A 144,179-nucleotide genomic window follows, 5' to 3' on the forward strand; every position below is an offset into this window, starting at 1 on the left:
ATGGTGCTTTTCTTCATTTTGATAGCCAGCTAGGTTAGCAGACTGGCTAAGCTCAGTATTTTAAGACACAGAGGTAACTACAATGCTAAAAGGACATGTTATATTAAACAAATGATAGATATTATATTAATCAAGCGAACTGTGAATAGTGAAGTAAATAAGTTAAGGATAAAAAGCTGTGTAATGTGATCACTGGAGGTTAAGATAACATTACTGTGTACTGGACAGGAATTTCGTAAAACGTATATCCGTCACATTACATTGTGCAGGTGGTCTGTTGATTGATGAAGGCAATTTTTGGTTGCTGAGTATAAACATGACAGACTCATTATTGGCCACTTGGGCACAGCGGAATAAGCTGCAGACATTGACATATTATCACCTAGTAATGTTGTTATGGCAAACATGTCAACAAAAATTGGCTATTCACACATTAAGTAAACACGGAGCAACATTTGCATTTATTTGAAGTCGTATGTCTCTTCACCAGCTCCTGTGGGAAAAATATGGCTGTTAAATGCTCCACTATGTTCACCAACTGGTTACTTATTTCTGTTGTTTGGGGCTGTGCATGTGACATACAGTTGATTTACTAGAGTTTTTGTCTGCAGCAGCTACAGTAGAAATGAGAATGTCAGGACACAAACATTTTTTTTCCCATATAACCATCAAAACTACATTTTGCTCAACTTGTCTCATGTAATCCGTGACCCCTTTCACTTTACACATAGTAATTTGACCCGTTCTTGATTCAGAAATCGGCAATAAAGCCTATTATGATTGTAAATCTATTGTTCATTATTGCTTTTTAAATGTAACCTTAAATTAAACCCTAAAACGAAAAACCTGAAGCTATTGTGATATGACCTCAGTGCTGAGACCTTTGTTTGTGTTAACGTCTTGAAGGTTAAGACCTTCAGGAAAAATCCAAATGTCTTGATGTGTCAGAGTTGATCAATAGCTGACCCCTCTTACCTCAAAAGCAATAACAACTGTTTCTTGAAGGAAATGCGGCCTTTGAATGAGGTGAGTGCACCATGAATAATGTGTTTCATTGACTTGGTCTCCTGTGAAAAGAGACATAGTGGAGTAGAAAAAAGCCAGCGGTCATTCATAGCCAAGTTTTTTTATTGAATCTGAAATCACCTTTATGCAGGCCTCACCTTTGGTCCAGTCTGATCATTGTGGCCATCTATAATATTTATTCTGTTTTGAAAAAGAGCAATAAACCACTGGTGGATCTTATACTCAAACCTGTTAAAGCTCATTATATGTCATGGAACCTTCTGACTAATCCAACCCCCCTGAGGAAATTCCTGACGTTATTGAAATAGAAAATAGCTAAAATCAATGCAGCCTATAGTATTTGCAGCATTGTCATGGGAAATTTCCCACATTGTCTCATGGGTATCTGGCACATCACAGCTGAATAAAACATGTGCCGTTTGTTTGGCGTTTGTATGTTTACGTGTGTGTCTGTGTGTGATCTCTTTAAATTTTTATGTTGTCATTACTGCACCTATGAAGGCACTGTGTGCACACATGTGCAGAAAGAGACAAACACACACAGAAGGAAGGGACGAAGCATTAAATTCCTAATATTACATGTTCAAATTCTATCCGACAGTGAATAATGTGACCGTGAAGTGTTTCATGGTTTCCGATTTCCATCTCAGTCTCAATCTCAGTATGTTTCACACTTTGATCTCATGATTCCTTAATTTCCCTGTACACAATTTTATGAGCAGGCAGAGAGAGGTCAAGTCCGGACACAGTCAGTCAGAGCAATATCCAGGTGCGATGGAAACTCAATTTCAATATTGTCAGCTATCTTTGACACCACAGTAATGAGCTATAAACCCCATGTTACATCTCCATCATTTGCCTATAAGCTCTAAAAAAAAAAGACACAAAATATCAATTTAGAGCAGAGTCTCCAGCTCACAAGACAGCTATGACTCCTCAAGAAGCACTCATTTATCTGTGACTTCTTCTGCAGCTTCGCAGATGTGATAACAAACTGTTGAATGGTTAGTTTAGCAGCTCAGTGGCCAGGCTGACAACTTAACGTAGGTATACGAGCATACCAATGCAGGTGCAAGTTGCAAGCTTGAGAGACAACAAGACAGGCCAAAAAAACAGAGGAGATTTTGACTGAAATTGTTTTGTTTAGTTAAGCTCATAGACTTGTTGTCAACTAATAATGTGACTCATTTGCTTTTTTTTCCAAGCAAAGCAATAACATCACTGTTCAAACACTTTTTTTCGCCTATTATGGCAGCTATATGCACTATTTTACAAGCCATTTAAGATAATAGAACACCAAAAATTGGCACTTCATTTGGGGGGGAAAACAAAGTTGCCAAGATAAATAAAATCACCATGCAGAGCCAAAATCATATTTTGTATATATCTGTTCTCTTCATTATTCTGAAACACAACAAATGTTCAGGATGACTAATTTTAATTCCTGCCACGAAAATTGTCTGATGTTACTTGCGTAAGCAGCATTACTAATATGAAATCTAATTTTGATTTGCTGAACTAATTTTCACAGAATTAATGTTTAGCTGACAAACCTGCTACATTTCAGTCAATGTGGTCTACAATACAGTGAATGAAATATTAGGCCAACAAAAGAACATTCATTCAAGTGTATCAGATTTCTTTAGGGAATAGCAGCAGTAGAAGTAGTGGCAATAGTAATAGTAGAGGGCAACCCCCCATGACAATGTTAGGGTGGACCTTTAATTCACCATATTTCCCCAGGAATAGAACTTTTGCTTCATTGATTTGCTCAGTCCAGTCAGAGAGTTTAGGGTTTATTTAAAAACCTAAAAGACTCTTTCGAGAAAACATTCGGAAGCCACCACCTGGCTCCCCATCTGGCACAAAAATGGGCAACATTCAACAACCCTGTGCAAAGGAGAAATCTTTATATTTCAGATATCGACATGTTTCACTAACAAAGAATAAATATTTGAGTCCAGAAAAGTTAATGCATACAGAGAGCCAGCTGATGTTCAGTAGCAGGAGAGGATCAAGGTCCTGGATGAAAGTTTGAGGGTTGAAGGGAGATAGGAAGATAATAATAATAATAATAATAATAATAATAATAATAATAATAACTTTTATTTGTACAGCACCTTTTGAATAAAGGTTACAAGGTGCTTGACAATAAAAACAAAAGGCAATTAAAAACACATAATAGCAACAATTTACAATATGTAGAAGGTCAAGAAAAGGCAATACGATAAAAGTGAGTTTTAAGAAGAGATTTTAAAGATGACACTGAGTTTACCTGAATCTCAGGCAGCGATCAGGCTCATAGGGAGTAAGCATCAGGGATCAGCAGGATGAAGAGGGGATATGTGGAGATGTTGGGTTCGTGCACTGATGGATGGTAGAGAGTAACAACAATTCGGTGTCGGCTGAAGACAATGAGACAGAAGGGAACCAGGGGAGTCCAGAATCTGACCCTTTTTGACCAAGGCAGTTTGAGGGCTGGTTTGGAACTGGTGCCCTAATCACGAACCTGTTCTTCACGTTTTGACACCCGATGAACTGTCTCTCATACATGAAAGCTGGTTCCAGAGTTGCACCTACTCTTTGCTGGTCTTGAACCACAATCACACAAACCACTTACTGGGAGCAGGATTATTGCGACTAATAAGACCAACTAATATGTGTATCATTTGATTTGTTTTGTTTTTCTGCAATGTAATTGATACAGGCTAGCGTTAGCTTACAACAGAGGCTCACCGTTAAGACGAGCAGCCCAAATGTGTTCATTGGCATCCAAAACATGTCATGTTTGGATGCCAATGTAGGCTCACAATGGCAGGAGCAACATTTGCAGAGAGACAATGTAGTTCTGTAGTGCCCCAGTCGTGAAACAAACTTCCAAACTCCTTCCGATCCGCTGAGTCCTTCTCAATCTTTTAGAAGAGACTGAAGACCCAACTCTTTACTAAACACCTTTACACTTGATACACACAGATGACAACAATAAATAAATAAAATAAAACCAATTGTCAACACATCAAACTTACTCTTGTGTTGTTTCTTGACTTCATCTTTGCTTGTGTTGTATTAACTATCAAATGTATGTCCCTTTGGATAAAAGCGTCTGCTAAATTACATGATAGAATTGTAGTCTGCCATTGTTGTTATTATGTTTGAACCAACTGTGAACCAGCACCAGCCCAGCAAAAGAACTAGGTTTTCGTTGGTCAAAAAGGGGTATGATAGTTGGAGCTGTCCCTTCATGCACTGATACAGATCATGCCCCCAGAGAGAGAGAATAGAAAGGTAAAAGAAAAACTGGATTTGGAGGGTGGGATTGTGAGAACAGAGTCAGAGGGGAAAGTGATGAATCAGGTGTGCTTAAGTAGGCTACTTGTGCAGAAGTGGGATGTGTTTGAGGTGTGTTCTTTGTCCCAGAATCTAAAAACTACATTTAATGATAAACTGTCATTGTCACTGTCACAATTGTTCAACAAACTTGAAATGGCACCTCTTCAAGATAGAAAACACGTCTAGGGTTGAAAAACACAACTCATCTGATTGCACCCATTTTATCAACTACAGAGCAAATAAAAGGATGCAGTCAGAACACAGTGTACCAGGCTCTGATTGCCTCTGTGATGAACTGGATGCTAACGTATCTTCTAGAGCATTCTCACTGAACGATGAGAAGAAAATAGGCAATACTGCTACAAAACACACCAAAACAGAGATTCAAGAGTCTAAATAGCGTCAGAGTCGTATTTTCTCCCATGGGCTTTAGTGCCAACCATCGTCACAGAGAGAAGATTAAAGGGGACAAAAAGCTTTTGACAAGGAGGGAGCAGAAAAACACTTTTCAGGAGCTCTTTGGAAAATACTAAAGAGAAAAAAAAGAAAAGTGTTTTGGTTTGGCATCACCACAGCTCACAGCTTCACATACTCAACGTGGTCAAATGCAAATAGACTTTCAAAGCATATCAGCATCCATGCCAGTCTTAAAGAAACAGTCTTCAAATTAACATTTAGATGGAAGTGACACGTCAGGACCTGGCGAGTCAGAGATCGGGGAGGAGTGGGTGGAATAAAAAAACTGCATCCATCAAACTCATTTGGCATGCCCCAAGGAGAAGTATAAAGTGGACCGCAAGTTAAATTCCCCCATTAGATTAGAGCCCATTAACTCAATTATTGACAGGTGCATCTTATGATCTACCGTGGAGAGGCCTGGAATCATCGAGATCTGCTTATTTTAGTCTTCATGTCGCCACGAGCAAGAGCGAACAGCAGGGACAGCCTCTGCGTGTGAAGGACTGTTTCCCTGTTACTGTGTTCACACATGCAGAATCCCCTTCGGACTTATTGTCCAGAGATTGCAGGCTGTGCATCCAACCCCAGCCTGTATACAATATACCGTATAACTAAATCTACAACCTGTAATTTCTCACATATCTTGCTCTCTCTTCTCGCCCTCGCACAATCTCCTTTTCTGTCTCCCTATGGCCGCTTATTCTTTCATGACATCTCTTCCATATAAGGGCCTTAGCGTCACTGTCCCCTCTCAACTCCAGTCTGGAACTTACTTTATCTTCTCCCTCTCAGGCCATGAAAGCCTGCACAAATGGATGATTGGCAGCTCCATTAGAGAGGCAGGAGAGAAATAACAGTGTGACTGTACTCCGGGCTCTATGTGATGCTCTCCTCCACCAGACACACAACAAAAGAATTAATGTGTATTCTCACGTCCTTACATGGATCTCCAAAGCTGTAAAATATGAATTTGTTTTCCTCTTTCACTGTCAACTTCTACTAGAGGCTTACAGAGACGTCATTATATGTACCTGTTCAGCCAACAAAATTAGCTTTCTCCAAGACAGAAAGTTCATGATGATGTTATAATTTCTAACCTAATCTTCATCGGTAATCCATTTTTTGCACCGTCAAAGCATCAAATTGATTTATTTTGGCATATAATACATAATTGCAGCACTTTCTTTTATCATGTTAAATGTTTTCCCTCTCTATTTATCTTTTCATATGTGTTCCATGACATTGTTATCTCAGTCTATTCAATTAGCGAGTACAGAAAAATGGGCAAAATTAATTAATGACACTGTTAAAGTAGGTTGGGGTTAACCTTGCTATCATATACAAATATGAGAATCATCTGAATAGGAGAGTAATCAAGCATCGTTAATTACCTTTTTTCTACAATGTTTATTCATTGTAAAGTAATGTTTCCAAGTGGCCAACTTCTCTTGTCCCACACCTCCTATAGCCACTACCTGCTGTGAGTAAGCCAGCCGGAAATGTCCTGAATGTCTGTCCGCTGCTCTGAGGGGAGCCCGTGCTAAGTGAGAGTCATTGTGAGGTGAGCAGGGAATGAAGGCCATCCAGATGCAGAGGGTGCAGATCATAGTGTTCAGCAGTGTGCAGGTCATGTGACTACCTGTGATGAATTGCAGGACGTCCATTTAGCCCCGCAGCACATCTGTCCCCGAATATCCATTCGCCTTTCGGTTGGATGAAAAGCTTCCCGTGTCAAGGCATGTTGTGGATAAACAGCCCCTGGCACTCTCTGTTGCTCTCTGTTAGCCCAAAAACAGGGTGGCTTTGATTACCAAGGGCAGAAAAAAAACACTCATCAATAATTTAAAACTGTAATTAATCACTTCCCCCACCTCTGTCAGATCTCCCATTCCACTGCTGCAACCCCCCGCCACTACATACAGGAACAGGACCAATATGGAAATGGGAAGTCATTACTAAAACATAGCACTATTAACCTTTTGTGAAATGCACTATTTGGATTCTTGCCTGGTGCTTTGTTGTTAGTGTCTCTTCTATCAGGTCTCCAGAGGCCGCAGCCATTGACATCTGCAGCACTTTCCCCATGCCTGTTTTACAGCTATGAAGGCAAACTTTATTTTGCTGAAATATTTATGCTTGTTTGCATTCTGAATGTGTGAGGAACACCAACACAAATGTAATTGCTTGTGTATTTGCAAGAAAAATGATAGCTTTTGAGTGAGCAAAAAGTTTGTGTTGATTTCAGCTGTCGAGCAAATACAAAAATACCTTTCCAGGATTTACATGAATACTTAATGTTATATTCCAGCCTATGTTTATTTTGTAGGAAAATCTAAATCTGTTAAACCAAATCTGCTGCTGCTGCTCAGAGGTAAATATATCTTTAAAAAAGTGTCACACAGTTGGCGCTTATCCAAGTTACAAGACAGACATTTTGTCTCACCACCTGTCAGAGCCGCTTAAGAGAGAATTTAGCAGCCATGATAAAAATTTCAAGTGACCTTCATAATCACGTGAGACTCATTGTGTCAGCAATGACACAATGAGTCTCATCACGAATGACGATGATGGTGCCTGTCCAAACAACGCGTCTGGATTTTTCTCATCACACCTCAGCCTGTCTATAAAAAACTAAGAACATAAAACCAAGAAGGGAGCACAGATATTGTATCTAATAAAAACACACCAAACATTAGTTAATTATCCACAGTCAGTGTATTAAGATGGTCGGCACACCCACAGTTTGGAGATGCAGGCAGGAAGCTAAGCACTGTACTGCTGTGGGCGGGGGCAGCAGCATAATGGATTTAAGACACTTAAAAAAAATCAATATCAGTTTTAGAACATTTTCACTGTCTGATTACATTTACGCAAGGGAAACTGAAGCCTGCAGACTCCTTTGACAAAAACAACAATTTTACCTCAAAGAATAATTTCCTGGTCTAATTTTTATCTAAATCCATTTAGTTGGGTAATGAACCCGCTAGTCCATTAACAAACCAAAACCCATCCAGATAAGAGGACATAATGTGTGTTTTTTATTTTACATTTTCTGTATGAATGGGTATTTGGCAGTCAATTACAAACACACAGCTGTGTATCCTCTCTCGTCACATACATCACCATTTTCAATCGTGACATGCAGAGGCAGCTGCTGTCTTTATAATTGCTTCCTAAAAAGATTAGTGTCTTGACAGTGACCATGTTGACTGGTCAGTGGAGTGGAAAGGCAACTGGAGGAGCATGTGAGGGTGGCGGGTAAAAGGCTGCACTTTTAGGTTTTGTGTCAAACTATATGCAATTAAATATGTTAATTAGTAACTTTCTGAGCCAAAGCAAACTGGCTTAAGAGAAAATGTTCTTGGATGGGCTTGGAGGCACGAACATATGTCCTCGTGACGTTGCCCAGACATTTTCTTTCTTTTAATTGTGTGTGCGTATGTGTTTGGTGGTGGGGAGGCAACATCTCTCAGCAGCATCATGACCATCAATGAGTATTCTACGTAGCCTTCAGCACAACGTGATGTAAGAGCTGATACTCCACCTACGCTCCAGCTGCTGATTGGCGTTACGCAGGTATCCAGCTATTATTTATTAGCCCAAAGCCTGGACGCCTCATTTATCCTCATCGCATCTCACTGCAGGATCTATCCCACTTTACTCTGCACCAGGGCGCGCGCAGCTCACTCTTTGACCAAACTATCTGCTCGACAGAAAAACAGGTAAAGAAAAAAGAAAACTTTTGAATGCTTTGAGTAAAATGTACATATTTTTCATTACCTTTTGGAGAGGAAACAGACTGGCTGGCAAAATTTTCTCTCTTTGTTAAAAAAAAAAAAAAAAACATGCCGTCTGCATGAAAATACGTTTCTTGAACTATGTGATTTTTAAATCGCACACCTTGCGCCTTTACGCACAAATTACGCACTGGGTTATGCCCAACAGGTTCACTTGGTTCCTGATATTTAGCGATACTTTTGCCTGTAAGGTTACAACCTTATAAACTGCTATAACCGTACATTTTTTTCCCAAAGGTGGTGCTGAGAAAATGAGGAGAGGTTTGCTGCTGGTGACTCTGTTCCTCATCATGAAACTTCGATACAGCCAGTCCAGATGCGAGGAGCCCGGATCGCGCAGATCAACTTCAGATGTAGGTTTCCTGGCACGTAATGATAAAGCTGTGATTTAACAGACACTAAAAAAATTTATTTTTGATATTGATATTTTCGTGTATTTATTGTTGTGCTTCCTTTGATTTTTTTGGCAGCAGACCACAGGCTTGGACAACCTTAAGAGGAACATTCTAAAGAGGTATAGCGATTTGGATTATGACAGCTTTGTGGGTCTGATGGGCAGAAGAAATGCCGGTGAGCCTCCCACTGATTACATTCATAAAATATAATATCAGTAATTATTGGTAATGATGATAAACTGTGGGCTGGAAAAATACTAAGTAAATGCTCTCTTTTTCTTAGATTTTGTAATGCATCTATGATAAGTTGATTTTATTTCCACAAATGCTCACTTATATTTCAAAGATTTATTGTACTTTTTGTTTGTTTTTATCAGATGAAAGTGCAGAGGCTGTACAGTCACCACAAAAAAGTAAGACCTTTGTGATTTAGTAATTATTTGAAGTGCTTGCTCTCTTTGAATTCACCAACAACAAAAAACACAACATTGAATGTGTCTTAATTCTTCTTTTCAGGGGAAATGCATGACATCTTTGTTGGTCTAATGGGAAGGAGAAACTCAGAGCCTGGTGAGTGTGGCAATTCACAAGCGTCAAATAGTCCTGTTGGCTTTTGTGTGCATTCAGATTCAAGGTTTTCTCACCATGCAGAGAATTGATCTTTATGGGACTATCTGTATTTTATGCTCTCACAGATAATGGTCCCTGGAGGAGAGAGTATCCAGAGAGGAGAGGCATTTTTCTCAACAAGTGCAGGCTGAGGTGAGTGCCTCTTCGTGTCTCTCAGATTGAACATCTCCACTCCTTGGAGAAATAAAGTCAACACTTTACCTGTCTGACAAACGATAACAAGCATACGGGACCGAGGAGGTTCTGAGGATTTGTTCAAACATTAAAAGCACTGCTGCTCCAAATGATTATACCTCCTCTGTTCTTTTCATTTCTGCAAAGTCCATGTCTTAAATTATTTATTTTGCAAATGTAATACGTATCAGTGCAGGAATAACAGTTTATGCATGATGTGTTTTGTTGCAGGTTTCTTCAGGGGCTGTAGACATTCATTCTCTTTCTCATCTGGAACAACGTCAGAAGATCACAAACAACAAACTAAATGTCTGATGGAAATGAGTAAATGGCGTGATTCACACTGTAAACCTGCCAGCTGGCTTATGAAAGTGACCATAAACTACACAGATTGTATTTATTTTATCTGAAAACAAAACATGATTAGTAGTGACAGCCGATACATGCTATTTCTTTATCATGTTGTTCTTTTTCCTCTTCAATAGTTCAAAAATAAACATAATTTTTTATACATCATTTATTCATTTCAAACGTCTGTGCATTTTCCTGCAGCTGTTTGAGTGATTCTTCAAGCTCGACTCCAGTGCAGACAGCACTGTTCGATCACCTGCTACCGTGTTTACTGCTGGGTTATATAAAATGACTTGACAAGAGGGATTCATTGAAGTTTAATTCTGTGTTCATCAGAAGCTACAGTATTCTCAAAAAGAAGTACAGGAGGTTTCGAGTATGCACTTCTACACCAGAGCATCTTTTATCACTCTGAGGTAAAAACAAAAGACATTTTTTAACAGCACAGTTGTTGCTTTTATAATTGAAACAAACATCCTAACACTGCTGGCTGTGGATTTAAAGTCTGCTTTGACTATTTAACCACAGGGGGTTCAAAAGGAAACCAAGAAGGAAAAATGCAAACAGACACAAAGGTAAAATAAAAATAAAAAAAGCAAAAAAACTCCCAAGATTGGTTGTGATTTACAACCAAAACAATTAAAAAACAAAAAAAAATGTCATTAAAGTAAAAATACAACATCAGATTTAACACCAAAAAAAAAAGGCAAAAAGGTCTTTCAAAAAGGCTAAATATTCTGAAGTTGCTAATTTCCATTTAAAAAAAAAAAAGTAAAATAATGAATAAAAAACAACGTATTTTCACACATCTGCTGCTGTATTATTTGCTCAGATCAGGTACTTGTAAAATACATTAAAAATAATATTCTATGTGCACGTTCCTGCAACACTCCAAGGACACACCTGTGACTTTCATAAAGTCATAATTTAAATGCTGATCATGTCAAACGTAATTAAACCAAAAGTCTCAACAAGCCGTAACAGAGCTGCCATTGAATCATTTTGAAATCTAACCCACTCTCACTGTGGGTGCTTAAAGAGTCACACTGGCCGGAATCAAACTGTGATCGGATCAAGGAAGACCTGTCAGAAGTAAAACGCTAACCGACACCCTGTGCAGGGAAATCACCTCCAGCTGAAACACAGAGTCAGCGGTGCCTGCTCTGAGTGACTGCAGTCCTGTTCTCAGTGACGTGAGAGTTTAGATCTCTCCCTCCTCTCTCTGGCTCCGTCTGCGCTTTAGTTTGGTTCCCACCAACGGAGAGGGCTGAAGTTGTGTGACTCCTTCTATCCGTCACCTCCTGAACCCCTTTAACTCCCACCGCGGTCACGGCCGTGTGTGAGAGCGTGCCAAGGCTCAGACCAGGGCGTAGGGAGGGTCGGTAGCGTGGCCTGTAGCCGTACGCTCTCAGGTGGTAGGTGAAATACTCCAGTGTGTACATCAGCTCCGCTTCGACATAATGGAAAGATACGGCCAGGTCAGAGCAGCATTGCGGACCCTGAGGGAGCGCACATGCAAACACACAAATAAACACATTAGAGCACACTCAAAATACGCTACATGTAGCATCTTAGCATTCAAATTGATGAAGAATATTTATTAAAAAAAAACAGATGTGTACAACTTCCACTATACAGCATTGAGATTTCAGAGATTTTACTCACTTCCATAGATTTAGCTATGAAATAATTAGAAAAAAATACTTGTAATGTACAAATAAACTTGTAATGTAATGGATACATTCAAATAGGAACAACTTAAGTGCAAACAGAATTAGGAGCAAATATGGTCTCCATTTAACCCTCCTGTTATGTTTGTTTCTCAGGAACAGCAATAATATTAATGGGTCAATTTGACCTGGGCCATGTTGAATTATCCAAAGTGTCAGAATCTAAAAAATTCCAATAAACATTGTTTATATTTCATTAATAACTCCATTACTAACCATTTCAATTAATATTTAGTGCAATAGTGTTCTTTACCTTTCACAGATCATGGTTCAATGAGGATAATTCACTCGTTTTTCTTTTTTTTTTTAATGCATGTTAAAAAAATGTTTTATGTACATTAGAAATACCTACATATAAAATAAAATGGTTTTACATGAAATTGAATTTTAAAATATATTTTTACATTCTTATTTTTTATTTTTATGAAACCATTTTTTAAAATGATTTTTTAAATTTGAAATGGTCAATTTGACTCGCAACATAACAGGAGGGCTAATGAGGTAATAACTAGGCAATTATTCAAAATACCCACGGAATTGTCAAAGTGTTACGATTATTTTATCGATTAATCATTTGTTCAATGACGTCAAAGTATAGCACAAAATGTCCTTTTTTTGTTTGGTCAGATATTCAGTTTAATATGATATAAAATAAAGAAAAGCAAGAAATCTCCACATTTGAGAGTCTGAAAAATTTTTTTTTGCCATTTTTATAGAAAAAAGTTGCCATTACAATTAATCAATTGCCAAAATAGTCTGCAATTATTTTTCTGTCTACTGACTTAGTTGATTCATTGTTGAAGCTATCACGATTAATAATAAGTCGCTGTAAAAAAAATTAAAAAAGTCTCAAAACTGTATATTCTTGTAAAAAAAAAATGCACATCTCATTTGTTTGCACTTGCCATTCCAATTTTAAAAAGGATAAGGCTGGTATTTGCCAAATCCCATGGAAAGCCTAAAATGAACAATATGTTGTTTTTTCCTGTCAGATTTGGTCTAAAATAAACGTGTTGCTGGTTGGAAGTGAAGGTTTTGTTCTTTTTGTTTTTGATCACAATACAAGGAAAATGGAATATCACCAACCTGAAAGCTGCACCTTGTCCTCTAACAGTTATGAAAACATATATTTCCATTTTTACTGTTTGATAAGGGCAGAAATACTTTAATATTACAAACACATTTGTTTTTCTTGTTTTTCTTTCAGTGACAGAGGACTATGCAGCTCCATTTACTGGCAGTCAGCGTGTGACAGGATCTGTAATGAACCCGTCTCATTTTAATTGCAAAGTATGATAAATTATCACCAGCGACAAATTGACCAATTATGTCTTTGTTGACGGGATATTGTCTCTGCTGCAATCATGTACTTTAAAATGAACTCATTTATATTCCAATTCACTCATTATATGCAGGGGTCAGGTACATTCGAATGTGCCAGAGAATCACATATTCATTTGTTTAGTTACTATCCCTCTAATGAATCTGTAGCAACACCTACATTTTGGATAAACAACTACAAGTTGAGTTTTTAACTGTTTATGACACAGTCTCAATTCAACACTCTGAACCATGGTGGGGGATATTTTCTTAAAAAGGTGTAAAAACAGGCATTACCCTGAACCTACAGATAGTTTCCATGAAAAAAAGTAACCAAAATGTTTAAGTTTAAAATGGTGATATTTCGTTCAAAATCTCCTAATTCTACGTCTCATTTAAAACAAAAATAAAGCGTTTGGAATAACTAGATCCTATGAAAAACATTAAATTCTGCTCCTGAGCAACACTGTGAACCCATTCTGCTGAGACGAACAGTCTTTTTTTACACAGAGCAGAGAGGAGAGGACAGGAGAGATTGTAAAAATGCAAATAGTTCAATATGTATAGCATGTAGAGACCTATGTTTTTTTCTTAAAGTCATGATACTTGGAAAAGTGTTCCAATTCCTTTTTATTCCAATTTTTGAATAAAATTTAAAATTTCTAAATAAACTTCATCTGTGCTTGTGTTGTATGAACTCTCAAATGTACGTTCGCTCTGGATAAAAGTGTCTGCTAAATGACATTGTAACATTAAATGAATAAATCTCTCACTCAAAGTGCTCATGTACACTAATGATATTAAAGAGTTTAAAGTGGTTCACCCCCTCATTAGCAGTTCTTCCTAACCTGACTTGCCCCTTTCAAATAAGGCTAATCCAATCCAGGATGCCTGTCTTATCATGGAGCCATCTGTAAACCACTTTAATGGTTGACAGAGTGGTGAGAATCACACTGGGGATGTTGGGGTTGTGTGTTATTTGTCTTAATAATTTGTCCACTTGAAGTTCCATTCTAAAGCATTTCAAACCACAGGTATGATATGATATACATTTGTTTTCTTTTACCATCCCTCCCAACTCTTACTGTTGTAGCATTTCACAGCCCACTAATGAAACATAACTGAAGGGACTTGCCTCAACAATTGGGTAGTAGCAGTAACTCCAGTACCAGAAGCTCTTGGAGAACTTGCCAGTCAGATGGTGCTCTGGCACAAACGGGTGGAAGGTTTCTCGATGCAAAGTATCTCTAGAGTCCCCCGCCAGAACGCCCATCTTCTCCAAACACTGGCCCAGCGCCAAGTCCTCCACGGGCGTGGTGTGTGTGCAGACTTTGGTCCGAAAACCTTCCACAAATCTCTTGAGAGCTTCTTTGCTGAGCACGTAGCCTGCCCCTCCACTCATGTAGCCTTGCTTGGTGTAAGGCTTGAAGCGCTTACCGAAGTAGATGGGCTCTTCGGGAGTGTGGTTGGACAGGATCCAGCGCAGGTTGTCCACCACCACATAGGTGTCATCATCTGCTTTTAAGAACCAATCTGCTTCACTCACATGGTGCTCGTAGACGTAATGGAAGGCTCGGATGGTTTTCCAGTAGAGCTGGTCGCGGCCCTCCTTCGTGCCCAGGCCCACGGTGGGGAAGTCTGGGTCGTCCTCAGAGCTCATGAACACCACCACGTTGCAGTGGCGACTCCAGGTGGCCCTGACATGGCGGGCCCTGCTTTGCAGGTTATACGGCCCCGTCATCACCCAGCAGAGAACACGTACCTTCTGGTACAACGCATCTGCCACCCGGCTGTCTTCATCTAGAGGGACACAGTATATATAGATATATAATGTTACCTGGTGAGCAGGAGCAATAATGCATGTTGGCAAAGGTCTTTCCCAATCAGTTTACTCCACATTACTTCTGCGATTTTTTTCTACATGAATGACAGTTGGGTAAGAATCCAGATAACATTGGATAACTTTCCCACAGAAGCACCTGGAAGTCTAAATGCCTCATCAGATTAGACTCTGAAGAAAGTAAACCCTAAGAGACCCGCAAGACTGTTGGCGATCTCGGCCAGCATTACCGGATTTAAGATGTAGCAGGCTCCGTTTGAAGTGAAGATACAGCTCATATGAAACTAAAACACCATGGCATGCTAGATTTCCAGAAAGGGGGCTAAATAAAGCATCAACTTTAGGGTAAATTTTAAGAAGGGAAAAAAATGGCATGGTCATTTTCAAAGGGGCTAAATGACTTCTCACCTCAAGACATTTCAATGAAAATGGGTTCTTTAAATTCCCACGAGTCTCCTCTTTACAGACATGTCCACTTTATGTGGACATGCTTGTGCTTTTTTGTCAAAAATTTTTATAAATGTATGTGTATAAATGTGTTATTTTTGCCTGATCTCAAATGGTGTATTGGATATTTTTGCATACTGGGGTCCCTAAACTATCTTCAAACTGCATAAATTGGGTATGAATGGAAGGCTGAGACTTCGTGGATTCAATGAGTCCAATTTTATTTCATGTGTGATAATGTTAGTCATCGGCCCCACAGTGTGAGCATCGGAAAGCCCTCATATATGGCCTAGTATTTCATGACTTTAACGACTAGGAGAACAACTCCTACAATAATAACTAACATGCTAATCTGCACAACAAATAACTTTCAGATTCCCAGCTTTCAGACAAGGTGTAGTCTGAAGTTTGGAGTCTGTGGGAGAAGCAGCCCATTCTCTTAAATCTGCGTACAAATAACACGACTTTAGACCTTCAAATTACATGCAATGCATACACCGAAATCCAAATTTGCACTTTTATGTGGCATAAGCTACAGACTTGCTATCTCCCCTGGAAGATCCCCGCTCCCTTCTAAAACTGATAGGTCCCTGAGGGTTAAAGAGTAACTAAGGGCACACAAGTCAGTCCTCATTTTTCAGGGCCTCCATGTGCATTTCCCTTTTTACAGAAAGTACTTCCAAATCAATCAAAGCACCCATGCCACATAATATACACTCTACTCTGCTGTCAGTGTCTGTCTGTCTTTTTGTGTGCCATAATACTTTTCAACCACTATCATTACAAGTATCGAGGGCTCTTAAATGCCTCAGTAGTCAGCTGACAACAAGAATTAATTCATGGATGTTATTGAATAGTGGTTTATTTTGTAAAAAAAACTAGCTGTGACAGGTAAGAGGTACAAGGTTTTCATTTAGAAGGAATTAGCTTCAAAATCAAATCCCATGAGTTCAGACATGATAAATTTCCCCCTAGGGATTAATAAAGTGTTAGTGTATCTCTGACACATACTAAATAATGTGAGTGTAAAGCACCTGCATGGTGGGGGTGGCGCAGGTTGATGAGAGCAGCACCCTCCTTCCTCCAGCTGGTTGGTCTCTCTGTCACTGCTGTGGCTTTTTCCTGAGCTTCCGTAAGCACAGGGTAGCTCCTCTCAAACCACACCTGGCGCAGGAAGAAGTAGATGCTGCAGGCGCCCACCAGGAAGCCCAGGGAGAAGGCGCACCTGGAGCTGGAGCCCTTCATGGCGAGACAGTCTGCTGCACCGTAATGTCCCAGTTACAGCATGTCTATATGGGAACACAGCAGGACTGATTTGATGCATCTCCTCAGGTACATTTAATATTATTAATTATTATTATTATTATAATTATTATTATTATTTTTGTGGTTTGAGTACACTCTGTGTACTTTGTATGCACTCTTTAGACTAAGAACAAACGAACGGACAGACGATGGACGGACGGACGGACGGACGGACGGACGGACGGACGGACGGACAGACAGACAGACAGACAGACAGACAGACAGACAGATAGATAGATAGATAGATAGATAGATAGATAGATAGATAGATAGATACAACTGTAGCATTACACTTGCTTAAATGTTTTGGGAAAATGTGATGTTTACACAGGCTGTCACGATCAGGCGGCAACTTCCTGGTCTGAGCAGTGAAGCTAACCCGTCAGTGCCTTCAGCCTGCATTCTTCAAACAATCCAGCAGGGGTCACCAACAGCAGTTGCAAAAGCAGTTCTATCTATCACAATACAAAATTAGACTTCTTCTCACTTGATTTATTACCTCAAAAAAAGTTTGCGTGGCTTCTTGCGTGTCTTCTTCAAAACAATATGATGTTAATTTTGTAAATAATGGTCCCATTTAGGAGAAAACACATGATAAAGAAGCTTTTGATTTAGGGTGAGGCTACCTTTGATTGACAGGTTGATAACTCCACGAGCCTCCGTCAGTAGAGAAGCAGAACAATGCATATCCACGGAATATGTTTGCCGTGTTTTCATCTCAGAACTTTGAGCCTTTCACCGTGTTTTCAGCTCATGAAAGTTTATTTGAACATTTTGGTCATTTAAAAATGTCTTCAGTGTTCGGAGTGAGTGGCCTGAAGCTTTGCCAGAGGCCACTTTTTACCCTCATGGAAACGCAAATTTTGTAATCGCCAGAATAAATCAGATGACACAGACAAGTGTGGACTCTTCACACACAACACAACATAGAGTCTACGTTGGTTACATTTACTGGTCATCCCACAGCCCTATGGCTGGCTGAGCCTTTTCAGCTGTCACATGACAAATGAACGAGAGACTCAAACTTGGTGTCTCCTTTTCTGACTAACCTTATGCAGTTGCCATGTGACATGGGAAAGTGCTGCATGGAAATTAATGATTCACTAATTGGGATACTCATACTCCCCAGTCATATAAAAAATTAGTTCAAAGTGAATGGGTGCCGGTCTGGGTCTGGGTCCCGGTGTTGTGTCCTTACTGGTTTCCACACTAACTGGTTGCCGTACTCGTCTGTACAGCTGTGTTTTTCCACAGTTAGCAGATTTGTCACATATTTATTAAACAGATAACTGGCGATTTCCAGGTTGCATCTCCTATCTACTGTGGATATTGTTGTTGTTATACATCACAGCCACCTATTCATAAAAAGAAAGCATGAAAATATAATGTTTGCAAGTTTGGTTAGAGCTGGATTCCAATTCACTGTGACACAATTTAATTGTTCATCAACCATCACCTCTACAGTCATCGAAAAAAATTTTTAGACCACTCTTGTTTTCTTCCATTTCTTGTTCACTTTATTGCCTGGTACAAATAAAGGTGCATTTGATTGTACAAATATAATGATAACAACAAAAATATGTCATAAAAGTTAAATTGAAGAACTGATATCTAAACATTTGCATTTCATTTGTTTTTATTGATTATAACCAAAATCATTATCAAGAAAACCATGTTAAATGTCTAGATATCTGCTCTTAAATTAAACTCTTATGAGCTATTTTTGCTGTTATCAGTATATTTGTCCAAACAAATGTACCTTTAGTTGTACCAACCATTAAAATGAACAAGAAAGCAAGGAGAAAACAAGGGTGGTCTAATAATTATTTCCATGACTGTATATGTTTATTAAATATGTGACGAATCTGCTAACTGGGGCAGAAAACAGCTCCACACGCCAGTACGGGAACCAGAGTGTGGAAACCAGTAAGGACATAACACCGGTTAACAGTATAGTATAAAAAGGGTATAAAAAAGGTATATGATATGGAAAGTATACGGAATATATTTGTATAAGGTATGCTGTTAGTCCCTATAATACGTTAATTGAGTTTGTCATTGTCAGCACGAGGACTTTAGAGAAGTAATTTGGGAAATGGATTTACCAGTGGACACTGTGTCACTGTGTCACTGCCAAATCTCATTTGTTGCCTCGCGGATGAGGTTAAAGACCCCAAAAACCTGAGACACATGTTAACGATTAACGTGACGAGGGTTGTTTTTGTCACATATATCCTCCCCATAAATCTGGCTCCCCTTCATTACCCTGGCGATAAATAAAATAGGCGACAAGCCAGTCACGCTAATCGAGGCATTATAACAAAAACACATGATTGAGACCCGCTGCGACAGCGAATAAAGGCCATGTGGATCCAGTCTGCGACTATAAATCTGCTAAATGTTTCCATTACACAGCAGCGGTGTGGGTATTTCCAGTCAGCAAACATGTTTGAGATCTCCACCCGTATGTGTGTGTTATTTACCTTTGCTGTGACATCAGTCATTTGTGGGCACGATATGCTTGCAACCCCTTTAAGCAGCGAAATAATTCCTGTTTCTGAAAAACGGCACAAGCCTGCTGCACCTGCCACTCATGTCGTCCGATGTATTGTTTTTCGATTGCAGTTGTCCCCTATTTTGTGTCACCAAATGAGATGATTAGTGAGAGGAAAGCCACTGTGCAGGATTTACATTCTTCAGCATCAGGGCTAAGCTGTGAAAATGCGGCCCTCTCATTGGCTGCCTGCCGGTGACGTGTGGAGGAAGCCACCTTGAACGTCCTGAAACATTAACGGTAATTAAGTGATGGTTTGATTTATACTACATGCATTTTTATTGTTAAATGTGTGATTTAAAGATGCTGAGAGATAAAGTGAAAGAAAGAGAGGTAAAGCTGTTGCTCTGTTAATCTTGGCCACTAGGTGTCACGATAACAAAGCCTATGAAATTAACAATTCAAATAATGAGTGGTAGTGGTCGAAATATATATAAATTAAGATAAATATATAAATATATATATATATATATATTTATTAAAATTAAATTATATGTATATTATTTTATATATATAATATATGTGTGTGTATATATGTGTATGTGTGTGTATATATATATATATATATATATATATATATAATTTAAATTAAATATATATTTTTTATTTTAAATTAAAGAAATGTAATTGTTGAGATATATATATATATATATATATATATGTGTGTGTGTGTGTGTGTGTATATATATATACACCTTTTAAATTATATATATATAAATGATATATATATTCAGTAAAAATATAAAAAATTATAAATGCAACATGTGCTTTGGCAGTTGTCTGAACAGCTATATATCATATGCACTAAATACAATGTATCAATAAAAATCAATCATCAAAACAAAAAACAGTACAGTACAAAGGAAGACATTTTTTGATAAAAAATTGAATGGGTAATGTAAAAGATTATTATATATAGCTATAGCTATATATAGCTATGGTTTTGTACAAAATATGCATGAACAGTGAGCTATATCCAGCATTGACAATCAACCTACAACACAAAGATAATCAAGCAGAGTTATATAAAGACTGCAGTGTTAGTATTTACTTTGCCCATTATAAAACACAGAGATGACCTGGAAAATAAACAGCACAATAATGAAACACAACCGGATTCAAATTTCTCATAAAACATCATAACAACAATTAGATTAATTAAAAGAAGTAACTATGATGGCGGAGATTCACTTCTTGGATCTGAATAAATACAACAATTAGATGGCATCAGTTTAAGAATCAGGAAAAGAAGTAGAGAGACGGTAGAATGTGAAAGGGATGTGGTGTGGGTGTGCCACAACTGAAATGGCGTGGTGTTACTGAAGTCATTGCACACAAAGTTTCCTTTGCAGTATGAAAATCCAACAGAATATACAAGTGAAAGCAAAGTAAAGTTTAAGACGTCAGAGAGACCCCCGCACTCATTTTCAAGTACATGAAAACCTTTGAGCACAGTAGGATTTAGACCCCTGACAGACCCACAAATACTCAGTTCTAAGTTATTAGTCTGATAATCTCTTTCTTGCCTTAATTTAAATCCACTTTCTGTGTAATTTTAAATTATGACAATGTTGTCTTCTAAAGATCCAAAGATCCCCTCATGCAGGCATGTTTTTAGACATATACAAAAATACACTGATAAGGATAACATGTTTGTCTGATTTGTTTATTTTCTATACAAACAGGTTCAATTTTAACTTTTAAAAACTATAATCTATATAATCTATATTGTTATTTGTTTTTAAATTTGCTACTACATGATGTCTCTCTTCAATAAAAAAAGTGCATTTCTGAGTGTGTCTGCTCTGGAGGGTTCAAGTTGCATACTGGACTGTAGCTTTCAAACTTCTTGTGATACTTGTCGGTAAGCAGTTTAAGTTGAGCAAAGAGAAAGAGCAGGTTATTTTCAAAGGGTCAAACCTCCAATTAAAGAATGATGAGGGGGAAATATATAAGCGAAGACATGCACACTTTTTGGAGCCTCTTAATCTCCCATACTGTTCATATTCTTCATTATTTTCCAGGTCGGACTTCAGCCTTGCAAATGTGTTTTTGCCACATTTCCTTTTCTTTACATTTCCTTCAGGATGTTATTTTTATTTTTCCGAGGACGTCACAGGCCATCCCCTGAAAGCTGATTGGCCACCCCAGGTGCCACTCTTTTATACTAAACTCTGCGGTTGACCGTCTGCCAGTCATTGTTGGGACCACACTTTGAGCTGTTGGACAAGTTCCTGGACAAATGCGTAACATTTGTATTTGGCGGAACCCTCTATTTGCTGTAGTAATTATGGACGACAACAAGGTGGAAGTGACATTAAGAAGTTTGAGAGCAAAAGGGGAAGCAAGGAAATGTGTATAAAAGATGCTCTTATGGCGAATGGGATTAACACCAGAAGACTGATGTTCATGCCCCATCTGAGCATGGCACCACAATGAAGTAACTGCACTTAACTGCAGCGCGGCAGGCTTTTACATAACCAATGTAACTATGTTACGTCAGGTAGTTCCCTACCTCACTTCAGGCAGTTCCCTACCTCACTTCAGGCAGTTCCCTACCTCACTTCAGGCATTTACATGCATTAATTTTACTTTCTAAACTGTATTTAATGCTTATTAAAAGGAAATCGGCCTAACCTTAGATAAATATTTTTGTAGCCTAAATGCAATGAAATTACATCATTTTCACAACGGTGATTCTCATGTTTATGTATGAGAACAATGCATGTCCTGCAACTGGTAGGAGCACTACCAGAAAGACAGAAGGTCTTATAGATTTTTGATGACTTGTTGACTTAATGCAACACAGTGCCCAGTGGTGGAAGTAGTATTCAGATCCTTAACTTCAGTAAAAGTACCAATACCACACTGTGAAATAACTTCACTACAAGTTAAAGTCCTGCATAAAAATTCACTTCAGTAAAAGCACAAAAGTATCAGCATCAAAATGTAACATTAAATTTATCTTTTTTTTTTTTTGTTAAAAGGACAAACGTGAACAAACAATAATTAAATATCATTAGATTATTATAATCATTATTGTTATTATTATTATTATTATTATTATTACAAATGCATTACTATAAAAGCAGGATTTTTGTGGAGTTCATTGTAGGCCTAACTATAAATTAATGATTATTTCCATGATGGATTAATCTATAACCATAATAATAATAGTAATGGAGAAAATAATAATTAAAAAAAAACATAATTCTCCATTAATCAATTGATAGTTTGGTTTGTAAAAAGACTTAAATTGTCAAAATATTTTCTATTAATTTTCAGTTGGATTGTAGCTGATGTTAGGTAGGCTACATATTCATGTTTTGTTAGCAAAAATCTTAATTTGTAAAGTAACTAAAACTGTCAGATAAATAGAAGTATAACGTTACAAAAGTGGAAATTCTCAAGTATAGTACAAGATACTTAAGTGCGGTATTTGTTTAAATGTACTTAGTGTCATTCCACCACTGTCAGGACCGCCCCAGTCCACACAGTCTAGACGCGCCACTGCATCCAAATATTAAAAACTTGGTGGCCGGTTGCAGGATGCGACGCTGGGAGATAACCGGTGGAACTGGCTAAACTATGACGCCAAGTCTTTCATGGAAATGTAAATAATACTCCAGGCTAGGAATACAATTGCTTTTTCTTGGTCCAGGATGATAAGGCTCGTCAGAGAGGAGTGGCTCCGAGCAGCTGCGGCTAACCGGGTCCCAGAACCCGCATGAACTCCGCCCGTCCGGGATCACAGACAACTAACACAGACCGCTTCTTACTTCTGAGCACCAGTGGATCACACAGGACGGATTTATTCCTCTGAGACAATAACAGTAAGAAATATGTCCATCTCTCTTCTCTTGACTATTTGTCGAGCTTTCAATTAAAATAAATGTTCAGACTGTTTATCACACCGCATTAAATGTGCTCGCATTTTTTTTATTTTCTCGATGCAAATTGATTTACCGGCCTATATCCGCTCGTTTAGATGAAAGAAAATGGCTTCAAATGACACTGAATGGGTTTTAAAAAAGGATTGCTAAACTTTGGGGTTGTGTGAGGACAGTCAGACAATAATTTTCAGAAACAGCTTGACACATATATGACTAATGATCATGTATTTATACCAAAGGTTGAACATTTCCTTGTTATATATAAATATGCTCCATAAATGTGGATCGCTTCCAAACCACATTTTACTTCAATGTGTTTTAAATGCAGTGGTAATATATGATCAGGACACATCCTGCTTATAGGTAAAGATAAAAGTCCCTCCATTTATTCATCGGGGAGACACATTATAGGCCTACCTTATGATTAGATGTCTTGTTGGGGGCTAGATAGATAATATAAAACACTAAAGCTGATTAATATCTAAAAAAATCTCTTTGTAAATGCTTGCGAATTGTATTCACTACTTGGATCTGAATAAATACAACAATTAGATGGCATCAGTTTAAGAATCAGGAAGAGAAGTAGAGAGACGGTAGAATGTGAAAGAGATGTGCTGTGCCATAACTGAAGCGGCATGGTGTTTCTCAAGTCATTGACCATAAGGTTTCCTATATATATTATATTATATATATATATATATATATATATATATGTGTGTGTGCGTGTGTGTGTGTGTGTGTGTGTGTGTGTGTATGTATATATATATATATATATTTATATATATATATATATATATATACACATATATAATTTAAATTAAATATATATTTTTTATTTTAAATTAAAGAAATATAATTGTTGATATATATATATATATATATCAGTGGTGGGCCGTCAGGGCCAGCAAGGCCTTCTCTGCTGGCCTAACATAACAAGAAATCATGATCATAATTATGATAAAGGTTAATTTAATTTTTAATTTTCTCTCCCTAAATATCTAAAAGTATTCATATTCTCTTCATGTCATATTATGCTCCTTCCAGTGCTGTTGTTTTTAGGTTAGAGTTTTTATCCAATCAGAATTCAGCTATCTTATGTTGCCAGGCTGTATGAAATCTGCCCGGGCCTTCAGAATCAACAATGCGGGTGTCTGTGCACTGTAAGTGAACGTTCAAATACAGTTGATAGATAGTTGTGATAGAGTCACACCCGGCCGGGACTGTTAACGGTATGTAAATAATCTGGCGCATTGGCGCAGCTGTGTGGTTGTACTCAAAGCAACAGGTCACAGAAAGTCGTGATATGTCACGTTTTGACATGAAAACGTTTTTTTACAAAGAGACTTGTTTATTGTGTTGCTGTCGCCAAAGTATGGCCGTCTTGTTAGTGTCTTTCTGATATTAAACTGCGATTTTGCAATGTATTGTACAATCTTGTTAAAGCTTGCATATTCTTTGTGGACTCATTTAATAAAACTTTCTGGAAAGATAATTTTAAAGACCCTTTTATTGTTAAGTTTTGACAGTAGCATATCAGATATGTTTAATTGCTGATGCCGTACTGTTGATTTTTAAAATGCGCCGGATAATAGCCCATTTTGTAAACAACTGAGGTGATGCAATGCCTAGTAGTGCTTAAGTGTGTTTCTAACTACTCTCCAGTCCTGGTGTTATAAATGCTGGCAAAATGAAAGGTATTTATTGACTAAGTTGGACATCACTGAAGGCCTAAGTGTGAAATGCTCCGCCCGCCACATATATATATATATATATATATATATATATATATATATATATTATGAAAGGCATGCCATAATATATATATATATATATATATTATGGCATGCCGTTCAGGAAATTAATCTTTGAATATATTGAATGAATTCCTGAATATATGGAATGAAACTTTGAATATATTGAATGAATTCTTGAATATATGGAATGAAACTTTGAATATATTGAATGAAGTCTTGAATATATGGAATGAACCTTGAGTATATTGAATGAATTCTTGAATATATGGAATGAAACTTTGAATATATTAAATTAATTCTTGAATATATGGAATGAACCTTGAATATACGGAATGAAACTTTGAATATATTGAATGAACCTTGAATATATGGAATGAAACTTTGAATATATTGAATGAATTCTCGAATATATGGAATGGACCTTGAATATATATAATGAAACTTGACTGGCGTAATCAAGGCGCTGCCATCATGTATTTTGCTGCCGCAATAAGTGAGCATGAGTCAGTCTGGGAACCTTGTGGCAGCAACACTGACCAATGTGCTTGTATGGACCACAATCCTCCCGATAGTACCCGTGCCCAATACAGTTCACCTGACGAAGAAGTTCGCTCCCTTTTTAATCTTTTTAATTCGTTTCTCACTTATTAATATGACGGCGGACAGACGGGAAAATAAAAGTCCAGTCAAAATAAAAGTAGCGTGCTAACTTATTATCAAGCACAATAAAGAAAAGAAAAAAAACACTTATCATCATGCACTAGTATAGGCTACTGTTCTCTTTCTACACCCAGGCATGGTTCACATTTATTTTAGTCAGTCAGTTTAGTCATACATAATTATTATTGATTATTAATTATAATCATAACTAATGCCATGGAAGCTATCGCTATGAAAGAGTTTGTTTACTTAACTTTTTTTTTCAATATAAATGAAGTAGGACATCAAAAGATTCCCTTTGATTAGATAGGCTAAAGCACACTCAGAACATTGTCATATCATTTAATTACAGCAATAGGCGGCGGGTGAGCCTGACGTTTGGGAAGGCTATCTGACCACATATTATACAGAGCAACGGGTCGCCGGTGCTGCTGATCGCTTCTGAAGTACTTTTACGTTGTTTATCTCATCACCATGGCAACGCAGCAGCTGCATCATAATAAATCCCTGGAATATGGGGGAAGCTTGCTCGCGATCGCAGCTCCTTTGATGAGAAGGTGCACAGAGCACAAAGCTCAGAGCCGGACAATAACCGGACAATAACACCAGTTAACTCCGACCGGGGCAAAAGGTTTTGTTGAGCCAGAACATGAACACAGAGCCTGGTTGAGCCTCCTCCGATCTACTTTTCATGTAATAACTGCGCCAGCCTGTGGCTAAACATCAGCACTGAAGCGATAACTTCACAAGTTCTCATTTTCAATTAATATTAACAGTAACACTATTATTATGATTTGAAGCCTTGTCAGTTGACTGTGCGTGATGGGGACCTATCGGTAGGATTGTGGCCCATACAAGCACATTGGTCAGTGTTGCTGCCACAAGGTTCCCAGACTGACTCATGCTCACTTATTGCGGCAGCAAAATACAAGATGGCAGTGCCTTGATGACGTCAGTCAAGTTTCATTATATATATTCAAGGTTCATTCCATATATTCGAGAATTCATTCAATATATTCAAAGTTTCATTCCATATATTCAAGGTTCATTCAATATATTCAAAGTTTCATTCCATATATTCAAGGTTCATTCCATATATTCAAGGATTCATTCAATATATTCAAAGTTTCATTCCATATATTCAAGAATTCATTCAATGAATTCAAGGTTCATTCCATATATTCAAGAATTCATTCAATATATTCAAAGTTTCATTCCATATATTCAAGAATTCATTCAATATATTCAAAGTTTCATTCCATATATTCAAGAATTCATTCAATATATTCAAAGATTAATTTCCTGAACGGCATGCCATAATATATAATTTTAAATTATATATATATAAATTATATATATATTCATTAAAAATATAAAAAATTATAAATGCAACATGTGCTTTGACAGTTGTCTGAACAGCTATATATCATATGCACTAAATACAATGTATCAATAAAAATCAATCATCAAAACAAAAAACAGTACAGTACAAAGGAAGACATTTATTGATAAAAATTGAATGGGTAATGTAAAAGATTATTATATATAGCTATAGCTATATATAGCTATGGTTTTGTACAAAATATGCATGAACAGTGAGTTATATCCAGCATTGACAATCAACCTACAACACAAAGATAATCAAGCAGAGTTATATAAAGACTGCAGTGTTAGTATTTACTTAACCAATTATAAAACACAGAGGTGACCTGGAAAATAAACAGCACAATAATGAAACACAACCGGATTCCAATTTCTCATAAAACATCATAACAACAATTAGATTAATTAAAAGAAGTAACTACGATGGCGGAGATTCACTACTTGGATCTGAATAAATACAACAATTAGATGGCATCAGTTTAAGAATCAGGAAGAGAAGTAGAGAGATGGTAGAATGTGAAAGGGATGTGGTGTGGGTGTGCCACAACTGAAGCGGCGTGGTGTTACTCAAGTCATTGCACACAAAGTTTGCTTTGCAATATGAAAATCCAACAGAATATATAAGTGAAAGCAGAGTAAAGTTTAAGACTTCAGAGAGACCCCCACACTCATTTTCAAGTACACGAAAACCTTTGAGCACAGTAGGATTTAAACCCCTGACCGACACACAAATACTCAGTTCTAAGTTGTTAGTCTGATAATCTCTTTCTTTTTCAGAAACAGCTTGATACATATAAGACTAATGATCATGTATTTATACCAAAGGTTGAACATTTCCTTGTTATATATAAATATGCTTCATAAATGTGGATCGCTTCCAAACCACATTTTACTTCAATGTGTTTTAAATGCAGTGGTAATATATGATCAGGACACATCCTGCTTATAGGTAAAGATAAAAGTCCCTCCATTTATTCATCGGGGAGACACATTATACCTTATGATTAGATGTCTTGTTGGGGGCTAGATAGATAATATAAAACACTAAAGCTGATTAATATCTAAAATACTCTTTGTATATGTTTGTGAATTGTATATGTGCACAGATCACAGTGTCCTTGCATATACTTTTTAAAATGCATGTTGTTAAGAATAATGAGCCTCTTTGTTTATTTTTTTTTTGTTGTTTATTTTTTGTTTTAGTTTTTTTTACACGGTTGTTGTCTGGTAAACATACCAAACCTTGTGGTGATATTAAATCTTATTTTCTATGGGAGGACCAGAGTGTGCAGACATCAAAATGTCAACTTAGTTGTCACAAAACGTAACAGGAAACCGATAGCATCAACTCAATCAACAACTTAATCTCACATAAGGCTTTTATACAACACATCAGATAGTAAAGTATGTCATATTGGACTCATGCAAGGGAGAGGGTGCATCTGCACCACTTCTGAAAACCTTTTGTTTTACTAGGTAAGCTCTGTCCTGGGACCTCAGTTTTCACATCTGTAAGGGAAAGCACATTTGAGCACTGCATCCTGCATCCCCTTTAGAGATTTCTTTTAAGTAGGTCAAGGATTCACTGAGGCAAAAGAGCATTGAAGGTACGCACATATTGTATTTTTGTATTTTTTAAGTTAGCTACTACATGATGTCTCTCTTCAATAAAAAAGTGCATTTATGTGCACTTGTGTCGTGTGTCTGCTGGTTCAAGTTGCATACTGGACTGTAGCTTTCAAACTTCTTGTGATGCTTGTCGGTAAGCAGTTTAAGTTGAGCAAACAGGAAGAGCAGGTTATTTTCAAAGGGTCAAACCTCCAATTAAAGAATGATGAGGGGGAAATATTTAAGCGAAGACATGCACACTTTTTGGAGCCTCTTACTCTCCCATACTGTTCATATTCTTCATCATGTTCCAGGTCCGACTTTTGCATATGTGTTTTTTTCTGGATATTATGCATATTATTTTTCCTAGGACGTCACAGGCCATCCCCTCAATGCTGATTGGCAACCCCAGGTGCCACTCTTTTATCCTAAACTCGGGTTGACCGTCTGCCAGTCAGAGGCGGGAACTCACTTTGAACCGTTGGACAAGTTCCTGGACAAATGTGAACCATTTGTATTAAGCGGAACCCTCTATTTGCTGTAGTAGTTATGAACGACACCAAGGCGGAAGTGACATTAAGAAGTTTGAGAGCAAAAGGGGAAGCAAGGAAATGTGTATAAAAGATGCTCTTATGGCGAATGGGATTAACACCAGAAGACTGGTGTTCATGCCCCATCTGAGCATGACACCACAATGAAGTAACTGCACTTAACTGCAGCAAGGCAGGCTTTTACATAACCATTAAGAAGTTTGAGAGCGAAAGGGGAAGCAAGGAAATGGGTATAAAGTATTGTAACGTCCTAGCCGTTTTGAATAATGAATGAGGGTTGGATTGCTAACTGGCATTTATTAATGATAACAGAAGATTTGGTTACTGCCGGCTCACAGTCTGCTCTCTTATCAGTCAACAACACTATCCACCCACAATCCCCCGGGGATTGTGCGTCCAATGTCCATGATTTATCACAATGGCCATCATAAACTGTATCTTTGCCTTAGTTGTGATCTGAAAGTGCAGTGTTTTACTAGGTGAGCTCTTTCCTGGGACCTCAGTTTTCATATCTGTAAGGGAAAGCACATTTGAGCACTGCAGAGTCTGTAGAAAACCCCTTTAGAGATTTCTGTTAATTACATCAAGGTTTCACCAAAGCAAAAGAGCAGTGGAGGCTTATGCGATCCTTGATGATGCCTCAGAGCACTTCATCTTGTTCCTCAATGCCTCCTGTGACTGTGGAGAACAACCTTAAACTGCAGTCACTGCATGGTGCCACTGCCTCTCTCTCCAAAATGCCTTTACAATGAACCACTGACTACACTAACAAAAAAAACTGCTGTCTGGAACGAAACATTTCCGCCTCAAAATGCCTTTAGTGGAGCCTCCCAGGGGGTCACTGGTAGAGCTCATACCACAAAGTCCTTGTCACAGTGGACCTGGGTTCGGATCCAGCCCTGAATGACATCCCCCTCCATTCTCTCTGTCTATCTTAAACTGTGCTTTTTAGTTACCTACTGTGGATTATTGTTGATTTAGTGTGTACAGGGAAAAACTGAGCTTTCCCAAAAAATGATGTACTAAAGTATTGATTTGTTGTCTGTTCAGGTCATTAACCTGCGCTCATGTTGATTTTTTCAGACGATGTTGTTGAATTTCATTACAAAACAAGGATTTTATCACAGCAGAACCACAGCTTGGAAGTGACTGCTTAGAAATGCAACATGTTTACCAGCTGTCCATTAATCACTGGCAAGATAGACAGTAATATATGTAAATCACAACTACATTGTGCATTGAGCTGCATTATAACACAGTGTTAGTGATCACTGAGAACAGGAGGGGACTGAGAAGAGAGCCAGACGGCATTCTGATCATGATATAATGATTTTGTGGTCATGGTTGTCTGTCCCACTCCTCACCAAATGTTGTCTAGGATGTTGTCTTAAAACTTAGATGTTGATACTTCCCCTCAGTGTCTTAGACCTAAAGTTGCTGTTTTGCACATTTCCTCCCTTTCTCAGTGAGAACGTGGTAACAAGGTCAACTCCAGAAGCAATTGGTCTGGGTCATCACCACAGTGTTCTTAGTCAATAACACATGATCTTATAAAAAAGTTACCTTGTTTACAACCCCAATTGCAAAAAGTAGCTGTCTAAAATGTACATATTAATGCAGAATCTGTTGGCAACAGGTTCATGGTATCAGACTCATTCAGTTTTTTTTCAGCATAACCTCACCTTTTATTTACTTTATCACCTTTATGAGTTCTGTATTTTTATACTAAATAAATATGGTCTTATCTTCACTTGGCTTTACTTGGCCTATCATAATCAAACAAAAACTGGCATGGAGTTTCCAGCCAGTGCTTTAGAGGGAAGTTGGCTCAAAATTTCTACATTGTGACAATATGAAGAAGTCAAGTGATTGATCACATTGCGATCACACTGTGATAGGAGGGTTGAGCCGGCTTTGGTTGACTGCAGAGAGCAAAAGAGGCAGAATGCATTGGTTGAAATGCAATCTCAGAATTTACTGGCTATTGTCAGTTGGCAAATTAGCTTTTTGGCAGCTTAGCTAACTGAGTTCAGCTCACCACCTGTTAATCAATCCAGTTACAGATGTCATATCTCACCTGTAAATCATTCCAATATCACGTGAAGCTGCTAACCGGACGGTAAACAATGATCATCATCAAACTGTGCATAGCCAAAGTTAAAATTCAGATATTATACAAAATATTCTAGTTTAGTCACAAAATCTAATCTTGACTCGTCAGATTGTCAACAAATCAATCTAAGACAGTTATTTCCATATGAAACATATGGACTTTTCCTTATCCTGTGGAGACTGGTCTCCCTTCAAAAACGTTGTTTGTACAAGCACCAAATATCGGCTCATATTTGCATTTTAGGCTTTCCTCTGCCACCATCTTGCCGACATAATATAAAATTGACAGTGATGCGGTGTTTAAATGGTGAATGTTACACTCGAAAGTTGAATTTCACCCAGAAGAATGGGGTTCGTGTCCTATGTGAAAACAAAAGTAAATGTTTTTTTGCATAACTTCCATGGCTCATGTCACCCTTGTAACTACTTCCAGCATTTACATACATTTTTTTACTGTTTAAACTGTCTTCTTTAAGCCATTCCAGGGAGGTTTTCATCCTTATGAGTTGTTATGGGTGGTATTGACGTCGTTTAGTTTTGAGGTCTTGTTGTCCTGTGAGGCCTACATGGATACCATTTTGACATTTTCTTTCTTATTCATTTCAGATGCGTATCCCCTACAAAAAATGTCTTGCAATGATTCTGGTCAGTGGACTCCTGCTCGCACTGCTTCATGCTTGGATTCCTCGGGCCAGCTCAGGAGTTGACATAACACCAAGAGAAGGGGGTCAATTAAAGAAGCTCCTCGAAGGGAAAATTGGAGATAGCATCGGTGGCTATGATAACATTGAGTACCATATAAAGGACGATGTGGCATGGTGTGTTATTAGTCAGCTTTTACAACCTTGGCTCTGTATTTTTTATTTTTATCCTTATAAACTCATTCAGACCGATTTTTTTTGACAGTCATTTGCCTCAAAACTCGTGTATGTGTCTGGCTGATGAAGAGACCTTCCGACTGCCGTTCTCCAATCTGCTGTCCCAACGCGTGTGGGCCCACAAGCTCGATCTCCCATTCTTGGAGTCGCATCCTGACCCTGAAGGTGTGAAGCGTCACAGAGCTCAGGAGTATAACAGCTTTCAGAAGAGGTAAAGTTCATCAGTAAACACACCCTTGTGTACTCATGTAATAGCAAGCTACATATTTTATTTTTCTTTAATGAGAAGATGATCACTACTTTGTTAGATAAGAACTGGCTTGTTGACCCATTTGGTTTAGTCATGAGCTCTGAGTCATGCTGTAATGTATCAGTTGACAGTTGATCTCAATACACTGAAAGACTTTTAAATAGACTGCAGCGTCACACATTCTCTGGCTTTATTCTGGTGTGCTCTGCTGTTGTCCCTGTCCTTCACTACAGTCTCCACCTACTGTAACTCTGTTTTCATGCACCCTTGGTGGTCTATATTTGCAGGTGAATTTGCACTGAGGGCTAATTTGCATGCTCTTTGCATGGTTATTGTCAGTGATGCATTGTATGCACTTAACCTGCCATCTTTCAACTGCAGTTCTATGGAAGAATTATCCTATCTTTATTCAAGAGCGTAGATTTTCAGTTTGAGAGCATAATTTGTCTTTCTCGTGCTCAGATTTGTTCTCCTCATGCTCACATTTTGCGCTCGCACTCAGATTTCTGCTGCTTTCTTTCAAAATGTGTGCGTGCACTTAAAAATCACATGCTTGTGCTCACATTTCTTCTTCTTGGACACAAACATGTTGCTCGCACTCAAATATGTCCTGTGGGCACTCAAATCTAAAGTCTACGCGCTCAGATCTCAACTCTGCGCTCTCAAAACTTTTGTGCTCGCACCCAGAACACGCACGTCCTCTCAGGTTGAGGTGTCTGCTCAGACTGAACGTGGTCCCGCCCTGCGCTTAAACTAGTGTGTTTCACCAGCCAATAGGGAGACAGCTAGATTGTGGCCCGGTCTTAGGTGCGTTCCCTCGCCCTTTTGAGCGCTCCGGAGGGGCGGGTATATGGTCTGTTTGTAAAACTGCTTCTCTCTTAAAATACACCAATTTACCATATTAGCCAGCTATTTGAATCGTCACCTATTTAAAACGCAGCATATTTATGTAGAATTAATCTTAAGTAGTCCTAAAAAGAGTTATGGTAGTTTAGATTATATATATTTTTTTTCTATTATTATTTATTTTTATATGTATATATATATATATATATATATTTTTTTTTTTTTTTTTTTTTCATCTGTACAGTGGTGTCACGATAGTCCAGTGGTGAAGTACACTACCATCTGTTGCATTTTAAACCATGGGACGCCGGTTCGCATCCCGTCTGCCGCACTCTTGCTGCATGTCTTATTATGATTTAAAATTTTAATTGATAAATTAATGTAACAGTAATACAATCCGTGTAACCAGCTGATTCTCTTATTGCAACGTGTATCACCGTCCTATTTACGCGGTCAAAGCCAGAGGGCGCATAATTAGGCTAATGTTGGTAATACTTTCACTTTCACAAGAAGAAGACTTTGAGCAGGATTCGGAGCGCGGCAGCGAATGAATGGGAGACAGATGGATGGCCAAAGACCTCAAGTAAGTTCATTGCTAAATGTTGCTACAACTCAAAACACATCGATCATATACAGTAGTTTCAATAACAGTACAGTAATCATTTTGACACTCGTACTTATCAACATATATAGCGGGCCTTCATTGTAACATGTACAACGAAAGTACAATAATTGGCAACGCATGATCATACCAGCGGCAGGTCGGCACAAATAATGATGCGCGAGCTGAAGGGAATCCCCGCTGACGTCACTTCATTCATAATGAGTTGCTGTCCCTAGTGCCGACAAAGGCCCGCTATATAGCCTATGTTGATAAGTACAAGTGTTTTGAGTTGTAGCAACTCAACTGAAAATCTACGCTCTTGAATAAAGATATAATAGGATAATTCTTCCATACAGTTCTGAATTCAAGGTAAATGAGTAGAGCCATCAAATGAACTAAGTAAAAATGTTCTGAAGGCGATCTCACAACCCAAAGTTTAGTCCGCTAAAACGTCTTAGAGTCTGTTTTCAAGTTCGATTGGACTGTGAATTTAATCCAACCCAATTGCAGGAAAGGAACCAAAAGTCATTCAGTGTAGCATCCAGGTTAGCCTGATCTAGACAGCTAAGCTAACGTTAGCTCGCTCTGGCTCTGCATCAGCTGAAAAGGAGTGAAAGCGAACAGAGGAGAATTAAAACCTAACTGATGAAATGCAAATAGGGATCGAGCTGAACTCTGTAGAGCTAAACACACACTCCTTATACACCTGCTTCTTTTCATCTTAGTAGCAAGCTAGGCTAACTGACTGAGTACCTCAGTATTTTAAGACGAAAAAAGGGAATATAGAAATGATCAAAAATGTTAACATCATATTAAACAAAAGGTAAATACTATTTGTATAAAGCTAAATGAAAAGTGAAGTAAATAAGGATAAAAAGCTCTGTAACGTGATCACTGGAGGCTAAGATAACGTTAATGTATAGGCCTACTGTACAGGAAGTAAATTGACCTGCAGTTCGTAAAATGTCACTCTAAATTGTGCAAGTGGTCCAGTCTTCAGCCTATGTTAAAGTAAACACACCTTTAAATTCAAAGTTACAATCTTGAAGATCTCTATTTTATTATTTTTTTGGCGGCATTGACTGCATTAAGTGTTGTTTGGGCTCTCAATTTTACTTGTTTTTTTTTTTGTTTTACCGTCGGTAGTCATCACTCTTGTCTGTTTATTCCACCATAGTAACTTTATATTCACAACGCTAGCAGAGATCAGAAGCTTATTCCAGAGTGATGGAGCAATGCAGGTATTTTCCTTTCCTATATGTTCTGTATGTGAAGGTCCTACAATCCTGCAGATGTGCTTATTGTAGCGGAGGCCAACAGTCCTCTTCAGTATCCAACCCAGGGCGTGGAGGTGCGACCGCTCAAAACGATCATCATTCCTGGTAACATTTTATCCAACATGACACTACATGTAATATCAAAGCGTATATTAAGTTTGTGCTATGTTGGTCTGTTAGCAGTAATACATGCTCCATTTTCCCCACAGGTTTGGCTCTTAAAGAAACGGGATCAAATCATACAGTAATTTTCTTAATTTTTTGGTTTTCATTGTGGTTGACAAACACACTTCTTTCCGTCTAATTTTTTTTTTTAAATGTTTATTTTTCCCCCCAAACAATGCCATTTGGGGTAACAGGTACATTTGACAGCATCACTTGGGACTTTTGATGTTGCTGCTACAGTAGACGGGGTCTTCGTTAAAGGAGAGGGGGAGAAGCACATGATGCTGTCAAGTCCTCTTCTGTCCACTCTGAACAGGCAGCTGCAGTTCGTCACTTACACGAACACTGTTTTCCATCCCAAGACAGCAGATACAGGTAAAGTTATAATGTGGGCAATATCTTGAGATTTAGTAGTATTTCATGTTGACCTATTCAAGCTTATAGAGTGTAATCTTAATGCTTAGTGGTTATACACAATAAAGATTTCAGAAAGACAGTATAGACAGTTTACAGCTTGGCTTGACAGTTAATAATAGCTCCTTTCAGACTACTGATTCAAGCTGCAATATTAACCCCTTAGTCTGAACCTCCCAGAGGCATAATGAGTGGACCAAGTGATCCCAACTCTGTACTGTCACGAACCAGGCAAGATCCAAATGCAGTACAACCGTATGTGAAAACAGAGTTTCTTTTATTTTTTACCGCCTTCAGAGATAGTAACAGAGGGGTTAAATTGGCAAGACTGTTTGAGATTGGATCAGTGTAAACAGGTGGAGACGGCAACACGGAAATACGTGGCTTACGTTATTTGTACAACCAACACTCGGGTAGTAAGAAAGGAAGTGGAGCGTATCATCAAACACAAGCCTTTCACTTGAGTTCGACAGTAATTTAATCATGTTTAGAAAAATGCAGAACAACATTGCTTGAGTCTTGACCTGGATCCAGCAGTTCTTCCGACATCATTATTTTGAATGAACTCACTGATTGTACACATACTACCGCTTCTCTGTTACACCCCACTCCCATCGCCTCCTAGCCTGGGTATACCCATACTGCCCTGCGCACTCAAATTTCATTTCAAACCTCCAGGCAGTCTGGCAACCAGGGCTGTTTCTTAGCCCTGTTTTAGGGATCCAATCACAGAGCGGGGAGGGACAGTAAGACGATGACGCGTACTACTCGGCAGACGGAAGCTTGTAGTTTTGTAGTCTTCTTACGGATCCAACATGGCTGCAGCAGACGCGAAACTCTCTTTAGCTGTAGACGGCGTTTTAAATAGTTAAGAGCCAAAGTTTAATTTAAAAGAAGAACAACGTTTGACTTTAAACTCCTGTTTCACCACCAAAAAGGATGTTTTAGCCTTGCTTCCGACAGGATTTGGCAAAAGCCTAATCTACTAACTAGCTCCGCTACCGCTCGCTGCTGTAACGCCGGAGATCTCGCTACGAGCCGGGGGACAGCGGAGCCGCAGAGAGACCCCCAGCAGCTCGTCTGTTGCCCATAAAATCAATGGATGTGTGTGGCTGAATGACATGAGGGGGAATAAGGCGTAAAAATAATCTTGCAGAAAGCGAGAACTGGAGAAGCAAAGCAGCAAGCAACACTCTCTCACAGACACACACACACAAACACACACACACACACACACACACACACACAACAAACATCAATTTCTGTCACTCTACTACGTCATCTGGTATAACTGATACGATTGGCTAAGAGTTACCTACAGATGCTTTTGATAGACATTCTAAGCGCCCAATAAACGGCTCTGGAGGATCGTAAACCACGCCTCCTCTACGGAGAAATGAACGGCTGTGTTAGCCAGGCTAATCGCCTCCCACTTTGTTCTGAAATGCCGCATTGCAATGTAAATGGACGCCAATATTATGCCTTTGCAGAATCAGTATGAATGTCCTAAGGCAAAATGACTGCAGAGCTCGTTACGTCACTTATGTGAAAAAACACAGTATGAAAAGGGCTAATGATAAAGACATGGCTTCTTATTTCTTTATCAACATTTTGTTCTGCAGTTCAGTTTGCAACTGAAGGTCACCAGTCGTTTTTCACCATTAAAGTTGGACATGGAACCATACCTAAACTGTACAACTCTGGATATCAAAAAGGTTTGTGAGCAGTTATTTCATGATCACTTTTATTTGTTGCAAAGTGTTAGAATGCCATATCCTGACATATGCGTTTCTTTTCTTTCTGCTCAGAGTACAATATTACTGCTCTTGTTACCATCGCCACCAAGACCTTTCTACGCTATGACAAACTCAAAGACCTCATTGACAGCATACGGCAATATTATCCCACTGTCACTATAGTGATCGCAGATGACAATGAACACCCTCAACCAGTAACCGGGCCTCACATTGAGCATTACATCATGCCATTTGGAAAGGTAAATAAGTGTTACTGTGTCTATGAATCATTCATTGTTACTATTATCACAAGCAGTGTGTGTGTGTGTGTGTGTGTGTGTGTGTGTGCGTGTGTGTGTATTAATCTATCTACTGTACACAGGGCTGGTTTGCAGGTAGAAACCTGGCAGTATCCCAAGTGACCACCAAATATGTGGTCTGGGTGGATGATGATTCCTTCTTTACAGCAGACACCAAATTGGAGCGGATGGTGGACATCTTAGAGAAGACCACCCTGGACCTGGTGAGTTGCATGCCCTTCAAACAGTTCCTCTACAAATTAGTTTGCAGAGTCTGTGGCTGGCCGATTCACACTATCATGGTTGCCAATCAATGAAAACAGGAAGAACTGGGTTGAGCTCACTTGGGGATAACATTGTTGAATAAAAACACAAAAAAAACCATTGGGATAACAGTGTTGAAGTTTTAGCAAAATATGTAAGATTGCATCACACTCTTGCTATTTAATCTGCAGTAAGGAAACATGTTTCAACATACCTAAAACCGCAGGTGCAAACTGCAATTTTACACGGATTGCTTCATTAAATCCATGAGCTGGAGTATAGAGTAAAAAAAGTGGGTGACTGCAATTCCTTCAGAACAGTTGTACAATATATACATATATATATACATAATATTCTTTATACCATTCTAGCATAACAACATCCTTCTCCCAGTGTCAGTTACATTGTCTTTGTCTTTCTGACTTCAGGTTGGTGGTGCAGTTAGGGAGGTGACCGGTTACAAAGCAACATACCGTCATACCATTTCAGTGGAGGAAGGAGGAGAGGAGGGAGACTGCTTACATATCAGAGATGGCTTCTATCATGTAATCGAGGGATTTCCCACTTGTGTAGTAGCTGATGCTGTCATCAACTTCTTCATGGGGAGGACAGATAAGGTGCATCAGGTGGGGTTTAACCCCCGCTTGTCACGTCGCGGTCACCTGGGTGAGTCTAAGCTTAGATCAGCTGTTTTCTCTTTAGATTGAAAGAAGTAAAAGAAACAAAACCGGACGGGAAATTTAAGCAAGGATTGTTCAAAACAAAATTTTCTTTGCAGAGTTTTTCATTGATGGTCTGGGCTCCCTCCACGTTGGCTCCTGCAGCGATGTCATTGTAAGCCACGCGTCAAAGATCCACTTGCCCTGGAGTAAAACAGACTCACAAAAGGCCTATGAAAAATTCCGCTATTCATCTTCCAGCGCAGATAAGGATGTTCATAATGAAGTCTTCTACTTCAAAAACAGGTTCAAGTGCATGACCAGTCAATGAAACTTTGGTTCCCACATGTATCTTTGCTGCCTTAATGTTAGGAAAAAACAGGTAATTGTTGTTATTTTGAGGCAAAGTGAAGCCTTAAGTTCAAAAAGAAGGTATTTTACAGTTTGTTTACAACCTTATCTCTTGCTGTAAAACAGATTTCAGGTTCTGTACAGATTACGATTCTTTGGTTTTGACAAAAGAATCCTCTCCTCTCCAGCAGATATGTACAGTATTACCCTCCAAAAGTTTCAACCCTGATTCAATAGAATAGAAATAGAATGCATCAAATTCAAAATATGTATACAAGTTTCCCAGTTTGTATTGTATTCAACTGAATCATTGCACTCAGGATCGTGTCATGTTTGTTTTTGTGGGGGGTTTTCTATATTTTTTGTTCATATGACTTTAAAAAATTAATTCTGTATCTTATTTCATACAGGAAAATAGGGTAAGGCTGGGGTAAAAATTTTCAAGCTGGTTTGAAAAGCCGGATTCAACTTACAGTAGTATACTGAATTTCAGCACTAGGCGTCGAACGTTAGTCAGTAGTCGTCGTCCATATTCCTCCCTCCCACCTCTACTACTCTTCTTGCTGGTGTCCATTTATAAAAGCTCATCATCAGTTGTGGGCAAGCTACTTTAAAACATAGTGTGCTAAAGTACTGATTACTCGATATTAAAAGAAGCCTCACTCCACTAAAGCTACTGTTACCAGCAAGTTAAACTACAACATTTTAAAAGGGGTTTATTACATTGAAACTACACATACACATCCATGCCAGTGGTGTGTAACCAAATGTGTAACCAATTAACTTATGTTAAATGTATGAGTTGGGTTTCCTGGAATTGTTAACTTATTATTCACCACAGAGAGAGAACAGTGGGTGGAACGTATCTGTGGTTGCACTTGGGAATTCCTTCATCAAGACATCAGCAGTGATCCAGTCACTGTTAATGTTTAGACTTTTTTTTTCTAAGTCATTTGCACTAAAACAACTTGGATGATTGTAAATTGTCTCTTTTCTGTCCGCCTATCAGACCTGTAACTGTATTATTGTGTATAAATTTGAATATACTTTATTCATTATCATAAAACTGAGAATTTCTCTTTTGTAAACATTAAGCAAACTCCATCAACACCCTATAATAATACAAAGCTCAATCGCAGTTGCACTGTCTCTGTTGAAACATTTAAATGTATTTATATCCAAGATTTATATCCAACTTCTCATTGAGTATTTTCATATACATAGAAAACAAAATACAGTTTCTCCTCTGCTCCAAATAGTGCATTATAAGACAGTTAGTCATATTTAAACTTGTCCAGCTCTCTCTGTTATTTATTTTGATACTATAATTATTTTTTCATAAGATTAGGTTTCATAAGTTATATGCCTGTTTTATTATTGTTTTTATTTTAATGATTTTATATAAAATTAAATGGTATCTGTTTAGCTAAACCTTTGTGTATCTTTCAAGGCTCAAAAGGCCTATTTTAATCATCTGCATCTTCACACTCTAGGATTGTAAAAACATTTCTATATTTGGTCTCTCTAAAGAGAGGAGCAGCAACACTTGATAATGACAGTGTTGTGAACTTGCTGTGCAAGTAAACTGCTGTGAGTGAAAATAGTGAGGAAATAAGACAGCCTTTCAGGCCTTGGCTTGCTATTGTGTTCTTTAAAGTAAGACTGATAGATGAGCATGTGAAAACTTGAAAGTATCTGCATAGTTTATTGGATCATTCCCCGCTTTCTTCTTTTCCTTCACATGTATCTTGCTATTCCTACTGTCACTCATTTCAGTCTTTGTTAACCTTCTGCTGGTTGTAATAACTTCACCCAGCCCTCCCAAATGCTACTTCCGTATGACAGACTTTAGCTGTGCAAAGTTTTATCCTTTTTCCAAACAGTTCTGCAGCAAACATCAGGTGTCCTTAACATTTTATTGTCCCATGTTTAAAAGAAATGCTTTTTACTTTATTGCCTAAATCATATGCACATTAACTTACATGCACTCGCTTTATATTTTGAAAGATTTCACTTGGGTTTCATAGCATAAAATGTTTTATTTCCTAAATAAAGCATTTAATGATGTAAGTATTTAATGTTGTCTAAAGACACTGGCAACAGACTTTCTCACGTCTCACATTTCAACATAACAATGTATGCATTCTGTTGAGATGTCCCACTACCACAGGTACATGGAATTAATCCCTCAGAGGTTGTAAAACTGGTTTAAATTCCTTTGTTTGTCTGTGTGCAATTGACTGCATGTGTGTGTATTATCCTCCACAAAGCAAATGATAGATAAAGTTCATCATGTTACTCACTGCTTTGCCTGGTTGGATATAAACTACTGGTGTTTTTTATTATGTTGTCTGGTAAATTTCCACAGATTTTTTTCCTCTGCAGATTGCTTGCAGGTAGTGATTGGTGGAGCCATATACGTTTGTTACTGGGCATGCCATGACTGGCTCCTGCTTCTGTCACATTGTCATCTTTTCTCTTTTTTTTATCAGTGTGCTCAGCATTCACACTATCATTGCTGTAAGTGTTATCCTAATTTTCACAAGTGTTATAACTGCACCCAAAGTTTTTCTTCTGGTACAGAAGTAAATTAAATAAAATGAATATTACAAACACAAGTTTATCAATTCAAAAATGACTGTACAAACACAGAATATAATCAGTGCACCTCTTCAGTGTCACCCCTTTTCCTGCCTGTGGCTTCTGATGGTAGCTTCTAGTAGTCTAATTAGTCTCTAATTGGTAACTGAGCACAGCAGGCTCAATATAATTCACAGGCTGGACCAGTAGGAGCCGCCACTACCCCAGAAACCAAGTGACACTAACAAAAATACTACAATGTGATTGCAAGGCAAACAACCAGTGAATCACTTTAAACCCTCAGCTGTTTCAGATGCATATATAGTAACACATGGTCATACATGTATGACTCATCACAGACAATAAAAACAACCCCAGGTTTCTTTTCTCCACCTTCGATCTTTTAACCAACACTAGTTTTAATAAAGCTCACATGACGCCATCAGAGGTCCTCTGCGAGGACTTTGCAGACCACTTCAGAAGTAAAATCGATGGTATCAGATCCAGTCTTTTATCCCAGAATGTAACTTTTTACACACCTGAACCATCGCACTTATCTGAGGAAACACTGGAGAGTTTTGCCCTCGTTGATGCAAGGACACTTGGTCGAGTTTTCTCCCAAGTAAACCCAACAACCTGCCTTTTAGATCCTATTCCCACATCACTCTTAAAATCATTTTATGCTTTCTTTGAGGAACAGATTTTAAATGTTGAATTGCTCTCTTCAGATGGGTGTCTTCCCCACTGCCTACAAAACGGCAGTGGTGAAGCCCCTTCTGAAGAAGAGTAATTTAGACCCCAACATTTTAAATAACTACCGGCCTGTATCCAACTTACCATTTTTAAGTAAAATTTTAGAAAAACTGGTTTTTAACCAGCTAAATTATTTTTTAAATAGAAACAACATTTTAGAGAAATATCAATCTGGTTTTAGAATGAACCACAGTACAGAGACAGCTCTTTTAAAGATTTTAAATGACTTCAGGTGTTATTTAGATTCAGAGAAATTAACAGTCTTGGTTCTACTGGATCTCAGCGCCGCCTTTGATACAGTAGACCATCACATTTTATTAAACAGACTCCGAACCCTGGTCGGCCTCTCTGGTACTGTTTTTAACTGGTTCAGTTCTTATCTCTCAGATCGAAGTTTCTTTGTAAGTATGGATACATGCTCCTCCAGAACACATGAAATCAAGTGTGGGGTTCCCTACTGGCACCGGCCTTTTAATCATTCCAAGAGTAAAAACTAAAACCTACGGGGAGGCTGTATTCAGCCATTATGGCCCACGCCTTTGGAACAGCCTGCCAGAGGGCATCAGGACCGCAGAGACTGTTGATTTTTTTAAAAGGAGGCTCAAGACCCACCTGTTTGGTCTAGCTTTTAACTGATTATTTTACTATTTATTTATTTATTTATTCCCGTTGTATTTTAGTTTTTATCTTTTATTTTCTATCCTGTTGTCTTTTAGTCTTTTAGTTTTTATCCTGTTGTCTTTTAGTCTTTTAGTTTTTATCCTGTCCTGTTGTCTTTTAGTCTTTTAGTTTTTAGCTCCAGTGTTTCCTCATGGGGGCCTCCTCACTGGGGGGTGTGTTGGGTCTGCCCGTGGGGATGTGGTCTTGGGGACTCCCTGGGCCCGGGGGACTGGGCGGCTCTGCACCATGTGTGGAGTCCGCCCAGGTCTCCCCGGGTCCTGGTGGTCTCTGTGACGGTGTCCTCTATGGCTGTGGGCTCTGCCACCTCTCAGTGTGGAGGCTCCCACAGGTTGCTTTTTCCTCATCTGGATCCTCGGTGCCTTGCCATGTCTCTACACTGTCAATCAATATGTGCTGTGTGTGAGTCTGAGTGTGTTTGTGTGTCACACTCAGTAACTAAAGCTGTCAGCTAATGACTAAATGCGTGTGTGCATGTTTGTGTATGTATACTTACAGATGTGTATGTGGGGGAGGGAGGGGTGGGTTTTGTCATTTTTATTGTTTGTTTTTTCTTATTTATTTATTTTTTTATTTTTTTTTTTGTAAAGCACTTTGTGTTGCATTTTTATGTATGAAAAGCGCTATATAAATAAAGTTTGATTTGATTTGATTTATGGTTCATACAGTCCGTACTGTATGCTGAGTATGTGCTTTCTCTTACTGATTGAATCCAGTGGTGGGAGAAGCATTCAGATCCCTTACTTAAGTAAAATTCCACACTGCATAATTACTCCACTGCAAGTAAAAGTCCTGCATTCAAAACTTACTTAGGTAAAAGTATAAAAGAATCAGCATTAAAATGTACCAAAAGTACAATTAAAAGAAAAAAACCCAAGTAAAAGTGCTGTTTTATATATTCTAAATATATCATTAGAGCATTATTAAGCAGTGCTTTAATGTTTTCCAGATAGGGCTACTTGTATGTAGTAAAATGTATAAACATGCGTAATCATTTTAAATTGATCATATTTTTTCATGTTAAATCTCGTCCTGGAAAATAACTAAAGCTGTCAGCTAATATATGTAGTGGAGTAAAAAATTACAATATCTGCCTCTAAAATGTAGTGAAGTAGAAGTATAAAGCTGGAAATACTCAAGTAAAGTACAAGTACCTCAAAATTGTACAGTACTTGAGTAAATGCACTTAGGAAATTCCAACAGATTTCGATCACGTTTCAATTTGTCAGTTCATTCATGGAAACTCTAACAGATCTATTTGTTGACCCTTGTGGAAAGGCATATATGTGACAGTTTACTTGGCCTGTTGGCTGAAATGCATGTCATGATGTTTGCATAAAATGTGCAGATAAGGTTGGTTTGGTGGTTTGCAACTGTTGGAGCAAATTAGCATTTTTTTTTTTACCTCTGAGCACCCAGATGGAAAACAGTTCCCGTTGTTAGAAAAATAGCTTGAGGAAACGTTGAAAATTAAAGGATCTGACTTCAATACCAAAATACTCACCTATTTCTTCATCGTTGATGGGGAATGATGAGCAGGAGACGTCCAAGTTCTCAGTTTAACATACTTTTATTACAATACATCAAGAAATGTACAGTTACAGAGATCTCTGGGTTCACTCTCCATGTCCCTGATACACACTGACTGGTCTCAGTTTGTGAAGTCTGAACCCCCCTCCTTTCCCTCGAACCCATTATTTATCTAACAATTGTTTACTAAACATTTCTTCCAGGAAGTTCCGCATTCTTGATCCGTTGATTCGTCAGTTTTAATCAATACAGGGACACGTCATGTCACAGGGCAACAATCTCTCTTGCCCAGTTACAGCAAGTCCGTGCCCTGACCTGCTAACAAACTTGTTAGGACAAACATTCTGCCTTGTTATGTTTTACAGAGATTTAATAGGAGCCAAAGGTTTTTCAATGTCTACATGTATTCTAAAGTCTAAAAAATATGAAACATACAATATATTCTTTGTGATTATAGACTCTTAATCAGTTTAAGCAAATGGAATATATGTAATTAAAGTTATCACAGTTTCTAAACCAACATTAACACACAAACATAATCATTGTATCAAAATCATATTGCATGATTAATATATAAATGCATAGAGAGAGAGATAGTACAACCAAGGTTTAGTGGATTACGCATGCATAGTGATCTTCACCACACAGAGGCAGACAACAGAGACAAAAAGAAGCAGAGTAATCAAATCATTTTAACAAGATAGAATAATCAAATTATTTTAACACTGTTTTAAAGAAAAGTAACTGTGTCTGGCTTTGTGAGTTGTTAGGGGGTCCACTATCTGCCTGGTTTTAACATCACATCACCCGATTTTAGCATCTTTGCACTGGCTCCCTGTTCATTTAAGGATTGTTTTTAAGATTTTACCGATCACTTTTAAAGCTCTGTCTTCATTGGCAGTGGTTTCACTTGGTGTTTAGTCAGAGTTGCAACACCCTGCACGAGAACACTACACTGCTGAAAAGGCACAATCTGACGCCTTGAAGTGGGCAAGATGGCATCAAGTGGTAAGTCACATGTTTCCACTGCTAGGAGCAAAGCATCGGCATCATCATCATCATCTGCAAGTGCAGCCCGCACCTGGGCTAAAGCAGAAGCCACGAAAGTGAGAGCATCATATGCTAGCCAAGAGGCTAAACTGAAAATGGAAAAGACTGCCAGAGGCAGAAAGGATCGCAAAGGATGCTCAAAGAGAGTTGGAAGCATTACTGTTACAATGTGAAGCTGATGCGGCTGTGGTTGAAGCACAAGTACTAGAATATGCTGAAGCAATGGATGCTGCAGTCGGAAGTGCAATATCCGAAGCAGAAAGGATTAAAATCGATCGAACCAGTGAATATGTGCAATCTCAAATCAATCGTCACAGATATTCTCCCAATCCTCTCCTGTCAGGCCATCCTGAGATCCTTATTTATTCTATCCTCCTAACATGAATTACCTCACAGCTTCTGTTTAAAAAATTGTTAAAAACTGGCTCCATGTTGACCAGCTGGTGCTTAGACATAGTTGCATAAGTACAAACAATCCAATAATATCATAAACAATAAATATATCCATCAGGGGAAACTGTCCCAAACAAGTTTGATAGCATTTTAATACATCTTGCCCATAATACTTCACTAATACTCAAGTAGAATTTTAAATGCAGGACTTTTAATTTGAATTTAAATTGTCGTTTTTTACTTGTACTTAAGCAATGAATCTGGATACTTCTCCCACCACTGAGTGACAGATATAACAAGGCCTGTGTGTACATTTATTTGATATAAACAAGGATGAATAAAGAAGATAATGAGCTTCTTATTTAAACTGAGAGACATCAGCTGTCATTCTAACATTTGACCACAAGATGGAAACAAAAGATCAGAGAAAAATGCCACACAAGTTGAATGAGCCTCTGCTTTGTCATGAGAAACCTAAAATTATTATTCCTAGTTTCAATATCACTTTATACTAATAATGATCACTCCTGTGGGGAATTGCAGTAGGCCGACATTTGAATGCGTGTTTTTGCTGCTTCTTATAATTCTTATTGTTGCATTAATTAGAAATAATAGAAATAACATGATTTTTTATGCTTTTGCAAATATTATTCTGCTGTTTTTGCCTCTTCTGTTTTTGTTCCGTGTGTGGGTCAGCTTATATAATTATAAGAACATGAACACGTTACCTGTGAGCAATCAAAGCTTTTGTCATTAAATAACTGACCTTCCCGGAGGAGTTTGCAGTTTTACTTTCTGATTTTGTGTGTGTGTGTGTGTGTGTGTGTGTGTGTGTGTGTGTGTGTGTGTGGCCTGCTAGAAGAATTTGGCTTAGTAAACATTTGGCCAGAGCCTTGTGTACCATGTTCTAATTGAAGTGGACTACTTCCTGCCAATTAGTGAAACACTCCTTGAGCTTTAAAGGGAAAACCCAAAGGGTACAGTGTCTAGAGGCCTCTTTGAAATATGCACTGGAAAAAATTAATAACTTGGCTATCCAACATCAAGCAAGGAAATAATTAGTTTTTTTCCCTCTTTCGTCCTGGTTTTGAACTCACACTACATATAGTTTTATCAGGTCAAGGTAACAGGATGAGGAGGAGGAGGAGGAGGAGGAGGAGGAGGAGCAGCTGGGGGGAACCTTTAGCTGTTGGACAGCAGAGGGCAGCATGGTGGTGAGCTGAGACATCACTTCCAATTAAAGTAATGGCATTTATGACTGGTAAAACACATGTTGTAATAGTTTATTACTGTATTTCTGCAGTAGCTGTATTGAATCAAAACAGGTTAGTTGATACGAAAATATACATTAATTGACATCTGTATATCTTGAATATTATGTTATGCATGATTTACTTTTACTGAATTTTAGATATTAGGGCTTGGAGGTCATCCAACCTGAGGCAATTTAGATTCTGACTTAAACGCAATACCACAAGAACAGCATTTTATCATTTCAAAAAACATTTACACAAGTTTTCTTTTACACAAGAAAACAATGAATCAGCTGCAGCTAATTCAGAACTCTGCAGCACGAGTTCTGACTAAGACCAGGAGGTGAGCACGCATTTACAAAGCACTACATGGCCTTGCACCACATTACATCTCAGAGATGCTTGTGGCTTTTGAACCAGGAAAGACCCTCAGATCCTCTGACCCTTCTCTTTTAGCTTACTTTAAAACATTTGGTGATTCAGCCTTCAGCCGCTAAGCTCCAACACACTGGAACAGCCTGCCGGAGGATCTGAGAAACCTTGGAAATATTGATACTTTTAAACTAAAAACCTCTTTTTAATCTGGATTTTATTTTATTTTATGGTTTATACTTGTTCTATTTATAGGTTGTGTTTCTGTGTTTCTCTAACCAACAGAGTCAGGAGATTTTGGTGAAGTTAGGACATTTCGGCCAGTCCTCATTTCTTTAAAGGCTTGTTTGAGAGTTCAGACTTTGTTTTAGGGTTAAGGTTAAGATTAGGTTTATGTTAGGGCTAGGGTTGGGCATTTACTTGTGATGAAGGTTAGGTTAAGGGTTAAGGTAAGGGGCTAGGGAATTCACTATTCCAATGAGGGCCCTCACAAAGATAGAAGTACAAGTGTGTGTGTGTGTGTGTGTGTGTGTGTATGATCTTTAGTCATTTTCTACTCATTTTATAACTCCGTGTGCATTGGTCTCTGTGTCCTTTTCTTCTGTATATTATGTTGTTGCTTTTTTTTTATTTCAAATTGTAAAGCACTTTAAACTCACTTGATTTTAAGGTGCTATATTTAATCAAATTCGATTCATTAATTGATTGAAATAAACAAGATTTCTGCAGGATTGACTATGTTCTCATTTTTCCAATTTTACTTCTTGCTGTGGCAAAAAAAAATCCTCATATCCTCAGTCATATTTTTTCATGTTTCATTATATCTCATTGCACTCATGCCTACAGTACCTCACCAAATACAAAGACTTCTCTTCTTCTCTCTTATTAATCTGACAGAGTGGCGTGCTTCACATTCCTCACTGTGTTTCCATCTGAAATGTATTCATACTTAATAACCACGCTAACTCAGGTATCGGTGTAGAAATATAACCCAATTTTCTCTGACATTTCTTGTTTCATTCACTGACAAGCTGTGTTTTTGGAGATATATTTATTGTCAAAACAGCCACTGGATGTTACAGTTGCTGACAAATACAAAAGTCATTCATACAATATTTTGTGCAGTCTCTCAGGAGTTAAAAGACAAAACATTTTAAGGCAGATTGGGAGGGCATTTACTGTACATAGTTGCATATTTGAGCACATATTTCAAAACGTATAAATACAAAGTAAAATACATCAAACTATTCAGTGCACTTTATATTTATCTGCATTGCAACAACAAACAGACACTAAATAAATATCACTATACTAATATTCCAGCATATAAGACGATACAAGACAAAATATATACAGTTTTATAGTCATAAGTCAAAAATTACACATTTGATGTTTATACTGTTTTACACTAAATATGTATTAAGAGATTGTCTGTTGTATCTGCCTGATTTAAAACCTCCTGATTTTGTTAATGTTTACTGATATCAGATTAACCCTTTGAACCCCAACAAGCTGTTTCAGGGCGTTTTTTTGCTCTTTTTACATTTTACTCACTGTGGCCTTGTATTTTATTGCAGTATATAAATTCTAAAAGTCCTACAGCTCTATAGAATCAGCACAACCATGTCTAGAAGTGTGAACAACTCAAGAATGTATTTTATGCAGAATAACACAGTTATAATGACATAAATCATAAACATAAAAAAAACACTGAATTTCTGAAAGTTGAAGTTCTGATAAAATTTAATCTATATAGACAACACTTTTCCAAGTGCCCATAAGTGTCAGGAATATTGGCTATTAACTATTTGCATTTTACAGCCTCCCCTGTCCTGTCCTCTCCTCTCGGCTCTGTGTAAACAGATTTTCAGTGAATATTTGTTACGTGACTGTTCGTCTCAGCAGAATCAATCATGGCTTCACAGTGTAGCTGAGGAGCAGAATTTAATGTTTTTAACAGGATCTAGTTATTCCAAACGATTTATTTTTGGCAATGTTTTAAATGAGACATGTAGAATAAAGTGATTTTGATAGAAATCAATCTTAAGCTTCATTTTGGTTACTTTTTCTTATAGAATCTTTCATAATCTATGATCCATTCAAGGACCGTCGGAAAGGTTAACGCTTTACTCCAACGATGGTGCCTATTTTTACAGTTTCTTTCTACAATAAATGGGGTTCAAAGGGTTAAAATATGCCAGGAGTGAGTCCAATACCTGTAAGAAAACTGGTAAAACTGTAATGTAATAACTACTGTAAATATTGCTACAACTGGCTACTGCTTGTTTAGAACACTGGTATATAGTGAAGTCTGGACCAAATGCTGCTTTCAAACATAATGCAGAAGTCCCTTTTGCCCTCGGCCTCTTTAGTCTGAGCACACGGCTGACGGGAGCATGACTCATCACTGCGCTCCTGGCTCAGACCCAAACAGTCGTGGTGTTCTCTGGAGGTTCAGGGGGTTTCTCCTTCAGCAAACAACAGAAGTTGTGTCATTGTTTAGGACAATCTATAATTAGAAATCAAACTTTTTGTATATATATATATATATATATTTTTTTTTTTTTTGCTTACCTTCTGCTGCTGGATATACATCACTGCATCATGAACAGTGACAAATATATGCTGAGGGTTCATGTAGGTCATGAGACCACTTGATGTTAGGATCTTTAAGACGCTCTCTAAGGAGATAGAAATCAATTATCAGTATTCAGTGTATGCAGGAAAAAAGCCTTTAGGAATGAAATAATTCAGGTATTAATTGGCCGTACCATTGCAGTTTGCCAAGTACACATGAACTCCAGCTTTCTGGCATTCAGTGCACATCTGCAAAATACCAAAAGCACATTAAATCAAATTAAAACAACACACAAAGATATTGCAGGGAACGCTGTACAGTGAAGTTTGAAGCATCATTTCTTGCTTTAGTAGACTCACCTGCGTAAAGAGTCTCGCTCCAGCAACATCAACAAATATCACGCTGCTGCAGTCGATTAACACCGCCTGAACATCGCTCTCAGAGGTTTCTACAGAGAGGAAAATAGGGAATGAAAGGGAAGCTTTGAATGCTTGAAATAATCTGCAGCACGTGTCTGCAAAAAATGTATACACCAATATTTTAAAGTAATTTTTAATGGTCAAATAACTTCTGATTGAAAGGATCTTTATCAAAAACAGATATCTCAATTTTGATTTAATTTCCTATTTTTTTCCTATTTCCTATTTTTATTGTGCACTCAAGGGAGGGTTAATCAAACTGGTGTTGGTTTATTCATTCTAAGGGCGTTTTCACACCTGAAAGTCCGAACCAAGGTCCGTGTTCTGTTACATTGTATACATTTGGTCCTGTTGGTTTTGGTTTCACACTGCAAAAGGGATAACGGACTTTCCAAGACAATTCTACTGGACACGTCCTCTCCCTGTGTACTACCGCGGCTCACTTTGTTTTGGTTACGCTGCGTTTTTAGGCCGGCTGGCATCTGACATCAGTGTTACTTCCTTAACGTGTTTACACAAAATGAATCCAGCGAGACACCTTTTACCTGTGGTAATACTTTTGCTGGTCTTTTGCTACCAGCAGCACCAGCTTAATGAGCAATATGTGAGAGTGCTTGGTATTCGCAAGATTCATGCGAAAACTGTATCGCCGTCGACAGGAGAGGAGGAGATTACGGCTCGCAATCCTGCGAGTTATGGCAAAGTCTTTTCCGGAGAGAATGTGAGTGTGGGAAGTTGAAAGTCTCGTTATTTTTATGTGTTTTCTCCAGTTGGCTCTTTATGAAGTCGTCCGACCAGATTTCAATCAGGCATCTAATCTCCTCATCTCCCCATGTACTGCTACGGGTCATTTTGTCATATATTTTGTTTTATCTGCCAGGCTAATTGTGTTTTGCTGTAACGGCTGATTAGCGTGACGTAACTTCCTGTACCGTAATTCGAGAGCAGAAGAAGAAAAAAACTTCCTGTCATTGACACAAAGGTCCGAACTATAAAAAAAAGTTGTTTTCACACTGCAAAAGGTTCGGACTTTGCTTCGTTTGGTCCGGACCGAGACCACCTCTTTTGGTCAGACCAAACTTTGGTCCTTTGGTGCGGCACCTTTCACATCTGGAATTTAGGTTTGGATCAAACTGAAAAGTCCTAAAGTCCGGACCAAACGAGATAGGTGTGAAAGCGCCCTAAGAGTGGCTTTTATCTGTTATTCCAAATGAACTCCTAGTTTTTGGATCTATGCATATTTAGTATCGCCCACACAGAACCACAATGTTTTCTTTATCTTGTAAATCTTACCAGATTTAAAAAACTCGTTTTCTGAAAAAAATGATGCGTTTGCAATGCCTCTTTCCTAAACAACAACAGAGAGAGAGAGAAAACAGTAAGAGACTGAAATAAAATTTTCTAGTGTGAACTATATTTGATTATGTCATTCTGTAGTCATACCACAGTGCTGACGGTGGCCTCTCTCTCCCTTTTCTCCAGGGCTTTCCTCGCTTTCTCCCGGCTGCGAATCTTCTCTGGCGTCAGGCCCAACAGCCGGCTCATCTCCTTCCTGAAGAAGCTGCGGTTGCCGTAATAAATAGGGCCGTTGTAGGTCAGGATCTTCACTCCAGGAACCTCATAGCACTGAAAGGGCAAACAGGAGCGCCCCAACTTAATTCTAGCACAAGCTGCATCGCATGTGAGATTAGATATTATTATTAAATAAGATATTATATAACTTATATAAAGCTGATACAAAGCAAACAAACAATTATTAAGCAAGAGCATCCTCACTTTGCTGTGGTTCTCCAGAGGTCTGTAAATTTCTGTGTTGCTGGCCCGACCGAGCACTGAACAACCAGCCCTGTTGAACCAGGGTAAACTTTAATTAAACACAAATTAACCCACATAGCTTCACAGGTATGAAGTGATTCTCTAAATCAGGTATTAAACTCCGTGTCCTTGTCAATTTGCTTTTTTATGGTGCTTCGTAATCCCCTTAAAATTTACTTTAACATAGTTCTTGCTGAAGATTTGTGATCCGTTCATGTTTAACCTCTCGATGTCAATGTATTCATTACAATAGAGCAGGATTACACCATAGTATTTGTGCAGAAGGAATGGATAGTGTACCTCTGTGTGCGGCAGATGACGGTCATCATAGAGAACACCACTCCAATAGCGAGGCCAAGATCCACATTTAGTACCACTACAGAGAGCCAGGTTACCACCCACACCATCTACACAAGCCACAACAACATATTGTCATGTCAGGAAATAATAATTAACAATAGAAGCCAAAAAAAAGGGTTATTCCTGCCAAGCAATCAGTGTGTGCAACCTGTGCTCTACTAGTTCATTATCTCATGGCCTGACTGATAACTCATTGTGTTTATTTTTAAATAGCCATGCAACTGTGATGCAACAGTTACTATTTACAGATGCATCATCAAGTTTTAAAATGATTTAGACTGTATGAAAAACAGTGTGACCTTGCATTACTCCAATAATATAGCCAGCAAATACAACACAAATACTTGTGTTACTAGTAGACATTTAAACTGCAGCTTAGAGGTAAAATACCATAATATTTTACTGCAGATAAGGTGAATTAAGTGTTTAGTGGCCACTGCCTGAGCATAATAATAATATGATCCAATATGTAAAGATACTAAAAAACCTAATTAGATGTTCATTATGGGTCAGTTGTTGATCTAATGTTAACCACGGAGCTAATTAACCATCTGCCTTTCATTTTCTTGTGCTTTACATTCTATGCATGGGAACAATACTAGGAAAACACACATGTACGTCTTATATTGCTTGATTATTCTATTGCCTTACAAAGTCGATCTTGCTGACTCTCCACAGTTCAGGTAAGTCCTGGAACTGCAGGAACATCTGCCTGAGGCTGGTGACGTTGATGCATGCCAGGACTGCCTGGGAAGAGATTAAGATTAAAGGATGAGATGAGTGGACTTTTCTCTCCTTCTTTCTCTCAGTCTTCGACAGATATGCGTATATAAACATACCTTTGGTAGGAAGTAGAACAGCGGACCGATCAGCAGCAGGACAACCAGAACAACCAGACTTGTGAACAAGCCGGAGAGCTGCAGGAACACAAACAACACACATCCCTTACTGGAAATCCTTCTGTTTTTCATGTCATTATTTGGAGCATTTTTCTGCATTGACAATATGGAAGTTTGGTATGCAAGTAAATCCTAAAACAGCTAGATGTCAATGCATTCTTAGATTTTCGTTATTTCAACTACATTCAAGTACAGCTAATGAAAACCCAATTTTTTAATTTTGTTGCTTGAAATGTTTGAGGCAGGACTAAATAAGTATCGAAGGACTGCTGCCTTGTTTTTTGCTGGATGAGTAAGTGTTCTTGAGAATTAATGTTTTTTTATATTGCCATTTTAACTCAGAAATGAACATGGATGCACCATTGATACCATTGGCTTTTAATTTCTCCCTAAAAATGTTCCTAGAGTTAAGTTAATGCAATGCTTTAACTTATTGTTGACTAGGCTCTTCCACTTCATGTTCTACTATTACACAGGACTCAAATCACCTTGTTTTTCTGGTTTTAATCAATCAATCATTCATTTGGATTCATTCACTGTTGTATGACGTCAAAGACAAAGAAGCAGTAAAAATGTATTTAAGGTATCAAAGAGTATCCCAAAAAAAGGACTTGCCCCACTCAAATTGTTATTTATATTCTCAATATATTATTAGATTATTTGTATTGATGCATTTATGTAAGCAGCATTTTATTGTTGTCCAAGTATGGTTAATTTTAACTAGTTAATATACTGTTTAATGGTTGTTTAAGGTTTAATTTATAATCATCTAACTCATTCATTCAGCAAGTATTTTTTCATGTTAAATCTTGACCTGAAAAGTAACTTGAGCAGTCAGCTAAATGTAGTGGAGTAAAAAGTACAATATTTGCCACTAAAATGTCATGAAGAAGAAATATAAAGTTACGTATGTGGAAATACTCAAAGTCCATTACTTGAGTAAATGTACTGTCCTACCTGTGTGTATCCTCCGGCACTCTCGAGTATATTTGTAGTGGCCAGAGTAGCCGAGCTGGGAAAGCAGGTGAAAAAAGAAGACACTGTGTTGGAGATGCCGTGAGCCAGGAGCTCCTGAAATGAAGCAAAGGTCCAAAACAAACAGATAACAGGTCAGTGAGAAGATGAAATCTAAACAAGCAGCTGTGACATTCTCACTCATTCTTCACCTGGTTGGGGTGTATGGAATATCCATGTTTATCGGCATAGATCATCGCCAGTGAGACGGACACGGCGTAACCAACAAATGTGATGGCGACAGTGTCTCCAGCAATGTCAGGTAAAGTGTGCAGGGCAGGCATCCGAGGCCCCGGGAATCTGAGGAGGAGGATTAAAAGTCAAACTACTGGAAGCTCGTCTGTGCTTTGAGGGCTTTTTTTAAAAATCTAAAATCTTACCCAGCTGGGATGTGGCCGACTATCTCAATGTTGTAAGAAGTGTCCAGCGAGGAGGCGTAGGCCACACCTGTAGCAATGATAACCTGAGGAGTAAAGTATAAAACCATAACTTATAACCTGCTGAAAATACTATAAATAAATGTACCCTCATTACTTTATAAATGCTGACTAACCGTGAGGATCTCCACAGGGATGGGTGTACGCAGGCGCTGCCGGTAACGCATGTTGATTTCCTTGACCGGCACAAGAACAGCCAGACACACCAATGAGATCAGCAGCTCTGCCATGTTTGTGTGAGGCAGGTTCTCCATCACTGACGCTAAAGTCTGTGAAACACACAAACACACAAAGTCAGTGAACTGTGTGCAAACAGCAAATTCCAAAAATAATTAGACCATCATGATGCAAGTCCTCCAACTCGTACGGTTTGTCCCTACCCTTGAAATATGAAACAAAACTTCTTGGTCAGGTTCGGGAAAATTTAATGGTTTGGATTAGATTAAGTGCATTTGTAACGTTACTTTGGGTGTGTCACTCTGACAGCCGGAGCATATTCTTGCACAAACTGGATAATCGGTAAATTCGGAGCGCTGTTGGATTATAGCCTACCGTTATTTAGAGCACCTAGGGCAGAACACACTCTGGGCAGTTAAAGTTTTAACTTTTTAACAATTCATAACCTTTTGAAATGTACGTAGATCACCAAAGATACTTCGGTTATCGTAGAAAGAAACAGTAAAAACAGGCATTATTGTCAAAATTTAAACTTTCCAACCGTCTTTGAATGTTTATAGGTTAAGTAAGTGTCAGTTCGAAAAAGCAGCCACAAGAAAGCATGAATTTGGGATGTTTCTGTCAAAATCACTTTATTCTACATGTCTCATAGAAAACATAAACAAACATAAGCCAAAAATAAACAATTTGGAATAACTAGATCCTGTAAAAAACATTAAATTCTGCCCCTCAGCGACACTGTGAAGCCATGATTGATTCTGCTGAGACGAACGGTCACATGACAAATATTCCCTGAAAAGCTGCTTATGAGAGGACAGAACAGGTTGTAAAAATGCAAATAGTTAATTTTTTAGAACATTTGTGTAAAGTGTCAGATTGGATTCACAGATGTACTTCTGTACATAAGTATGTGATGTACTGACGCATTTGACGTGGAACGTGACATATTCTCGTTACATAAATATAGTACGTTAACCTTTTGGTTTTACAACAGATATGAATAGTGTCAAAGTCCTGTGTTTGTGTGACCCATCCACCAATGTCCCCTCTTAGGGCTTTTTGACCGGAGCCGGTTCCCAGCCAGTGCCAAATTGCGACCCGGTTCTTTGGTTTTCTACCGCCAAAGAATCAACTCCCGTCCTGTCTTGAACGGCGAACTGCTACGTCAGGGGCTGGGGGCGGGGCTATCTGACCAACAAGACCAGCTCGGTGCCGTTAAGAGGGACCAACTAAAATGTGTACCTTTCATTTTTTGGATTTGTTTGTGATTGATACGGGCGAGCTAGCGTGCTAACGTTAGCTCGCCCCCCCCTCCTACCTCCTCCCTCCTACCGACCCACTTTGTCAACCATTTCCTGAAAAAGATTGAGGACATACGCTCTTCCTTTACCCATCCAGTCTTACAACCTGCCTCTCCTCCCTCCCCATCAGCGTCTCCCTCCCTCTCAGCATTCACTCCACTGTCTCCTCCTCAAGTGCTCAGCCTTGTAACTTCTGCCCGTCCTACCACTTGTCAGCTGGATCCTATTCCCTCCCACCTGTTTCAGTCTATTGCTCCGGATCTCCTCCCGTTCCTCTCCCATCTTATCAACACTTCCTTGACTACTGGCTGCTTTCCTAACTCTCTGAAGGAAGCAAGTGTGAATCCTCTCCTAAAGAAATCCACCCTCGACCCATCCTTAGTGGACAACTACAGACCCGTCTCTCTCCTGCCGTTCCTCTCCAAAACTCTGGAACGGGCTATCTTCCACCAACTATCCTGCTATCTTCACGGGCACAACCTCCTTGACCCTCACCGGTCAAGGAGGGCAGTCTCTGTTGAGTGGCCCTTCTCGCTGTGACTGAACAGCTTCACAAGGCGAAGGCGGCCTCTCTCTCATCTGTGGTGGTTCTACTGGACCTTTCTGCAGCTTTCGACACTGTGGATCACCAGATCCTCATCTCCACCCTTCACCACCTTGGAGTATCTGGCTCTGCCCTCTCTCTGCTCAAATCCTATCTCAAGGACCGCACCTTCCGTGTAACTTGGAGGGGTTCTGTGTCAGAACCCTGTCTACTCACCACCGGGGTCCCTCAAGGCTCGGTCCTTGGTCCGCTCCTCTTCTCGATATACACCAACTCCCTTGACTCCCTCATCCACTCGCATGGCTTCTCCTATCATAGCTATGCCGACGACACCCAGCTAATCTTCTCATTTCCCCAGTCTGAAACACATGCAGCAGCACGTATCTCTGCATGTCTGACCGACATCTCCCAGTGGATGTCCTTGCACCACCTCAAACTCAACCTGGGAAAGACTGAGCTACTCTACCTCCCAGGGAAGGGCTCCCCCACCACTGACCTCCACATCACTGTCCAGAACACAGTGGTTGTCTCCACAGAAACCACCAAAAACCTTGGCGTAACTCTTGACAACCAACTGTCCCTCTCAACAAACATCACCGCCACTACCAGATCTTGCAGATTCTTGCTGCATAACATCAGGAGAATCCGCCCGTTTCTCACCCAGAAGGCAGCTCAGGTCCTTGTTCAGGCACTGGTCATTTCACGCCTGGACTACTGCAACTCCCTCATGGCAGGCCTGACTGCCAAAGCCATCCGACCTCTACAACTCATCCAGAATGCAGCTGCTCGATTGGTCTTCAATCTTCCCAAATTTTCACACACAACACCCCTCCTCCGCTCCCTCCACTGGCTACCGGTGGCTGCGCGGATACGCTTCAAGACTCTAGCTCTGGCGTACTCTGCTGCTAACGGTTCAGGTCCTACTTACATCCAGGACCTTGTCAAACTCTACACCCCTGCCCGTCCTCTCCGCTCTGCATCAGCCAAACAGCTGGCGACTCCCACCCTGCGTGGGTCAACTCGCCTCAAAACCTCCTCCAGACTTTTCTCTGTCTTGGCTCCCAAATGGTGGAACGAGCTCCCTACCGACATCAGGACCTCAGACAGCCTGTACATCTTCCGCCGCAGGCTGAAGACCTATCTCTTCCAACAATACCTCGGTTAAGTCATGGTCACCTAACAGATATATTAAAAAAAAAAAAAAGCTCTTACTCTTTTCTCTTCTTTTCTTCCTTAACATATAGCACTCCTTTAGCAATGACAGTTAGCTCTTAAAGTTATGTACTTACTTGATTCCTATGGTCTATGTCTAGTACCATCAGGTTGAATGCACTTATTGTAAGTCGCTTTGGACAAAAGCGTCTGCTAAATGACATGTAATGTAATGTAATGTAATGTAATGTAATGAAGCATCTCTAAACCAGCAGCTGACTTCCTTCCCAAAGGTAGTAACAAACAACTTAAGTTTTTTAAGGGAAGAGGACAGTCTGCAGATGTCATTGTGAAACGCTGCCTACCTTGAAGAGGGAGAAGGTCCCAGTGTGGCGCGGGAGCCGCAGCCCCAGCATGCTTTGCAGCTGTGAGACAGTCACATGGAAGGCAGCAGCACTGGTGAAAGCTTTAACAATTGGCTCTGACAGATAGGTGGAGAGGAAGCCCAGCTGAAGACCAAACATGCAGAGCTGGGGCAAAAGAGATATAGTTACAAGCTGCGTTGTACAATCATGTCGGCTAGTAGATCTCAGTTTCATTATTTTTTCGCTTTGTGACTAATCCATAAAATGTCTTACCATAATAATCCCTGAGAGGAGTGCAACAGCAGAGGCAACTCCGATCCTCTGGGCCTCGAAGTCGGCTGCTTCAGATGAACTTGAGTTCATCTCCAGAGGAGTGGGAACCAGCTGCTCCACCACAGAGCCCGTCATCAGACTCACTACTGCAAAGGTACCTGAGAACAAACCATCATCTCAGTAACAGGAAAATATGAGAGCTGACACACTGAGTTCAGGATGCATGCATGAGATAAAGTAATAGGGCTGTGTAGAATCTGGGGATATGAAATGTTTCATGATAGAGGGGTTATAATTCAATATATTGTGATACTGTAAGAATTGTGATTTTTAGAGAATCAGTGTCACAGAACATAATATCGTGATACAAAAGCATATTCATTTTTTTCTTATGCCCCTGTAATGAAACCCTGTTAATTAATGATGTTCATTATGCTTTTCTAGATTACCCAATGCATATTAAGGAGAAAAGTCCTACCTGTGGACACATGACGACCTGTGCCAAAAATCATATAGAGCACCACAGGAAAGAAGGAGGTGTACAGGCCAAATATTGGTGCCACCGATGTGAGTAAAGCGAAGGCCATGCCTGTTAAAGGATTTAAAAAGACAGTTTATCAGTAAACATGTTTGTTTCTTTCTCATATAATATATATGAATAATATATAAAAACTCTTTCCTTATGAAAGCCTATATGGATGATGTAGGCAATGTTAATAGCGTATAGTGACAGATCCAGCAACTAATAAAGACTGTATTTAGGGTCCCTACTGTGACAATGTAAATTGTGACAGTTTAGCCTTGTAGCTATTGTCTTTTAGTTTATATTATATTATATTATATTATATATATATATATATATATATATATATATATATATAATAATTATAATTATATATAATTTAAACACTTCACATCCAAACCTTGCAATAATTGTTTTAGTTTAAATACACAAACTGTGTAGGAGAGGTTAGAAGACAAAATTGCCTTATTCAATTTTTAAATATCAAATGAAACAAAGGACAAAAAATGTAAAACAAAGATTTCACAATTCACCAAAGTTTCAATAGTAAGTAAAAAATGAACTGATATAATTGTACACTTTACATTAATCTCTTTTTTAAGTTGACATGCATTACAAGAAATCCATAAAGCGTTATACATTTTTTCTTAATTAAATAATTTCAATTTCAATTCATGGCTCAATTGATTCTAAAATGAAATACATGTATATATATATATATATATATATATATATATATATTAATGAACTCACCCTGGGGAATGTGAAGGATACCAACTGTCAGTCCTCCGATAGTATCTCCTAAAATCCATTTCTTTAGTCTGTATCTTGGCAGCCAGTTGAAAATGGGCACTCTCTCCCTCAACAGGTGAAGGCAGGCTCTCCTTGAACACCTGCACCTCAAGGCAAGCCTTTCCCGGAGCCGCAAACTTCCACTTGTGTTGTCATCGGAGCCGTAGGCCTGTTTGAAGCGGTCCTCTGTGTAAATATTCCTGTACACGGCCACAGAAGCGCTCATATTGTCCCTGTAGAGATGAGCTATGACAGCTCACCATGCAAGCCCCGCTGTAGAGTCAGTAAAGTTGTTGTCTGTTGCAATACATTTATAGCAGACTCTGCCCTGACCTCAAGAGCCATTGCATTTTCCTGTCAGGCTCTTCTTAGCCAATGACATGGCTCAAAGCTCAACCTTTTTTGTTACAGTGCTGAACAACTTTTTTCACATCTTTGTCCTGCCTCAGACAACATAAAGGTGTGCTGTCTTTTTTTCTCTGCAAAAATCCTCTGGGTCCTACTGCTCAGTGGATTTTTTTCTTCAGCAGAATGAAGAAAGCCAGGAATACAATCTGTCCTTTGCACACACACACACACACACACACACACACACACACACACCATCCTTTGCACAGCCCGACCCTCCCTTGTGTCCTCCAGAGAGCTATGCGGGAGGTACGAGCTCAGAGGAGGCACAATTAAGTAATACAATGTATACCACTGTGAAACGCCTAAGGAGATCAAAGTCGTATTGTTGATGGAGCTGAGGTGTAACCTCAAACCATGTCTGTTAGCGAGGAGTTCATTTCCGAGAAGGATGGATGTCTGTAATGGTTGGGGGTTTAAACTGTGTAGCCACAAGGAAAAGGGTCTGGTACCCATGAGACCCCTGAGAAACTCAATCACACATGGCAGCCTGGTTCATGGATCAAACCACACCTTGACTCTGATCAGAGATTGTGTGCAATGAGTGAGATGTTGTTCTTTGTCTGACAGGAGTGAACACACAGGAGTTTGGGATAAATACAAGATAAAACAGGACAAAGTTTGTAAAATCTTACCATTATATGATCAAAATAGAGCTTGCTTCTTGAAAGGTTGGGTGAAAGGAATATTCAAAAGAGGTTCAGACTAATGTAAAACAAAGGAAGTTTCTCTCTGGTGCAACCCCAGTATTGGGTGCTGTGAATGAACCTCTCCCATCTCATGAGACTACGTGAGGAAGTGCAGGCAATGCCACCGTTTTCTATTGTTGCATAGGAAAACACCCAAGGATCTTAGCTTGAATGGGCCGAGACCTTGGACAGAAGGGCGGAAAGTTTAAAGCCTTTCAAAATATACTGCACGTTCAAATATGCACGGTGAAGATGACAAAGCATCTAGTGCTGCATTTGTGAAGTTGTTTTACCCTGTTTGATACAACAGCGTACACTGAGACTCAGAGTATGGGGTTCACCAAACTGATGAATACAATTACAGTGTACTACTATATGCTATGATGCTGTTAAAAAGCTACCTTGCATAGCAGCTGGATTCTCATTATATCCCTACATCACAATAATCACACCAAAATCTATCTTGGGATCCTGTGAAGAGCTTCTGCATGGTTTAGGTGTGTGTGACGACTTTAAGAGGCAACTGTTCATTTAAATGTGAAAATAGATTTTAAAAACTCAGACCTTCCCCAATTTTCTTGGTTGCTTATTGTCAGCCTGAGGACTGATTTGTTTGTCGAGAATTCAGGACAGAGCCAGAAAAATGTCAATAAAGGTCCAGCACAGAGTCAGCATCGGCAGGGTGTTCGATTCATGGAGGACTCATGGACTCCTACTTGTAAGGGCAGGTAAGCTAACAATTCTGAAATATATTGAGAGGTTGTGGTTTTACATTTACATTTAGTCATTTAGAGGACGCTTTTATCTAAAGTGACAATTCTTTGAGTAGAATTGTTGTGTGGCGCTAGGAGAGAAGGTACTCTCTGAAGAGCTGGGTCTTCAGGAGTTTTTAAAAGGTAGAGAGGGATGGCCCTGCTCTGTTGAGTGCTTTCCACCAATGGGGAACGAACAAACGCAAATCATTTGGATTGCCTTGAACGAAAGGATGGCAGAGTGGTTCATGATTCATTGAAAGAGCGCAACGGTGGTGAGGTAGCATATGCCCGAATCAGGGCGTTCAAGTAGGTAGGTGAAGTACTGGAGACAACTTTGTAGGCGAGCATTAGAGATTTGAATTTGATGTGTTATTATGAATCCCACTGCTGTCACAAACAAGTTACGCCTTAGGTCCTGCGTCACACATTATTATACCGTAGCATTAGTAAGAAGTTGTTTATTGACGCAGTTAAACCTACATGCATCTCACAGAGACCCCCTTTGTTTTGTTTTTACATGTCGTGTTTAGCAAAGCATTTTCTGTAAAGAAAGCTTTTAAAATCACACAAAAATATCCCGCTGTATACATGTTTTTACATTAAACACATCTATGTTCATTGATCAACGCTGCCAGTCTGTTTGTGTTCCTTTTCACTACACACAGATTCCCCTCACTCGCAACAGTGAGCAGAGAAATACATCAGTAAATATATACAAACATTGTTGATTTTGTCCCATGAAACCGACATGAAAACTACTAAGTTAATCAGTAACTTTAGTAAATTTCTGCTTAACTAACCAACTGATCAACAACCTTTATCATGTTCCCACCAATGCACACAAAACTGAACAAAACACAACTTTGAGACATGACCTCATGACTTCCAACCTGAGCTTGTTAGCTACTAGCCAGTTTAGAAACCAACTCTCCATACACTTAATAAGGTTAACGTTAAGCCACAAGAACGTAAGGCACATCCCTAACCAATCATAGCAAAGAAGTGCAGGTCTTGTTTGCAACTGCAGTGGGTTCTATAATAAAGTTTTAGCTGGATAATGCTAGCTAACATTAGTTTGCTTGCTAATGCGGATTAATTGCTAGTTAGCTAACTTAGCAAAAAATTGTCTTGTTACATTTACCCACAAACAGAGCCTGAAGGACAGGGATTGCAGTTTGGGAATCTAATAAAAACTGCACAAATTAGGATATGGGTCTAAAAGGTGACATAAAATAAAACTCCCTACAGCCACCAACTGATTCTATCTAAATTATGACAAAAGAATTAGACCCCGTAAACAAGAAGGAATCAGTGGACAGGGTGGAAATAAAGTGCATGGTAATTGGCCGAAAGAAAGAATCTCACAGTCAAACTCAAACAGAAAACACAAAAAGCCAACTGATCATATTGACTCTCTGGAAACAGAAAACCATCTGAACAGGGAGCTGCAACCCCCTTATATAACATCACAGGTGCACCCAATAGCTCCTGCTGACCTGTGACCTAGATCTTGGAAAAACTCTGTTCACAACAGTCTTCAGTGGAACAATGAGCTGCAAAGTTGGATGATAAGTTCATGACTGCAAGAGTCCACTGAGTCATAGTGAATGTAAAAATCTCCATTCGCACTGTTTTAATCCAATGGATATGAAATCATTTTATTTTTATACAGTGTGTCACCTCATTAGCCATAATTAGCAGGGGGTGTTTTGTAATCCCACATACAGCGACAATGCTGGAGCCAGGTCAAATGATTTAACCCTGATAAAAGTCTCCATTTCTTTCTAATGACTAATATTGTTTCTAAATTTAAAAAAGGAAAGCAATGGCTAATCTTGAAGGACATTTTTGCCCATGCTGTTGTTATTCCAGCATTGCCAAAGATGTAACTGGAGTTGAACAGGGTGTAGGTGAGAGGTCCATCGATGCGTTACCGAAGGTAAATCACTGGACGGACACCCCCCAAAGTGTGATGTGTCCCAATCTCACTTTATTTTTTAAAATAAATGAAATAAACAGACATGCATGTATAGTTGTTATTGTTCCAGTGTCATTTTCCTAGAATGTGTGTGTCTCTGAAGGAGAGGAGATGCAGTGATATAAGGGACTTCCTTTAAATACCAGGAATGTGGGCCATTGTGTTGATCAGTTCCAGAGGATTTATGAACATGCAGACGGCGTGGTGTGTCTGCGGGCTGTTTAAACAAGATATTTATCAGTGGTAAAAGGAACAATGCGTTGACTGGAAAAGGATATGGAGTGTTAACCCCAAACTAGACGAAACTCTTCTGTTCCATCATAACACAGACAGCTCTTTATGAATTCAAACAATGAAAATGGGAATACCTGAGTGGCACACCGAGCCACAAAGTATACAGTTGTGCCACTTTTACAATCCAATGTTCATTCAATGAGCTTAACAGTAAAAACAAACATGGTATCAACACCTTTGTGGAAACAAATGTGGAGAGTGATATGTTCAACAAGCCCCTGTTTTAAAGGTGTAACATATAGCCAGATTTTAAGTTTAAAACATTCAAAAAAGTTATCATTATATTATCCACACACACACTCACCGCAACTTTATTAGGTGAAGTTTGTATCTAATAAAGTGGTGGTGTGGTCTTCTGCTGCTGTAGCTCATCTGCTTCAAGGTTGGACATGTTGTGTGCTCAGAGATCTTCTGCAGACCTTGGTTGTAACAAGTGGTTATCTGAGTTACTGTTGCCTTTCTATCATCTCCAACCAGTCTGACCATTCTCTGTAAACCGTAAAGATGGTTGTTAGATCAGCAGTTTGTGCTAAGTTCAAAGTCACTTAAATCACCTTTCTTCCCCATTCTGATACTCAGTTTGAACTTCAGCAGCTCGTCTTCACCATGTCTACATGATTAAATGCATTGAGTTGCTGTCATGTGATTGACTGATTAGATATTTGCATTAACAAGCAGATGAACAGGTGTCAATTATGTAGTGGCCGCTGAGTGTATCTCAATCTGCATTCCGGCTAGCCCCGGCCCTTCCTGTCGTGAAATATTGCTTGTGCCTAGAGAGGCGTCAATGTAGTGTACCTTTGGAGAGGGTGAAGAAGTAAACACAGCCACACTGTTAGCAGTAGCTCCAACAGTTAGCAACTTTATTGCTGTTAAAACAAAACTATCACAAAGACCTACACCCAGTTGAGATTCTGTTTCAGAGACCATTACAATGGACGGGTCCCCCGAGAGTGCACCGAGAACAATAGTCCAGCTGAGAGACGGCACACGCTGCGATGCAAGAGGAAGCAGAACTGAGGCAAGTGAGCCAGGATCCAGGCTAAAAGTGGCCCTGCATAAATGTTCTGTAGCCAGCATCTTTCTCGCCAACAGGCCGAATAGCATGGCGATTACAAACCGCTACAAGGAGAGCTGTGTTGAGGTGATATCGGAGACCTGGATACACGATAACATCCTAACTAAATTTGACTGTGGCACTAGCAGGCCGTATTGTGTGTGGAGACCCCATACCTGACTCTGCATCACTGTTGGGCTGTTGGTCTTTATGCGCTCAGTTGAGTGAGTAGTCTCTGCTCCAAATAAAAACAGTCTCACTTAATCGCAGCATCTGAAAAAGTCACTACACATTTTGGAGGACATTGCGTGTTTAACTGTAATAAAGTTACAGGATCTTGAAAAGTTTAATTGCTACAATTGGTAAATTATTCAACTCTTGCACAAGGTGAAATGCTGCCCCCAAGTTTTTTGGAGGATGTGGCCACTATTTTCACATTGCCCCTTTAAATGTGAACTCATATTATATAAGAAATGTTCGAAATTAGATGAATATTATTCATTTTCTGTTACTCAGTAGTAGTTTCATGTCTTGTTTTCATTTTGTTGATGTTCCTGAAGTGCAGCGTTTTCCTGGAAGATGAGCATTTATTCTTAACTCATAAATTTAAAAAAGCATTTATGGAGTGATGAGTGAGGCGTGGAGTTATGTCTGGCAGCGTCTCTCATGGTCCCACTCTGCTTGTTGCATTAGCATTAATCACATTATAAAAATATCTCATCCACCCTGTCTCCTTCACACTGAGTGTGTGTCCTGATCTTACAGGGTCTTTCTATTATTCTTGCCCAGGGAGAGGCTCCAGTCATTTTGTGGCCTATAGTTCCTGCTATTGTTCTTTATCTACTTTATGGGATGCTTGTCCCGACCCCCCATGGCATGTAACTTTGGAAATGACCTTTTCTATGAGGCTGACTGCTGGCAGCCAAACATCTCCTTGTGTCGCTGTCGCCTTACCTCTCCCATCCCTTTCCGTTCGCTGCTCCTCTCCATCCATTAGTACCTCTCCTCGTGCTGTCCAGGTATTTACATTGTCTGACTTCATGAACCATGTCTCTCTGAAGAATTCTTCCTGTCGGCTCATGAATTTGTTGCAATTTGTCACTCACGCTATACAAAGTTTCTGCAGGGGTTAAGAGCCGAACACAACCCAGGAATTTGTCTAACGGCCCTTTGATGTGTGCTGAAAAGTGTATAGCTTGTCGAGCTCTATTATACATGCAATACAATAATCAAACAAATATCGTATTGTTTAACCGATATCAAACACTTTCTCTGGCTGATAAATCTTCTGTTTTTGACTGTACCTGTAATTAGGCCTGTCTTGATTTCCCAGGGCAATACACTGAAATCAAATTACTTTTTGTCAAAGATCTGTGGAGATTTTCCTTCACTTGCTCACATTTATAATATACTTGCATACTTACATACTTGCTTGTAAAACATGAAGGTTTTCAGTGTTTCTTTCTAACTTTCCTTTTAGAAACTTTTTTTTTTTTTTTTTTTAAACTTTGCATGGGTCTGAGTAGGTTTCAGTGGGAGTTGCTGATTTCCTGTTGACTCTTGATGACCTCCACCACACCTACACAAGTCAACTCATTCATCAACCATCTGGGTCATGCATCTCCTGGGCGGGTAAGGCAGCACCCGCCTACATCCACGAGCTCCCGGAGGATCTGCGTCCACCACAGTTACGTTTTTATGTTCTCATTACAGTAACAACAAAGATGATGACCTAATGACGTCATGTATTTTAACCTGGAATTGCCATTTGATTGGACCGAGGGTGCTTTGGTGGCTTGAAGGTGAATCACTTCTATTCTTTCATGTTGGAGAAGAGAACAAAAGGTGAGACCTGGATTCCCATCTGACCTTTCCTGCTTTGCTGTTAGTCACTGTCCTACGTCAGAATTTATTCAGCGAAAAGCATTTCAATCTGGCGTTTAGCGCATTAACTTTAAAAAAAGAAGACAAAAAACACCTCAAGTGAGTGTAAAAACTTTTATGCGCATTTCCAAATGTTTCATTGAGTTTTGGTGTTTCCATCCAGCTTTTCTTATGCAAATTTTCAAAATGCAATCTGAAATTTGTCCATCTGATTTATAATCTCTAGTGTCCTTCAAGCTAGAAATACGTTTTTATGTATAAAATCTGATAGCGTGCATCATAGCTGTTTTTTTTTTTATCACTTTCAGAACAACAATTAGATTTACTAAACCATGCAGGGGAGCTGTTTTGACCCACAGAGGGACTGGGTTATGGGATGTGTCACTTCCTAGCCCATGCCAAAGCATTGTGTAGCTCAAGTACACAACGGCGACACAGCCTTGAACCACATTGTAAGAGCCGCTGCGGCATTGTCTGCTTCACCTTAACACTTCTTACACTTTCAGCTTCAGAGCACTTAGTGCTAAGAAAGATTTTCCAGTGTTTGTCATCCGAATCCCTACGGAAACACCCTTCTGTAAATTTTTCATAACTGGTGTATGTACACTGGATAGAATAACTAGTTCCAGATGCAATACACACTAAATGGTCAGCTGGAAAATAGAAGAATAATCTGCATCTGAAAGCTGTGTGATGATGAAGTAAATTTCTGCATAATACTAAAAGATGAAACACAGAACCAAATATTCTTACAGTGATGGAGGTTAAAAGGAAGGAGATCTTGCATCGATCCACCGTAGTGACTCCAGTATTTCATCTTGTGCGTGGGTCTCTGATGAAGTGGGTGCTTGAGAATCACCGGTGCAGCCAGGTTCACCTCGCGCAGAGTTCAGGACAGGTATGTTGTGCTCATTGCCCACAAATGTTGACTCAACAACTTTTAGTGGTTTGAATGTGTGTGCACCAACACAGTGATCCTCAAGGTATGTGCCTGCATATCATAGGGTATTCATCTACACTGTACAAAAAAACAACCTGTAAGAAGTCTGGCTGCAAAAGTTGCCAAACACTTACGATCAAACTATAAAGAACTGTAAGTTATTTTACAGACAATTTCAATAATAAATTATGTTAGTCCCCATAGTAGCCATTACATTGCAGTGAGAGCATTGTGTAAAATGAGCTGCTGTGACCTCTAGAATAATCACAGCCCTGAAACAACCACAAACTACAGACCTAGAGCTTTCAGAGGATGTATGGCTTCCTTACATATGTTAAAAACAAGGGGGTTTCTCATCAGTTTAGAGAACAGTATTGCTCGCCATCCAATCACCCAAAAAGTTTTTTTTAACCAAATCACAGTTTGGTTTTTTTCTGTGTTGTTCGAAAGGTCTTGGTGTATTGATGTTATATTCTGGAGGGTTTTTTGACCATTTTAATCCATTCTCAAATGTGTGTAACATATGTTGAGACTTAAAGGACATAGTTGAGCAATGGAAATGGACTCCAGAAACCAAACATTAATGTTCTGAACCATTGTACATCTTAATGTGTTTCCTAAATTAATTTATTCAAAAGTAATTTGTATTAGGGATTTATGACTATGCTGAGCTGCATCTCAAGTCTTTAGGTTCACAGCTTTTAGATGATGTAAATCACTTCCATTGTGGCATTTATTGTTGACCTGCTATCTACCCCTAAAAAGCCACTGCCCACAACCCCCAATTCACTATAAAAGGGGGCAGAATGATAAGGGGTTAAAAGCTTTTCAAACACCTTGAACCACCTTGTATTTATTGCTTGCTCGCTTTTCATTTAATGACCTGATAAAGATCTAAGGACAATAAATTAATCTTCATAACAGGTAAGGAGGTCTCAGAACAACATTATTTTCAACACTAGTAAATAGTCATGGTGCAGAACTACTCTGTCGGGGTGGTGATCTCACCCATTCACAGTTTCTTATGTAACCCCTTTCGTCACTAATACCATTCAGTAATATTCCAACTCTGGATTTTCCGGACGTCAGTCTGAGAGCTCAATAGAGTGGTTCACAATACTACTGTATCACCAGACACCGTCTACAGCACGTACCAGACTGAGAGCGGCAGGGTGGAGGGCAGAGAGACGTGGACCCAGAACTGTACTGCCGGTTGCTGCCAGACCACCTTCCTGCCACACCGTGCGAAACAGAGAAACAAGAAAGAGGGGTTTTATATTGTGTTACATTGGGCTAGGATTAATAGAAAATCTACTGAATAATACACTGTTGCCCATAAAGTTGGAATAATTTTGTTTTCAGCCACAATCCTCTGTTAATTGTGCTTTCACTTTCATTGTGATATGTTTGGAACAGATTTATTTAATAAAGGTTCGAGAAGATATACACTTTATCTGTCAAGAATAAATCACATTGTCACAATCATTTCATGGAAAGAGGTAAAAAAAAACAACTTTATTGGCGACCGTGTGTATTGTGGGCTCGCAGTATATTAAGCCATTGCATTATAAGATGCAAAGTGTTGAGCCTGCAAACTTCAACCAGAAGAAAGTTGACGGATGGATAGGATCAGCTTCTATATTTTATCATGCCACTCCTTCAGGCCTTTTTTCTTATTCTTTCACCTCTTCGCTCCTCTCCATCACCTTTTCCTTTGCTCCCATCCATATTTATTCAGCATCAAAGGGCACCCGTGGCACCGGCTGGGTGGCCACTAGCTTCTCATTTCCTCTCATGGTCTCCAGCCATTCAGCGGTGGCGTGCTCCGTCAGGGCTGAGCAGACCCCAGGGAGTCCACCAGAAGCCTGCGCTCGGCGCTCACCGCCGCTTCCTGCTCATTTAAGAGAGCCCTCAGAATGGAGCACCATTGTCCTGGATGTTATCTGATGGCCCCACTCAACAGGCAGACAAAGCCAAGAGCCTGGGGGCTGCCCCCCTCCGCACCTCACTGGCTGTGTTGAGGTTATTTTTTCTTTTTTGTGAAACATGTCAATAGCTCAAGAAAGGAGCCCTGCTAACACTGATAGATGCATAAAAGCGCTACACATTTAATGGGCATTTAAAGGGAATTCATAGACCACACTGACATGGTCAGAACAGTTCGAGTGATGTGGAGGAACCTGATCTGTACAAGCCAAGGTATAATTAAGTACATTATACTGACAGCCTGCAGACTGATCAAGGAACTGAGTGTGACTAATGGAGCAGCTGTACAATAGTAACATAGTGAGAGTTTGACTCTTATACATCACAAGCCAACATTAATAAATGAATAAATTATTGTTTTCTGCTTTAAAAGCAAGTCAACTTAATTTTCACACACACATGCATCATTAGAAACACAACTTAACATTAAATGAACAAGCTTCACACAGTGTTTAGGTGTAAAGATGTTGTATGAAGATGTTCAGATTCAGAGAAACAAAGGAGACTTTGTATGTTTCTGTAGGCAGGTACAAGTGTCTCTGTATGGGGGTTGGCAGGACAATCAAATATGACACACACCTGTCAACTTACTGAGCAGATTCCAGTTCCTAAAACCTAGCTAGACCTAGCTTTATTTATTGACAAATAAACTTCAATCTGTTGAGAGCATACCCTGTTGTCAAGCACTCTATTCAGATACGTATAATTCTTGACAGTGACACCAGTTTGAGGTTGTGGTTAGCTACCGGTCTGATGTCTCCAGAGGCTTATTAAGACTGAATCATAACCAAACTTCTTGTTCTCACATTTACTTTGATAGATGTTTTGTGTAAATAATATATGAAGGGTGATACATTGGCAGGGTGAAAAGTACAACTTAAAGGATAAATCTGCTGAATCTAAAAAGGAGAGAAATCTCTTAGTGACTACAATGTCACTATTAAAATCTTCAGTTTCTTTTCAAGAAAAATATTTTTGAACTGTATTTTGTCAGATGAATTTTTTTTTTTTATTAATGACAGTTTTCTGTAGTCATTTAGCTCAGCGAGATGTCATACTCAGGAGTCAGATGTGACACTAGACGATTTTCTGCAGCACCTGCAACTAAAAAACTACAATCTACTAAAAAAAATTCAGTATTCATAGGAGCAATAATGCTTGGTGGGAGCTTTTTTTTCTTTAATATCACAATAAGACGGGCTAGTTTTAATGTCAAATAAAGAGTCCATTTGCAAAAACATAAAAACAAGGCTTCAAATGGACAAACCAATGGCAGTTTTATGGATATTTATCTGTGTGCAAAATAAAAAACATGATTTTAAAAAATAAAAAAGGAGAAATTGTATAACAACCCACCAGTTCAACTTGTATTCCCTGGCTTAGACTAAAAAAATGGATTTAGGGAAATAAATAAAACTGAGACAATCCCTCTAGCCATTTATACTGCATGTCATTTTGTCTTAAGAGGCAAATGTGTTCTTGAAAATAGACTTGACTTTATGTTCTCAGAAGTGTTTTAATAAAGTTTTATGCGAATTTGTTATTTTGACTAAATGCAGATCTGGTGACTTGTGCAGCAATTCATTCTGCAAGACTGCACAGGACAAAAATAAGAAACAGGAGAAATGCTGATATATTGTGACAGCTTGGAGTAGAAACAATATGTGAGCAGTGTCCTCTTGTGGAGAGATACGGTACCGCAAACACACCACATTTTTCTCTAAATCCAGCACCAGCTTTGTCTCATTTAGCATTTTTTTCCCTCTTTGCTCTGCCATTTTCTTTTTTTTTGTTTGCCCCACACAGAGAGAGAGAGGAAGGGGGTTTCCTATAGAGACACCATTGTGTGTGCTGTATCAAAGGGAGATTTGTTAACGGAGCTTTGGTGTGCTGTGATATCACCCACATCAGTCAGGGCTGCCCGTGCAGATGCCTGCGACTGGGGGAGTTTGGTGGTGGGGGGCTGGACTCACCTGCTCCGATTTCACAGACTCCTGACCTGACTGGAAACACTGTAACAGCAGAGGGTAAGCTATCAAAATGAGCAAGAAAATTACAGCTAAATCCCCCTTTTCTTTAAAATGTGTATGTAAATATGTGGCCTTTTGAGAGATTCTGTGCTGTCCTTTAACAGAAAGTCTTCAGTATCTTTCAGGTACTTGTGTTGCCTCCTCAGCAGCCCTTTCTAGTGGGGAGGCAATTAACTGTCTGCAACCTCACCCTGTGTGGTAAAACAGACAGAACTATAATGGTGAGGGGGGTGGATCAAATCCCTCTGTTTATATAACTGTTTAAACTCACATTTAAAAGACACACATGCAAAGTTGAAGTTGAAGCTGAAGCATTCTTGTTGAGTAGCATAGCACTTAGTCTTAATCTAACATTTGTCACAATACAACAGTACCAGTGGAGGAAGGCCATGCAAAGTAACTTAGTAATTTTAGTCTTTGTCAGCAGACATTTAGGATCTAGGGTGGATGTAGTTATAAACATGGGTGATAACTGAAGGGGTCCAGTCAGCATAGCAGGACATTTGTTAACCACTCAATGTCCAGTTTGCACCAGTCTGCAAATGAATCACAAATGCACAAAGTAGCAGCCTCAACCATATACCTGAGGCAGGTTCTTTCTGAGCCGCTAACCAGTGAAGTTGGATCTTCGGCGGATACTCTCTCCCAAGCCATACCCATAGCAGCTCACTAGAGGGAAAAGTACCGAATGGAAACGCGCCTCATGGTATCAAGCAGGGAAAGACTCAACAAAACAAGACAACAAAGAGAAACATAAAGCTGCTAAACAGCTGCAAAGAGACTCACAACTATTATAAAAAGAGGCAAACCACCAAGGCGTCAGACTCAGGCAAAAGTGGCCAAAATCAGATTTTTTTGTTCATACATGACTCAGATCTGATTTTTTTCATAACAGTGTGAACAGAACAAATCACATGGACTCATTTTTTTTTTTCTCAAATCAGACTAGGTCCACTAGGGGAGGCTGTGGCTCGGTTGGTAGAGTGGTCACTCATTGATCGGAAGGTTGTGGTTCGATCCCTGACCATGGTAGCCTACATGTTGAAGTATCCTTGGGCAAGATACTGAACCCCAAATTGCCTACAGATGCTGCGTTCATCGGTGTGTGAATGAACTCCCAATGGTGGCAGATGACACCGTTGATAGCCTCGTCCACCAGTATGAATTTATGTGTGAACAGATGAATGAGCGCAGTCAGTAGTGTAAAGCGCTTTGGATAAAATCGCTATATAAGTGCAGTCCATTTACCACTTTCTAATGTGGTCCTAAAGCGGATATAGGTCTGATGTTTTCCAATGGATTTCCTAGTCCACAGCTAAAATCGTCACAATTTTGCGCTGGCTGGGGCAGAAGTTGCTCGGGCGCTTTGATTGCATGATCGAGTATTGCGATTTCACCACTCCTAGCTACCACTCTTCATCCACACACACTTCCACAGAGGTAGCAGGCATTGCTCCACACGGCTTCCACTGTAAACGCTGACTTCAGCGACCTCTATGTTTACTTCTGTACACAGTGTGCTGCATCTGATATCTGATGTCTTTGATATTGTTCTTCTGGGGGGTCATGCAGATCAGTTCACGACCGTGAGATGTTCACACTGGAGTCTGATATAGGCCACTTTTAAAAAATAATATTAACAGCCGTACAAAAAAAATCGAATTAAGCGTTATGATCTGCAGTGTGAATGCAGCCATAGAGACACAAAACAACTATGAAGAGATGCAAAATGACTACAAAGACAAATCACACAAAAGAAATAAAGTGACAACAAAGCTACGACACCGATTGCTAGGTAAAATGTAAGGTAAAAAGAAAATTAAAAATGCATCAGATTGAGAATTCAGAGTGTATTTACGAGGTCTAAGGTCGAAAATCTTTGCATTCTGTTTTAATTGACATTTTTCACAGAATCCCAACTTTTTTGGAAATAAGGGTTGTACACAGAGGAAAAAAAAAAATTGTATGGTTGTCCCATTTGTTTGTTTTTCTTTTAACCTTTGAATTGCTGTGTGTCCTGTATGCAAAATAAATTCACCTTCAGGTACTATTAAAGAAACCTTGAACCTTGAAAACCACAGAGAAATGCAAATAACAAATAAGAAAGTAATCAACAATAAATAGAGTCCAGGATGGTAGCAGTTTGGTTACAGGGACCATTAATGCATGAATACTTGGTTAAAAATAATGATGCACTGAGTTGTTTTAACGCATCCATTCAGTCTGAATGTTTGTTTGTTTGTTTTTCTCTAAGAGAAATACCATGGCAGCAGAACTGAAATCCTTAAAAAATAAAGTTGTAAAAATAATTGAGAGAGAGAAGGGAATCCAAACATTTTTAAAGCATGCTTTGGAGTGTAGTCCAAGCAACACAAGCATATGTCTGTTTTACCTGCACAATGAAGCTGCCCAGCACTCAGACATTAAAGTCATGATGTACAAGTAAATACAGCAGATGAGAAAACGAAAGCCCGTAAAACAACTGAAGAACACTAACTCAAACTGATTCATCCATCTAGATCTCCCCTACTTTTTCCTCTCTTCTTTTTTGAAGATCAAGCAATGGCAAAAAGTTGAATAATTCTGCCTCTTTGATCTGCACACACAAGTGAGAGTTCATTTCCATTTTTGATTTTTTTTCCCCTCCTTTCTGTAAGAGTGCCAGCATCAAGATTTACCTTGGTGTGCAAATGTGCTGGAATAGGTTAAAAGGAAATCTCGCTGCTCTCTCAAAGCACAAGTGCAGATGTTATGAAGTTAATTAAAAATTTAGCAATTCGTTTCTCCCGTCCCAATTTAGGCTGCATCAAATAGAAGAAAACAGACGGAAAAATGACTTATGAGAGAAGTCCGTGCAGTCTGTCTTTTTACATGCATGGCAACGTCAACAAGGAGGAACACTTCTGTGATGTAAAATTCAGGATGATGCACCAATCCTTTTCACCTTTTGCAACTATATTCCTGTAAATGCATATTTCACACACAGAAAACAATCAATCAAGCGTATAATCCATCAGTCCCATATACTGAATTCTGCAAATCTATATGTGATATATGTTACTGAACAATCGGAGATGAGTCCAGTCATCTCTCAAAGATTTCACTCAGCCTGCCTCATTTAGAAGACAACAGCACATTTTAAAGCCTCCCCCCATCCACCAATCTTCCCAACAAGTAACCCGGTTTTATTCGTGTTTACTAAAATTGCATCAGTATGTTGACATAGGCCCCGTATCTTCTACCAACTCTTCGATCTCCTCCCAAATAATAGTGCCATCCACAGAAAGGATGTCAAGTCTCAAGGTGCTGCCCACCCCTCTCCACTCCCCCTGTGTAGATGATGCTCCAGGAGGGAAGCAGAGCGATGGAGGGAGGGAGGGGTGTAGTTTCTGCGCAGGTGTTGCAGCTGCATTCGTACATAATTCCTTTCAGTGCGAGCAGTGCTGAGTGTTAGCCTCTCTGTGCTGCTTCCCCCCAGTGGGACCCCTCCTCCACTGAGTGATATTGCAAGCGGCAGCCGTGCGCCTCTGATCTACATGCGCTGGGCTCCCTCCTGGTCCTGGGTGAATAGCGCTTGACTTGTTCAATTTGTTTAGAAGCCGCGTTCGACGCTTTGAAGCCACACATTTTAGCATAAATCATAACCTGTCTCCTTGCTCACAACTGCTTTGAAATGCAACATCTGCTTTTGAATCCCCTGCTTTACAATTAGTTAGGCAACATCAATAGATTGACTCCCTATAATTTTTCTTAATAATGAACTGCTTTGTACACGTGCAAGGGCATTAGTGTTGGGCCCATTTGATTTTTTTTTTTCGCAAGGCCAAGGTCCTGAGACGGATCAATCTTTATCATCCTCACTGCAGCCGGGGCGGCGTGAACTTCCTGAAGTGCTCAGCATGTTCTGACTCCAATCAGACACACGTGTTAAATTGGGTTACCCTCTGTGGTAACCTACTTAGGAAGTGTCATGGTTGTGGGGCATGTTACCAGGCCATGTTGTTTACTCTTTCATCACACTCTTCAGGTTCCCTGTTTGTTGGTTTGTTTTGCAAAGCACAGCCTTCTGTTCAGCTGTGGGAAAAGTGCGGAATCAAAGTCCCGGAGAGGAGCCTGTCGTTGACACTGATAAGCTTGGCCTGTCACTATCCATTTGTCTGAATGACATTGATGCTCAGGTTTAGATCTCTGGAGGTAGCAGCACACTCAGAACCCAGGTGCATATGCTGCTGCTGCTGTTGCTGCTGCTGCGTGCCGAAGGAAGAAAAGTCTGCGCAAGTTTGCTTTATGAACTTTGTGCAAAGTTAATGTATTGTATAAAAAGGAAATACAATATCGGAGGGATTTGTAGTCACTCAATATACTGTAAAAGTTCAAACTCTCAAAAACTGATCCATCAGTTAAAAAAAACCTCTCATCAGGTGCATTAAGAATTCTTTTTGCAGGTTTGAAGGGGAAAATAACAATCCCAAAGATTTTATTTTCAAAGGCAAGCATTTGATCAGTAGTCATCAATTAAACTTACTGAGGTGCAAATTACACCACACGGATTAGATGAAAGAGCCTCTGTGTCATTTTCTCCCCTCCTCCTCAAAGCTTGGCTTGGTTCGCGGTACACACGAACAGCAGGCTGATCCCTGGCATGGTGGTGACAGGGTGACACTTCCCCTCACATTACGCAGGCTGAGCTGACTGAGGGGCTTAACAGATAGTGGCATCACAGGCGTACGTTTACAAATAAATCTACTGCTCTGGCTGTGCGGCACTCCTCTGCACATGTAGCCCTTGTATCTCTGCTACTGCTTTGCATTTCTGATTTCAGCTGGAGTCTTGCCATAAGATCCGGTTACCGTGCAGACGTGAGTCCCTCTTCCCAGATGGCATGTTGGGGCTTCCTGGGTAATATTTATGAAATGGGATCTGTGACTTTTTCAGGCCTTCTGCACACACAAGAACAATATTCTACACAGTGGTTTTCTCCTGTGAGGTTAAACAGGGTTAAACATGATCATGCTGCAGAACATTAGTGAGAATCCATTCTTTTCTTTTGATTTTACTCCTGGTTCCTTCTGGAGTCAGTCCCATCTGAGTACAGTAGTTTAGATCAGACGCCAATATCACTGTGACAGGTGCTCACATCTCCCACAGCCGCTGAACAAAGCTTTAAGATCAACTGGCACGGGTCCCTGCATGCTACAATACCCACACTGAGTCGATGGCTGTAAATGATATTGTCAAGTGTTACAGCTAATTATTTACCTCTGTTCGTCTTTGTCTCAGTGCGTTTGGAGACGCTTCATGATTGATAATCTCATTGTTTGTTTTTTTTTCCTTTTGTCTCCGTGTTTGCTTTTTTATAATTCATTTTCTGTGGCATTGTGCAGACAGGCAATTGTAGGGAATTCATCTTTTTAGGGAATTTACACAGCAGACCCTATGAATAAACAATTCTTTTTTTTTCAAGGTAAATTAGTTATCATTAATTTTAAATGTTGTGTTGGGGTTATGCTTTTACATAATCCTATCATGCTCAGAAAGGGTGCAACAGTGGATACCTGTCAGTGTTTTTTATTAAACAGCAATCAAAATCAACATTATTGGCCAAGTGTGTTGAAGAGTCGACGGCATGTGTCATGATACAAATATAGATTTACAACAAAAAACTATTATACACAGCCAACAGAAAATTAATATATTTATATACATACATACGTAAAACTGAACGACACAAAGATAAAGTATCAATATGGAGATTAAATTGTTGCTGACATATGTATAAACATAGATTGTTTATAAGATTGAAACCATAGAACAGTTTATGGTAAAGAAGTGGACATAGCCTGGCCTGAAACCTGCATTATTTCTAATGACGAGCAGGGGGCGAGTCTTCTTGTTTTAAAAAGAAGTCAGAGATATACTCACTCTTTAACTATGCAATTGTGTACAAAACCAGCTGCGTTGTGAGCATAATTGTTCACTTACTTGCCCTTGTACAAGGCATGTTACTGGAGGTGTTCACTAGAGGCACACCTGAGTAGTCTGGCCGGAATCGGCAGGCTGTAAATGACAAACATGACAACACTCCAGGAGGTTACAGCAGGGCCATGGTGGATGAGGAGGTGTATGTAAGGCCCTTAAATCAAGCACATTGTGAAAAAGTTGAGTAGTGCTCTACCATTCAGTTGTTGCATCTTGCAGATACATAGCATTAATTTATGGCAAAATGCTTGACCAACGCTGTGGCGTGTGTCTCCCACCCCCATTCTCCGCCTACAACTGCGGTTAAAATGGGCAAGAAAATACCACCAACAACCTTATAAACTACATTTTGCAATTTTAAACACTCAGGAACAGACTTAAATAAAGCTAGAGCTAACAAAATGTGATCACTATTTCCTTATTTTTCTACAATTTCAGAATTTGGAATTGTATCTTCTATATTACTTAATACTAAATCCTGTGTAATATTCCCCTGAGATTTATGAAAAACACAAGGAGGTATAATCCAATCAGGAGAGATATAGTCTGATTGAGCCCAAAATATATTAATTATGATGATGGGGGGAATGTGGACATTGAAAAAGAGACCTAGCCCAGACTAAAACTGAGGTTAAAGTTTAACCCCAGGTATAGTTTGGGGGGCAGGGTATATTTTGGGCTGTTACACCGGGCCCACTGTGTTTCCTTAATGGTTTGTGAGCTCCCTATGAGTGACCAGGACGCCCTGTTTCCATTCTGTATGCTAAGCTAACCAGTTACTGCCTCCAGCTTCAAACTGACCAGATACTAGAAGAATTGTCTCAATCTTCTCATCTAACTCTCTGCAAGAATGCAAATAACGAGTCCTTTATCTGTCTGTAAATTACTGTAAATTCTTAACCTTTTATTTCTCTGTTACTGTGTGCGGTAAGGCATACTTGAGGCTGTACTCGTGTCACGAATTATCTCTTGATTGACTACACATCTTTTCATGCAACTTTGCCACAAGTCTCTTTTTCAGATCAAACGCCATATTTTATAGGCCGAAACCTTCAAAGCGTGTCATATCCTGTCAAGATGATGAAATGATTATGAAGCACTATGAAAGTGACATTTGGCAGATGGACTGCATTCATCTTTATCACTGCAGAGTTCCTGTACTACTTTCCTTTGATAAAACATGAAACACATCCTCTGCTCAGATTTTCAGTCTGTGACAAGTGTTTTAGCTCCAGCACTGATAGATAACTGAGAATATTGTGAGTCTCAAGTCTATTTTGTCAGTTCTGTGGTTTCCTTTTGTGACAAAAAGTTACAAGGCAACTTGTCATTTTAAAATATGTTGCATGATAAAAGTTATTGCTCCAGATTTTAGTGGATTACATTTGTAGTGTAAAGGGCATCTCAGTTCATTTTTTATATAACATTGCCACAAAGGTGAAGAAGGCAGCGATTTCTTCAATCCATTTCTTTTATATGTACTTCCCAAACCCCCTCCATCTTCCCTGGATCTCTCTCTCTCTCTCTCTCTCCTTTCGTCTTTCGTCTCTGGGAGTATGGGTGCATGTCAAGTGATTGTTGAATTGAAATATTGATGTGGAGTATCAAAGCGTGGCGTAGCACTCCTGTGTTTCCAGAACTAACCACGAAGCGCTTTGATCAGATACTCCTGTGATCTGACTTCTGAAGTTGTTAAGAGTGCTGGAAAACAAAATGCAAACAAACTTCAAGTGCTCTTGGTATTGATAAAAGTTTTCTTTGACAAGTGGAGATGCGTGCTGTCTGCCTATGTCTGCCCAAGACTGGAGATTTTGGGGGTTTTGTACATGCTAATGGACAAGAGATGAGGGAATTATTGTAGTTTTCTATTTCTCACACACCAAGCAATGTAAACTGTACTACAGGGGTGGGAATCATCACAGAAACCTGCTGTGATATCAAGGTACTCGAGTAGTGATGCAAAAAATGTTGCTATTCTGGGATTTGGGGGTTAATATTTGTTGGATTCTGATTATTCGTGTTGGGATTTCTTGTATATTTAATTTGCAAATAGAAAAACATCTGAGAAAAAAATCTGTGTTTGATAAAACCTTAAATGAAATCCCTTCAAGCACATAAAGAACTGCTATGCTTAAAAGCCAGAAAAGGAATTAGGCTTAATTAAAGTACATGAATATATGAAGCAAGTAACAGGAATGAATCACTTTGTATTGCCAATCTGTTACTGATTGTGATGTTACCTTCCTGCAGACTGATTTCTATGTAAAAGACTCGGGACAGTTTTGCTTGAAAAATCCAAAAGATGTGACTTACTCCAGCGGAGAGCCTTACCTCTTTTTATCTCCCTTACAGCATTAACAACTAACAACAATGTTAGCCTGCTTGCTAACTGGTACTAATTGGTGTCAAAATATTATCTAGCTAATTTTGTTAAGATTCTTGGAGCTGATAAATCAGTGAGCATGCTGTTTGTAAAGGATCAAGTCACATGACTTTTCATGACATCACAATGTAAAAACGAAGCAGCGTGTTTCCCTGCTGTCAGCTTCCCTGTAAAGTATTGACTTGAAACTGTGGCAATTTTTGTTTGATGATGATCGGCCAAGTAAAACCGGATATATGGTCAAACTTATTTTGTATAAAAATATAAGGAGGATATATATTATCCTCATTTTACCTCCTATTTGTTGTATTTGCAGTCTGTGTTTACATTTGAAACATTTAAAGTTCTAAAGTTTCCCAAGGAAATATGTATTATACAGCCCAAATGAATGGATTATTCCTGTGAGCTCGGTAGCAGAGCAGGGCCAGTTGTTTGCAACAGGTTTTCCTTTAACCTCTTAGTGACATCTTTCTGATTTGCAGAAAGATAATGGGAGCAGAGATAATTTACAGATTTTCTTTTGTTAAAATTTCTGCATGGCTGACATCAAACAAGCCGAGTGCATGGGAGCTTTTCCGTCTCCACATTGTTCGCTGATGTGGAGGGACATGTCTCTGCACAGATGACGCAGCACAGCTGAAAATATAACAAGCGATGACGGAGATGAAGAGTTTTGCAACGAAGTGAATGAAGTGTCACCTCGTGATTGATGTGATTTGCAAATTCTCCACTGCACTACTTAGCAGAGCACAGAAACCTTATCGATAAGCCTGCTCATGCACATCAATCTCTCTGCACCTCCCTCCCACACACACACACAGACAAACACATTTTCTAAGTCAATAGGAGACAGGAAAGAGACTCCTGAATGAGCTATCAAATTGTTGCACTGTAAAGTCCAGCTGTTGGTGTTTCTCCTCATCCCAATGAAACCGAGTGTCATGGTAATTACGCCCCATCTTGTCCTGTCCTGGATTTGAATGGTTAAAGAGTGAAGCACTACAGTTAGCAGGCCGGCTTTTACATGCTGTCTGTCTCATCCATTAGGCCACATTTGTCACATGAGGGCCATTGAGTCAGCATGGTGCTGTAAAATTGGCTTTTTGACATGACCACCAGTACAAAAGCCGATCTCCTCCGTGGCTGCCCTTTTCGAGTGCAGATGGTCAAGACAGCTGGGACAATTTAGTGATCTGAGGCTTTTAAACTGCCCCCCAGGCATGATAAAAAACAGCTTGAGAAGTCACTTGCATATTCTATGTTCTGAGTTTAAGATTATGTCTGAAACAAAAACACCACCATTTGTTTTTTTACAGTGGACAAAAGGACAGAAGGAAAGAAACTATTGAAAAAAACCCTTGTTGAGTTTTAATCTGTTTTTCTTGGATGCATTTTCTCTTTAGAAGCCAGTGCATGAGAGCCTCTGCAGCATCGTCTTGCTGGGATTTAGCCTGTGTTAGTTTTGAAGTAGAATTTGCTGGTAGCCACCCAGTCAGAGCAGGTCTGCGATGTATGACGGAGCGGGCCTGATTACCAGCAATCTCACCAGCTGTTTAATGAACACAGGGACCTCTTTCTCTGGAAATGAGTTTTCCCTTGAAAACTGTGGAAGCCGTATCCAGGTCTATTTAAATGAGGTAACATGGGGAAGGTAAGCACCACCACATGAGCATTGTTTTCACAGTTCAAAGTGAGGAGAGAGTACTTTGCACTTCAAAGCCACTCATCTGGGAGGCAGTACAGTGGGGGTGGGGTGGCGTGGGGGAGAGGGGACAGGAAATAAGAATCAGGGTAATTAACAACTTCTGCTCCGTAATAAACCAGAGACGTAGTATACCTCTGCCTCCAAGATACACTCCTGTTTCCATGTCCTCTGTGCTCTTTCTCCTTTACTACCATTTTCTTTCATCCTAAATGTTCACTTTAATTTGGAATTAGACGCTTTTTCCTCAATGCAGTGTGCCGGAGTTGCATCACATGTATTAATATTTGCACACAGGGGATTTGTATCGTACAAAATCTATGCATTTTATTTATATCAAGTTATTAGAACTGTGGTATGGATCTGCATGTGTTTATTCTGAAATTATTTTGTTACATTTGTAGTTCAAGTGAGAGGTATTAGGAAGGATTTAGACAATTATAATTCATTAAAATGCATCTTTCTTGGCCTTGCTCAATTTGCTAAATTTAATGATTATTCTGATCTAACATACTGGAAATATTTATATGTATTTTTTCAGGTTTTGTCCCCATTAAATAAACTCAATGTGTGATTTATTAGCAGGCCGCAGTTGAAATCTTTCATTGTGAGTCTGGAGAAATCTTTTGTTTCATGCTGAGGTGTCTCTCTCTCTGTCAAGGACATAATGTAAGCTGCTCTGCTTTCACACCAAAAAGTTGAAAAAGGCGTCAACCAAATGGTACACTTTAGTGATTATCTTAATTGCCTGTCACTTGATTTTCTTTAACAATTGCATTCAGGTGGAATGCAAGAACCTTTACATTTCTGTTCAAATTTAATTATAAAACACACATTTTCCAAGTTATTTCAGCTGGCTCCTCCTTTGTGTTTATATAAGGATCACAGTCTGTGAAACAGGCAGCAGCAGATAAGTGAGGAACCGAGAATTTACATGAGAAACAGGTTCCCAGCCTGGATTTAAACTCTTAACATTGTAATGGTGAACAGACTTACAGAATGAGATTAAGCCTCAATCTGCATTTAATGGAGCACATCAGAAGCGGCCTCTACTTGAACTCTGAAATGTGAGAATGTCACACAGGGCAGCCTTTTTGACATGTCACCCACTGGTGAGAACTCGGAGGCTTTGATTGAGTTTTATCAATTAGCTTTGTGAGGGAAAATACTGTTACTGTCTTCAGAGTGTGTGAGCCTCACGCCTGCCGGGCCGGCCGCTGCCAGCTGCAGCAGAGAAAGAAACTAAAGTTTGTTATGTGTCATCTGGAGGAAACTAATAATCAAACAGTGAATTAAATTACCAGTTTGCAGAATTATGCACATTAACTCCAGCTTCGCATTGTAAAATACTCATTTGACTTCATTTAAAGTGCATGTGTGGATGTGTTGTTGCCAAAAATTCCTTTAACAAAACCTAAACTACATATTTGGCCTGACATCAATCTCAAGTTTTAGTTAGAGCAAGATGTACTTTAATGCTTTCCTGTAACTACAAACTTGATTGTTTTTCACATTTCAGGTTGTTTGTCTTGATTTTTTTTATTTTATTATTTGCCCACCTTTCCATTCAAAACTGCTTTCCTGATTGTTGCCAAAAATATAAAATCCATGTATTTACTATCTTTACTTGAATTCCCACAGTGGAGTTGAAGCAGTATGCAAATACTCCCAGAGAGGAAAATGTGTTTCAGTCAGCTGGCTATATTAATCTTTTAACACACTAAGCATTTTTTTTTCTTTTCATGGTCTTAAATGTAGAAATTGAAAAGTTGCTGAAACACTAAATGTTTGTTTATATCACACACTGCTTTTTCATTTGACATTTAAACAAGATAACAAGTTCAAATAGATTTTCACTAATGTAGATATTACATGAAACCTCTTATCATGCCTTTTCTTTTTCTTTTTTCAGAACAATCGGAGGAGGAGTCAGCTCTTGGGGTCAGCATTTGGTTGAAATTGAGTGAAATTATGAGTAGCCCACCCCTTCACCTAACAATCCCCCCTCCTTCCTCCCTCACATCTCCTCTCTATTGACTCGCTCTCCTGCATCACACTGGAGACCCCGTTGAGAGGATCTTTTCTCTCTATAAAGAGAAGATGCAGCTTAGGCGCCTGTGAGATGATCGCGAGGATTTTACTGCGCGCCTCTCTGCCTCTAACTTCAGCCTGCTCCAACACCGACTTACCTGGACTGCCTGCGCACTGACAATATTTACAGAGTGGACTGAGGGGACATTTGAATGACGCGGAATTTCCCGGTCTACTCTGCCAAAGTGTCTGAGTCATCCGAGACCTGAATGTGAGCATCTTTTCCTCCTCTGCGCTCCGAGCTGCTGTTAGTTGAGACTTCGTCGCCTCTCGGCGCAGTTTGTGTTGCAGGTGCGTGGAGAAGGAGCGCGAGGACAGATGGCTGCGCTGGCGATACAAAGGACCGACAACTTTTTGCACACCTTTTTACAGGTTTGTTGTGTAATCATGTGTTTTTGGCGCATTGCACGCGGATTATCACCTTCTTTTGTGCTGGTGAAAGCCACCACTCCGCTACTTGTTTGTAATCAATGAATACGGCACGTGCTTGATGTGTGTGAAGACAATCAAACTGTTTTAGTGGTAAACTAATTTTTAAAAATGTAGGATAATCTATAATATCTAATTATCGATAAGAAAAAGGTTTTAAAAATATCAAAACAAAGATAATTAAATGTTAACATTTTATTTTTTACTCTTTGGATCTCTTATTCTGTCTTCATCTGAAGCAAAATATGTATTACAATTAAAACTTTTCTTCAAAGTGGCTTATGTTGTGTTTTTGTGTCGCCACACAGGACCGGACGCCCAGCTCCTCTCCAGAGGGAGCCCCCAACACCCTCTCCTTCCTGGCCACCACCTGTAGCCAGGCCTGGCAGGTGGGAAGCACAATGGGCTCAGAAGGCTCCCAGTTCCCCTACGAGAGCACCGTGAGCTCCACGTCAGGAATGTTTCAGCTCTGGAGTAACGACATGGCGCCCAGCTCGGCCCTCAGCACACACCAGATGACCTTCACGGTGCCCAAAGTGCAGTTCCCTGGACACATGCAGCCCGCTCTGCCCGGTCACCACCATCATCACCCTCACCATCACCACCACCATGAGCTGCCTCTCACCCCTCCGGCTGAACCTCCCTCCTCCTACTCCTTCGAACTGTCCCCCGTCAAAGTGCTGTCCTCGCAGCCTCAGTCTACCAGCCCATATTACCCTCAGCACAACGGTGTGGGACAAAACTTCCCCAGCTTCCTGCAGAACTCCTCAGCCAGGCATCACCTGCCTGGAGGCCACATGGACGAAGGGCAGCAATGGTGGAGCCTACCCCAAACCAACGCCACCCCCACCAACCACCCCTTCTCCTTAGGAAGACAGCTGGTTTTGGGCCACCAGCCCCAGATAGCTGCTCTTCTCCAAGGCACCTCCAAGGGCCTGCTGAGCTCCACACGCCGCTGTCGTCGCTGCAAGTGCCCCAACTGCCAGGCGAACGGCGGGGGGCTAGAGTTCGGAAAGAAGAGACTGCACATCTGCCACATCCCAGAGTGTGGCAAAGTGTACAAGAAGACCTCTCACCTCAAGGCGCATCTGCGCTGGCACGCCGGGGAGAGGCCCTTCATCTGTAACTGGCTCTTCTGCGGGAAAAGCTTCACCCGTTCAGACGAGCTACAGCGGCACCTCCGCACGCACACCGGAGAGAAGCGTTTTGGGTGCCAGCAGTGTGGAAAAAGGTTCATGAGGAGTGACCATCTCTCCAAGCACGTCAAGACCCACCAGACCAGGAAGAGCCGGTCTGGGCAGCCTTCACAGAGCACGGACCCTCTGCTCACCAATATCAAGAGAGAGTAATCTCTGTGGTGCATCATTCAAAAATGATAATCAACACTGAACAGACTGTGTGACTCACACTCACTGCCATAGGTTTGCACTAGAGGTCGAGCATCAAGCTCCCCGAACACTCTCTGTTGTCAAAGCCCTACTTTTGACTTCAAGTAAAATATATTAAGAGGAAAAAAAGTATTCATGTGCTGTTGAGGCTCCTTTAAAAGAACACTTGAAGCCTTTTTCAGTGATGCTGAATTCAGTGTACTTCTCAAGATGCCTCACAAACAGATTTCACCTGAAACAAAACTGATTTGATGCCTTTAACAATTTAAGATTTGTTTAAATTGCAACTGATGTGGAAATCTAAATTTTTTCAGCGTTCATTTTGTAAATATTTTGTGCAGGACATCAAGGTTTTACCTTTTAATAAGTTGTCCATATTTTCATGTTCAGAATAAATGTATGCCTTAGTACAGCTAAAGGTCGCTGTATAAAATTATAATTCCTGCTCTCGGTCTCAAGATGTTTCTGTTGATAATTCGATTTTTATTCCGAAACATACTGTAATTTGTCTGCTTCAAGGAAGGGATTTTTTTTTTAATGTAAGTCTTTGATCTACAGATTTATCTCGTCTGCTCTTCAGCAGCAATGTGAAGCACCATCGCTCCGGATTAGCAAACATTTCAAATGTTTAAATTCTTTGTAAATTATGTATAAAATATCATGAGCAATTTTATTGGGGTTATGGCCGCATGTAAATTTTAATAAACATTGTCCTTGCTGAAACAATTTCCCTGTTAATGTTATTTTTCTTTCATCTCTGGTGCCTGATTGTGAAGTAAATATATCTGTGTGAGTCAATGGGTTTTAACCCTCTTAGCTCATTCAGTAAATGTGTGAATTTCCTGATGCCCCCAGAGTTCCTAAAGATCTAACATTTTATTTAAATGATAATTCAATTGCATTCAGAATACAAAAGCAGCTCATTGTGCTATCGGTGTGAAGGAAGAAGCTCCTAAAGAAGCCCTAACATGGTGGGCTGTTCAAAGATTTTCACACCTCAAAGTAAATACTCCATCCATTGATGGGGCTGTTTGTCTCGCCTGCTGCAATCAAGTTCACAGTCATGTGGCTTTTAATGAGTGTTTTCTTTCTCTCAATGGAGAAGATTGAGTCAACAGATGCAACAGAGGGCACTGGAGAGGAATTCCCTGTGAATGGGACCCCTGTTGCTGAGACCCCCTCAGTGGTGACAGGAACTCCCTTTGATTTTGCACCCTTGTGAAAGTTAATACCCCGTCCCCCCCCTCCGTCCCCAGCCTCCATATATCACAGCCGTGTTACGATCGGCCCTGCTTTACTGCCCAGAATGGGGCTTTATTCAGAGGCCAGCCAACCAGATGTCTGCTCATCCAGGGGTTTCTTCTCTTTGTTTTTAATCCTGTTTGAACTTTCTGCGAGGGGGATGCCGCAGCAAGCAAAACGCTTCGCCTTTGTTTGCGTCAGAGGTTTCCAAAAGTGGAGTGTGAGGAGCTCCATGGGCCACTCAGATCTTTTACTTCATTAAAAGAATTAAAGCAATACCAGTGTAGAAATACTCCCTTATAAGGAAAGTTCACGAGTTCAAAATGCTATTTTAAGTGCAAAAGTATTTGCATTAAATATATTTAAAGTACCAAAAGTATTCATTATGCAGTATCGCTATAGATGTTTATTAATTAATGTTTCAGCTGGTGGAGGTGGAGTTGATTTTAATAACTTAATATATAAACTGCTTTTCAGCTGAATCTATATTGTTGTTTTTTCTCATTTATTATATTTTGTATGGATAGTCTGGATCTGTAAAGTAACCCAATAGAATAGTAACTAATGTTACTAGATTTACCATTAAAGATGGTGGAGTGACACACACGCGCACACACACACATTTTCTCATTCAATGGTATTTCTTCTTTTTTTATTATATTTATACATTATAGATTAATTATGAAGCTATCATCAAAGCAAAGGCTAAAATATCCAACATATTCCGGCTTGTTTTGTCACTAGATTATTCCACATGTGTTCCTTCATAGTTCTGATGTCTTCTGTATTAATCTACAATATCGAAAATACTAAGAATAATGAAAACTATTTTTATGTGATGATGAATATAAATGAAATTAACCTCTGCAGTGTAGTGAAATAAGTGTACAAATGTACTTAAGTTACAGTACTGTCCATGAGTTTTATAGACAAAAGAACATTTTAATTACTCTGTTATTCAAATTAATAATAATTTGAGAATGCATTAGGATGACAATGTAAATAGGTCTGAAAGCATTTTTAAAATAAAGATATCCAAAGTCCAGCAGAGAAAAGTCTCTGCAGCCATTAAAAAGTATTTTAATCAAGAGAGATTACGCAGAGAAACACAAACACTGCACTCCATTTCAAAAAGACACTTTTTATTTGATATGATACAACAGTTTCTACTCAGTCAAACATCGCAATAACCAACCCCCTACTTGTTTTATGTCCTTGCTTTTGGTTCTCTGTAGTGGTAACAGTTTGATCAGTGATTCCCATGAAAACACACCAGTTCACATTAACTGCAGATGGATTCGGTGAGATCTCACCTTCCTGTTTGTTTTGAGTAATTTTTTATTATTGTGTGTGTGTGTGTGTGTGTGTGTGTGTGTGTGTGTGTGTGTGTGTGTGTCGGACAGATTATTGAGCAGCTTTTTCTTCATTGTGTGCACTGAAACATGAGGCCTATTGATCTTTGGTGCAGCTGTATGATTCAACTAAAGTGGAAGTGAAAGCCTTGTGGGGACCTCTACTGGCCACAGAGGAGAACTGACCTGATATAGGCAAGATCGCCTCCTTCATCAACACTTTCTCACTCCCAGCTCGAGTGACCCTCGCCGTCAGATACTGATGCACAAGAGGAATCATTAAGGGTCAGTTTTGGCATGTAAGTGTAACTTTTTGTTAAATGCATTGTGGCTTTTCAAAATGAACCTTGAGACCTAAACGTCTGTTAAATCAAAGTCTGAGATTTGTTTGATCTGTCCATATCCCCTCCAAACCACCTTAAAGACATGAGCACTGATAATTGTGTTCAGATTTTGGAAATATGCCTCTATGAAACCATTTTCTTCACACACCTTTGAACATATTCCCATTCACTGATTCCAGTAACTCAAGAAGGGAAAATAAGATTATTTATACATTTTCTATTTGAAACATCATTCAGTATTTACTCATGGACTCTAAATCAGGTGTTGATTCTCCTTCTGTTGAAAAAAATGTGCACAGCTCGGCTCTAACTGGGCAAAAGGTGTGAAGTTGATCTTCAAGATAATTGAGTTTACACTGGAGCTAACAGAAAGCCTGGTGCATCTCATACACATGCTAAGGGGTTTCTTGTGCGTCAGTATCTGAAGAGTTGGTAATGAAAGCAAACTTCCTTCTTTCGCTTTCTGTCTGTCACTATCCAGATAGCAACATGATTGTTTTGTAAGAGTGTAGTGGCAAACTGAATGATAGGTGAGAGCATGAAACGTTTGAGTGGTGAGCTGCTGCTGTTTTTGGCACTGTTGTCTGAGGAAAGAAGGAGCATGCAGATTAATCAGCATCACTCTTGTTTATCCAGAAACATGTTATCCTTCATTTCAAACTGGAACGGTAACACTTCTTCTTGGCATACCTGGATCGTTCTTCATCTCACTAAGTGGAAGTGTATGATTGCCGTTATGGTACGCACTGTACAGTATTTAGTCCATGAGGGCAAAAGCTAACAGAGATTATAGAAATGGTGCACAGCCTTGACATGACAACAGTGGACTAATAAAACAATTTATATTAGTTTAAACCAATGCACTTTTAAGGACTTGTGCCCTCAAAACCTCAAGCGCTCTACTTCAGCTGGAAAGAAAGATCTGTGTGAAGTAGCATTGTGTCAGTCAATCACTGAGGAGATGTTGCATGCAACACTTTGGGTCAGCACAGCAGTCCCTTTGAATGCACCTACTGTATCTCAAAACTCCTCTGGAGTTGCCCAAAGAGCAAAAAAGTATTCTGAAGTGACGTCATACCCGCAGAGAGCCTCCAGGGGGCTCCCTCATGCCTTTTCTGACCAGATCAAACGAGGGCCAGTCAAACAGAATAAGAGAGCACACAGGAGCTCTCAGGAACACTGTGGCGAGAAAGAAAGTTCTTCTCTTTCAGGTGAAATTCGAGTCTTTGTGGCGTGTTCACATCAAGTGTTCTGCCTTTCCCGTTCTTGTCGTCAGCAGGGGAATGACAGAATGCGTTCATGTCTTCACAATGGGGCATCAGAAATAAAAACTTTATCAAGGGAATTTACCAGAGCGTGCAAGAGGAGCCACTGCCGCTCCTTGCACACTCTCATGCACTCAAACACATCCACACATCGTTGCATAAACAGACATTCAGCCGCACACGTAACTCCAGTGACCGCCCCAATTAGGAATGGATAATTCTTCATCAAACAAATTCCCCCTTGCCCCTTCGAAAGACAGAAGAGTATGCAAACTCTCAAAAAGGTAAAAAGCTGAAATTGTCATAACACTGAGTGTCCATTGAGTGTTTTGAGCCCAGTAACATCCAACTGAGTGCAGCTCATGTACACTGGAAGTGTCAGAGGCTCGTCACCTTCCATTGAATGGCTCTCTAAAAACCGGAGCAAAAAGGTTTTATAGTTACAGCCCGTAAATTCCTTCATATGATCCTTCATTTTCCTCCAGAAATCATGACTGAACCAGGTAAGGGTCCAGCCTGGCATCAACAGACAGTAGACAAGTCCTCTTGTCTCCACAGCTGTGGCGGGAGCTGCTGTCCTCCTGACCCAGGAGACCTCAGAGTTCATAGGTCGTCCTCTGCTAGCTGAGCCAGGTTGCTGGGGCGTCGTCCAGCTGAGGGGCCCGACAGCATGGCCTGGCTCCCAGCCTCAGCAGCCTGACCCCGACGACAGCCCTCTCCTGCTCTCTGCTGGGGAGACAGGGAACATTCATCATACAGATAGAAAGTATTTCCATGTACTGCACTCGCATATCTACAAATGCAATTTACTTTAATTTTTTTGCCAAACAAGGACAGCAGAAATAAAATCCAACATGGTGGCAATATCTCATTTACAGACATCTATTACAGATATATCCATTCTAATTATTTTCCCAAATCATATTTTTTTCTGTGTGCAAGCCGCGGATTGTTCTGATAAGTTATCTTATCTCTGTCTATCAAATAAGTAACAAAAGGCGAAGCAATGCCATCATTGCAGACAGTTTCTCTTAAAGTTCCTTAAGAGATAATTGTTCAGGAGGTTTTTACCATGAACTGAATTATACGCAGAGGTTTCTTCATCTCCAATACAAACAAACAGGGCAATTAAAACAGGTGAAAACACTGAATGAAGCAGTTTCACCTTAAAAATAAGTGTTTCTCTGCTGCTGTTTGGTACCTCGGCAGAGGGGCTGTTAACGTTTACTCAGCTTTTTTTCTCTGATAACTTAAGTTTCAGACATTCAGGAGTTTTTTTTACCAACTTAGTGACAGATTATCTCCTCTTCTTCAAAACAAGCAAGACCTTGTGATTTAAACCGGTAAAAACACTGAATAAAGCAGTTTTACGCCACTGACAGGAGACAGACATGGAGCGTGTCCTTGATTAAAATGCCAGATTTTTCTAGGTTTGGAAATGTTACATATTATACTTTTGATCTTAATACATAATGCTTTATTGTGCACTCAGTTTTAGTTAAACTTTGTTAATTTATTTTCAAAATGGCTTTGATCTACTTTTCTTTTTTTTTCTTTTTTTTTTTTTTACAAATGAGTTCTTCAAGCACAAATATGGGAAACGATTATCTGGCTTTGATAGGCATCTCTCTCTGATTTCCTCGTCTGGCTCAGCCTGCTTCCTGTTTATTATGCACCGAGCCTATCCAGCCTGAGTAAAGAGCCGGAGAACAACAACTGCTGTCCTGTCAACACGCCGTCTCTGAGGACAACAGCCCCGTGATGACAGAGGGAGACGTCACTAATGGTAATGTAAAGCCCAACAACAGGATGCTCCCATCACTGACTCACCAGATGGTTCAAAATTCAAAGTAAGGGCCTGAAGTTGAAAATATTATATTCTGTGCAAAACACAAATATGTAGGAATTTCCCTTCTTTGTATTCACCTAACTGAAACAAGCACATTGTGATCCATTTCCTTCAAAAATATCCAGATTTTTATTGATTCCTTTGTTTTCCAATAGGGGGAGCAATAACTCTTCTAAGGACTCAACAAATCCCCTCGCTCTATGTGTGTCTAAATAAATGGTAACCATTTACTAAAGTCTTTCATCTTTTAATCACCCTTAATGAGCACACTGGAATTATTGTTAGACTCTGTACAGGGCTCATTATTTCCCCGGTGGTTAGCTTCTTGTGGCTTGTTTTCTCATTAATTCTTCCCATGCTGGTGTTAAATGATGGCTGCTATACAACCAGGGAGCACCATGTTCAGCCTTAATTTTACATTTTTACAGCTTTGTTTCCAAATGCATGCTTATACACTACCTGTGCACTTTGTGTGGCGTGTGTGTACAGCCCGTTTGACACAGCTTGACAGTTTGGCTGATCAGCGAAGCCCAGTTGGACGTGAGACGGAGAAACAGTGTGGGAGTCAGCAGGGCATGGCTGGACCACGGTGGGCTGCAGATGCAAACAACAGGTCACCAACAATGTAGTGCATGCACAAAATACCATTTGCTGTTTTTATTATCCCATTTGTGCAACAGGCCGGTCCTGCAGCCCAAAGGAGCTGAAGAAGTGCCTGTCTTAAGGGCCTCATAAATAAATAAAAAATACAGTTTCTGCAGTGTTTAGGGCAGATAAAGAGACAGCTAAAGACACCTACGTCCCGCAGTGAGTACGTCTCGCTGGGTCCTTGGCCCTGGCCGTGGCTGGGCAGGTAGAGCGTGGGCAGGGAGGTGTTGTGAGAGTGAAGGGAGGGCAGCTTATGACGGTCAATGGAGGCGGAGGAGTGGGGCCGCAGGGCACTGGCAGCAGACAGAGGGGCCCTCATGCTGCGGCCCAGGCTATTAGACTTGCTCTCTCGTCGCTGGTACTCAATAGGTGACTGTAAGGCTGAAAGATACAGAGGGACAGAGACAGTTCAGATAAAGCTCTATAACTGATTCTGGATGCTTTACAAAGCCTTGTATCATGTGGATTTTGAAGATTTTCATAGTGAAGCTATTTTAGTCAGAGCATAAAAAGGTGCGTACGCAGAACAGACCAGACACACACAACTGTAAAGGACTTATTAAGTTGCTCTGCTGCAGTTGAATGCTTTTAATGTGTTTGAATATATTCATTTTATGTCTGATCAATGTGAAGCACTTGCCCTCTGCTGCACTTTTTAATACTCATTTTATGCTATATTTTATACCTTGCTACACTTTTATGTGATCTTATGCATTTCATGTATTCATTTTACACTTTTATTATAATTGCATTAACATTTTAAAATCAAGTTTAACTTGCAGTTGGTGGGGTCCGGCCCAGTTCTATACTGTGACTCAGCACAGATGGAGCAACCTGTGTGTCTAGTCCATGGGAAGACTTTCCGGGGTGAATTATTGTGGAATTAATTTCGATTAGACAAGACCAGTCTGTGAATTTGTGTTCTTCAGGACAGAAAGACTCTTTAGTCAGTGGCTTCAGAGCAAAAAAAAGTTACTTATAAACTAAAAGTACTTAAGTTGGTCTGCTGCACTTTTTATTATCTATATTTTTACTTTCATTTTATAGGTTAAATGCTTTTATTTTGTTTTTATATGTTCATTTTTATGTCTGCTCAATGTGAAGCACTTGCCTGTAATTTATTTGTTGTAAAACACTTTGTGCTGCATATCATGTATGAAAAGTGCTATGCAAATAAATACTTTCTATTTACTTATACTCTCTGCCATGGAGGTCACATTTTTTTTGCAGGATTAGAGAGGAGGCAATGGGCTTCCAAAGGCCAAGCCGACGCGATCAAACACTAAACTGAGCTGACACTAGAGTCAATACATGGAAAATGTGTCAAGCAGAAACATGATGTATGGATCAGGGGAGGAGTCGTCAGTTGGGAATCACCATTTAGGAAGTTGCGCTGGCTTTCCAAGATTTGAACCACATCGTTGACCCAGGCCCTGCAGATGTCAGGGGAGGACGCCAGCAACTGGAAGCGCACCACGCTCCCGTCAGGGTTGCGTGATGTGAGGACAAAGCGGGCGTCATCGCCGTCCACGCTGGGCTCCACCCCCAGGCAGCTCACCTGGAACAAATCACATCTGATTAGCATCTGTGAGGAGTCTGTCCTGCAGAGCTGCTTGTTAAATACTTCACTAACACATGCAAGGCTCTTAAACGTCCCAGCTCTGGGGTTATGTAACATATGCTGATTTGGGCAGGAATTAATGTGGTGTGAATCTGTTGTGTAACTCATAACCTGGCAGTAAAATGTTCTTTTTTTCATCTTCTTGGTATTTAATTTTGCAAAAATCTGAGTTCACAGCAAGCTCCCACCTTGATGCTGTTCTTAAAGATGTATCCAGGCAGTGAGAAACCTTTCTTTCTGTCGATTGGCTCGCTAAAGATGACCAGCTGCTCAAACAGAAAGATCCGTCTCTCCTTGGCTCGGGACAGGAAGCCACTGTCCTGCTCGGTCACAGTGAAGGTGTCTTGCTGGAGCAGTTTGCCCTGGGCTGTGATCTTCCCCTGGTACCACAGTGAAGATTAACACAACAAACCGAGGAAGTGGTTACAGTTTGATGTTCCTGGGCTGAATAGTTGGCATGAGAAATGTTTTGAAGACTTTTGAAGGATGGCCTAAATTCCTGAGACGTACCTCGAAGCCTTGTAGTCTGCCCACATTCATCATGTCATTACAACGTTTTGGCACAAAGCACATCACTTCTACCGCTTTCTGTTTAAAAAGACCAAAGTTATTTTATTACCAAGAATAAAAAGTATATCTCTGCACACACAGAATATCACTTTAAATCTTATATTCATGAATCAAGACACCCACTTCCAACTCTTCTGTGTCCATCCCAGCTTTGGTGTAATACTTCAGGAAGTCCTGCTCAAATAAACACAGCATGGTCACCAGAGCATTCCAGGTTTACTGCTCAGAATAAGGTGAAGACATCTGGAGGAGTATTTATAGGTGTTGAACCCACCTTTCATTTGAATGCCAAAGGGCAAAGTTTTATATTTAGGAAACGTTTTACAGCGGGGATGTCATTTTATGATTATCTTCAAAGACTATAATGTATGAATGTTTAAATCCGACGGTAAGAATCCCATTATTTAATGTGCCTCTTCCTCTATGGCCGGCTGGAAAGTAGCCTGAACAGATGATACACCCGGTGTGTCGTCACTGTTTCTGCACAGAGGGGCGTATGTGTGCGTGCTTGTGTGTTTACAGCGCCGTGACTGACCCTGCTGTGTGTCAGACAGCTGCACAGTATGTGTATGAGTGTGTGTGTGTGTGTGTGTGTGTAGGTGTGGGTGTGCAGCGCCCTGCTTTTCACCTTGAGCAGCAGCTGGTACTTCATGATCCTCTGGACAGGTGTGATGAGCAGGTCGTTGAGCTGCAGCCTGTGACCCAGCTGCTGTCGCAACTCCTGACAGCGAGACGGACACAACACGACACGACAGCAGTCAACATGACGGCCTAAACACGGCACATAATGGCCGATACAGTCCCTCTAAGACACTATATATCACATGGATTATACTGTTTGTTTTTACTGTCAATGAAAAGAAACTGATTACAATCTGAATAATAAATGACAGCTGAAAAGACACCCACACAACCATGTATAATATATAGTATAGGATCAGTTAGACATCCATGCATACTAAAGGACTTATTAACTACAGGCCTGAGGGGCAGAAGACCAGTGTATCAATGTTATGCAAGTGTTTGTCTCGATTGAAATGTTATTCAACAGAAATTTAAATAAATATATATATATATATATATATATATATATATATATATATATATATATATTTCATAATTAAATTATTATTTAAAGCATCTTCAAGGAGTTTTAACAGGCTATGAAATTCAATACTGATGCCTCTATAAAAGCTCCAAAACAAATGCAGGTGCTAGCCAGATCAAGATCTTAACGACAAAAGGAGGTGTTGCCGGCAAAATCAACACAAAACAAAAATTTAAATATTTGGGTGGTTTGGACTAGAGCCTGACAGATATATTGTTTGGCTGATTATTATGCTGATATTGGCCGATTAAAACAGAATATTTGCTGTAATGAATTTTTTACACAATATATAATGCAGAAAATGTTGCTTGGCATGATTTAGAAATAGGGATACATTTTTTATCATTAATAGTCAGCAATCAGACGCTGAACAGTAATGGCATTTATTTAGCTATTTATTTCATTCCTATTTATTCTTTATTTTCTCAGTTATCATTTTTAGAAATTACTGATAATGTTCGACATGTTTTTTTAAATTATAATAATCTATAACAATGTTAAATATTATTTAATAAAGTTTGTGCTTGAGAAAGTAGCTCTCTGGTTACATTTGCAGAGTGGTGAAAAATTGGTGCACAATCCACATAAAAAAGGTTGTTTTCATTTCAGCTCAAGAAATATCATATCTATATCAGCCACCATATATCAGCTATCGATTAATTTTCCTGCTTTAAAATCAGTATCGGCATTGGCCTCCAAATCAGTCAGGCTCTAGTTTGGACTGTTGGAATATTTTTTTGTTACATTTATACACAAATGCATGAACAAAATTTTGATTGATCAATAGAAAAAGAGAAGTACTCACCTCAAAGTAAGTCTCAATATACTCTGAAACGATATGTTCTGACTTGGGCTTGTTCTGACAGTATACAACATACATATGCAGACGCCTCTCCTGCAGCACAAACAAACAAACAACCATCTCATTAAAAAATCATTCAGTTGATACAAATTAGCCATAAAGTGTGAGAGAAAAAAAGTGCCTTTAATTGCATTTCAGATAAATGGGGGAAAAAATGGCCCTGAAAAATGTGAGTAAAAAGTGAAGACAACAACAGTCAATGGCAGTGTTTCTGAGCCGAGCGATAATGATTTGTCCCCAAGTGCGGAGCCTTTGAAGCTGACTGTGTCTGGTTAGCGCTTACTCGTCTGTGACTAATTGGCATGGGAGTGCAGATGTGGCAGCCCTGAGAGTCTGAATGGAGCTACATGTAGATGAGCATCAGGTTATGTATAATTCACCCAGGTTACCCTCAGTGTAACCGGAGCCTTTCAGAGGCTGTACCTAGCAACAAGCTGCATGACTCTGTAGCCTAGAGACCAACGAGCTGCTCCACCTCAATATGGACATCATGCAACACTGCAGGGGACGGCTGCATGTGAAATACAATCATTCTGTGCATGGAGTGTGTAGTGTGGCTGCATGTTTACATGTGGTTATATGTTGCATGTGGGTGAGCGGGCCCACATGTAGCATATTGGTGACACAGCTCTTGTTAAAAGCAGAACGGGCTCTCTGCTTTTCATTAGGACCGTGTTCCCAGTCTGCTTGTTTTCACAGTTTGACACCATGCTTAGATTTAGTTACAAGTTTCTTTTATTCCCCCACAGGCTCTTTAAGTTGATTATCCAGTGGGCTGAGCCTTATTGAATTGTTTAAAGAGCTACAGACAGAGAGAGCGAATATAGCAAAAGAGAAGACGTTTAACTTAATCATCTTCAGACAAGAAGCAAAGACAAGTTGGTCAAATTACCCAACATGTCTGCCGAGTCTGCATGTGCCACCACTTAACCAATACACGGAAATCTAATTTTGCTCCCCGTATAAGCCCTGTGACCAGTGGTGGAATGTAACTAAGTACATTTACATAACTACAATTTTGTGGTGCTTCTACTTTACTTGAGTATTTCTATTTCATGTACCTTTATAATTCTACTCTACTACATTTTGAGGCAAATATTGTAGTTTTTACTCGACTACATTTAGCCGACAGCTTTTGTTACTTTTCAGGTCAAAATTTTACATAAAAACCAGGAAAAAAATTAAGTGATGAGATATAGTTAAAATGAGTCCTACTTTTAATTAAAAAGCATCAATAAAAATAACCCAATAAAATATTTGAAACATATATATCAATCTGAGGGCTATATATGTACTTTTACTTAAGTAAGTTTTGAATACAGCACTTTCACTTGCAGTGGAGTAATTTCACTTTTACTGAAGTAATGGATCTTAATACTTTTTCCACTACTGCCTGTGACCCTGTACCGACTCTATTCTATTCAAAGAACAGTGAATCTTTCTTTGCACGCATCGCTTTGCTTCATTCTTGAGCCAGGATATGTACGAACAACTAGGTCGTCATTTTGGGTGGAAAAAAGGTTTCATATCAAAGAGGCTGAGCTGAGTTTGTTATTCCTCATCGTATTCATGTTGTCTTTTCTGGCTGTTTTTTCCCTGGTGTTTCCTGACCGGTCCAGCCCAGACTGGAAATTGGCCAGCGTGTCGTTTATGTGTATGGGAAGTGTTTTGCCGTGTGTGCTGTTGTAAAAACACAGCCAAGACTGAGACGTATCAGTAACAGGGAAGTGGAAGGAGAGATGCTGGTAGTTAGTCAAGGGAGAGAGAGAGAGAGAGAGAGAGAGAGAGAGAGAGAGAGAGAGAGAGAGAGGTATAGGATAAACAGGAGCTCTGCATGTTTTCTTAGCTCTATTTACCCTCATCCCAAACAGCACAAGGAAGGAGACTCAGACACTTCCACTGAAATGTGCACGTGTGTGTGCGTGTGTGCGTGTGTGTGTGTGCGTGTGTGTGTGTGTGTGTTTGTGTATGTGCTTATTCGTTAGTCAAACTCACATGTTTAATGAAGAGCTGAGCCAGCCTCTCTGGCTCTGCTATACACTTCTCCAGCTCTCCCAGGAAGTAGCTACAGAAAGAAAAAACACACACACACACACACACACAGTCATCCCCAAAACGGAAGGTCAGGTTTGTCTCCTGACCTATTGTTCCTTTGTCCTCAGCTCAGCCACAAACACAACTCTCTTCAAATTACTGTTTGTCTCTCACTTTGAATTAAATTTTCCACATTAAATTAATTTTAAAAAGCAGGGACTTACTCTTTATGCCAGTCATATATTTGGTGAATGTTCCCAAAAACAATCTTGTCTTTTCCCTTCATGTCCTCTGGTATACCTTTGGATTGCATTGTGGCCATATAGCCCTGCAAGGAAATGACAAAAGCTGCTGACATCTGTTCATACCCACACACCAAACACCTGGCTCAGAATAACACCAGTAAATATAGCCAGAACGTTAAACACACCGCAACAATCACACTGCAGCTATTATTGACGTTTTATTAACTTTCAGATGGCGAGGACTCATCTCTGAACCAAAATATCTCCAGCTATTTAAGGCACCCAAAAGATGAATTGCCTTGCAACATAATACCCTTCAAGCTAATAATTCACAAAATCTGCTTAAGACTGGAGACGGCAGGAGGGAGGCAGAATAAAGTTTGGCGGAAAGTGGAGGAATTGTGATGATAAGGATTTAAAGCTCTCTCTGACAGACTGGGTGGATGACTAAGTTCCCTCCTCTCTGTCAGGGCGGATTGTGTGGTGGCAGACTGTGAGGTTTACCTCCACTATGAGCCCCAGGTCCACCACATAGTGCTTCTCTGTCTCAATAAGCTCCATTAGCACATACCTGTAAAGATACAAATAAGGCAGGATTAGTGTAAGAGTTAATTTTGCACACTGCAAAAATCTTGGTAGCAGTTCACTTTGTGGTCCCCAGCTTGCTAATAATTCTCCTAATAAGGACTTGATACCACATTGTAATTCTGAAGGAAGTTTCCAGGAAATGTAATTTGTTACCAGGAAAAAAGGGAGACAGTGTTCAGCTGGTACACTTTCAATTAAACAAATCTAATTAATTAGTGTTATCTTCAGATAACTTTTAGTCAGCGCAGCGGATCAGCGGAACAAGCAAACTGCTGAATTTGAGTGTGAAAGTCCACACGCTCACCCAGCAAATAACAAATTATCTTAATTTAACCCTCTGCAGTTGCTGATTGTGCTGGCGTGATCAAATCACATGACTTCTTCATGACATTACAAAAAATAAACAAATCAACTTCCCTCTAAAGTACTAGCTTGAAACTCCATGCCAGATTTTGTTTGATCGGCCAAATAAAACCGGAGATAAGATCAAATATGTTTAGTATAAAATAGATGTTCTCCTCATTCTACCTCTTATATGTTATATTTGCAACCTGTGTTCACATTTGCAACATTTCAAATTCTTCTGAAAGCATGATTGTGTTTTTGAAGAGTTAAACACATTTGCAAATTTAGGTTTTATGTTGTTTTTTGGGGTGGATTGTTGGATGTTGATTCAATAAGTCAGAGGGAAAAAAATATCAGGTCATAAAACTCAGATCAGGTCAAAAAACTTGAAGAGGTATATACAGGCAGACAGACTCCATCAGGCACTGGAGTGTGCTTTGTTGTCATGAGAATGAAACTTTAGTCATGTTATTTGCAGCTGATGAAGATGTTGGATGTGTTTGAAAAGCTCCATGGAGGGCTACAGTAGTAAATTAATCTTGACTTGAAGGGGAAGTATTATGCTAACTTTCCAATGATTTTCATACTTTTATTTTGTGTTTCAGTGGTGGAAAATGTATTCAGTACTTTTACTAAAGTAAGGAATCTAATATCAAACTGTGACATTACTCCACTCCAAGTAAAAGTCCTGCATTCAAAACTTAGTAACTGAAGTAAAAGCACAAAAGTATCAGCGTCAAAATGTACTTAAAGTTATGCAGAATGGCCCCACTCAGATTGTTTTATATATTCTAAATATATCATTAGATTATCGTGTTGATGCATTTATGTAAGCAGTGGTTTAACCTAATATTCTATGTGGTTTAATAAAAAAATGTCTTATCACTTAAAATTTATCACATTTTTTAAGTTAAATCTCAACCTGAAAAGTAACTAAAGCTGTGTAAAAAGTGCAATATTTGCCTTAAAATGTAGTGGAGTAGAAGTATAAACTTACATAAAATGGAAATACTCAAGCACAATGTTGAGGTACGTGTACTTTACTTAAGTACAGTACTTGGGTAAATGTATTAAGTTACATTCCACCACTGTTGTATTTCTACTAGAGCTTTTTTACAGGCTTTAATGTTCAAAAAATGATTTGAGGATTACCATGGGAGGTGAATTGTGTGTTTGGTTCTTTACATACATGCTTTTCTCTGAGGCAGTCCTCCTCTCCTCCTCAGTGTCAGCTGCAGCCGACCATTGGCTGGAGGTGTCGTCCATCAAGACGGAGCCGCTGTCATCAGGCAAAACACTGCTGGACTGAGTTTCCTGAGGAGGCGGACAGACAGACAGACAGACAGACAGACAGACAGACAGACAGACAGACAGAGGAACTGTTTATCAAAGGTCCGGTGGCAGTAATGGGGGATCATGCCGGGAATAAAAGTAAGCGAGGGGAGATAAGGAGCGAGAGAGAGATGATAATGATGCAGGTTTCCAAGGGGACCAGAAAGAGCAGAGAGGCACGAGGAACAGCGATTGAGCGATAAGAAGATCAGATTCAGATTGTCACCGTTAATGATGCGTGCTGTGCACATCAGCTACAGATAGATGGAGAGAAAGAGATTAAAAGATAAAGAGTTGGAGGCTCGATAGCTGCAGGAGACGACAAATAAAACTATGATGGAGTTTTGGCTTCAGAGGAGGAGGAATAGAATCACTGCTCAGCCGGTGGTAATTACATTTATGTGTGAATTTACAAATTATTTCCTTGCTTTGCCACCTGAGGATTCAAACCCGTATGTAATACATCACCCAAGTATCTTGTTTTTTTTTCTATGTCCATGTTTTCTTCTGCTGGCTGCAAATAGAAATGCACGCAGGACAAACCCAAGGTTACTCAGATCTAATCGATTGCTCATGCGTTACATACATGACCTCCTTTTCATGCTTTTTCCTGGAATTGATATCATTTCCTGTGGGGGTCCTGGTGCAAATATAGAGTCATTGTGCACGCCGCAACAAAGCCTGCAAAGACTGAAATCATCACTAACTCAATGGACACACAAGACCCTCATGTTTGTGTAACCTAGTTCTCCCACAATACGAACAGCTATGCAGCCATCTCTCTCTACAATTGTATCTACTTACAACGTGTTTCCCTCTATTTTTAAGCCTCTTTTCAGGCTATTCACTTTCTCCTGATTATGTAAACTTATAAGAGCAGCCGTCTGTCTTCACCTAAATCTGTGACCCATTGTCTCCGTCAAGCAGAACCTCCCCACCTTGAATACACACACACAAACCTGCACACACTCCACAGACAGGCAGCTAATCCCTCAGACTCCCCTGGCAGGCGGCTGCCCCATGGAGAAATAAATACATAGATAGGCATATAAGCAAATGGAAAAGAAAAGCTGCAGAATTTTCTCCTTTTCCCCTCTGGCTTACTTCAATTTGTTCACCTGCCATCTCCTTGATAAAGTTGTTGGCGTCTACAAGTTGTGAGCTTTCTATTCTGTCATGGTGATGTGTGAGAGGGAGAAAAAGAGTGAAAGAGACAAAGTGTAGGAGAGAGGCATGAGACAGAGAGGCTCCATAAAGACCCTCGCTCCCCCAACTCGTCTTGCCCCGCTAGGAGTGCTCCAGCCTGGCTGACAGGTTTCCCTGCCTCTCTTATTACTTCCAGATGTGCAGTGGCAAAGCCCACAGGAAAAATTCCCCCCTGTCTCCCTCTGTTGCAAGTTTTGTTTTTCTACTTAGAATCTCTTGAAAAAAAAACTGACAACAGTTTTTAGTAAATGCTAGGGTCGAGCTTTTGTGTAAAATCTATCCGAACAATCTAATCAATCAGGAATGAGATTGTAACAAAAAAAAAACTGTGTGCAAACTGAATGGGATATAAAATCTTAAGCTTCAAGCCTCAAGCAAGAAAAATGTCAAAAATGTTTAATAGGATTGTACAATAACAGAATGTTTTTTGCTGTTTTTCTTTGTTGTCCAGGAAAACAGTGTTCAAGTCAGAAAATATTTATCTTTATTTTTTTCTATATCCATCTATTAGAAGTGCATTTAACAGTATGTAAAAATACTATAATTATTATTTTGTTTGATTATTTAATATGTTTTAAAGTGATATTAAAATTACCTTTACATAAAGAAATGCCACTCTTTATGGCAATACATGTGATGTTTTTTATCATGTCCTAGAATATGAGTTGATGCATGAAGCTGCTGTGTTTTTACATTTCCAGCAGTTCTTATTTTGGGGATGGAGCAGACAACTCAAAGGGCCCATTAATACTTAAACATGCAAGCACAGATCAAAGGTATGGCACTGTTCCCAGGGGGGACACAGTTACATGTCTCAGGTGCTGAAAACTGCGATTTGGTTGCATTCTTTCTTGTGTTGCAAAACAGACACCTTACCACACAAGCACTATTTGTTGCTTTTCACCATTTCAGAGAATTTTTTTTAATTTATTTGTGTTTTCTTATTAATCTGTGAGCCGAGACGACAGACTGCACAAACTGTTCCTCAGGTAAAGCTATTTAATAAATATTGTGTTCTGCAGTTCTGACTCCTGTTTTGACATCACGCTCTGTTCTACTCCTGACATAAAATTACAAGAACTTTCCAGTGACCAAAGAAACGTTTCATCAAAACTATGTTTTTCTGCAGTTGTGAGATTAGAGAGGACGGTGTGAAGAAAAGAGGAAAAACAACAATGTATATAATTTTTGACAGGAGGCCATTGAAGGTGAGGTACAGGGACAGAAACCACAGCTCAGATATAACTGACCTACATAATTTAATCTCTCTACATTTACCTCTCTCCCTCTCTCTCTCTCTCTCTCTCTCTCTCTCTCTCTCTCTCTCTCTCTCTCTCTCTCTCTCTCTCTCTCTCTCTCTCTCTCTCTCTGAAGATTGGCAGTAAAAACACCAAAGCACTGACCTCATCCCTCTGATGTAATCTCATTAATGTCTTTTGATGTGTTGTTGAAACTGAAATTACGATTTAAGTGCTCTGGTGTCGATTCACCAACAGGACACATGCTTGCCAATGCTTAAATGCGCCGATATCTCTATTGATTTACTGTGTATCGATAGGCACTGCCATGCTTCCATCTCACAGCAGAAAGGGGCCCTCTGAACATCTGACTTGAGATGCGTCTTTGCCACGAGCATCGGAGTGTTTGATGGAGAAATGAAAGCGTATGTGCACACACAGCGTTCTTTGTCAGCTCACAGAAGCAGAGTCATCTTTCATCACATCTGCTGTTTTGTGCTATATCCTATTCATCTCCAGGCATGTCCTTTGTAACATGTTGAATGTGAGTCATGCATCAAACAGGTCGCTGTCAAGCTCTGCCCTCTGGTCCTCTGGTGCATCGATCTGCTCTGAGAGAGCCTTGTGTTCATTAAACTACGTGTGTGTGTGTGTGTGTGTGTGTGTGTGTGTGTGTGTGTGTGTGTGTGTGTGTGTGCTCTATGTCCATATGCACAGGGCTTTGCTCCTGTGTGCATCTGTGCATCTTCGGTTTGCTTGGATGTTGAGCTCCACCAGCAGCAGAGTTAGTCATTTCCAGATCTCACTGGAGGGCCATGGAGACAAACATACTGATGTCACCTCCCCGCCAGGCTGAGTCCTCACTGAGAATATTACTGTTACTGTCTACAGTAAACTGTCCACTAAAATGAACCATAAGTGCATTTACTACTCATAGTTTCATTGTCATTAAAGCCACTTCTTGATTCTATAAACCAGAGAGGTAAACTTAGGCACCCTGTCAGAAAGGACTATTTGTATTTAAAGGGACAGTTCAACAACAATCAAAAATACATATATTTCCTTGAAGTTAGCTGTTTCATGTAGGGGTGGATGATAAGTCCAAAATCTTCTATCACTGTATGTATAATTTATATTACTGTAATGGTCTATATCATGATGGATAACTTAAAATTCAACTCAGAAATGGTTAAAAAATAACCATACTGATCTTCAGATGTGATTTTGTTATTTAAATCTTCCGTAGGCTACAAAACAAAAAACAGCTGCCTCACATCAGACATTTAATAGGGGCTTTAAGATTCCTGAGAACAATCATTTCAAGTGTCACAGGTTTTAAGGTTAATATGTTGCCTCCTCCTCCTGCTCTGCGGTGGGTGACATCATGTTACTTGCAGGCAGCTGGACTCGTGAGATCACAAAACCGTGCAAGATCACGCAATCGCTTGAGAATCGTAAGATCTAGTGCCATATAGCCTCATTGTATTAAAAAAAGGCAGATATCTATGGCCAATGTCTTTAACACTCTGCAACTCAAACCAAAATCTAGATTGATCAAAAGCACTTCAGGTAGGAAGAAAAAAAACAATGCCGTACACTTCAGAATCAACGTCAGTAAATGCTTGACGTCATTTCTATGTGACAAAAATAACTTGTACAACAGGTTAGATGGTGGCAGACCTGGGTGTTTGGCAGTGACGTGCAGCCAATCAGAGAGTCTGTTATGTAGCTGGGGGCCTGTAGTGTTGCCGGTGACAGGTCCTCAGGGCTTGCCAGTCCATCTCTCCACTCCTGGAAGACACACACACAGACACACACACACACACACACCACACACACACGTCCACATGTCAGAACAACAATATCAGCATGATGCAAAATATCTGCAGCATGCATTGGGGCACACAGGCAGCTGCACTGAGGCAAAGAATCATGAGTCAGAGAACATGGCAGCATGAGTTCCTGCAGGCTGAACCAGCCGCGCTGCTGTTATGTAACAGCATCGCCACCTGCCATGATACTTAGTCCTCTGTGGATCAACTCCACATTAAACCTGTCTCCATTAATATTCTTGAGCTACCTAGTGTAAATAAGCTGCTGTCAGGATGTTGGCTTTAGTTTGTATTTATATAAGACTGAAGCTTTGCATGTTTACTTCAGAGACACAAAAAGGCCCTGTGATAACACTGTGTGAATACTTCCACTTAATGAGTTTACTTATGAGGTGGTTCACCTCAAAAGGGAACTTGAAGCATGAAGCCGGCATGCAAGACCTTGTTTGATTAGTTCACGTGACTCTCTCACCAGTTCTCTGTGAGTGACGGGCAGAATGGTGACAGTGTCATCAGACCTCGGAGGGCTGCCGAGGTCCTGGCTGTGGCTGTGGGACGGGAGTGGTGGAGGTTTCCCCTCAAGTTTGCGCACCTGACGCTCCCCCTTGGCGGTGGCCCCGACGCTGAGTTTGCGGACAGGGTTCGTGAGCCACTTCTTCAGGGTGCTCACAGAGCGTCTGGAGCCCGGGGAGCTGGGGGCCGAGCTGCCTGATGCCTGCGGGGGCAGTGACGCCACAGAGGTGGAGATGCTACCTTCGCTGCCTGCTGCCGAGTACGAGTCTAGAGAGGAAGACACGGGGAGGGAGAGAGAGCAGAGGGTTTTGGTATTAAAAAAATATGAAGAAGCGATAATGTGGAGGGAAGGACCTGATAAATACATGTTCAATGGGTCAAAGGACAGAGTACAACCTTAAATCTCTGTGTTCAGACCTCCACAGTCAATAAATCAATTAATCTATGGACAAAAACAACTGTGCAAGAACAGCATTTTGTTTCAAATGAGACACAGGAGGCAATAACTTTTGAGATTTTGTGCTTCCAAAGCACGTCTTCTTTCAGACAAGTGGCAAAAAAACATGCAAAATACGCACTTAGATGTTTATTTTAATGCTTTTCGTCTATTTGCAACTGTAGATATATTGTAAATTCAGCACAGTTTGAATTAGTCGATGCCTCAATTGTACATTTAAACCGAAAATTTCAGAAATCTTGTAACTGGGGGAGTATTAGAGCTCTAAATTAACTATTAAATTGGGGGAGTGATGCAGGTCAGTGAGAGGTGATGACGAGTCAACACCAGGAGATAAAATGTAAAGCGAGACAAAGATTGGACCGCCTTTCTCTTCAAACACAGCTGTGCACCATAAAAAACACACTGTTCTGTTTATGTCAAGCAGACCGTGGTTTGTTATGTTTGAGCTGTGCATCCAATCACATGACCAGCACACACTCTGATGCACAGCAGACAGCAGAGGTCAGAGTGGTGGATGTGAAAAATACTCCAGACCGGTTGCAGGCCGGCTGCTGCAAAGTGATGTCAGGAGGACATGGGAAGTGAGCTGGGGGGGGCGGCTGGGACCGGACATCCACTCTAAGCCTTTGTAGAAGGGAAGATCCTTCTTTGGGACTGTTTGTTTTTTCTGTCTTGTCCCCCATTCCCATCCTGCTTCATCCACCCAACCCGACTGCCCTTCCTTAGTCCTGAGATAGCTCTTCCTCTGTGTTGTGTGTCTGGAGTGTTTTATCTGTTGTGTGCACCACAGTTCAGACATGCCTCGCCATCCATCTCCTTGCCCTCGACCTGACCTCTGGCCCTTGATCACCACACTCCTGCAGATGGAGAAACACTCTCTCCTGTTAAGACTTACTGCCCTGCCATGCCTTATTATTGTTCAAATAGGGCTTTTTCACACCAATTGTCATCTGAAGGTGACAAAGTTAGTTTCAAAGAAAATTAAGTTTCCTTAAAAGCTTGCATTAGTTCATAAGAAGACAACACTGGCCTAATTTCAGTGTTCACAGAGGAAGATCTCATCACCGCAGTAAGACATAGACTGCAGGAGCCACACTGACACAGTGTGGCACATTTTGTGAGTGAGCCATCTTCAAAGGCAAAGCCAGAATAAATTCACAATCCCCCTCAGTTTTCATACTTAAAGCGATTGAGCTTTCCCGCACTTTATTCATTCAATTACTTCCCCTCAGAAATGCAATCGTAGCCACTGTACTAATCAATGAAAATGAGCTATTCTCCAGTGCACAAACCTCAAAGTATTTGAGAAACCTCAGAGCAAAACAACTCACGCTCATGAAATGACATCACTGCCAGTCTGCACAAATTTAGGTGCAGACTGAAACCTCTAACTCGCCTGTTTGTGTATTTTTACCACATAGACAACATTCTCTCTGTAATCTTTCTCCGACTTTCATACATTTTACAGGCATGTGTGTGTGTGTGTGTGTGTGTGTGTGTGTGTGTGTGTGTGATCTCAGGGTGGCCAATTTCCCCATCCTCTCCTCCCACTCCCATCCACATGAAAGGCTGGAGAGTGTAAGGAGATCTGGCAGGATTGGGGGGAGGGACAAGGAGCAGAGAGGGGTACAAAGAAGGGAGATGGCTAAACCCTGCAGGGAATAGACAGAAACTTTCAACAAACACTGGACGGCTCCATAGACAGTAAGCAGTGAAGCATTTTGCCCTTCTGTAGAAGACAATAGGATATAAAAAAAAATATCTGAAAGCTGTTGTATTTATGGCTGGAGCTGTAAAAAAGCCTGAGGCAAAACATACATCATCTCTGAGGGTAAGAGAGAAGAGAGAGGATGTGAAAATGACGCTGAGCACATGTGATAACCCCAGCCGCAGCTTCTCTGACCTCTAACAAGAGCCAGGCCTAGAGGTTTGTGTTTCCCAGTGTTCCCTGCTCGGGTTCAGTTAGGCCAGGGTTTTACAGGTCATAGTGCAGGGACACAGCCACAGCAACACAGTTTCTAACCAGCTCCAGACATCTGCTGAGATAGCTTATCATTAAAAAAAAAAAAGAGGGGGAAGAGAGGCTGACACCCTCTGTGTGCCTGGAAGCGATTAAAGCAATAGAGACAGCAGTGCAGCTTCATGATTTGAGGCTCGACGTCAGAATGACACAGTGGCTCTGTCAAATGTACAGATTTACAACATGCAGAGAGTACATAATTTACCGGTTTTGTAATGACGATCATTACATGCAGTTCCCCGACTGATGGGGTTGGTTTCCCTGCTGACCATGAGAAGTTTAATCTCTCTGTATTGTTATGAAACCATAAGCTACTACAGGGACATCATTAACAGCTTTTTTTTTCTCCACAGCAACAGTAAGGAAACCGTAAAACTCAAAGGGAAATGATGAGCTTCCCCTCAGACCAACATGCCTCCACTCTCCCTACACACAGCAAGATGAGAGGAGTTGATACCATTACACACCTACACAGAGGAAACTGGGGAAAAATCCTTCCCACTCTCCCTCTGTCTTGCTGCATGCTGATCGTGCCCAGTGACATTCATCTCCATAATGGCGCTGCTAAGAAAAGATTACCCGGGCTGATTTTGTTAATGCAACTTGACTATTGTTTATGCGCTTGTGTTAATTAACAGTTGAAGGCGCAGGGGCAACAGGGCTGCATTAAGCTGGCCCGGTCTGTGGTGATCAGTTAATGCTGGGCTTTCACCACTCGCCCACTCGCTGTCTGAAAGGCTGAGCGGAGGCCGGGTGGGCGGCTCGCCCAAAAAGTTGCTGTGCCATGTAACTTTAGAGCCGAGTGGATTTTTTTTGCTGCTAAGTAGTTCCAGACTTTCTCTTGATGCTATTCACTCACAATAGTGAAGTTTGACAGTACTTATCGCCTGAGAGGGCAACTTAAGAGACTCTGATTCAGGCAGTCTATGCTTCATTTATCCATTATCACTTTTTCATGCACTAAATCAAGCTTTTGACTCTGTGTCTGCTCTGATCATTTTTAGAGCTGCAGCTAGCAATTATTTTCTTATTTTCAGTAAGCCTCATGCATTATTTTCAATTTCAATTCAACTGCAAATACATTCTTAATCACCTGAATATGCTCCTACCCACGTGTGCTGAATCATGAATCCTTCTTGATCATAATACTTTACAAGCAGAGCAAAACACAATTGGGATTCATTTCTAGAGCCCGACCAATATGGGATTTTTGAAATCAATGCAATACTGATTACTTCCTCAAACATAAACCGTATTAAATAATGTATAAAACTGTTATACATTATACAAATGTATATAAATGTATTTATACAAGATATAAGTTTATATAAGTATAATTGAGAACTGAGGAAAATAAAGAATAATTAGTCTTAAAATAAACAGCTAAATAAACATCATTACTGTTCAGGTTCAGTCAATTGCTGACTATTATGGCTAACACCATTTCTAAAAATAATGCCAAGTAACATTTTCTGCATTATATATTGTGTAAAAAAGTTTTATATGCCTTTGATAGGACAATATCTTGTCTGATAATATCAGTCAACTGATATATCTGTCAGGCTCTATTCATTTCCTGATCATTGCAGCTCTGTTGCTCATCTGTATTTTTCATGTGTTGTACAGTGAACCATGTCTGCTCAACAATTTTTAAAATTTAATTGCAGCTGAATTTAATTATCCAGTGCCTCTCTGCGACACTGATTCCCCAGTCATGTGGAAAAATGAAATACTCTCATGAAGGTCACACAGGTTTGATTTGGATATGATTGAATAAAAGAAACATTTCCTGCTAATTAAAGTTTTGAAAAGAAAAGGCTACAAAGGGGCCTTCACTTTGTGGCTGGATGATGTGGATGTATGTGCTGTAAGTGTTGGTCCCCCTGAAGAAGTTTGGTCCAACTTCCTTTATTGATCAGTTGATAAGTGAGTGCTGCTGAGCCAACAAATCAGCCTAAAAGCGTTGGCTGTAATGGAGCAAACTTGTTCACAGCTGCTCCACTCTGCAGCTCTCTGTCAATCCTGCAGCCTCTTGGGAACATATGGGCAATTTAGGCGTCACTGGACTCCACCAGTACACACATACAGACAGACATGCAGGTGCCCACGCTCTAGCATGTATGCACATTTTTTCCGGGGCAGCTGTGCAGATGTGTGGCCACAGAATGTTCACTTGTGAACATCCAGTGTCATCTGTCATAGTAAACAACACGCAGCACATCAGAAGCAGGCGACCTGCTGGTCACCACGCTGCCAAACATGTCAAACGTCCAGCTGAGTCCAAGGGACTCTTAGAGCTGCCACTCAATGCCAGCACTTCACATATCACAACCCCGGGGGTCTGAGAGCGCGGCGGTCAACACACAGCCAGGCACCAGACGCCTGCCTGAGTCATCACTAACAACAAAACACCGTGCTTATCTCTATTCTCTATCTCTCGTTCATTGCTTTCCCCACCATATGCACTTCAGGCTCTACTTGTATATTACATTTCACCTACTCAGAGGAAATGGACACTCTTCCCATCAACTAGCAGGACCTGGGATGCACCCAGGCACTCAGATGTGCAGACTGATAGACCTGTGAGACAATGAGGCACTTAAGCATATGACCGGAAAGCCTTTAACTGTCCTCTGATGAACTATTACAGAAACATATTTCAAGGCAACATTTGAGATCCCATTGTTTTCTTGTCAGCTGTGATTCTCAATGAAAAGACATTATAAAACCCTTGACTTTCTGCCTCCTATCTTCCTCTCTTTCACTTTCTTCTCATTATTTTTCATCCTGTTGGCCCCAGGCTGTTTCAAGTGAATTTTGTTTGTGCTGCTTCTGATTAATAAATCCTGGCACTTGGCTGTTCTCTCTCTTTCTCCTGTCCTCCCTCTTCATCCTGAATACTTCCCCTTCACAGCATTTTTTTTACTCAACCACCTCTTTTGCACTCTAACCCTCACTTCCCCTCTCTGCACTGCAGTGTTTTTTAGTCTTTGGCTAGATCCTGTCCTGGGATCAGGACACATGGCTCCCTCATCTGATGCAATGCCCTGCTCTGCCCTAAAGCTGCTGAGACTAGCACAAGCTCGACATGCCAAACCTACTGGCAGAGAAGACGGGGACACAGGAGCACAGGAAAAAGTACTTAGAAAAATCTCTCTTCTCATCTGATTTTGACAGAACGACATAAGCGACTGAACCTTCAACCTTAAAAATCCTCTGAAATAATTGAGCTGATACATCTTTCCTGCGAATACGAACATGTATTTTAATGAAAGAGGGAAAGGCTGATGGGGAGATCGGGGATTATTCATGATTTAGGCAAGCAGCAAATGAAGGTTAAGCACAAACGGCAGATAGATTGAGGCTAAAACCTTGAGTAGAGAAGAGGAGAAGACGCTGAAAATAAGAAGGGAAGCAGGGCGATTAGGGCCAGAGTTGTCTTTTAAATATACTCGAGAGCATATACGCAATCTCATGCACAGAAAACATAAACATGTAGGCAAAAGCACAGCAAGCAAGTGTTGACATCACTGTGTGTCATATGTGGGTGCATCTGCATGTCACACTGCAGTCAATTGAAGAGAGATTTCCTGTCCTCCTACTGACCTACTTTATGCACTCACAATGATTCCAGGAGCACAGAAGAAAATATGCGGTAGACACTCAAGTGACACAAAAACAAGCCATCAGGGTCCGTCTCCTGCATCAGCACCCAGAGCCACAGTCTGTGGCGTACTTTTCATCAGCATCAGAGCAATGTCAGTCATAGAAAAACAGGCCTGAATAGATGGCGCTGGCATTAATCCTATTGTCTATGGAACAATGTGAAAGCGTGATTCAGACACTTCTCCTGATGAGAGCTTATGAAACAGTGTTCAGTGATAGATCTCCTAGACCACCACTAGTGCCACTGACTGTCAAAATCAGGTCAACATGAGAATAGAGATGCATTTCAAGTAGCGCAGGTTGTGCATTTACGTCACAGCTGCTGCTTCCACCTCAACAGAGGTTTCAATCAATCCTCCAGCATCTACTTTGCATCAGGATGTAGCAGCATGAATAGTCAGTGGCGAACTCATCGCAGACACAAGTTTTTCCTCGGCTTCTGCAGCGTCAGGTTCCTGAAACTATGTTTGTGGTTATTAGGCCTAAAATAAACTCCAGACATTCCTCCAGAACCACTCACAGACAGGTTCCTGGCACCATCTACCCTTATTTCTCTTAATGTACACTCTGGGGAACCGCACGCATCAAATTCAGAGGTTCAAATCTGGTCGAATTCACACTTATATTCACAGCTGAGCACCATAAGCAGAATACAGAGACACTAATCATGATCAAGAAAAATCAAAATCAAAATCAAAGCAACAGTTATTCTGACTTTTGTTCTCTCCATTACTATATTTCCCATAACGCAATGGGGCTTTGATTTGATATCAGCCCATTGGTCAGATACTAGTACCTTGTACAAGCATGGACACCTGGCCAATAACAGAAAGGAGTGGGATTCATAATTACTGCCTGGTAATACTGACAACAAGTTTGTGACATAGGTTTTATGTTTAAAATCTTTATCCTCAAGCCAAACAAGAGATGTTTTCTAATTTTAAAAGCCACCTTCATTTAAAAGCAAATTATGTCTATAGAGATTTGAATTCAAAAGTGAAATATTTCACTGCTAGAAATTAAACAGTATTTAATTTTAACAGTAAGTTTCCAGTAGTGATTACATTTCAAAATTAGACATTCAGTTGCTTATAACATAAAAAATCTCTATAAAGTCAGAGTCACTGAGAACGTTAAGTGTTTTCACTGTTCCTCAGTGAGTGTCTGAATGATTTCTACCTACTGACGTCACCAATCGTAACCTTTAATTTTCTTGGAGGTAATATTATTGATTGCTATCGGGTCTTGAGAGGCACAAAATCAATTCTCGTCAGCATGTAAAGAGTGTTCCCACCTTGCTATGTGTGTCTCAAAAAGTTCGGACAGAAAAAGTCAGAAAAGTGAGTTGGGTTTTGTATTTAACAAAATAGTCAGAATACAATTTTGAAGATTAGTAACAAAGAGGAGTCCTAAAAGGCTCGGTATGGATTGGGATTTGTTTCGCTGCCAAAGTATTCTGAGAAAATCACACATAGGTGAATTTCCATTATCGGAATTATTACAAATAACAATAAAAGAGACTAAATCAAGTATTGGCACATGTCATATTGAAAGATATGTCTAATGATTAACCACACTGTAAAAAAAAAAGAGATGTAAAAAAACAGTAAAAAGTCTGGCAGCAAAAATTGTCAAACACTTACCGTTGTTAATGTTTATTTAATGGGAAGTTATTTCATAGACAATTTCTTTAAAAAATACGGATAATAAACAGAAAATAACTTTAAAATGACGGCAAGTGTTTAACAACTTTTGCTGCTAGACTTTTTTGTTTTACTGTAAGAAAACATAAAGTTGCCTTACTTTTAAATTCAGCAATATGATGAGTATTTCTCATATTTTTTTACATAGAATCTACTATAATTTACCATTCAAGACCATTAAGCAATATAATACAGTAAGCAATGCTATCCTTTTTTATGGCATTTGTTATTTTCCTGTTTTAAGTTGTTTTTACAGTGTAGGTTATAATTATTGATGCATTAATGTGTTCATCACTTTAATGTTACAGCTTGTGAAGGTTACATTATAGAACTTCATCGACCTTTCAGTGTCTACATCTGTGTTAGTGTGTGTGTGTGTGTGTGTGTGTGTGTGTGTGTGTGTGTGTGTGTGTGTGTGTGTGTGTGTGTTGTGCGTGTGTGAGTGAGTGAGTTTGAATGCGTGTTGTGTGTGATAATCACAGTCATGATCAACACTACCCTTTCTTTAGCAGCAGGCACCACCAGTCACACACCCTGAGTACTGTTAATAATAATGATTATCTGAACACACACACACACACACACACACACACACACACAGATGCTCTAAAAGAAGAAAAGTGAGAGAGTGGCTCACACTTCTGTTTAGGGGTAAACAAGGCTGTCATTAAGCCCGAGGTGGCTGAGAACACAGAGCGAATTAAAAGCGATTGTGATTCCATATGGCAGATGTGGCAGTGCCAGTCAGGACGCCTGCGAGGAGAGCTGGAGACAGAGCTGTGGAGACAGAGCTGTGGAGACAGAGCTGCGGAGACAGAGCTGTGGAGACAGAGCTGTGGAGACAGAGCTGTGGAGACAGAGCTGCGGAGACAGAGCTGCGGAGACAGAGCTGTGGAGACAGAGCTGTGGAGACAGAGCTGTGGAGACAGAGCTGTGGAGACAGAGCTGTGGTGCCTGCTGGGCCGCGAGGACATGCAGCCTCTCCTCCTGGCCCCAGTCTGACCCACAGCTCTGCTCCTCGCAGCTCTGGGCTTTTGCTGTTTTTCACATTGGCTGTATACAAGGTCACTTCTCTGAACTGCAAGTAGCCAAAATGACCATATGTATATACGAATGACAAGCTGTTTGAATTTTCTGAACTGCAGTCACGACTTTAGAATCCCACACATTCAGACAAACTGTGTGAGCTGAGCAGAAAAATAGTGAAACCAAAAGTAGTAAAAACATTTTTTACTGTATTATTTTACAGGGTTTCTATTTTTTTTTCCTAAATTAGGTGCAAATGCCATAAAAAATACTTTTATTGTAAATAATAACCATAAAATGGACGTTGAAATTAATTTGATGGGTCATTATAGATTTTTATTTGTATTCAGTTGCTTGATTGGTCTTGAATGTTACATTACAGTGAATTCTATGTTAAAATACAAAAAACATACACATTCTATTGTTGAATGTAAAATTAAGGGAAATTTCTGTTTTCTTACAGTAAAACTTTAAATTTAAAGAAAAAAGGAATCATAAAAATTAAAAAAAAAACAGGTAAAAGTCCGTCAGCAAAAGTTGCCCTACACTTACTATCATATTAAAGTAAAAAAAACTTTGTTAGTCGACACTTATATTTATTTTTCTAAATCAGGTATTTACAGTAACAGCTTAACAGATTTTTCTACACTGGTATAATCTTGGTCATTTTCATAAGAGCAGGATTGCTTTATAGCATTTTCTTATAGTAAAATTTGAAATTGAATGTCAACAAAAATGTAAATCACAAATTGGTTAAAAGTCTGTCAGCAAAAGTAAACGTCATAATAAAGTAAAAACAAAACAAAAAAAACTTATATATAAATTATCTTTTTTTAAATACAGACATTTACTGTATATGATCCATATTTTTAAATAAATTATCTGTAAAATAACTTATGGCAATTTACTGTTATTTGACCATGCTTTGTACCGTTTTCTGTACAATGTTTTTTTTAGCTCTGATGCCGATCATGCACACGGTGTTGACCTGCAGATGTAAAGACGTGCTGCTACAGTGATTCTCAGTCAGACCTGATGGGCTTTGCAGACACATTTTCTCGTTCCTCTCCGCGGCTCCACACCTCTCCCCCACTCTAATCGCCATAGCAACGAAGCCCAGAAGGGAGCGAGAGTGGGGGGACAGCCACACAAAAGATTAGCCATCAGCAAGACATAAAAATCAACCTACACACACATACACATGCCGCTCCATGGCACATAATTAACATAGATTTGCATCAGTATTTATACAGTAACACACGGCTAAATGTTTTCATGCCTTATGGTTATTTGTAAAACAATACTGTGCACACAAAGGATGCCTTTGAAAAGCTAATTCCAGATTCAAGAAAACCATCTGCACCTGCCAGCTTTTGTCTTATTTCAGATCAAATCCTGCATTTGGAGCAAGAGCTCTCCATATGGCCATTAAGAGGGAGTCTTATGAATACGCAAAGCCCACTCAAGTGTTACAGGAAGACCACCTGTTATAGGTTCACCTGAAAATCTGTGGTCTTACACATCTGATGATGAGAGTGAAGCAAAGCAATAAAACACGGGCTTACTGCAGCCTCTAAAAACTCTTTAATTCCTCTTTGCTCACTGAACTGCTTTGTTAGCAAACCATAAAGTGAGTCCATGTTGTCCTCCTCGCTGTCAGCAGGTGACACACAGTGTCCTCATATAGCCTGGAGGTAATGCCCTAAAATTATTATAGCTATCGTCTTAGTTTGGAGACAGGGAGTTGCACAAAATAGAGTTTAAGTTTGGAGTGAACATCCTGACAGGAAACATATGGAGAGAGACAGAGGGGATAGACTTAACCAAGTTATTACTTAACCAAAAGGCCAACAGGACTGGTTTTAAAGCTCAGGTATATAACTAGCTGCTGGCTATCTGTGAACTAAGAGCTGTTTGCCTGTGGTAACAATCAATGCTACCTGCTGACAACTGGAAATCAATGTTGTCTGCTGACAAAGAAGAGGAAGACGGATCAATTTTGATTAGCTAACAATGTTGTTGAGCAGACAGAGGGAAAAAGTTTACCAAAGACCAAAGGGACCTTGTGGAAATGTTGGAAATTTTCTCTTTAAATCCTCAAACGAGACACACATTTTCCCAGAATTCATTTTGTGATTAAGTAATACTTACACTACTCCATAATAAACACTTATAAGCAAGTGATGAACTAATTCAACAAGCCTCTGGTCACAGAGAGATGAACACGAGGGTGAATTCAGGTCATAATTCTCAATACACTGATCTTCTATCTTCAGAGTGCCAATGAAACCAAAGGGGTTGAGGGCAGCTTTTAAAGCTAAATGTGTTAGATATGGCCAGAATTTTACTTAACCCTCTGAGCGCCAAGTCGTTTCAGGGCTCTTTTTACATTTTACTCACTGTGGCATGCAGCTCTATGGAATCAGCACAATCATGGCAAGAAGTGGGAACAAAATCATAAAAAAGAAAAAAACACAATCATTTCTCTGAAACTGTTTTCTTTTTAATTGGAACTTATATTTTAACCCCAACTTGCAACCTCTCCTGTCCTCTCCTCTCTGCTCTGTGTAAACATATTTTCAGTGAATATTTGTCATGTGACCGTTCGTCTCAGCAGAATCATTCATGGCTTCACAGTGTCACTGAGGAGCAGAATTTAATGTTTTTAATAGGATCTAGTTATTCTAAAGCTTTATTTTTGGCGAGGCTTTAAATGAGCTGCAGAATAAGAATATTTTGACAGAAATTTTGACAATTTTAAGCTTTGTTTTAGTTACTTTTTCTAACTGAAACTTCTGTAACCTTTGATCCATTCAAGGACTGTCAAGGACACATCAACGATAATGAGTTTTTTTTTTTTTTTTTTTATTCTAGGATAAATCATGTTTATTTGGTGATCTCTTAAATAAAACATACGTGGGATTCAGAGGGTTAAGAACAAGGTAAGCTCTCACAGGCACAACAGGTAGTTGTTCTTCGGGTCAGTAAATACAGAATGCCCAGCTCCTCTCAATTGAAGTTAAAGCTCATGCTCACTTCTTCTCCACATCGCTTTCAATATTGTCACTTTCCATTGTTTGCTTTGCTTTGTGCACTGTTTTGGAAAGTTTCTCAGCAAGGCCTCTATCAAGTGTTCTCTGGGGAGAACTGCAGAGGAGCCAAGCCAGAATCAGAGTACGTCTCTACTCTGACTGCCTGAGGGGTCACTGAGGCAATCACTATAGTCAACCTGTTGCTCAGACTTACAGTAAGTATGTTCCATCATCATGCTGGATGAAAAGATGTTCTGAGGAGAAAGGACCCCCCCCCAACTGTTTTCAATCTCACTACATGACTTTGACAGAGGGAGTGAGCAAAACAGGGGTAATAACTGAGTTTTAATAGAGCAAGAACAAATGTCACAGACACCCCTAAAGACTGCAGACGTAAAAAGAGCCATATGGGCTGAAAGTGGGGGTAGGATCGCAGGGGGAAGTGGCTCCTCTCCCCCTCTGCGCTGTAGGAGAATTCTTTCTAAACAAGGTATGGAATGCACTCCTGTGTTTCATAATTTGTTCCCTCATTCTTCTCCTCTGCACGTTTACAAACAGAGTCCCAAGGAGGAGAAAAAAGAGAGGGAAAGAGAGTTGGAGTTAGAGGAGGAGAGGGGCATGGGAGCCCTGGAAATATGTCAGGGCAAGGCCGTTTAGTGGAGCAAAAAGCAAAGGAGGATGAACTGTGAAAGAAGGGAGATGGTGAAATGAAAAGTGGTGGTGTGTGTGTGTGTGTGTGTGTGTGTGTGTGTGTGTGTGTTGGGGGGTGGGGGGGGGGGGATCATTAATAACCGTCTGACTGGCTGTTTGCCGACCAGTCTGAGAGAGAGAGAGCTGGGAGAGAGGAGCGAAGGGAAGAAGAGAAATGAGAATGCCCCAGGAATGATCTTAATGCTCCACTTGGTGTTCACATTCCAAGCCGGCAAATCATGCAACAATCAGGCCAAAATTCAGACTGTGTAATTTCTCCATCCAGCTGGGAGACTGGGAGCACTGGTTTGCTGTTCAGGTCTCTCATCCTCTCTCTCCATTTCTTTCTCTTTCTCTCTCTGTTCTTTTCTGTGTTGCATGTGCGAGAGAGAAACAATATGGAGGAGATCAGTTGCACAGCAGACAGGAGGGTTGGGTGGAAGGGCGAGAGGAGATGACGAGGTTGAGGGTGGGCTGGGGTGCAAAGTTTAAAAATATCTCAGACTGCCGAACACAAGGCTGGACCACAGAAGTCCAGCAGCATACCTTCATTTTCAGCTATTTTTGTTGCTTTTTCCATAATGTCTGAAGTCTGCCTTATAAGCTGACAAAGATGTTTTTCCAGCGGAGACATAAAAAGACACGCTGGTTCTGTCACAGCAATATTCCCTAACGTTTGCCAACAGAGCTGCTTTCTGTCAAAAGCACACTCGACTTGTTATCAAAATTATTTATGGGTCTCGGAGGTCTCAGGGAAACCTGGGGATCCGTCTGAAAACAACCATGCGGGCGAAGTGGCCTTGAGTAAGACCCTGAACCGACCACTTCCAGGGGTTGCGGCACGTCATGCACTCTTGAGGGCGAGGGGACTGAAATCATTTTCCTCCAGTGATCAGGTATTTTAAATTGCCTGGAAACTGCAGCAAATGAGCCGTGTGTTGAAGCTGAAAACTGTTAAGTAGCTGTAAAAGTACAAGAGGCTTTTTATTAACTCCAATGTAAACCCATCCACAGCAATATTAGACGCTGAGAGTAACGGACATCATGTAAAGAGTGTAAAGGTCCGTTTCAGGAGTAGGATGGGTCAAACAAACCCTGGACTTTGCCCCATGAGACTGATGGTCATGTCCTGTGTAAAACCAAGAGTCAATATTGTTATTTTGCGTCTAGAAGTCATTGTTTTAAGTCAAACCCTGTTCTTCTACCCTAACCGTGGTCAAGTGGTTTTATTTTGAAAAGCACTATGTGTAACGAGTGGAGAGTAACACATCCAAAACGGATGAAAAGGTTTCTTGTGGGTCTATATCAGACACCAACGGCTGTGACAAAGTGTTGGTACCTCAAGGGTTTGAATGAGAATGTTATATTGTAGATATTTGTTACTTTGACCAAGTTTTATATACAGTGTTTCATGTACTTCAGTTATTATTTGCAGTATAATGCCAGTGATGCAGATACAGTGAACTCTAAACTATATGCAAGCCTGTTTGCATGTGTGTGTCTAACATTCAACCATGCAAATATAAAATATGTATATGCGTGTGTGTGTGTGTGTGTGTGTGTGTGTGTTTGTGTGTGTGTGTGTCATTGCTGGGGGGGATCGTTGTCCTAACTGTTCCTGCATGCATGAGTCAACAGCCGCCCCCGACACTCACAAATAAACACAGTCACAGATGCACAGAAACACGTATAGATGCACATACAAAGCTGCACGTAGCCTTTTCCTTTTAACAGGAACTAAAAAAAGGAAAAGACTGATATGAGTAAGGAGATGATGAGAGATGGATATTTTGGGTCCACAGATATAAAACTTGCCACAGTTATAGCTGCAAAGCCAAGTCATGTTTAAGCGAAACTTTCAGACAAGTTAAAGCTGCTTACTGGGGAGATCAGAGCAGGTCAGGGGCACAAAAACACAACAAAATAACAGGATATATCTGTATATATGTGTGAGTGTAAGAAAATGGGGACAGAGAGAGTGTGGAAAATAGGCTCAGATAAACCTGTCACGGGTAATCACCTTCTTTAAGCTAAAACTTAAAACTCACTGCAATGTTTTAAACCCCCTGAAGAAACTCTCCCATGTGAGAAGAAACATATTGGACATACAGCACATCTGCAGTCCACGTTGTATATAAAAATACATACAAAGTCTGTCAAACTTTATTTATTACACAGCTTTGTTGAATACTAGTTTCTGATTGGTCAATCAACAGTGTTCTACGGTTCTCTAAACTGAATTTTTTTCTTAAGCTGCTTAAAAATACATTTTGAATGTGTCTTTTAGACTACATTTCAGACATAGAAATACTGTCCTTATTTTAACATGGCATATCATTCAAGGCACTCTAAATAGCCATATGGAAATAATAACTTCCATAACTGGGCTGACAATCTGCCTTGCTTAGGTGAGATCTCCCATCCCCATCTTTTCTTTTCTCCCTCTGCTTCTCTATCTGTGTCAGATTTACCTCAGGGTGCATCCCAAATACCATTAGGTGTGTGGGAGGCTGTGCTGCACTAAAGATGTAGAGATGATTGTTTTGGCTTCCACTGCAGTGGTATATATCATGTTTAACATTACCATTTATGCATAAGGAAAACACTGTCAGCATCACTGCTAGTATGTGCATAAATACCTTCATTTGTTTGAAAGTATTTCATCCTCAAAAAGGAAAAACATGTATTCAATGCCTTTGCTGCATGCTCTATTATTAGGATGCAGCACCTTTCCCTCCCACATTAAAACCATTTCAAAACCTTCTCCCAGCTCTGATTTGGTGAATCCACAGGTTTTATTTCCTCAGGCTTGTGGCGACAATTGACTGTAGACAATATCAAACAATGGCACACCATCTATTTTTGAATGGTTTGTCAACAGTATTTGCTGGGAAGCAGCCCTCACTAATGGCCCCCTGGCAGCCAATCTGCTAATGTGCCGTGCAGAGCAGCCCTAACATCAGAGCTAAAATGATACACGCTTTGCTCTTTCATTATACCCATCTCTGCACCTGTCCATCTCTCTTGGCTTCTCTATCATGCTGAGTACTGCTCAGATCAATAATCCTGCTCCTCCCCTTCCCCCCTGCACTCATGTTTATATATTGTACATTTCCTCTGACTCTATATTTAATGCCTCTGGCTCTTGTTGGTCCTTTAAAAAACAAACCTGCAACACACACACTGCAACAACACATTATCATGCTTAGCTACAACTCTTCCTGCTTTTTTACATTGATTAAGAAGTGGGAAAAAAATGTGTGGCAGGATATCCGTATAAGGCCACAGAAAGCCATTGATTTTCCTGTTTTTCTGACGCACTGCAGTCCCTTTTGTGCATAAAAGTGAATTTGCTGGGAGCAGGACTCATGGCCATCATGGGTAAATCATTTAATCTGAGTGACAGCAGCTGAAAATACTTCAAGTTTAGTCATTTAATCGCTGATTACTTCATTTGAGTGTGATGGAGGCATACGCCGGATTCACATATGGTGCGGCATAATGGCATACTGCACTGTGTGTCACCATCCAGTTTACAAGTAAGTGTTATTATGCCTAAGTAGGGACTGAATCATGGAGTACACTATCATTTCCTCTTGTGTCTGTAGAGTGGCTTTTTTAGAATCAATGAACGGTGCAGATGCGCCGTAAACAGTCTTGTCCGATACAATGGACTTAGACAGCCTGTCACTGAGACGAAAACAACTTTAAACAGGAAAGTCTTTGTTTGTTGTTGATGCCAGAGGCAAAAGATATCTGGCAGCTCACATAAAGACATGATTTTAACCTGGATTATCTCAATTTGGAGAACAGTGTTGAGCGCAGAATAATCTGTATATTTTGCCGTTAGTTTTGAAGTTATCACTGATTCAGTCACCTTTTCAAGTAAACAATCTGCTACATCATTACCAGATTTTTGTGGTGCTTTTGTTGCTACAATAAAATAATATCCCTAACACATTTACACTGTTCTTTGTTTCTTGTACACTATACAAGCCCATGTTATATCGTTTTCAAAGAGGCAGCTGATATGCCTCTGCACAATTTGCTGTCAGATAGTTAGCAGCTGCACAGGTACCGTTCTATTTAATTTCATGTACTTCAAATAATTCTCCTTTTTTTCATTGCATATGAATTGCAAAAGAAAAAGTACATGTTGCATGAACTTGTTAGGGTATATGCCATGCTGTATCATGTTCACTTGCAATCAAACATAATCGAGCCGTCATCCTGTTATTGGCCTGCAGAGTTACAGATTATGGACCATATAGCAAGCTGTGCACTCTCTGGACAGTATAACTATCATGCGCAAGGAATAGCAAAGGGATTTTCATTTTTGTTTCACAAAAGTACTTTAAACAAGTTACTTTTCTCCTTAAGTAATACTGCAATGGAATGCATTACTTTTTAATTGCAGTAATCTGGTAATGTTATACCCAACAGTGTTTGAGAAGGCAGCCAACTAGTATTTTATTTTTTAAAAACTCATACAACAGTCAAACACGGACATTATTTGACACTGAGCTTGACCTGTAGGAACATTGTCTTGGGGGCCACCAGAAGTGCTGAGGGCCTTGAGGTCAGACCTGCATTGTTCGTGTTTTTCCTGTAAACACCGCAACAGAAACAACGGGGTCCTGGGTTTAGTTCCAGAAAGCAACAGTGAAGAGAAGAGACAGAGTTCTGAAGAGATATAGAGATAATAAAGAAGAGGAGTCACTATAAAAAGTCGGCCTGACCTCATGTTAATTATAGAAACTTCTTTACAGGGCTGCAGAGGACTGTATGTGAGCTCCTGGTGGGACCAAACCAGTGGCAACAACATAGAAATGTACTTTACATTCTCTATGAGGAGGTTTTATAGAGCACACAGCTCCACATCAATAGTTAAGTTACTGTAAGAGACTACTTTAGTTTTATAATGTGGTTTCTCCTGAGCGGTACAGTTTCTCCTGCTCAGATTGTAAAATGAGATCAAGAGCTTTTCACTGTAAAACACAAAACATCCTGACTAAAAACAGCCTCCTGATACATTAAAGGCTGTTTAAACATATTGACGACTGTTGTACTGGTGCAATAATGTTCTTATTGTATGTTTGTTGAGATTTCTTTTAATAGCCTGAAATGTTTCATTCTTCCAGTCCCCCACATGTTTATACATTGTGATCTAAGCGTGCGTGTATTTGCTATGATAACATGGTAGAGGTGCAGTGGGGAGCTGCAGGCTATGGAAAGGGAGAATATCCATTACATAAGAGATTAAACTGAAGGAATCTGAGGTATGTATCCAACATCGCCGGCCAATAATATGAAAGAGCCCCCCTCCAATGTGCAGAGCCTCAGCGGGTAAGTCCACTGTTTATCCCTTTGATGTCGGCTCATAAAAAGGTAACAAACACGCAGCATGGCACCGCAGTGTAAACTCATACGTTGCTATTAGTTAATGTTGTTTTAACTTTGCATCCGAGCCACGATGACAGGTCATGTGTGTGCACAAGACAAGATTGTCCCCGCTTTCAGCTAGATATAAGAGTGGGTTTTGTGTTGAGAAAAATAAAATAATAAAATGGCACCGGACTTGTTATTACGTATGATGCCACCTGCTGCTTTTACTCAACCACACTGTACTAATGGACTGCTGAAACATTTTATTACAACAAACAGGAGAGGAAAAGACAGAAGGACTGCTGTTATGTTAATCTGTCACTGTTTAGGGTAAAGTTATGTTTCCATGTATCCACGTGCTGCACATACCTGACTGACAAACACTCATCATGATGAGAACAGTCACAAATCCCCCCTGACACACACACACACACACACACACACACACTCTATTTTTAATGGAAGAATGTGTGATGCATGTCCTCTTTCCTCTTCCACACTGTGTACTCATCTGTAGAAAGGACTTTTTTTTATTTATTATTCACTCCTGCTCTGATGTGTATGTGACACACATCTGTTGCTTTAGCTGGAGGCGGAGAAAGAGAGAGAGAGAGAGAGAGCAAGAAAGAAATTGAAGCTTACACTTAAACCATTAGCATACGCTTACAGGAATGGTGGGAGAGATAAGGGAGAGGTGGGTGGACATCTGAGAAAATGTGGAGGAGAAAAATAGCGTGTGAGTGTGGAGGTATTAAATGGAAGGAGAGGAGTCGGCAGAATGAAAACACACATAAGTTACTCCTCACACACAAAAACAGACTCTGAAAAGCATTCTTAAAGTGCAGAATCAACCTCAGGGTAAATAAACTTCCTGACAGTGACAAGCTATGAAAATCAACATTTGTTATGTGTTTCTTAACTGTGTGACACTGACCTCTGACTCGGGCATAGCAGCAGCCACACTTGGCCAGGACTTTACGAAACAAGTGTTGGCAGCCACAGCCTCGGTGGTGGCGATGGTGGTGGTGGCCCCCTTTCATGCTGTTGAACCATGAGCAGAGGTGGGCATGGCCCGGCACTCTCTTTCTCCCCCCTCCCCGCCCCCTTCTTCGCTTTCTCTCTCTCTCTGTCTCTCCCTCTGTCACAAGTCGAGGTTTACTCCTCAAAGTGTAAATCCCCAAAAAGGTGTCAGTTGATCCTCCTCCTCAGCTGAGTGCAGACAGACTGAAAGCCCACATCCAGACCGAGAAGAAGAAGAAGAGAAAGAGTCCACAAAAGCGGCAGCCAAGAAGAAATCCACACTCACAGGGTTTTTCAGATGGTGATAAACAAGCCAAGAAAACATTCCAGCAAGCTTATCGTTACACTGAATGTGCTGCCCTTCTCGCCGTCTCTTTTCTCCCCTCTGTTTTCTTTTTGGTGCTGAGCTCTCGCCTCTGTGAACTGCCTGGTCAAATGACAGACTAGGAGACTGCTTCAAAGAGAGAGAGAGAGAGAGAGAGAGAGATAGCGAGGGAGAGAGAAAGAGAAAGAGAGAGAGAGTAAGGGGAGGGGTGAAAAGGGTGGAGTCTGCAGCTCTAGTTGCTGGCTATTCCAGGATAAGGTTCCCACTCCCCTAATTTTCTCTCTTCCTGTCTTCTGTTTCTCTCCTCTCAGCTGTTTTTTCTCTGCTCCCTTCTGTTTTCCCGCACGTCTGCTGTCCCTAACTATCCAACTCCTAGAGCAGACGAAATGCCACTCTCTCTAGTGGAAATATAGCTCTCCTGGAAATAGTAACTGTAATGATACATAACGCTATTTACAGAGGAGAGGCCATGTTGGGTTGAAGGTGTCATGTATTTCCCAGCAAGGTGACAACAGTGTCATGAGCAGCATCATCAGCTGAATGTGTTAAATTGAGTGTGTGATCATTTCGTGGATCATAGAGGGCTTTCTGAGTGGGATGGCTTCAATATTGACTTTCTGATCACAGGGCCAGCATTCAGTAGCAAGCAATGTTTTTCTTTTCTTTTTCTCAAGCAGGCGGTTTCAAATTTCACAATGCTGGCATGTTGACATTCTTAGTGTGTGTTTGTGAGTGTGTGACAGTTAATTACTGACAGGCAGTCCAATCAAAGACACATGAAGCCGGTTATGTTTATTGCAGAGTTTAAATAAATCCTCTGAATGAGTGACCGTGTAGGACTGTTCAACACAAATAAATGTTCAATTACAGTAAATCTTTTTATATCGCAATATCGATATATTTAGGTATCACCAAATTTATGATGTGAAATGTTTGTATTTGTTACACAGCAATCTTCTTCTTTACAGTAAAACTGTAAATTTCAAGAAGAATGACCAATTTAAAAAATAATGTAAAAATAAATAAATACAAATATATAATGTCCCTTCATATTCATTTACATATTTCAACATCAATGCTATGGTTAATATTTGATAAAAGTAATTTACTTTTTTATGGCATTTGCACTTAATGAATTAGATGTTTTAATATCCCATAGCTCACATTAGTATTGTGTTTTTTTCTAGTTTAAGGGCATCACAAAACTTCCAAAACTTATTTTGGCTTTTCTAGAGCATTTTGATTTAAGAATTAAAATTAAATGTTTTGACACAATCTCTCAAATGCGTTGTAAGACATGCAAATGTTTGTAATACTGAAGTTGACAATAATTTATCACCTATAAAGTCATTATAGGAATAATACAAAATATAACTTCCCATTATTGGCCAATAATTTGTTGTTGCCAATTTATGTCATGTATCCCTATTTTTCCACTCATCAGTGTCTTTACCCAGATGTCCACTGTTGGACTTGACTCTCCTCATTTACTCTTTATTTGAATTTATACAGAACATAATGACAACATTGCACACATGCATAAACACTGGTGACATGAGTATTAACATCTTATGGACGTGTCATAAGGTGAAAACAGCACAGTGCGCGCGCACACACACACACACACACACACACAACTTTCTTCATAAAGCTTTTTCATCATCTGGGTCATAATATAGTTGAACCTGGAAGCTGCCAAGCATTAATTGCCAGCATAGCATTAAGTGTACCATATTTAGATGTGTGCTTTACATCAGAGCACATTAACCTTAATCAACACTACCATTTGACTCATCAGCCTTCCTCACAGATGAAATCAGTGACACGTTGTCAGCTTTTCCGAGGAAACAACTCAGTAGACAGCAAGAATCCGACAGAGGCAGGAAAATTAAAAAGGTCGTTGATGATGCGATGATGACATATTGCATGTTCTGAGACCAAACCAATTATTTTCTGACCAACAAACAGCATTTGTTCGGCCTGAAGCTGCCAAGCCCATGACTCAATACGTGATCTCATCTCACTTGTGCAGCACTCGTCACGCCATGCTTCTTTCACACAAACTACAATCCGACTGCGTGGAAATCACCACCTGGTTACCGCAACAAAGACGCGCGCCCACTCAGGTTTCTCTTTGGGGGCATCGCAGGAAATAAGAGAAGGCTGAGTAACGGCTGGCAGTTAACCAGCGTGCCCGCGTACACACAAGCGTGCACATCCCTGAGGTGCACTGTCAAGTGCTTCAATGGTTGGCAGGGCTGTCTCTCCAGCATCCATCTCTCCACAGTGACAGGGTGGTGGCAGATTGCCGTCAGGATGTTTCTGTCATCTACAGGAGACAGTGAGAGCAAACAGAGAAGCCTGGCTGCCTCACCCATTAGCCACACAAGTAGAGTACACACACAGTCTCTAACCATCACTCACAAACACACGAAAGCAACTGCAACATGTAAAAGTTCTTCACAAGTAATAGAAACTGCACAAAGAAATAAATATATATTCTTAGGTTCAGGCAGAGTTTCTATACATGCAACACTTTCACTCTGCACAGATACAGATAGATCACAACCCTCCCCCCTCCTGCTCCATCTCTCCATTTCTTTGCGTATAATGGATGCTTTAAGCGACCGTGATTGAAAGGGCAATCCACCAGAGGAATATTGAAAAGCGCTGCTGAATGTCTCCACTTGTCTGATGCTGATATGGCTGCCAAACACTGTCTAGGCATAGGAGCACAATTCAAAGCAGGTTGAGAAACAATGGATTTGACAGCAGAAAAGAGGCTTAAAAAGAAACAAGATAAAACGAAGACACCAAGACAAGAATCCAAGGGCAAAGCAGTACAAATTGAGCAAGTGCTGCCTGCATTGTTACACACACACACACACACACACACACACACACACACACACCAACTACACAGCAGAGAGATAATGAAGAATACACCACTCTTGAGATGCATTCAAAATTCATGAAGTGAAAGCAGGGGAATCTTTTCATGTGCTTTTAAGTTGAAGGATGCCAGGGTGTGTTTCTACAAGGCACCCAGTAGGGGGCATTTGTACTTGTTGCATAAGGTTGATTGGTTAATTAATTCTGCTACAAAGCACTGAACATTTTGTTTTATTCTGCCTTCATTTGTCAGTATTTTTCCAAAATAGCAGCATCACAAATGTTTGGAATATAAATGTCTCACACATAAGAAATCTTGCTTTGTTATGATACACAGAAGAGCCAAATCTGATATATATTTAGTATAGTGAAAGCTAATTTTTGTGACTGAGAATCTTCTTTTATCAATCAACGCTCAGCACCTACAGTATCACTTTCCAAGTATGGGATGAAACCTCTGAATAAGTGAACACGGAAATTGGCCCAGGAGACATGTACGAAGCCCTGAATGTTAACAGAAATATGGAAAAAATGTTCCTTCTCTGGCTTGAAGGGGGGAGGAGGGGATTTGAGGTGAGGCATGCATTAACACCCATTCATCTCTTCTTTTATCTCTCTCCTTTGCTCCCTCACTTCTTCCCTCTCTCACTCTCTCTGTCTCCTACACGAGACACACTAAAGATGATTCATCTGCACACGTATGCTTGTGCAGACGTGGAGAAAGAGACCTGCAGTGATAGGGGATGACTAAAATCCATACATGTACATTCAGACCAGACTGGTTTTAAAGGCTTATTGAAAGATATGCACGCCAGTAGATGGATGTGTTTGTTTTTGTCTGAGCCAAACTGGGAGAATGTATCGTCTTTCCACGCTGTGCAGGAGACAGTCAGTCACATTTAGGAGGCGTGTTCAGAGAGGAATCTCAAGCATGATTTATGAATGTAAATCAGCACATGTTAATGCACAAGATTTCCTTATGTTTTTCTGTAGTGACATTCCTGGAATACAGATATTGCAAACACAACACACCCTGCTGGAGTCATTTATAATGCACAATATAAATGCACATGCAAATAAACTGCAGAAGAAGCAGGCAAACACACAGATTCATATGACATAAGCATGCATACTAATAGCTACAGCAAGTCTCAGTTCATATGCAGTTGCTTATTCGCAGTGTGTTCCCCAACCCCCCACTGACATTAGCCTCTCCTCACCCCATCAGCCAGCTGAAATCCTGCCAAAATATGCTCACTTAGATTTTCCTTCCTCTCTCCCTTGCTTTTTCTCCCTTAGTTCCTCTCTCTTTTTCTTCCTCCCGTCATCTCTCAGCTGAGCGCCAATTAAGGCAAACTGGCATTCTGGACAAGCCGATGTGAGAGGGAGATTTTTTTGGCTTTTGGCTGAGGTCCCATGATGGAGCAGAAGTCACAGAGTAACTGTCCTGTTCTGTCCTGTGATGCTGCTCTGCAGAGAGCCGATGTTTTCGTTCAATTAGACTAAACTGCCCTGCTGGTGTTCACCAGGGAAACAGACAGGTGGGTTGCTCTGTGTTTGTGCTTGCATGTGCACTTTACCATTAGTACCACTCAGTACCTCCCACTGTTATGTTGTACATCACCTTGCAGTGCAGCTCTCAGGCAGCAGGAGCTTCTCTCTACACAGAGGGGAGGCACACCCAAGGAGACTTGTTTCTCTAAACATTCATGATACTCACGTACCACCCACAATAATGAGACACACTGTGCACATTCACACAAACACATACCTCTTACCAATCTTTTCCCATCCAGCTCCTCTTTTTCCAGCAAATCACTTAAACTGAGGCTCCTCTACCTGACTCACAGTCTCCCTTCTTCTCTTTATCTGTCTGGAAACGGTCGCTGAACCTTGCTCTAGAAGCAGCAATGCTCGCACTGAGACTCTGGGACTGCTACTGACTGTGTTCAAGGCTAAGGCTTGAGCTAAAACGCCACCCAAAGGAGAAAATGTTAATTAAACAAAAGCAAACCGAGGGACCACACATGGAGAGACAGTGCTGCTTTATCTTTGATTAATAATTACTGAGACCAGAGGTTTTACTGTCAAGAGATTTTCCCTTGGAAAAAGAGATTTAAAGATAGTGTTTCTACACTGAAATACAGTCTGATTCATGCTGTGAAATCTTTTATATAATCTGATAAAATTGCACTGATTTATGTTGTGAGTGTGCAGTATGTGGTATGTTTGGGAGCACATTAATGTGTGTGGTTACATGCACGCGTGCCTGCAAGACTGTTTATGTGTCTCCATCTGACTCCTTCCTTCCAGGTCAGTCTGTGGTCCAAATGCCAGCTGTGCTGCAGAGCAGTGACCTGTGAGGTGTCAGGCCTGACCTGTGCCTCCCAGCCAGCCCAGCCTGACCCACTTCACTGAAACACAACATGAACTTCTACAATTTAACTCTACAAAAATTACACACATTCAGTTCTATTCTAAACTGATCAGTCATGTAAAAGTGGATGATTTAAATGTTTCTGGGGGGTTTTTACAGGGCTTCACCACACATTCATACTACCAAGGCAGGACACATAATATTTTGATCATAATAGACCTGTGATCCTCAATCCTTTAACGCTCTGAACTCCAACAAGCCATTTCAGGGCGTTTTTTTGCTCTTTTTACATTTTCACTCACTGTGGACTTGTATTTTACTGCAATATATAAGTCCTGCAGCTCTATGGAATCAGCACAAATGTGGCTAGAAGTGTGAACCAAAAACCAAAAAATGTATTTTGTGCAGTTATGACATAAATCATAAAAAAAGAAAAAAACACAAGTAGAATTTCTCAGATTTTTTTGCACCCACAAGTCTCATGAATATTGGAAAACATTGGGTCTCCACATGCTATGCATATTGAACTATTTGCATTTTTACAACCTCTACTCGCAACCTCTTCTGTCCTCTCCTCTCTTCTCTGTGTAAAAAGATTTTCAGTGAATATTCGTCACGTGACCGTTCGTCTCTGCAGAATCAATCATCACAGTGTCGCTGGGGAACAGAATTTAATGTTTTTAATAGGATCTAGTTATCCATGTTGAATAAAGTGATTTTGACAGAAATATAAAAGTTTTAAGCTTCGTTTTGGTTACTTTTTTCAAGGGGAACTTTCATAATCTGTGATCTATTCAAGGAAAGTTATCATTTCAACGATAATGCCTGGGGTTTTTTTGCCTGTGTAAACAGCATCAGGAGGAAGGAGTTGCTCTTAGTTATGATCCTGCAATGAATTATCACCTGAATCTGGAAGTTTCAGCGCTGACTACCATGTGCTAAAACACTGGCTATGGATAAGTACCTGACACAAGCCCACTCCAAAAAATCGGAACTGTCCCTTTAAATCTGCCAGTTGGCCACAAACTTGACTCTAAGGGAATGATAAGGTTGCTCTGTAACTGTTGGATGTATAAATAAGCAACTGCTCATAGCTAGTTTCCCCTGCCAAGTGGCCAAAAAGTCAGTTTTTGCAAGTCCAACAGCAGCTTTCAGAGCTTGACCAACATTCAAGGCAAAATGAAAGCATGTGGTAAGAAGTCCACATACCCATGTGGTTAATGGCTGTTATTTCACAAGACAGGGTCAGATCTATAGGTCAAAGGTGAAGATAATGGAATCAGGATTATTGTTTGTCCATTGTTTCCAACAACATCATCAGGTTGCAAAACAGATGTGAAATATGAACTTTACTTCAACAATTTATAAGCCTTCATACACACAGGAAACATTTGCTACTTTTGCAGGTAGCGCTAATTATATTTTCTGATTCAGAATGTATGAAGTCATCCAGCACACCTCCTTGTAACATGATATATTCTAATCTTGAAAATATACACAATAACGCTATCCACCTGTGTGAGGTAATGCTAATGTCTCATTCCTGGCCTTTACAACACAATATGATGCAGCTTCAGGTTGATCCCTGCCCATTTAAGGTCTCACACACAGTTCAGTCCCAGGGTCCTCTGGGATCAGCACTCCTCCTTGGATGCCACACTCTCCCAGCCTCTCACGAAACCCGATATGGACAAGGGCATGCATTTTCCACATAGTTTACCTCTCATCTACTCATGAAAATGATGAATGATGTCATTTAATTTGCACCCCAGTGAGATACTGAGTGCCAAAACTAGATGCACAGGCTTTCCAAACATAACTGTGTTTTCATATTGCTTTTCATCAGGAGACAGAAAAAGTGGCTAAAGGCTTGCAATTCTTGTTTTGATATGTGGCATTTGAAATCCATTCAATATAAAAAAAATTGCAAAAACCACAATTTTTATGCATTGGATGTGAAGAAGTACTTGTGGTGCAGACAGTATTATGTAAGCGTTCCTCATATTATGTTCCCATAAATGTTCATCATCATTTCTGTATGTCTAACACAAAACCACGTGTCCTATAAATAGTGCAATTCACTGGCATAACTTCTGCTGCACTAATTATATGCATGTGTTGTGTGCAAATGAGCCCATTCAAAGTTAAATAGAGACGTGGATTGTGTTTGTGTCTGTACACATGAGCAGTGTGTGCATGCAATTGTGGGGTCAAACGCAACTCTGTTATTTTTACTGGTTCAGTGCAGTTTCCTGTCAATGTGGCTTCACGCATTGTACCTTGAAAAAGACAACATCGTAAAAACACAGAGTTTGGACACACATGGCCATCCATCACTGATCGGTGTTACAAAACAGACACTGTAGACACATATTGTCTAGGGAGAATGAGAGGAGAAACTACATGGCTGCTCGGAGTCTGAGAAACAAAAACTCATGAGATTTGAGAGAAATATGATCAGCAGCTCTGTGTACTCGGAGGGGAAACCAGGTTTGAAATACCACCCCTTAAGACATTGCTTTGAGGAGAAAAAAAGGAGATACTGTACTGAGAACAAAAGGGCAAATAGAGAGATTTGATCTGTAGTAAACTGTAGTAAGATTCACTCCCAAAAAAGAGGAAGAAGAGCAAAGTAAGCTGGAATTGAGAGATCTGAGGATCTGAATTCGTGGAGGTTGGCACTGTCCTGTGATTCCTGGGACCCACTCGCAGGCATGTTGTGTCTAATATATAACAGATGGCCCTTATGGCCCCATGAACCACGTCTTTAAAGAAAGCAGGGGCCTCTCCTCCTTTCCCTTTCTTCCACTGACACAGCAAGAGATGGAAACAACACCATGACTTCTGCCAGTCAAACCATAGCTAAATGTAATCACATGTCCCACATGTTCCGCATGTTTGAAGATTGACTTTAATAACTTTTATTATGTTGATTATATCATCAATAATTTAAAAATCTATTCATGTGGCAAGTGTGTAAAGGGAGATTTGCTACATGCAGCTACATTTGGAAAAAAAATATCTAATTGCAATTAAATGGGCTGATATTGCAATTAATTATGATTCACAATATTGAAAGGATACTAGTTTTTCATCGTTATTCTGATTTTCATTGAAAAATATATTAAAATCATTGTGGTATGATTTTGTTGAGAGGGTCTGTATAAAACAAATATGTTTTCTAAAGTTTTTAGGCTGGGACATTTCTGCAGTACCACAATATTTGACTCAGAATTGTATTTAGACACATTTTGCCTTAAACAAATACTGGTACTCCACCATTTTTGATATTGCACTAGTACGTATTGCAATTTAAATAAAAAGTCCAATAAATTGTTCAGCCATAACAGGTACAAAGCTCATTTCACTGTCCACCTCATTAACCTTTTGATGTTTGGGTTCAATGTTGCCATTCCTGGTTCTTGGTGCATTGACGTTGTGAATGTAAATAGTGTGTTTAGTATATAAATGTGTAGTGAAAAAAAGAGTTAGTAACCATTGCAATAACTATAAATGACTCATATTTTTTATGTGAAGAAAGTCATTTTAAAAGCTATTTTCATGAAGACAATCAAGCCATGAACCATGATATGTCATTATGGTTATTTTGGCTTCATTTCTATGGATAGATACATTAGAATCCTTGTCGTCCATCTCTGCTCCGTGCTACGACAAAGTCTTGTCTTGTTGTTGTGGCTCGGATGTTTTTCCGCCTTATGTTTCATTGATTTTCCATCCAATTTCCCATCCGGAGGAAATTGGGCTATGCAAAAACAATCGAGCAAAGGAGCTTGTCTGGGACTGGAATAAACAACCTCCCTTTAGGTCATCATCGTTCCACATGGCCTGGAATAATGCATTTCTTTACTCTTTTTTTTGCTTTTGTGAACACTGAGCTGTGCACTAAAATAATATTTGGCAGCATTAACCTCAACAGCACACCCCTTCTGAGTAAGACTATGACAGATAAGCATCGCTGACGGCTTCCTCTGGCCTCACTCACACCCCTTCTGTACGCCATGTACTCTTCTGCACAACAGTTAGTGGTCCAGCCACATGGTTCTCGCCACCAAACCCCCCATATATACACACACACTCCCTCTAACCCAATCCCAGATCCAGCTACAAAGATCCTTTTGTTCTGTTGCACTCAAGGAAAATGGCAATGCACGCAACCCTTTCACAGCGAAATCAGAATAAGTGCAACCAACAGTGTTGGGGCAGAAGGGGAAGGGAGTTCAGCTGTTTTCTTGCTGCATCTGGAAAGTGTTGCATGTGTGTACACACAAGAACCCTTTCTCTCTTAACCGTACTTATGCACGGTACATTACAGCAAAGCAATTTGCCGCTATCAGTGCTAATAGAGGATATGGAGGGTGGAGTTTAATAAGAGTAAACTACCACCATTTAGGTGACTCCAATCTGATACTTTCCCTGAAGTTATTACTGCCTAATGACCATCATCAGATATGGCATATGGGACTCAGGCTTTTTTTTTTTTATCCTCAATTCACATATGGCTGACATGAGGTGAAACCAAAGTCCTGGGCAGCAGCTCACGTGGCACATACACACTTTTGCTTCATTAATGCATCTGAGAGGGACACAAGTGTCCACACGACCAAAGTGACATCACTCTGTAAGACACGCCTCCCTCGTTTGAAGACCAACATTATTTGAGAAGATATCGATATCTGGCATACATGTACGGACATAATATTTCCACGCAAAATAATGAGATAAGCTGCGTCCCCAACCCTTAATGTCAAAACAGTGACCACATTGACCCTACGCATCGCAAGCATGCTGACTGCAAAAGCTCAAAACATCAAACACAGGAGGTCTTCTGCTTGTTGTGAGGTCACAAATTTCTTTACTTCTCGATGATTTTTATGGCAGTTGGCAAACAACCATGCATTTTGAGACCAACGTGGATCCACACGTGCATCTGTGTGACTGGTCCACAGCTGTCCAGACATATAAAAGTATGTCCAAACCTTTATAGATTCAAGATCTGTTTATTTAGGTCATGAACATTGAATCTAGATTTTGCCACTGCAGCAACACAAACTGCAGCAAGGAGTTCTGATGAAAGTGATTGAGTGGCTGAGCACAGAAATCTGAGACGCTTCACACAAAGAATCAAAGGTGAGGCTGAAAGTTTGTGTTTCGGTGAGTGTGTGTTTCTGACTGGTTTGGTGAGGGCCAATGTTTGGACTAGCATTGTGGGTTTGGGGTCACAGAATGGCCTGTCACGCTAAATGCAGCCCTTTCAGGTCTTACCTGTTCTTTCTCTCCGCTCTGGGTTTTCTGAAGTCGTGGCCTGCTGCTCCCACTCCAGCCCCTCTGGCTCCCACTGGCCCTGCACAGGCCCCTTCTCCTCCTCGCTTGATGGGAGGTCCACCTCACCCCCCTCTGAGAGCTACACACAGAGATGCCTTTGTCAGCGGTGGAGCACTGCTCTCAAGGAGGAAGTGATGGTTAGATTGTGCAGAGTGCTTATGGCCACATAACCACAAAACATTATACCAGTGGCTGTGTTTTTCCACTATTCCCTGCATCTTTTTCATCCTTTTTCTCCATTACGCACAGAGCAAGAATGCAACAAAAATCGTTGAGGTCCAACCTCTGCCACAGAGCTCGGATAAGAGCTGCTTCTCAGACAACAGTTTCAATCCATTTAAAAAGCCAGCAGCACCAGAGGAGAGCTTTAATAGAGGCGGTTATCAGTCCTTTGCAGGGATGGAGGGAGATGATTATCAATGTTGTGTTTTTTAACCACTCAGGAGGAAATGATATATCAAGATAAACATTTTTCAAAGAGAAAGCAGAGTTTCAAAGAGGAACCCATTTGGATCCTTTGGTACAGTCTGACCTCTGTATGTTTGGATTTTCCACTATACTATAGTCCAATCAAGTATGTTACAGGGAATTCATGTATTCCATAATGGTTTTGTAAATCTGCATTTGAAGAGGACGACGATAGTAATTATGTTCAAATCTAAGAATGGAAATTGATAACTACATTACTTTAGAAAACCAGGTCACCTGTCATGCAGCCCCTTTTTTATTTTACTCGCAGATGGAGAAAAGAAAAAGAATTTGCTGGATGGCAGTGGGGCATTAGACCTGCATGGGTTTGTTTATAGTCAGAAGGTTTAATCACCATTACTCTGCTTCCTGTTCCTCTCAAACATCCAAGATTCCTTCCGAGCACTGAACAGAGACAAGCAATCCTTCCATCCCTCTCTCTCTCCTCTCCCTGCTTGTCCGGCTTGACCATTTTAGGTTCACAAGTTGTAGAGATGACTCAAAATAAACTTGGTATGTAATCATATGGGCCAGAGATAAGCTGTACATCATGCTCCGCAAGCTATGAAAAATACCTCCGTATGTGCTCTCTATCTTTTGAATTTGTGGCTTTCATATAAGCAGCCACATACAGATCTACAACTCACCCATTGTTGATTGGGCATGGCCACAGAAGTAAGCACATCAGCCATGGCTCCCAACATCTGGTCAGTGCGCCCCTGATTCTTCTGTAGAGCCTTCATTCTCCCCAACGGCAAACAAAAACTGTCCTCAGGTTATACTCCTCCGCTGTTGTGACCTTTTCTCTCTCTGTGTGTCCTCTCTCTTCCTCCTGTCCCCCTGTTTTCTGCTCCTTCAGCTCTTTTCTCACAGCACACTGTGCCACAGTTTGGAGCCGAGCCACAGCAGCCCGCCTTGTTCTTTCCTGACACACAGGAAACCTCATGCATATGAATAATTGATCCTTGAAAAGAGGGGCATGTTTCTGTCTGGACAGGAGCCTCAGAGCTCGTCCCTTCTTGTCCCTCTGCCACCTCCCCCAATTCAAACACGTGAGGTGACAGGTGAGCTGGCTGGGGGTGTTTCTAACTCTTAGTCCAGTAAAAATATCCACCTTGTGCTCTTAATATAATCTTACCCTGGCAACTCAGAGAGGTTTTCTTGGGCCTTCTTGAGCAGAAGTCGTCTTCTTTGTCATCCCTCTAAACGAGGAGTGCAGACGGTGTTTCTCTGAGAGGTTGGTCTTGTCCTGTCCTTCTGTCTGAATGCTGAAACGGTGAGCCGTGACTTCAAGACCGAGCACATCACCCTCCCTGAAATTCTCCTTTCCTGTTCTTCATTGGCTATAGAGGATCACCACCCCCCTTCCCAAAACCTCTCCTCCTTCCATCATTCTCTCCCTTCTTTCATGTTTTCCTCCTCGTCTTCACCACCTGGTTGTTTTCCCAATCTCAAACTATCTCAGTCTTTTCTATATCTCAATCTTCTGGTCTTTCTTTGAACTATCCTGGCACCCTACAGCCTCTCTTCATCTTCGCCCAAGTCTCAGGCAGTGACACATGGATTGTGTGAACTCTTGAGCAGCGGGGCAGCCCCAAATAAGGTATGAATACACAGCCCATGAAGCTCAACTATTTAGGAGACTGTCACCGATTGCACACGCACACAATCAGACACGCAGACACCTTGCACAACTCCTTTTACTGGAGTATGAATGATTAGTCAAGTAGTGCTGTTAATGGGAAAGATTATTTGTCATTAAAGGCTGAAGGTTCGCAGCATTGACAGATTGACGATGACGAGATTGCGCAGCTTGTACAATGGAAACAAAGGTCATGTTTTGCAACTTCATTCATGTTTTACAGCCAATATGAACATTCAGGGAACAAGGTTGTTGATCACATGTCATTGAGAATTCATCTGTTTATTACTGCTAATAACTTAGCCCTAATGATCGTGCTATTCTCATGTTAAAGTCTCAGACAATTAGAGCTATTTAAAAGTTTCACTGCAACATACATCCAAGAGAAACACGTAGACCATGCTTTGACTTATTTTATCACTGGGCATGGTTATTGTGTGAATAAGTTCACAAATATGAGATGAATGGGAACACGTAACTTGGTCATTTATATTTATATAATTCATATGCACACTGTGACACAGTTATGAACAATAGCAACACAAACAGAAAAGGAGGAGGAGACAAGAGTCTCCAGCTACATAATGGTGGAAACATCTACAAGATAAACTGGGCCTCTTGTCAATTCTATTTAACTAAACGGTTGCAGTTTTAAACACGTGATTAACGTTGTGAAACAAAACTAGGTTACTGCCTAACAAAAAACATCAATGTGGGTCGTAAATAATCTGCTTGCACCTATGGCCATGTTCAGCATCCTAGTTTTTTTTTTCAAATTTTTAACTAATGATGACACTTGACAAAAAATAGGGAATCACAACAGACATTTAAAAGAAAATAAATATTCACACAAAACCACAGAAGTCAACTTCACGGTGGCTCTAAAGGACCAAAAGTCAGTGGGATTCATCCCCTAGAAACCATGAATGTCTGAATTTCATGCAGTTAGTAGTAGACAATGATTAAACAATTGATTAAAGCCATTTGGAGATAATCAGCATCAGATGATGTCTGCTGTTCAAAGTGAAAAGACTCTGCACTAACATTGTTGATTTATTTTGCATTTATTTAAGATTAAAAAATGTCATTCCGTCTCAGAAAGAAGGAGATGTTTCTATCTGTTGATAAATGATTCCTTCACAATTTGTTTTTTTATTTATATTTTACAAGGATTAGTTTTCATCACCTATGGACATTTAGGTGAGTTTATTTTACTGTATTTAACATGTGTACTGCAGACAGAGTTTTTAATGTTGGCATGACACATATTTTTAATTTTTGTTTCTATTATTTTATCTATTATTATTTTATCTAATGCTTGTTCACTGTTTTGATGATGTTCTCTTATTTTTGTTTTAACTGTTGAATTGCCTCAATGATATTGTATTTTGTAAAGCACCTTGTAACCCTGGTTTTGAAAGGTGCTCTAGAAATAAATAAATAATAATAATAATTATACATTGGTATATTATATACCTTGCACTCTAAATATCAGCATCGGCCACTGAAAATACTACCACTACTGCCAATCTCTACATTGGTTAGATATTTCAGTCTGCTACCAATTGCAGACAGGTCATCATTTTATTAAACTTAAGCACAAATTCAATCTTGTTCAGTTCTCTAACAGATGTATTTTCAGTCTGCCCAGAAAAATAGAAATCAATCATTTTTTTCCAAATGACATTTCTTATATTATAGATATTGTTGAAGTCTCTTTTACTAATACTATGCGTTAAGAGTGTGTGGTTGTACTAAAATTGCTATTTTGTTAAAGAAATTAGTTTGGACAGATGCTGTACCTGCTTCTATTCAAAGGGTTTATTTAAGTTAGGCTTTAGGTAGGTTTATTTAAGTTTGTCAGTTGACTCTCAGGCAGTATAATATAAAAACTAGGATCCAGAAATTCTGTAAATCTTTGTACAGCTGAACTGTCCGAGGCAGTGGGGGTTTTCCATATTTCAGACTGTACAAAATGTTTCTACAGGAATATTTTTAGACAACTTATGTCTCAGAATTTTTAACTTAATTCCACTGAGCCCAAGTGCTGCCTGAGATCCTCATGCTGTCCTGTTTTGGTCATACACAGTCTGAGCTGACGGCAAATTAACTGCCTACATGAGAGTCTCTGCACAGCGTAAAGGTTGCCACATCAGTGTGTTTATTCTGTGTCTTTCCAACCATTTTATTGTGTAATTATTTATTGGCCATATTTTTGCAGGGTGCATTCCCAAAAACAGACGTGAAGGATGAAAACTATCCCACAAGTCACGTAAAGACATATCTCCTTAAAATATTGTTTGAAAAGCCTCTACACCCTTCCCTCCACTGCACACAACCCATGTCTTTGAGCTCACGAGCAAATAGAGGCTTGCTGAACACAGAGAAGAAATAACCTCCCAGGAAGAGGAGGAGTTGTCAGTTTTCAATCAACACACCTGATGCAATATGAAACAGCACACCTGTTTATGATGATGTTAAATGTTTGATATATATATAATGTAAACAATAAAGCTTGCAAAGTATTGGAAGAAAAACAACAAAAGGCTGTACTATAAACTCATCAATGTCAAGATAAAAAAAAAATCTAAGAGAAAACAAAATAGCAGCACATTAAGGACATAGTTTTCAGAGTTTCTAAAGTGTAAAAAATGTTCCATTAGCATCAAAGGAGTCTGCTGCAGGACATCAGAGAGTTACAGTAATGGAGAAAAATATATCAAGAAATATTCCCTTTGGCAGAGTATTTTTCATCTGTACTTCATCTTTAATATTAAACAACACAAAACCATAGAAACACAAAGACAACATTTATAAAAGTGGCTTGTGTCTGAATAATTCCCATCTTTGTTTCTACTTTTAGTGTTGTCTCCACTTCTACAGGTTTTATCAAAATAAATATCATCACAAGAGCATTTTTTACATATAGATATATCTAAAACATCCAGATTACATTCTAGCAGGTAAGCAGAGAAATAAATTGGTACATACTGGTACATTATTAATACATGGTATTTAAAATTAACCCATTTGTGCCCGCAACTGAAATGTTTTATTTCCCTTGGAAGTGTTCTCTGGGCTGAAGATATTTTAAAAATCGGTTAAACCATGTGGATGAAAAGTATTTCATTATATTTAAAGGGGAAAACAAAGGCTAAATATATAATGATAATTGTTGGATCTCAGAAACTGCAAGGAGCTCAATCAAGAAGCCTATTAAGTATTTTGTTAATATCAAAGATATGCACACATATGCAGTGTAAAAAATCTAATAAACACAAAGCAAGCTATTCCCCATATTTTTCAAAAATGCTCACTTTGTCTATAATAAAAGTGTGATACAAATGTGATACTTTTAATTCCATCGAAAATTGTCAAAGTTATACTGCCCAAGAGTATGTCCATACAATCAGAATAAATGTGGCATTTTTCCTTTTCATAATAAATATAATCTTTGGCACAAAGATAAATTGAAATTAAAAAAATCCTGCGAAAGGGAAAATTGTAGATTGTGGTTTTGCCCTTCATGTTTTTCAGGTCATTCTGCAGAGACTCATCTCTTGTTTTTCATTAGATTTTTTATTGATAAGTTTATACTACAGTTGTTATTTTCTGGGTGCATTCAAATATTTTGCTATTTTTTTGTCATATCATAAACAGGTGTGTTGTTTCTAATTGCTTAAGGTGTGCTGATAGAAAACTGGCGGCTCCTCCTCTTCCGGGGTGGTTATTGATTCAGAGTGTGTTTGACATGCTGCTGTTTGACTGAGTGCTCAGGCTCTGTGCAATGAGGGGGGTGTTTAGGGAAAGACACCTTTATATGATGAGATAGAATAGCTTTTATCTTTATCGGAGTACAATAAGCCACTGCCAGCAGGGAAGACCTCAGAGAAATTACTGGCAGAGGTGAAAATGTGAGAGTGTGGGGGAAACACTAAGCTTGGAAGAAGCAAAGATTGCTTTCAGCAACCACTTTGTGAACATACAAAGTTTCCACATCACTCACACCAGCCATTAGCACAAGGTCAAGTCTGACTGTAGACACGTCAGAATCACTCTCTCTGAATCAGGGCAGCTAAAAGTGAAGCCCACAAGCCTGATGGACCCGATTCAAATCAGGCTCACTGTGGTTGCATGTGTCTCGTTCCCTAACATCCCTCTACCACCTAATAAAGGCAAAAATGCCTTAAGAAAATAATAAAAAATCAGACTTGTTCTGCATTCCTATTCCAATATAAACACAACTCATTTGATTGAAATGTTTTAAAAAATCTCTATCTGAATAGGTTTTATATTTCCCTGAGCCAGGACAATGAAATATATGCTCAGTAATCACTGAATATCACCTTGCATTATCAGTCTGTGAGAAAGAAATTTGAATAATGGAGTGAAAGAATGCAACATATTGAAGCCATGGTGCTCATATTTAGACTCCTGTGCTACTTGTTCCTTGACCTGACCTGACCCTAATCTGGCTAATAAGATTAATTTCAGTCTGAAATGAATAATTTTCTTAGTGTGCAGTATTTGTTACTCATTATTCACCCAGTCTTAAGTTAAAAAAAAACACTCCAAACTTCACTCCCCATTATTTTTTTCTGCCACATCAACCAGAATCTCCTCCTTGCCTTACAATGAACAAGTTCAGCTGCTTCCCCCCTGTTTCCTTCCATTCATCTGATCCCTGCAGGCTTTAGATGCTTATGAACAAGTAGAGTGTGTGTGTGTGTGTGTGTGTGTGTGTGTGTGTGTGTGTGTGTGTGTGTGTGTGTGTGTGTCTGTCTGTCTGTCTGTCTGTCTGTCTTTTAACCGCATAGCTGGAAATAATACAGCAGATGCCCACAGAGTCTGAGCAAAGTGCTGGTAAGACCGGTCATGGAGAGACTGCCAACAGTCTAATATTAGCTGAGCACATGGCTGTCTTTAGAATCAGTCACTAAGCTGGCTAAACTTAGTTCATTGCTTCCCAAGCCTCTCTCCAAGTTCTCTCGCTCCACCACAGACTGACCACTGACCTCTGCTGGGTACTCTGGTGTCAGGGGAGAAGCTGGCCTGCCTTTTGCAGTGATGAGTTCATGATACGTGAGGAAAATAACTCTGACCTTAAAAAAGTACTATTAGGAGGTGGGAATCAGAACAAAATGTTCTTTAACTCATCAGATCAGTCATTTGTAATGAATCTCAGATTTCCAGACTGAGGTAAACAGTGGTGCTGTTAGAGCGTGCAGTGCTGCCATCGCCTGGTAAAGCTGTTAGATCATTCTCGCATATCTAACAGGATAAAGGAAAACACACACCCACTTGTGCCAAACAGACTTCCCTTTCCTCTGCATATCTTCCTATCAGCTTCATTGCTGTTTCTTTGACAAATTATAAATCTTCGCCCCTAAGCATGCCCTTTCTTCCTCTTCCTGTGTTTCATATCAGTGAGGTGTCAAACCAACCTCAGGCTCTTGTGGCTAAACATAGCACCTTTTGAGTAATGGGTCAGGTTAGAAGTCTGATGGTTCTCGGCTGAAGATGCAGCCTCTGATAAGGAACTGGTCGCTGCATTTGATGGGATTTGTTGAGATTACGTTGCTGGAGGTTTGTGCGCTATCAACAACTTGTCTCTGTCGGTTAA

General features: G+C 39.9%; 6 protein-coding genes across 10 annotated transcripts; 3 read left to right on the forward strand and 3 right to left on the reverse strand.

Moving 5' to 3' along the window:
- The first annotated feature begins 8,306 nt into the window (after positions 1-8,306).
- Positions 8,307-10,322, forward strand: tac3a (tachykinin precursor 3a). 2 transcript variants are annotated; one of them, XM_059332982.1, is made up of 7 exons: positions 8,307-8,537; positions 8,850-8,965; positions 9,083-9,182; positions 9,385-9,420; positions 9,524-9,577; positions 9,703-9,769; positions 10,043-10,322. In XM_059332982.1, the coding sequence occupies exons 2-7, from the start codon at positions 8,864-8,866 to the stop codon at positions 10,059-10,061; spliced, it is 378 nt and encodes a 125-aa protein (XP_059188965.1). In that variant the 5' UTR covers positions 8,307-8,537; positions 8,850-8,863; the 3' UTR covers positions 10,062-10,322. The 2 variants fall into 2 exon arrangements, with proteins under 2 accessions (XP_059188965.1, XP_059188966.1); XM_059332983.1 differs by having other exon boundaries at positions 9,086-9,182.
- A 141-nt stretch (positions 10,323-10,463) lies between these two features.
- c1galt1la (core 1 synthase, glycoprotein-N-acetylgalactosamine 3-beta-galactosyltransferase 1, like a) lies at positions 10,464-19,440 on the reverse strand. Of its 2 annotated transcripts, none has more exons than XM_059332980.1 (4): positions 19,288-19,440; positions 16,534-16,788; positions 14,348-15,012; positions 10,464-11,661 (listed from the first exon to the last, which is right to left on the reverse strand). In XM_059332980.1, the coding sequence occupies exons 2-4, from the start codon at positions 16,742-16,744 to the stop codon at positions 11,311-11,313; spliced, it is 1,227 nt and encodes a 408-aa protein (XP_059188963.1). In that variant the 5' UTR covers positions 16,745-16,788; positions 19,288-19,440; the 3' UTR covers positions 10,464-11,310. The 2 variants fall into 2 exon arrangements, with proteins under 2 accessions (XP_059188963.1, XP_059188964.1); XM_059332981.1 differs by lacking the exon at positions 19,288-19,440 and adding an exon at positions 17,304-18,272.
- Positions 19,441-19,468: 28 nt separating this feature from the next.
- On the forward strand, positions 19,469-40,128 carry b4galnt1a (beta-1,4-N-acetyl-galactosaminyl transferase 1a). Of its 2 annotated transcripts, none has more exons than XM_059332978.1 (12): positions 19,469-19,598; positions 23,020-23,191; positions 31,926-32,137; positions 32,226-32,408; positions 35,173-35,279; positions 35,384-35,418; positions 35,534-35,714; positions 37,376-37,468; positions 37,562-37,749; positions 37,872-38,012; positions 38,481-38,718; positions 38,831-40,128. In XM_059332978.1, the coding sequence occupies exons 3-12, from the start codon at positions 31,926-31,928 to the stop codon at positions 39,040-39,042; spliced, it is 1,590 nt and encodes a 529-aa protein (XP_059188961.1). In that variant the 5' UTR covers positions 19,469-19,598; positions 23,020-23,191; the 3' UTR covers positions 39,043-40,128. The 2 variants fall into 2 exon arrangements, with proteins under 2 accessions (XP_059188961.1, XP_059188962.1); XM_059332979.1 differs by lacking the exon at positions 19,469-19,598 and adding an exon at positions 22,900-22,929.
- Positions 40,129-48,717: 8,589 nt separating this feature from the next.
- Positions 48,718-60,654, reverse strand: slc26a10 (solute carrier family 26 member 10). The gene is made up of 18 exons (XM_059333268.1): positions 60,282-60,654; positions 59,484-59,594; positions 59,006-59,163; positions 58,733-58,897; positions 55,310-55,462; positions 55,137-55,219; positions 54,909-55,056; positions 54,700-54,813; positions 53,683-53,760; positions 53,495-53,590; positions 52,784-52,890; positions 52,445-52,514; positions 52,112-52,294; positions 51,962-52,016; positions 50,609-50,697; positions 50,443-50,497; positions 50,246-50,352; positions 48,718-50,139 (listed from the first exon to the last, which is right to left on the reverse strand). Exons 1-18 carry the CDS (start codon positions 60,544-60,546, stop codon positions 50,092-50,094), a joined length of 2,085 nt encoding a protein of 694 aa, XP_059189251.1. The 5' UTR covers positions 60,547-60,654; the 3' UTR covers positions 48,718-50,091.
- Positions 60,655-82,265: 21,611 nt separating this feature from the next.
- Positions 82,266-86,464, forward strand: sp5l (Sp5 transcription factor-like). Its single transcript, XM_059333703.1, has 3 exons — positions 82,266-82,354; positions 84,318-84,868; positions 85,234-86,464. Exons 2-3 carry the CDS (start codon positions 84,815-84,817, stop codon positions 86,272-86,274), a joined length of 1,095 nt encoding a protein of 364 aa, XP_059189686.1. The 5' UTR covers positions 82,266-82,354; positions 84,318-84,814; the 3' UTR covers positions 86,275-86,464.
- A 3,770-nt stretch (positions 86,465-90,234) lies between these two features.
- On the reverse strand, positions 90,235-125,901 carry arhgef25a (Rho guanine nucleotide exchange factor (GEF) 25a). Of its 2 annotated transcripts, none has more exons than XM_059333956.1 (16): positions 125,424-125,901; positions 106,467-106,774; positions 105,843-105,953; positions 101,576-101,700; positions 99,958-100,024; positions 99,433-99,536; positions 99,170-99,239; positions 97,118-97,207; positions 95,833-95,925; positions 95,328-95,378; positions 95,145-95,222; positions 94,823-95,014; positions 94,391-94,571; positions 93,165-93,394; positions 92,825-92,959; positions 90,235-91,242 (listed from the first exon to the last, which is right to left on the reverse strand). In XM_059333956.1, the coding sequence occupies exons 1-16, from the start codon at positions 125,527-125,529 to the stop codon at positions 91,120-91,122; spliced, it is 2,064 nt and encodes a 687-aa protein (XP_059189939.1). In that variant the 5' UTR covers positions 125,530-125,901; the 3' UTR covers positions 90,235-91,119. The 2 variants fall into 2 exon arrangements, with proteins under 2 accessions (XP_059189939.1, XP_059189938.1); XM_059333955.1 differs by having other exon boundaries at positions 90,235-91,245.
- Between the last annotated feature and the right edge of the window lie 18,278 nt (positions 125,902-144,179).

This window comes from Centropristis striata, chromosome 5, assembly GCF_030273125.1.
Source record: "Centropristis striata isolate RG_2023a ecotype Rhode Island chromosome 5, C.striata_1.0, whole genome shotgun sequence".
Classification (NCBI taxonomy): Eukaryota; Metazoa; Chordata; class Actinopteri; order Perciformes; family Serranidae; genus Centropristis; species Centropristis striata.

Excerpts from the sequence above, each read along its gene's own strand:
- b4galnt1a (XM_059332978.1), top strand. The coding sequence starts at position 31,926 with ATGCGTATCCCCTACAAAAAATGTCTTGCAATGATTCTGGTCAGTGGA. Across the intron at positions 35,419-35,533 it reads AAACGGGATCAAATCATACA|GTACATTTGACAGCATCACT; the intron begins GTAATTTTCTTA and ends TTGGGGTAACAG. Across the intron at positions 37,750-37,871 it reads ACATCATGCCATTTGGAAAG|GGCTGGTTTGCAGGTAGAAA; the intron begins GTAAATAAGTGT and ends TACTGTACACAG.
- tac3a (XM_059332982.1), top strand. The coding sequence starts at position 8,864 with ATGAGGAGAGGTTTGCTGCTGGTGACTCTGTTCCTCATCATGAAACTT. Across the intron at positions 8,966-9,082 it reads CGCGCAGATCAACTTCAGAT|CAGACCACAGGCTTGGACAA; the intron begins GTAGGTTTCCTG and ends TTTTTTTGGCAG. Across the intron at positions 9,183-9,384 it reads GATGGGCAGAAGAAATGCCG|ATGAAAGTGCAGAGGCTGTA; the intron begins GTGAGCCTCCCA and ends TGTTTTTATCAG.
- c1galt1la (XM_059332980.1), bottom strand. The coding sequence starts at position 16,744 with ATGAAGGGCTCCAGCTCCAGGTGCGCCTTCTCCCTGGGCTTCCTGGTG. Across the intron at positions 15,013-16,533 it reads GCGCCACCCCCACCATGCAG|ATGAAGACAGCCGGGTGGCA; the intron begins GTGCTTTACACT and ends GTGTCCCTCTAG. Across the intron at positions 11,662-14,347 it reads GCTACTACCCAATTGTTGAG|GGTCCGCAATGCTGCTCTGA; the intron begins GCAAGTCCCTTC and ends GCGCTCCCTCAG.
- slc26a10 (XM_059333268.1), bottom strand. The coding sequence starts at position 60,546 with ATGAGCGCTTCTGTGGCCGTGTACAGGAATATTTACACAGAGGACCGC. Across the intron at positions 52,515-52,783 it reads GTCATCTGCCGCACACAGAG|GGCTGGTTGTTCAGTGCTCG; the intron begins GTACACTATCCA and ends CTGGTTCAACAG. Across the intron at positions 50,498-50,608 it reads GAGCGAGACTCTTTACGCAG|ATGTGCACTGAATGCCAGAA; the intron begins GTGAGTCTACTA and ends GGTATTTTGCAG.
- sp5l (XM_059333703.1), top strand. The coding sequence starts at position 84,815 with ATGGCTGCGCTGGCGATACAAAGGACCGACAACTTTTTGCACACCTTT. Across the intron at positions 84,869-85,233 it reads TTTTGCACACCTTTTTACAG|GACCGGACGCCCAGCTCCTC; the intron begins GTTTGTTGTGTA and ends GTCGCCACACAG.
- arhgef25a (XM_059333955.1), bottom strand. The coding sequence starts at position 125,529 with ATGAAAGGGGGCCACCACCACCATCGCCACCACCGAGGCTGTGGCTGC. Across the intron at positions 101,701-105,842 it reads CGTCACTGCCAAACACCCAG|GAAACTCAGTCCAGCAGTGT; the intron begins GTCTGCCACCAT and ends CCGCCTCCTCAG. Across the intron at positions 99,537-99,957 it reads ACCTGGGGCTCATAGTGGAG|GGCTATATGGCCACAATGCA; the intron begins GTAAACCTCACA and ends ATTTCCTTGCAG.